The following is a 144,179-nucleotide window of genomic DNA, read 5'->3' as shown; positions in this document are numbered from 1 at the left end:
TGATATATAGCTGGTGAGAGCTGTATAATTGACCTTTCTTGATCTGTGGTTCTTTGTTAGCTGTGTCAGGCAGAATTTTAAGATGATCCCAATGACCCTCACCCTTGTCTAGTCTCCTCCCCTATACTTCCAGCTCCTAAATGTCTAATATAACCTTAACTTTTGGGTATATACCTGGTAGATTTTCAGATGCCTCTAAGTATTGTAGTTCTCTTCCTCCTGAGCATGTGCTACAATTGCACTTTTCTTGCCCCTTGCAGTTAGGCTTGACTGTGTGGCTTGTTTTGGCCAATGAAATGTTAGTGTCTCACTTCTGGGAAAACACGTTAGAACCAGTTCATAATTGCTATGTCTCCTTCCCTTTGCCACTGTAATCTGCAATGGTTTTGAGAGGACTGCTCTGATGGCCTGAGCTCTGGAGAGAGAACAACCTAGAGCAGCCTCCAGCTAAGCCATGGTGAGCATTTATGTGAACCAGAAATACATTTCTGTTGTTTTAACCCATTGGGATTGGGGGATTATTTGTTACTGTACCATACTCTAGATTATCCTGACAACTACAACATATCGGTAAATAGCACTGGGTTCCTCATTCTTGAGTCATTCCAAGGTGGTTACAGGACACCTGCCAAGTGCAAAGGGCCATTAAAAGAACAGCAACAAAAACAGAAACATAACAACAAAAATAGAAGCAGCAGCCACAGTAGAAGTAAAGACAACTGTAGCTCTGCCCCCTGCTCTCTGGATATCCATGGCAATTATAATCACTGTGAGGGTTGCATTGGCTTTTCCAAGAGCTCACTCTTCTTTAAAAGCAAGAGCTATCTATCCACATTTACCATATAATTTCTCTACAGCTTGTCCTTAGGGTGGAAGAATATTCCACTGGCTGGGTTTATGATGTTCTGCTTCACTCTCTCTGTCCTGAAGTAAAGTTGAATTATAAAATAGGGCTAGCATTATCTTAGGCAGTCATGCAACAATGGTGTCTGGAGGTGAGTACTGAAATATGTCTTGGGGCTTTGGGAGATGTTTTCAATTCAATATTCTGTGATCATTGTCCAAAGATTCTTGATAGTGTCCTTTAGGAGTCGCTGAATACAAATAGGAAAAAAGAAAAGAAAAGAAAAGAAAAAGAAACAATCTTGCATTCAGATGCCTTAAACTAATAAATAAGCAAGTAAATGTCTAGAAAATAATTTGTGGATTCAGTAAGGATAATGACTATAATTTCATGTATGTATCACAAGGAACATTAATAACTAGTATAATCATATATAATTACATAAACTCACATATATTAGGGCTCAGAGCCTTGGTAGAAGACTACATGGGTATCAGAAGACTTGGATCTTGTTTCAGCTCATCATTAATCAGCCAGGAAATCTTGGGCAAAAAGCTAAGCTCCTTTACATTCCTCAGACTCAGAGAAGTTTGCATTGTCGAGATCTGAAATCTGTAAATTTAGGCTTACAACGGAGCACCCCTCTGCCTGCCCCCACTTCATTAAGTTTGCTCTTCTTAAAAGTGTGTCACTAATTTTTCTACCAAGTGCTCCTAAAGGCAGAGGCAAAGGAGAGACTACTTCAGTGGGTATCTCTGATCACAGCTCCAAGTTATCCTTTGCCTGTTAGTTACTCACTGCTTTATAACAAATGACACCAATAACAAACCTTTATTATCTCGTAGTTCCTGTGTAGCTGGGATCCAGAAAGAGCTTGGCTAGGGTCATCTGGTGTCTACAATTAATGAGTCAACTGGAGTTTTAACCATGACAATACTCAAATGTGGAAGGATACACACCCAAGTTCACTTGACCAGTTGTCAGCAGAAGTCTGTTCCTTGTAGGTGATATGACTGAGGACCTCAGCTCCTTGCTGATCCTTCCTTGCCATGTGAACATCTCAGTAGAACAGCTGACAGCATGGCCACTGGCTTCATCAGACTGATTAAGTGAGGAGAGATAGACAGGGAGACAGAGAAGGGAAGTCACAGTCTCTCATAACCTAATTTCAGAAATGTTATCCCATCATTTTGCTGTATTCTATTCTTTAGAAGAAAGTGACTAGGTCAAGCATACTTCAAGGGGAAGAGATTACACAGGGACATAAATACTGGGAGGTGGAGATCACTGAGACCATCTTAGAATTCTGCCTGTGACACCTTGTAAGCCAGATGTGTCTTTGAAACTTTGTGTTTTATCCTTAAAATATATGCATATTTGCATTTTATGATAAAGCATATGTTTATTTTAATAGGATGGTAATGTTTGAATTACTCATTATCAGAAAAATAAAAAAGCTTTTCTAGGAAGATGCACCCTGCTTATCCACCAAATTTCAGTGTGCCAGCTTGCAGGCATAGACTGTGTTTAGAGGTGCGTGGCATTGGGTCATTTCCATATATCTTCAATTCTAGTTTCATCATTTATATAGGGGAGGAAATTAAGGCCAGAAAGAGTCAGTGACTTGCTCAAGGTCACTATCCCTCAAGACAATGACAGAGTTAGCACTAGATCCTGGGATTCTGGGTTTTGGGTCCAGTGTGGTTTTTTCCAAGACTTTCCTTTTCTTGGGTGTCTACCATCTGCTCCAGTATGCATCACCTATGGCCCTCAGCATGCTCAGTGTCCAGTACATGTGGCTTGTTCGTCTAGTGATGCTGTAAGGTCTCAAACTCAGGAACCAGGTCCCATTGTTCCTGACCCATTGCTAGTCACATAAGATGTGCTCAAAGTCTATTACATATACTCTTTTTTTCTTAATTTGGGGAGTCTTGATCATGAAATTCCTGATAGCTACTGAAACATTCTTTTTCTTCACAATCTCTCAAAATGCTCTCTCACTCTCCTCCAAAGCCCTCACCCAGGCCTTCATCTTTGCTTTTTGGATTTATGCTAACAAGCTCCAAACAAATCCCTTGATTCCAAAGTTCTTTTCCATTTTATTACATTCTCCTCCTTTTAGTTTGAGGAGGGAATTTAAAACAGATCTCATTTCCCTGCTGAAAACCCACCAATCTATTCCCATTTTTTTCAAATGTGTCTGGTGTCTTAGTTCGGCCAAGTACCATCTTCATGACAAGGTCCTTGGCTTAGTGATTAGTCTCATCTCATCCCCCCTTTGGCATGAATCCTACTCCTCAGGGGACCTGCACTCCATGAACATTCCCAAAAAGGCAGCGCTCAGCCCTTGTGCCCACCTCCGTCCTGCACCTTCAGCTCTGAGTCACCTTTCCTCTCGCCTCTTCTCTCTCCTACTCATTTGTCAAGATGTATCTCAAGCATCCTGCTCTTTGAAGCCTTTTCTGTGGCCCTTCTCTCCCAGACTGCATTTCCTACCATTTTTCTACACCTCCCCTTCACCTATTATAATTACTCCCTATAACTTCAGTGTGGCACCCAGAACAGGTGCCATCAATCACAAATCTCAACAAAAAAGATACAGCAATGAGCTTTTAGGATATCACTTATTGAGTTATTATGACATCTCAAACACTCCACTAAGTATAATACACATTGTCCTGCTTTTCTCACAGTAAATTCAAATGTTCAGTATTATGAGCTTTATGAAAAAAGTGAAGTTCAGAGGTTAAAATACACCAGATCTCACAGCTAGTCCAAGGTGGAGCTGCTCCACCAGTCTGGGTCTGTCTCATGTTCTCACACTATGATCAATTTCTGAGCTTTAGAATGTTGAGGCAAATTATCAGGTAAAAACTGAATCAGCGTGACCTGTAGGACATTGTCTCTGCAGTGTTCCTGTGCACACCCTTGTGATTGATCAAATTTGTGCTACATTTGCTAAACCCCAGAAACCTTCACTTTTCCTAATTAAATTTGAGGATTCATTTGAAATGGCTCCTGGAGGGTGGGTACTAGGAACATGACGTGGGTATCACACAGAGCTGTTCCCCTGCTTTGTCTCTATAAAGTCTTAATAATTGCCTTTGAAATCCTCACTGATCTGGTCTCTGCATCTGGATTTGGGGCATCAGCTGTTTACAGCAGTGGATCTCAAGCATTAGCTTGTTAGATACAGATTACTAAACCCTTAGGGTTTCCAATTCAGCAGTGTGAGATGGGGTCTGAGAATCTGCATGTCTAACATGCTCCCAAATGATGTTGCCGCTGCTGCTGGTCCATGGACTGTAGATCATCTAATGAAAACCATTGATTTACAGAAATTCCCTGGGAGTACTAGGGGGAAGGAGCCAGTTGTCCCACCACACAGGAATTAGCCAAACACTGCTCCTCCCACTTGGAGAAGGTTGCAACCACTTTCCAGTCCCTCACCCCAGCTGACCTGCTTTCTAAGCAACTAAGAGTGAGATTTTAGGGTCATTTTAAGATAACCGTATAAATTACTTGACATTATTATTATTAAATCAAGATTTTTTTTTTTTTTACTTTTTAAATAAATATCTTTATTACTTAACTCAAATTTTCTTGGGGCATCTGTTAAAGCATCTTAAGTGATATGGACCTGTACATGAACTTCTGAAAAGTCTCATTTCCTCTTCGATTCCTTCACTCATCACTATCGCCGTGACTACACTTTTCTTTTTCCCTCCTGTTGAATGAGGAAGGGGTCTCTCCCTCTATCTCAAGTGGACATTTTGGTTCCCTTCCCTCTAGCTTTACTGAAGTTCTTATTCCAACAATTAACCCCTTTAACTTTCATTTATCAGCCCTTTACCTTGTCCTCTTCAGCATTTAACACGTTCACGTCTCTTCCATCCTTAAAATAATATTCAGAAGATGCTCTTCTTTTCCACTTCAACTGCAAAGCTGAAGACAAAAGTTGACAACCAGACTCTCCACAGCCCAGAAATTGTTGACATTTCTGAGGCTATGAACACTTACTGGGGGAAGCCCTAGTGGTTTTAGACAAAGCAGTGTTGACCTCATTCTCCTGGAAAGAAACAGAGAAAGTGCCAGCTTGGCAAATGGCGGGGAAATAGAAAGGAATGTGCTGTTGTTTATGTGAACTGTGCTTGTATGCAGAACATGCCTAAAGACATTGACAGGGACTTCAAGAAGAGCATAAGTTCTATATATGGTCACCTTCCTTTTGTAGAACATGTTCAAGAAAAAGTCTCTCTTGTTGAAATCTGAAATGTCTTTTTTTAAACATTTTTTATTGATTTATAATCATTTTACAATGTTGTGTCAAATTCCAATGTAGAGCACAATTTTTCAGTTATACATGAACATATATATTCATTGTCACATTTTTTTTCTCTGTGAGCTACCGTAAGATCTTGTATATATTTCCCTGTGCTATACAGCATAATCTTGTTTATCTATTCTACAGTTTTGAAATCCCAGTCTATCTCTTCCCACCCCCTGCCCCCTTGGCAACCACAAGTTTGTATTCTATGTCTGTGAGTCTATTTCTGTTTTGTATTTATGCTTTTTTTTTTTTTTTTTTTTAGATTCCACATATGAGCAATCTCATATGGTATTTTTCTTTCTCTTTCTGGCTTACTTCACTTAGAATGACATTCTCCAGGAGCATCCATGTTGCTGCAAATGGCATTATGTTGTTGGTTTTTATGGCTGAGTAGTATTCCTCGTATAAATATACCATGTCTTCTTTATCCAGTCATCTGTTGATGGACATTTAGGCTGTTTCCATGTCTTGGCTATTGTAAATAATGCTGCTATGAACATTGGGGTGCAGGTGTCATCCTGAAGTAGGGTTCCTTCTGGATATATTCCCAGGAGCGGGATTCCTGGGTCATATGGTAAGTCTATTCCTAGTCTTTTGAGGAATCTCCATACTGTTTTCCACAATGGCTGCACCAAACTGCATTCCCACCAGCAGTGTAGGAGGGTTCCCCTTTCTCCACAGCCTCTCCAGCATTTGTCATTTGTGGACTTTTGAATGATGGCCATTCTGACTGGTGTGAGGTGATACCTCATTGTAGTTTTGATTTGCATTTCTCTGATAATTAGTGATATGGAGCATTTTTTCATGTGCCTCTTGATCATTTGTATGTCTTCCTTGGAGAATTGCTTGTTTAGGTCTGAAATGTCTTTGGTTTTAAAAACAAACAAAAACAAATCTGCAGCTTTGCTTTAAGACAGACATTTCTCTGCACTTCACACACATGAATAGGTAAGGTTCTTAAAAGAAATGTGAAATAATTTGAATGAAAACTCAGGTAGTTTGATCCAACAAGCCACATCAATTTTATCCCCTGTCCCCCTCCCCCTCACTGAGGCCTTCAGAAAGAGTTGACAGTAAACTGTCTCTAGTTCTTGAAGTTCAGTTTTAAATTGGCTACAATATGTTCTCTACCCACAAAGGCAGCACTGACAGCCTTGGGACAGTTCAAAATGATCTCTTAATTTTCAGATTCAGTGGACATACATCAGCCCCTCATTTCACCTAATTGACGCCATTTGACACGGTTGACTATTCTCTTCTTTAGAAAACTGTCTTTCCATCTTCATCTTTCACCTTGGTCCTGGTCCTCTGTCTGTCTGTCTTTTCCCAGTCTTTCCGGGCTGCTTCTCACCCTTTCTTGTCCATCAAATGTTTGCATTTCCCTGGATTTTGTTCCTGGTCCTGTATTACTCTGTAAAAACGACCTGGGCAAATGCTCATGGCTTTCCCTCTATCAGTAAACTTCCTCCCAGTCCTGGACATTCTTTAAGTCAATGGTTTACCTTCAGAGACATTTTGAAAATTTGTGGGGATTTTTTTTTTTCATTATCATGATGAATGAGGGAAAAGAGCTACTGTTATTCAGTAGGCAGGGCCGACGGAGGCTAACATCTTGTGATGCATTGGATTGTCCCTCCCACACAATAAAGAATTGTTCTATGCTCTGCATGACTTTGAATGTTCATTCTATCATTCATGTGAGTGAAATAAAACCTGATTACATTGGTTGAATCCAGAAAGTATATCTGTTTTTTTTTTTCATAAAATCCTGAAGAATTTTTTTTCCTTTTTGTTATACCTTAAATTTCCAAGAATGAAATGAATGTGCAAATCAATAAGTAATTGTACTTTTCTTTTTCAGGATTTTATTCTGAGTAATATTACTGATCACCATTTTGAAAAATCACATTAATGATGACCATATTGTTCATATGATTTGCGTCTCCAATTTAACACACTTGTGTCAGTCTGCATTCAAAAGCTTTCCAGTTATTTATACCAATATGCCTAATTATCCCTTATTTTAAAATGCCATGTTAAAAAAATCAACAATACTTAGCTGGAAATTACGTTAACATTTCTTTTTTTATCTCAGCCTGTTATTCTTGCCTTACTCCACATGGCTAGCTCTAGACTATAGAGGGGGAGAAGATACGTAATGAATATCAATAAGTATTAGAAACACCGAAATACCATTCATTAATTATTAGGCACTGTTATAAAGACCTGGCATATTTTAACTCAATCCTCACACTACCTCTAAAGGTAGTTATTATCATTGTTCCCAGTTGATGAGGACATGGAGTTTAGGTAAGTCTCCCAAGGGAAAAATGGCTAGTATGTTTAGGTCTGTGATTTGGATCAAGAGTCTGTGTTTTTAAATCAACATGCCAGACTGATTCTGAGAAAGGCAGGAGCTTAGAGGATGGTCAGTTAGTGAAAATGTGGAGGAGGGAAAATATCAACATTTCAGAAAGTCCTAGAGAGAAACCACATCGAAAAGGGCCTATAAAACCTGTTTATTCCAATTGCAGGTGGACATGTACATTGAGAGGCAGGGTATTATTAATAATTTTTATGGAAAGACAAAGTCCAAGTTGGCAGAGCTTCCTGCCACGTAGCCAAGGGCTTGATCTGATAGAAAATGTGTCTAGTGCAGTGTTTCATTTATTCAGGGAGTCTCTCCACTCCAGCCACTCTTCTAGCCACTCTTAAGGTTGGATTTCTGGTACATTACTTCCATTCTGCTCATGTCTTAGATCCTATTTTCTAGCTCCTAAGGGCTGCTAACTTAGTTGTCTGTTGTCAAAGTTAATTTTTCTCTCTGCCGCTGCCTTCTTTATTGCAAGGCCCCATCCTTCCCATCCCAGACTTCCAGGACTCTGGCTGATGTGCAAATCTCTGGACTTCCGTTTAGCTAGGATGAAGCATAGAATATCAACAGAATTTCTTCTGTGTCCAACAGAGAAAGAGCTGCTGGAATGGGTGTCTCTTAAGATTCTTTCTTGTTCTAATGATGAACATTTTTTTTTTTCAGTTTGCAAATGGTCCCATCATTTAATAGTGTTTATGACAATATGTAATAAACACCGTAAAAAAGTATGAGTTGTTCTGGGAGGTGTTAGCTCATTAAAATGAATGCTTACTAGATTCTGTAGCAAGGTTTGGAAGCGTGGTACTAACTCATGTAAATTACCAAGACAAATGTGTTTTACGACCAATAAAGTGTGTCCTGATTCATTAATAGTCAGATCCACCATCTCCCTGTTGGTTCCCCAGAAAAGTTGAGTGGAGATCGGTGGAAGAGAAATTGCTGCCTGTGTTCTGCCAACCTTCAGGCATTCTGATTAGCATGTGTGATTTGGAGGCTGTCTTTTGTGACGCTGTGCATCTGCGATATTGCCCTCCCATTTTTGATCCTGCAAGCTCTGGAAAGGCCTCAGAGCTCAGTACATTCTTCCTGCCAATGCTTGATGTGAAGTCGTTGGATTTATGCAGACTCCCCAGCCTCCTTCTGGCTCAAAAAAAAAAAAAAAAAGAAAAAAAAAAAGAAACTTTACTGAGCTTGGAAGGGGGCTGCCAGATTAAGCTCAGCACAGGTGAGTGGCAATGGACTCAGTCCAAACAGTAAACAAGCATATCTCCTGTCTCAGAAGCACAGTGGAGCCACAGGCATAAATATGCAATAAAGCTGCACTGAGGGGAGGCAAACTCATGTTTTATAATGTATTTATGTTCTACATAGCATCTGAGATTCCAGGCACAGATGAAACTGTGGCTGGTGGGGTTTTTCCAGGAAAAAAGCACTTCCCTCATTACTTAGTAAAAACACGATTTGATTTGCAAGCGGTAGATACGTTGAAATATGCCTTTGTTGATAATTTTGCTTTCAAGCCTTGTTGTTTAATTGTATTTTATCCAAGCTGCTTCAAGAACAAAAGATTGAAAGATGTGTTCAACAGAAACATGTTGTCCTGGGAAGTCACATGTCTCTAGGCCTCAGTGATCTGGGGAAGTTCTCTCACCTTTTACACTTTTTTTACAATTTACAAAGTTGACCTTTCATAGTGCATCTGATAGGGATGTTGACTAAATCCGTGGGGCACTTTAAACTTTATTGCACAAGCTCATGAGTGTCCTTTGATTGATTTCTCTAAGAAGGCATATTTCCCAGTTTACATTTGAGAAAAATGAGACTCAGGATAGCTAAGGAAACCGCCCACTATCATACAGCAAGCAGGCAATATACAAGAACTAACTCACGTCTCCTCATTTTAAGTCTCATGCTTGCCTCACTCCATTTAAGTGCCTTTTGGTGGGGAAACGAGCATGCCCTCTTCACTACTTCTACGTCCTGCATTTTCATCTCTTCTGGGGAGTAGACCTTGCTGAGCTGAATCTGTCTGCCCCGACGCTGGCTCCTATCACCTTGTGTTTGTAGAAGACAGTCAGATACATGCCAGATGGGAGTCTATAAGCAGCCAACTTTGATGCTTTTCTGGTGCAGAATTTACTATACATACAGGAGAATAAAGGGAGCTATAAGATTGAGTTAGTCAGGCAATAGTCAGGCAAGATCTTGAGTGCCTTCTAAGTTCCAAATATATGGTTTTTATCTTTTAGACTGTTTGGAGAAACCAGATTTTTATGAATATATCCATCTATCCATGTACCTCCCATCCTATCATCCATCTATCCATCCTACTATTCATCCTGCTATCCACCCTACTATCCATACATCCAGTCATCCACCCATTCTTCCAATCATTAATAAGTTTAAATCATTTAAGTGCTAAATAATATGTAATAGGGTCTCCTCCAAAGAAAAAATAAATAAAGGGAGAAAAAATAAACCTCAAAACACAAAACAAATAAAATTCCTTTGGACTTAATATACTCAAACTAAGACTAAAAATTATCTTCTTGAGAGTAAATTGCCACATTTATGTTTTCTGCATCCTACTAGGGGCCAAGTATTCACTCAATAAACTTATGTCCATACTATATGTTGAGCTTGTATAGTGACCACAGCCAGAATTGCCTTGACATATTGGACTCCTTTCTTCCATTCTCATGTCATATATTTCATGCCAATGAATATAGCTGACCTCAAGCATATTCCTCAAAGTTTTCTTTCCTTTTCTTTCTAAGATGAAGAATCTCAGACATAAAGGAAGTGCTTTGACAGTAGCTTTGAAAGCTTTCTTATATGTGGATTTACTGCTATTTCTAGTTATAACTATCAGCCTGTACTTGTGTGTCTTTCCTATGTAATTGAATACTTAAAACAATGAAATATGCTTCATAAAATGCAGGTGTAAAATCAATTGCAGCAAGATTTTTTTTAACAGTCTATCAAGATTTATTGGCATTGATTTTATTTTATTTATTTTTCATTAGATTTATACTTCAGTTTCACTACCTCAATTTCTTATTAAGAGACTGCATAAAAAATAAGTCTTTATGCAAAAGTCCAAGTTAAACAAGGACTAGACACAACTCGGTGAATGCATTATTGTAAAAATGAAATATTTACCAAAAATACAGGAGACAAAAAAGAAGAGCTAATGTTTACTGGGTCCTTACTAAGGATCAGGCATCAAGTAAACACACATGATTAATTAATTTACCTTCACAACAATTCTTTAAGTTAAGCAGCACTGTTACCCCATCTTACAGTCTGGCAGTTGGGGCATGTGTGAATTACGCAGTCCATCCAGCAGTACGGTGCTAGTCAGTGGCGGAGCAGGAATTCAGAACCACATTGTCTGAATCCCACTACTGTTATTTTCTTTAAGGAACCTTGGATCCATCAAGGCTCACTCTTCAGCTAATAGGAAAAGAAGCTTCCATTTCCCCTTTCTCTTAGCTTCTTTTCTCAGCAAAGAAATAAACATTCAGGGATTGGTGAAAACACTTTAGATAGCAAAGTAAGCTACCTGCTTCCTTGTAGCTAGAAAAGTGTTAAAACAGGCATTTCAAAGAGTGAGTGAGATATGAGAGTGGGTGGGACCCTGGACATGCTATTTGGAAGGACAAATAAAAGATAATGAAGTGAAATTTTGGCTACAATAGTAATCCATCTGTGCTTCAGTTAAAGTGACAAGGGATAGTAGAAGACAAAGTTTGGTTGAGGGTACAGTTAGTTTGAAAATGTAAAAAGAAAACTATAAGCAGGAAGGTAGATAAGTGAAGACACCTGCGCATATTGGAGAAGGTGGGAGCAGGGGACTGGTGGGTTTGAGAGTTATATTCCTTTAGGAAAATATTAATGAGGGGAGAATGTTGGTGGTGTATAATCTGCTTGTCCTTATTACAGCCTAGATTTCAATGTACTGTGGCTTAACTTCTACTGTTTGACATAAAAATCCCCCCAAGAGTGGATTCTCTCTACCTGCTTCTAGCAACTTTGTCCCTTGGCAGGTGCATTTGTTTCCAAGGGCTGCCATGATGCCACAAACCTAGTGGCTTAAAACAACCGAAACTTATTGTCTCACTGTTCAGGAAGCTGGAAGTCCAAAATCAAGGTGTAGGCAAGATTGGCTCCTTTTGGAGACTCTTAGGAATAATTTGCTCCATGCCTCTCTTCCAGCCTCTTGTGGCTATGGGCAATCCTTGGCATTACTTGGCTAGTAGCTGTATCACTTCAGTGTCTCCCTCCATCCCTTGCATAGTCGTCTTCCATCTGTGTCTCTCTGTCTTCACATGGTGTTCTCCCTGTGTGTCGGTGTCCAAAATTCCCTCTTCATATAAAATCACCAGTCATACTTGATTAGGTTCACCCTATTGACATCGCTAGATTGATTATATCTACAAAACACCTCTTTACAAATAAGGTCCTCTTTATAGGTACTGGGTGTTAAGACTTCAGCACATATTTTTTTGGGGGGGGGACATAATTCAAATTAAAAAATCAGAATTAGTGGGTATGATGCTCACTGCTTCCTCACATGCTGGTTTTCCAGATTCTACAACTGACAAAACCAAGGCTTAGAATTTTCACTATCAGGTTTTATTTGCGTGAGTGGTTCTCAGAGTTTCATAGCATATGTAGTGAGCCAAAGGCATTTCCAGGAATCTCAATTCCAACAGCCAGTCCTTCCCTACTCACCTGTCTGACCACTCTGGAGGGATGGTCAACACGAGGCCAAATCATTTGCACTGAGGATACTACAACATATTCAAAATATCTACTAATCAAGAACATGTGAGCCCACCTTCTCATAAGGAACCAGAGCTTTTGGGTCTGAACAATGACAAGCTGAGCCAATTATTATTGGGGGAACCTACAGTGAAGGAGGAGAAGAATATGAAATGAACGTTAGTCACAGTACTGCACTGACGGACCCAGTTTCTACTATCCAAACTTCAGGAGTCAGAGCTCTGAGTTTTTTAAATCTAGTTCACTGAAGATTTTAATGGAAGAAGTGATTAAGATGGAAATTTCTGCATGCTTGAGCCTATTAATTTGGAAAGAAGTTGAAATAATTTTATTTAAAATAGATGGATAACTAAATCAAGAAAAAAACTTTGGAAGGGGTTTAATTGATCTGCTCTTTAAGATTAAGGAGTTTAGAGAATCAGATGACTCTGAACAAGGCAAATGTTCAAACTCTCAATTGCATTTTTACACTGCTATGGCAGAGGTATGGACTCACCAGACTCATGCTCTAAAAGGAGAATATACACTTTGACTCTGCTGATTTGTTTGAGGAATTAGAGGTCCTCAGAAGCAAACTGGACATGTGTATTGAGCAGATGGAGACTTGAGATGGCACCTAATTCCCATTCCTACACTACTCTGATGTCAGTGGAATCACAACTGTCAAAGAATTGTAGAGCTATGCAGTAGAAATGAAAACCTAATTTCAGAAACAACTCATAAGTTTGATGGACATGCATCATATCTTATGCTTCCATGTCTGTCTTTAGACTCCCAGCTCTCAGGGTGTATCTCAGTCATTTAGCATCTGCCTCATCTTTGAGGTTGAATTTCCAGAAAATCTCACTGAACCCAAGGCACGATATGGTTGCCAAGAAGATGGCAGAGCACAACAATTTGAGAGACAGGCATAAAAACCCCAGAGATAGCTAATAAATTGTAATTCTGTGAACAGATTTTGGAATGTTGGGTCTATTGGGCTATGTGAGGTTGTATTCTGTTTCATAAAATGACTGAAACTGGAACATTGAATCACCTTCAGTAGGATATAGGCTTGGAGCTGGTGCCTCACAAAACATTCCACTTTTAACAGCTGCGTCCTGATTGACTTGATCAAAATTGGTCATTGACTATCAATAGACTACAGCAGCACACTCTTTTAAGAATAAAATTGATTGGGTTTATTTAGGCTGTTTTTGTATTACCTTACAAATCCATTCATTTACATAGCTAATAGTCTAATACTTTCCATTGCAATTGTTCAACATTCCATGAGGATTTTTGATCAAGAGAGTTACCACTGAGAAAAGAATGTAGATTTGTGGTAAATCCCCATGATTTTCTTGAATTGTGAGGACTTCTGACCATCACTAGTGAGGAACTTACAATGCTGACAGCTCTTTATCTAAGCTTTTTCATTTGTCAAATACTGAGAGCTTTCGGGGTACCTGGATGTTGCAACAGAGCTGTGTTCTAGGATTCATCACTTCCTTCTGAGCTCTGAGCACTGAATCTGTTTTATTCTTTCTGTTGTTGTTTGCTTTTAATATGAGGAAGAGTTCTCTTCCCTATCTATTTCAGTTTCTGTTTCCTTAATCATAGACCTGAGAAAATTTACTTGGTTTCCTAATAACCTGGGAAAGTTCAAAACAGAAACCATTCAGTGGCTGTCATCAGCATCTTAAGTAGTCCCTGTGAAATATGGCCAAGTGTTGCCATGGAAATGTGGTGTCCTGGATGGAAGAACATTCTGGATTTCACAGATTGCTTCATTCTTTTATCAGAAATGTCATTTTAATGATGGCGCCTACAGGGTGAGCTGTGACATCTTATCTAATCTAAACATCTTTCTTCCTCTCCTTCCAAGTTGTGGAAGCCAATGATCTCATTCCATCTCTGGCCCCCAGTGAGGTTTAAATCACACAAGCAAGATATATTTATTATCCAAATGCTGAAGATTGTTGGGGGTAAGGAGTGATTGTTTAGCATCAACATTAATGACAGTTAGAAATCAGATACAGGGATATGAAATTCTAAGCCTCTGATGTGTTCTGAAAAGTTAAATAACTGCTTTGCATTAGTTGGTGCCTTTTTAAGAGGGTCTAGGGTGGATGACTGAGGAATAAATAAATGGATTCTCTTTTTAAATTAACACAAGACAAGACTGGAAAAGAAAGAAAAGAGAAACAAGAGCTGTATTATGATGAATATTGAAAACACGTTAAAAGGTGAATTCAGTATTTATAGGGTTTTCTGCTCATTGTGTCAAAATTGTCACAGATTTTAGTACAGATAAATTTTTTTTTAATGAGGGAGGTGCATAAGACAGGTATATATGTAGAAAATCTCACGTGAAACTCAAGAGCTTCAAACAAACAACTATGTTCTACTTCTCCATGACTGCAGTGTCTTATTTAAAACTCAGTGTCTTATTGGCAGAATGCAGACATGCTTCACAGAGTTATTCAACTGTCAAGCCATGGACACAGTATTGGGCACAGCTAGAATGAGGAAGGACTCTTGTCTCTCAGTAACTCTTCCCTCTCTGCTGCTAATCCAGCACCATGGCTTTTGACAACTCTTGAGTTTCATCTACTTCAAGAGATTACCTGGATTCCCTGTATCAAAAGGCTAAAGTATTGAGTCAGGACTCTGGCTGACCTGGTCTGGGTTAGATACCTACCACTGGATGAATCACTGAAGCCAAAAGTTAGGTATCCTGATAAAGAGAATGCTGGTTTCAATGGCAACCTTGTGGTAAACAATAGTATCACCCAGAAACCTAGGGTGAGAAGCAATCCTTTGGTTAGCCAACACTCCTGTTTGTCACATAATTGAAAATGACTTCCCATCTTCTGTGACTGTTATCAAGACCAGTGCACACATTGCCCCCATCTCTAGAGAAAAATGTAAGACCGTGTGATACGAAGTTTACATGCCCTGTAAAGTTGATGAAGCAGGAACCCTGCCTTTCCATCCATACATCCCTATCTAGATCAAAGCCTGGCACTGTGGCTTCTCAGCAAACATATGCTGAATGAATAAATAGGAAAAAAGATCTGGCTTTATTTTATTTCTTCTTACTATTTTATTCTCTTCTGTTTCCCTGCTTACTAGTGTTTAATCTTGTTGTTTTGTATATAATTTTGAAATCCATCTCAAATCCAAAGGACAAGGAAGGAAATTGTTAGGATTTCAGGTGACCAGAAATAACACTCCCTTTCTCATTCTGAGTTTAGAATTACTGAGAATAAGATGTAGAGAAAGTCTGGGGTAGAATATGACTTTAGGGTTACAGTCAAATAGATTTGCTTGTCTTTCACTTCAGAGTTATACAGACTTGTCAACCTAGCTGTTGCCACAGAGAGGCAATTACAGACATGCCCTGGAAAGGGCTGAGCAGAGCCTTCTCCATTTCTTCTCACATATTCGTCACTCAGATAAATCTCTCTGTCTATTGGGAACAGAGGGAGTCAGAAGAGAGATCAACACTCTTTGTCTAGTGCAAGTCCCTTATATGGAGACCCAGGCTTACAAGGGGATAGAAATTATTCCTTAACACATATAAAGAAAGACATGGAGGAAAGAGAAAGGAAGTAGAAAATCTGCCAGGAAAAAAAAAAAATCAGACAAAACCAAGTTCTTATCTGGATACTCCTTTGACATAGTTAGCATCCATACCAAGCCTCTGTCCCTTCCACACTCCACCCACCTCTGTTTCAGCAACTGCTTTCTTTCTTACCTTGCCTTTGAGTTTTTGTCCCAGGGTTTCAATATCCTTGTTCTCTTCCTGAGACAAGTTTAATAATTATAACAAAACTGGCAAAGATATCAAATCTCTCTATCATTTTCAGCTCAAACATCCATTATCTTAATTAGCTGTAATTATTAAATAGTTTCAAGACCTGTGGGATGAGAGGAAATCTTTGGTCATCACTTAGAATCCATCCCATGGAGTCTAAGACATGGATATGAGAATAACAAACCCTTTTCTCTTTTCTCATGTTTACAAAGTGGAAAGTGGTGAGGAAACTAGAATTATGTCAACTCAGCCAGATATTTATTGGCTTTCTAACATATGTAAGACATTTTACCTCAAAAAGACTAAAATTAAGTTTGATTCATGTACATATTTTTAAAATGATATTTAAGAGAACAAGATAACACCATCAAAAGGTGGCCCAGGACAACAGCCAGATGAGTTATATATAAGGGTAGAAGAAGGAAATTAAAACAAAACAAAAACAAACAATGACGATAATAAAAAATGTTTAAACAAAAACAAAAACAAACAAACAAAAAAACTTCCCCCTTGTGCAGACATTTTGCCAGTTGCAAAGTAAGCGTGAACTGGATCACTAGAATGTACAGCATAGTAAAAAGACCCATAAAAGGTCCTGTTATTTTTTAAACTCTAAATAGTTAATTTAAGGCTTTTCATGAAAGTTGAAAGAAAATTTATGTATGAGTCAATCAAGAACATGAACAAACATCTAACAGATAGTCTTCTCTCATAGATTTCAAAATCCATGAACATAAATCTTTCCTAAGTGGTAGAGAGATAAAGGAATAAAGCAAGGAATGAAAACAGCTGCACATTAGTGATAAAAGTACCAGAGGATACAAGTTGTACTTTAAATTCCGCTTCAATTGTTTTTCTGAAAATATAAATGCAATCTCTTACATTAATTTTTTAAATCACAATTTAAATATATATATATATATATATATATATATATATATATAAAATTTTTTTTTTAAACTGACATTGAATGCTACATTTTCGGAGATTCAGCAGTCCACATCTGGAAATTAGATATTAGCTAAAGCAAGACCTGAGGACCCCTACAAGAAAATGCAGGCAACAATGTTGACTGACCTCTAGAGGGCTCCCTGTAAATCAGATCTGTTTCATGAAATGATACCAGTCATCAGAGGGAAGCACTTTCCTTTAAAGGTGGTTTACACAGATTTAAAAGATTTTTACTTAGAGATACTCATGCCTAACTTGCTTTTCCAGGTGACAAATGAATCTTCACTAACCTCCAGGCATAGCTTGGTACATTACAAATCTTAATCTGGGTTATTTGACTTCTCTGTAGTGCTGATCAAACTGTACACTCCAGGTGTGCCCAGTTACCTTTGTACCCAGCACCTAACACAGCACCCTGCATAGAACTGGGTGACCAAGAATTACGTGTTGATTTGAATCGATCTGCTCTTGTGGTTCAAATGGTGTCTGGAAAATATTATCAACACAAGAGGAAGCAGGAAATACTGAAAACACATTTGACATTTTTGTAGCCTGTAATACTTAACACACACTTTCATGTGTATTACCTTCCTGAAGGCTTAAAATATTAGTGAATCAGGCTTTATTATTGTTTACATAGATGAGATGATTGCATCTAAGGGACCTGATGTAATAAAGCGGAGATTCAAATTTAGTTCTTTTGATTTCAATTTCAGTGACCTTTTCATTGACTCATTGCTGCTTCTGATTATCCAAATAATGAAGTGACAAATTGGTAACCTTTCTTAAAAGTGTCCCTTGGTAAATAGACTCATAAAACCCGAGCAAGGGAGAATGCGTTAGATGTGTTCTCACCTAATTAAAGCTGGTTGACTCATGAAGGAAACCAGGTAGTGGGGCCTGTATGTATCAACTCCTGGGGAGACTGAAGGCCTCAAGCCTAATTGTTCAACTTAACAGGTGCCAGGAGTAGAGATCAGAGCCAGAGAGGAGAGCCATTTTCTTAGTTGAAAAACCAAGAGAGGTAAACAGATCTCTGGGATGGTCCCCAAGTCACAGGATGAACAAGGCCAGAGCTGAGTATCAGGTATGAATGAGAAGTCACGTGGAGGAGCACAAGAGAAAGTCATCAGCGTGGGGTCCGGTGGACCTGAACCTGGCTCCAGGTGACTGGGTCTGACTGCGGAGTCCTAGTTTATTTTGCCCATGCTGTTTCTATCTTACTGATGCAGGGCTCGGGACAGGAGGAGGAAGAAGGGATAGAAATTGTTAATCTAAAAACAAACAAATGATTCATTTTCTTCCTACTCATCAAATGATACCTGGCAGTTAACCTGGGGAATCATAACCAAGAGAAATGCATGCTTTGATAAATAGAACATCTCTATATTTGGAAATAAGAGTAGGTTGATGGGGCTGTTTCTAGACAAAGCACCGAGTGTGATAAAATATATTAAGGGCTGAAATGGACAAAAAGTGACAGAGAAGAGAGGATGAGTTCCCAAAGGTCAGTGGCACCAACCTTGCAGTCTTGCTATGGACTTGTCTTCCATCGCATAGAAAGAGCAATAAAGCCCAGAGGCTAAGAGTACAGGCTGCCTGGGTTTGAATTTTTTGCGCCTGTCATTCACTTAGCTGTATGCTTTGAAAATATTTTGTAAAATTAAATTTCTCTTCTGTAAAGTCAGGATACTATAGCATCTACTTCTTGGGTTGTTGTAAGAAAAAGTCTTCATTTAATCTAGGGCTTTTTCAACTTTACAGAAGTCCTAGTTTAAACATTAAAATAATTATATATGTGTCTTATTCAGATCAGTAAACCCCCAATAAATTTCAGTTATTTTGATGGGAGTGGGACTTTGGTGGATGAGGAATGACTATGCTGCGAAAGTGCAGCAATTTGCACGAGCAGAAAATCAGATCGGATGTCACATCCTTAGGATACAGATACCTCTTCAGGGTCTACAGGAAAAGTCTGGACGTTTTAGCATGAAAGACTTTATCGTATGTTAATGAAGTTCTTACCCATATCCCTCGTTTACCTCTCCAACTTTCCGTCCCAAAGGAAGGCATGCATCTGTTCTAATTTATCCATTAATTCAGCAGATAGTTATTGAACATCTATCCTCCAATGGCATGATCTGTTCCAAGCACTGAGATACAGTGGACAGAATTCCCTGCCCTCTGGGGACTTCTGTTCCATTGGGACTCCCTTAGGTCCTTGCTCATGTTCATCTCTGTGCTTCCTGGCGGTTGTGGTTACTGAAGGATAGAGAATGGGTTTCATTTTTGCTCTAAGTGTTGAGGACCCTAAGCCTTTTTACACTGTTATGTCCTTTGGATATTTTTCAGGAAAACTGAGCTTCATTTTGGTGCCTGCTACCCATCCAGCTACCAGAAGGGATAGTTAAGAGGGACTCCAGAGTCCTACGTCCACTGGTGAGCAGAGCACAGGACCCTGCCTTCTCTCAGCTGGGGTCTACTGACACTGGCATGGAATCCTGCTCTTGATTTTTGGTGCCTTGTCATGAAAGCCCCCACCCCGTCATGAAACTGACCGGGATGGCATTTCCTCAGTCTCCGTCAAGCCTGTCTGCACGTGACCCAGCTGTGCTCTCCCAGAGTGACTGTCCCATGGGACTTCCTGTGGGATGTTGGCAGAATCTTCTGTTCTTTGATAGTCACCTCTTTCTCCAAAGGTTATTCCCTTCCTGAGTTCCCACGCCTGGCCCACCACCAAGACCTAGTAAATGTTTGTCAAATGAATCCAGGTGGTCTGCAAGATGATCTTACAGAGTATGTGGATCAAGAATAACTCACAGAGAAAAAAATGTGACAATGAGTGTGTATATGTCGATGAATGACTGAAAAATTGTGCTGAACACTGGAATTTGACACATTGTAAAATGATTATAAATCAATAAAAAATGTTAAAAAAAAGAATTTGTGTTTTAAGAAGTTAATGTTTACTTTAATGCTTTAGGAAAGATCTCACTTGAATGAATAGATGAATAGATTTTTTTTGAAGACCACCAGCTTTAATTGTGGCACAAAACTGATCGAAGTCTGAGTACCCCTGGCCCAGTGGCTGGTAATACAAGCTTTATAGTTTTACTAGCTGGGTTTCAATCCTGGTTCAGGCACAAACCAAAAAAGATCAGCTGAGTGACCTTGGGAAAGGGTTCTCTGGACCTCCGTTTCCTTATTAAAAATGAGGCTAAAAAGAGTACTTATCTTGTAGCATTGTGGCCAGTAAATGAAACATAAAATGTGTAATCTATGTGAAGTGCTAAACTCTGTAGCAGACATGTGAATATTCAGTAAATTATTATTAATCATTGCTATGATAACATAACTACCACCTTGTCAACTCCTACTTTGCATCCAAGTACCATTGAATGGAAAGCTCAGGATGCTGCCTGATTCCCAAGAACTTGCACAGGACTTGGAGTAGGCCCAGGGGTGTGCAGCAGACACCAGTAGACATGCTGAGAGGAACACAGGACATAAAGTGAGAACTGTGCAGGGCCAAGGAGAAGCTGAGGCCCAGGCAGACGTTTTGTGACTTAGCTCACAAGCACGTCTCCCAAGCAGTGGAATGGGAAGTCTGCAACCCCTTCTGACAACCCGGAGACTGCTTTGTCTTGCCAAATTTTTTAAATTGATGCACTTTATCCCTTGAAAAAGTGACCTGGCTTTTCTACATTTTAGATATATGGGTGCTGAGTCCATATTCAAAGCTATGAAGCAGAAATTCTGCAGAGCAGTAAGGAGAACACACACATAAATAAGTTTTGTTTAATCATAAAACCTGAAGTTGGTTAGTCATTACATTGTAATCTAACCTGATCAAAACAAGGCAGTGCACATATGCCATATAAGCTTTTTCTCTTCTAAAAATATCTCATTATCATCCACAGGAACAGGTAAATATAGGTATTTTGTTTTTATGGCCTTTATTTCTGAAACATAAAAGGTTTTATGTTTCTAATCCCCCGACAATTTTTCATGGTATTTCTGTTTATCTTGCATTCTACTTTCAAACCATGTTTTTGGGGAAAAGTGCAATGATTTCAGGAAAGTCTAAAGGGTTTTTCAATTATTGTGAGTGAATCTGGGACTAGAGGAGTCATTCAACTCCTCTGATGTTAGACAATTGCTCTGAGTGACAAGAGTTACTCAGGTTGGGTTTTCACCCTCTTGGTTTCTTTTGAATTCTCTGTGGTCCATCTCACTTTCTTTTGCGTTTCTTTGTTGTTTATTGCAGTGAGTTTCAGTGGGGTTTACCAAGACTGGTTTTGTTACAATAAAGAATAGTTTGGTTGAATGTTTTCCAAAATGAGAGTTTCATCATACAGAAAAGTAACAACCTGGAGTCAGTTTCAATGAACTTGGGGTAGATTTGGACAAAGAAGTCTGAGGACGTGAATAGAGCAGTGGTAAATTTTATGTACATTCCTCCCTAGGCAAGGCAATTTCTGTGGTGTGCAGCCTGTGCAATCACAAAGGTCTCCACACTTAGAAGAGCCTTGACCTTGGTTTAATGCTCTGCTGGCACTATTTGACATTCTCAATTTTTGAACAATTTCTTATAAAGTCATGGACTGCCCCAACTCCAAGCTTGATGCCACAAAATGCTCCAACTGCTTGGAATGCCACCACTTACTTCTTCCCTTCCTGATGAACTCATAGTTTAAGGGTCATTCTCTCTGCATAATTTTCTCTCCCTTCTCCAGGCAGAGTTAGTCCCTCAGTGTCTCCATGTTTCCATGGCAACTCACGCACACCTTTAGATTGTAGTTTTCATTCTGTAGCATATGTGAAGGTGTAACTTTCTGTCTTTCTCAGTCATGAACTCCAGGGCAAGGATAAGGTCTGAGTTTTCCCTTTTGTTCCTCTGGAATAGTTCTTGATACTTGGCAGTGCTCCTTCAATGTGCAATAATGAGAAAAGTTGCAGTAAGCATTTGCATTTTGCTGCAGCAGCATGAAGATTTTAATTCATTTCCTTTGTGTATTGCTCTCTCTGCACAAGATACTATTCTCCATTCTTTGAATATGCAGAACTATTATCTTGAAATGTCCAACTGAAGGTCACTTCTTCTGGGTAGACTTCCTTGAATATAAAAGAAAGAGGAAATCACTTTTTCCTCTGTGCTCTTGTAGCACTTACCTCATGGAATTGTGTTTGAAATGTATATTTCCCCCTGACTGAGAGCTCCTAGAACCTTGTGTGTTATTCAACTTCGTATCCCAAGCCCTGGCTTGGTACCAAGAAAAGAAAAATGAAAGAAAGGAAGGAAGGAAGAAAAGAAGAAAGGAAGGAAGGAAGGGAGGGAAGAAAGAACAGTCGAGCGCTGCGTAAAGAAAGAAAGAAAGAAAGAAAGAAAGAAAGAAAGAAAGAAAGAAAGAAAGAAAGAAAGAAAGAAAGAAAGAAAGGAAAGAAAGAAGGAAAGAAAGAAAAAGAAGAAGAAAGAAAGGAATAAAAGAAAGAAAGAAGAGAAAGGAGGGAGGGAAAAAAAGGAAGAAAAAATGAAGTAAATAAGCAAAAAGGAAGAAAGTAAGAAAGGGAAAAGGCAAGGGAACAAATCAAATAGTTGCATGATACCAAAAAGATGATGTGATAGATGAAAATTCCAATTAAGCAATTCAGTTGTATTATCTGACATGCTAAGAGTTGATTCAGTGTATTTTTCTTTATACCCTGGTGTTTTGGAAGAAAAAATAGAGGATCCTCTAGGCTAACTGATTTTTAACACAGACTTGAATTATCTAGTTATCAGTTTTATGGATCCAGCTAAACTAGAACCCATATTATTCTCTAGGAAGGAAAGAAAAGTTTTAAACTTTAAGATTAAAAAAACCAAAAAGGTAGCTCCCTTAAAGTCTTACATATGTACTGATCAATATATTTTATAAAGTAAATTGTGCTTGTGTATTGTGCATTGTATATTCTTGGAGCCCTCACTGAAGATCTGTTGACCATATATGTGTGGGTTTGTTTCTGGGCTCTCTCTATTCTGGTCCACAATATTGGTGAATGTGTCTGTTTTATGCCAGTACCATGCTGTTTAGATTACTGTAGCTTTGTTATACATTTTGAAATCATATTTCCTCTCACTTTGTTCTTGTTGTTCAAAATTCTATTGCTCTCTTGGGTCTTTTGTAGTTCCATATGAAGTTTTTTGTTTTTTTCTATTTCTGTAAAAAATACCACTAAAGTCATTTGAAAAAAATTGCTTCACTTACTTCACCCAATACCTCTGCTTAGTAAGCACAACTCTGACCATTTTCCTGGTTAAAAAAAAATGAACTTAGAAAAGCTGAAAATCTTATTCATTGTTATTTGGCTGATAAACAGCATTAGAGCCAAACAAATTCAATTTTATCCCAAACACTATTTGGGGTTTTTGCCAGTGGTGGTGGTGGTGGTGGGGGGGGTGGTTTCTTATCCTAATAGGCTAAACTTGTTTCATATTAAAGATTCAGAAGGCAAAAACTCATTCTAGTTAATAGGTGCCAACTAATTCCAATAATAATCCTTTGCAAGTCTCTACTTGCTAGAGAGTGTTAATGTTTAGAAGTAGTCATTTTTAACAAGCCCATAACATTGCCATTACATGAATTATACATGGCTTATAAAATGATTATTTAGTCAGTGGAAAATTAAATCCGTCAGTGTTTTTCCAAATCGGAGCTAGGACATTCATCAGAAAAACTGTTAAATTTTAATCAACTGTACTGTGGTTGATGTAGCTATCAGCCTAAATTGCTCTTTCTCTGTCATCTCCCTTGTTGAAGAATATAGTGTAGAATTACCAGCTCTACGAAGCTAATTGATTTTTTTCTCTTGCAGAGATTTAAGACACAGTGACATGCCATACAGAATTGAAATAAAAAAAGTTGCATGAGAGTCAAAGACACATGTCACATACACTGAACAGTAATTTAACATTTTAGATTTGTTTTTGTTTCTGCTTTTGTTTTTTACTTTTCTCCCACTGACCCAGCTCCTCAAATTGGAGTCCCACCTTGAACCAAGATCACATTCTAAATATTCAGACCCCAAAGGTAAATTTAAAAGATAATATAGTGCATTAAAAGATAATAATTGTTATGAAAAAAAGCATAAGAAAAAGGAACTCCCATTTGTATATCAATAACATAACATAATAAAACAGCAGATTCCTCAAATGCACAAAAGTATGACTAAAACTCCATACAGATAGATAACTTATGGGACATTTATCACAGCCATAAAGTGAGTTAGACAGTTTCTCACTTTTTTTTTTTTTAAATAAATCTCTCCTTTGTTTTCCAGTGCACTTTAAGTTCTTCTGATGACAATCAAGGGGAATTTTTATATTTTTTCTTCAGAGAAATTCATTTATTTATTAGCTGAATCTTCCAAAATTGTCTTTGTATCTATTTAAAGAAATACCTTCATAGGTAAACACAAACAAAGAAGGGCCCTGAGAACACTTCTTTGCCTACAATTCTGTGTCTGAAGCACAGCTTGAACCAGTAATCAGAAGAATTCAGTGCCTACCTGTGCCCTGACACAGCACTGTGCATCCAGGCCCCGGCTGTGTGTTTCTGTAGTTTCAAAATAAAAAAAAGAGTCCTCTCTGCTTTCTTAGGCATGACTTATTGTGGGCAATAACATGTTATCTAGACTAGTATCTCTCAGAATCAAATATTCATGCAACTCCACCTGGGAGTCTTGCTGAAATGCAGATTCTGATTTTGCTCATTCATATAGTGAGGGACACCATAAGAGATAAGAATACATTTGCTCAAGGCCCCTGTTGTCTGTTCCAAACATTTTCAGTCCCACCGTAGTCTGGATATAAACATTCACTGTTTCCCTAACATAGTCTGTGCTTAGAAACCTCTGTAAATTTGCAATCTCTGTTCCCCCTAACTAGAATATCCTTCCTCCTTTCCTGCTTGATGAGATTTTGTTTATCTTTCAACATAGAACTCAAATGAGAAGCACGCTCTGTCCCCTGCCTGGGCACTCCCCACCCAGGCAGAAGTAACACTCCTTCCACTGGCCTGATGTTGCTGTTTTACAGAGAATAACAAACCTGACTCCGTATTGAATCTATTCCTTTAGTTCTAACCTTTGTGATCTGTTGCCTGTGCTTAGTCATGCTAGCTCTGTACCTTTTGTAAAAGGATTTTGCCTATAGCCTGAAATATACACAACAGCCCATTCTCAAGGCTCTGACCTTTAAAGGCATAACACGTTTCCATTCATACAGAAATAAACAGAGAATAATATTTGTCTTGTTGGAGGTTTATAGGAACATTGTGACCAGATCTACAAGGACAAAGGATTCCAGCACCAAGAAATTTGCAACAACCAACCATACCCTCTTTCCTTTTAGTATGAATGAAGCCTGAATTCTAACTCAGGTAAGGCGGTTTTTTAGGACACTTGTCCACCATCTTCTTGGTTCACTGGCCTTCCAAATAAAGTCACTGTTCCTTGTCCCAACAACTCATGTCTCTATTTATTGGCCTGCCATGTAGCCAGCAGTGTGGTCTTGGACTCAATAACACTGTGATAGCATCTTAATGGTTCTTCCTGCTTCTGTTCTCACAAACTCCACCCTACCTTATAATCAATTCCAATTTCTGAAAATGTAAATCAGAGTGTAAAAATCCCCATGAATGGCCACTTAAACACCTTAGTAAAATTCAATCTCCCTACCCTGGTCTACAAGCACACAAATGACACATCCTTGTTTACCTCTGGGACTCCTTTCCATGCAGAATCTCCTCCTATATAGAGGCTCTGGTTCCGTCATGCTTCCATCTGAACCTGTAAGAGGGTGAGTTTGTTCCCACTCAACCATGAGCTGTTCCCTCTTCCTGGAATGTTCTTCCCCAGGAGCTTCACTTGCCTGCCCTCTTCTCATTCTGGTCTCAGCTCACTTCATCAAACCTAAAGTTGAAGTGGCCACAGGGCTCTTTCTGGGTATTGTTCTGTGTTGCTTCCATCACAACCTTTATGATTAACTGATGTTTTCTTCTTCGTTTATTGTCTGTCCTCTTCTACCAGACTTACTAGTCCTCTAAGAGAGGGTACTCGGCCTTTTCTATGGAATGCTGTCTTCCCAGAGTCTAAAGCAATGTTTGATGTTTCAAAGACTTTTAAATAAATATTGCTTGAAAATATTCAACAAAATGAAATCCCCTTTAGAAAAACAGACCTGGGCTTGAATGCCAGCCCTGTTCTTTGTGAGCTACTTACCTCTCCTAAGCCTCACTTTTCTCATCTGTAAGATGGGAATATTAAGAGTCACACCCCTGGAAGCTGTTGTGATAAGTAAAATCAGATAATGCACATAACACGTGTAGCACAGCATGGCATAAGGAGCAAGCTCAGTCAACGCAATTATGATTTTCATTACCATCAACAGTTTCTTAATTTACACAAAAGGAGCAGGAGGTGGGGGGCGGACCAAGGAGAGAGTGAAGGCACATGCCTTAGAAACACATGGGAACCATGGCCTTCTCTCCTAGCTCCAGGAGATATCTCAAGATGGGAAATATTTATTTAGAGAGTCAGCTTGAAAGTTAGTAATTATCTGATTAATGATCATCTCACCAAGGGCTTCTGTTCCAGGATGATGGGTTTAAGTGTATCTGGACTCAAGGGGAAGATTCTAACCTGCTGCTATATGAATAGTGAAATGTTTAGAACTGGATGTATGGAGCAGGAAGGTAATTATGTGTGCAGAAAACATATGGCAGAGGCTATATTTCTCCTGCTGAAAGAAACAAGTCCAAATATGTAACGTACACACATTCTCCTTCCTATAAATACACAGATTGGATGATGCTGTGGCAACATTTTGTTAAGTACCAGAATCCCAGAGAAATCACTTGAAGCACGTTATCCAAAGAACAGATGGTTGGTGTCCCTCCTGATCTGAAGGTATTTCTGGCTGTCATGTGGTTATTCTATAAATAAACCCCACTGTGAGGCAGTGGAAGGTAAACAGTCAGATGCACTCTCCAACTTTACAAAAGAAAGCCCTGGGGAAAAATAATAAAGGCTGGCTATTTTAGAGATGATTCTATCACAGAGCCCAAGGGCTATGGGGCCTTGAGAAAACATCAAGACCATCTGCTCTTCCTGGGTGAAACCTCACGGAATTAGACTCAGCTGGACTTTGAAGACCTGCAGAGGATGACTCCAAATTTCAATCATGACACGTGTGGTATTTTTCCAAAATGCGGGTCGTGTGGACTTTGCCCACCCAGATCCTATTCTCTCAGCTTCTTCTCTCCATAGCCCACACCCCCGGGAACTTGTTCCAGGTCAGGTAGCCCAGAGCCAACTCAGTGTTTCTGCTGGTCTTGCTGTGACCTCGGGTCAGGACCTGTGAAGGGAGGGACTGGTAACCAAATGCTAACTGTCCCTCAGACCATTTGCATTCGACCTGTTTTTTTTTTTTTTTTTTCCTCTCTCTCTTTCTCTCTGTCTCACAACTGTATTACAAGACCTGTTTCATTATTTTTATTTTACAGACAAGGCTTTGAAGTCCAAGATATTAACTCTTCAATCAGGTCACAGAGGTTGTAATTATAAATAAGATAGAGACTGTGCCCAGGTTGTCTGCCTCCTCGCCACTTCATCAAACCTGTACAACAAGCTTATCTTTTCTTTCCAAATTCCTTATGCTTAATATCCCTATGGAAAGTCTCTTTCCAGAACTAAGGGACAAGAATTTATCCTCTAAAGTAGAACACAAAACTCACATATGGGTGGGCAATGCATAGCTGTAGAATAAGAATCTCTTAAGTCCATTCATTCATTTATTCATTTTTTTCCCTTGAACATGATCATGAAATGGAAGGACCTATTGCTCAAGCCAGAAACCTTCTGTCATTCTTTAAATGTCTATTGCTACCTCCATTTAATCCTGATTAGTTACTTGAGCTTTGGAACCATAGTTTCCAGACCTGTAAAACAGAGACATTATGTGCCATAGCGAGTGGTTGTGACTATGACAAAGTGCTCTCTGTGAAGTGCCTGTGCCTTTAGCTGGTATTAGAACCCTTTCTCTCTGTGAGCAGAATTAAGTAGGTTGGAGACTACTGTCACATTTACCATAAACCTTCCTTCAGTATGGAAGAAACATGTGTCTACTTTCCAAATTCCTGGGACTGGATCTGTAAGAATTACTTAGAGTTTAAGCTCTGTTGGTCTAATTCATTGATGTGCGCTCAGAACCAGAGTAAGAGTAGGGCCAGTCCAAAGCCGGTATTTAAAGGGATTTTGTTGAATACACATATTGATAAATGGAATCTGGGAGCAAAATAACTTTTTCTGAAAATTTTCTACTCATTTTAGTTTTTGTAAAATAGACTTGTTCTTCACACATTAATAATCACTATTTTTAAAATGACACCTTTATATTGGATTTTTATCTTGAAGTGGTAATAGTCTCAGCCATTTTTAAAGAAAATGAGTTTTCAAGCTGCTAGGAAAATTTACATTATTCTTCAAATTCTTTGTTTCTGCATTCTAAGAATAACCAAGATTTCCAACTTGAAGACCTCAGTGAAAGAATAACCTTTTATTTTTCTATTTAATTTTAGAAATTGATATTTAAGATCATTTTAGAACTTACATTTTAGGGAAAAAAAAGTCCTATGTTGTAAATAAAGGTATATTGGAGGCTTTTAAAAGACTTTTGCATTCCTGTGTCATTTACAATTACTACTTACTTTATGTAGAAAAAACATCCATCAGTTAGGGAAATGGCATTTTGAACAATACAGCTGTAATTTCATTGGCAGAGGTAGCCTGTTTGCCAACTTTTTTTTTTCTTCAGCAATCGAATTTCTTTCTGAAATATTAACTATATCTCTATTTTTCATTTTGTGAATATTTCTTTGGCTCTGACATTCACATTTCCTCCAGAAATACAGACATACGGAATTTGTGGGGAGACAAGTATTAGAATGACAGACAATCCCAAGAGATGAACAGATGGCAGGGGTCCTGGCTTTGCGCCTACCCTGGGGTCACTGGGGGAACTTGGACCAAGACACTTGATCCCTCTGGGACTCAGGTTCCCCAGCTGTGAATTGTTTAAGTTGGACATTTTTTAAAACATTTTTTTATTGAGTTACAGTCATTTTACAATGTTGTGTCAAATTCCAGTGTAGAGAAATAATTCCTAAATTCTTCTCTAGCATTCTTAAAAATTCTTCTCTTTTTTCTTATTAAAAATAACATATGTTCATGGTAGAAAAATAAGCTACAGGAAAAAATCTCTTAAAATCTCTTTTGAAATTATCATCTTTCTATTTATATCTACTTATGCATATTTGCAAGTGTGTATACACACCCCCAACACACACAGAAGCAAGCATGACTTGTTATAAATAATTTGGAACCCCTTGGACTAATCAGAATGAACATTACAACCTGTCCTTAGAGCACCTTGCTGCCTTTGTCATTTTTATTTTTAATTTTTGGAAATAATTACAGATTCATAGAAAATTACAAAAATAATACAAAGAAGTACCATGTACCCGATCCTTCATTCTATGACTGAAAGAAATCTGGTTCTTATTGTATACAAGATATAATTCTTATAGTCCTATTACACATATAAAGCAGTTTCAAAACTGCTAACCTGTATCCCTGTGAGAAATTTACTAACTAAATTGCAGTATTTGTGTAGAGTTCTTATTGTCTTTCACTTTACTAAGTATATCATCCAAATTTCAGTTTTTCAAAGTTTTTTAGGCTAGTTCTTTGCTTTCTCAAACTCTTCATTTTTTTTTTTTATTTGTTGTAATGCAATTAAGTTCATTTGATATTGTTTCTATTCCACTTTGGATTCTTTGCATTCTGGTTGATTTTAATTATTTATTTTGGGTGTTTGTTACATATTCCTGTGATTCTAAGAGTTGGAGCTATACCAAGAGCTGTCCCCTTCTCCTTATCCCTACTACCTATTTCTGTTCCATGCTGTTCAGCCTTTTCCTATCTATCCTCTGCATGGAACCAGTCTCTTTAGTTTTTGATTTATCCTTCCTGTATATCTTTTGCAAAATTGTGTTTGTGTGTGTGTATGTGTGCATTTTCTTATGTCCTCTTTTTTCTTACATAAAGGGTAGCTTACTGTAGACAAACTTTTGTACTTTTCACTTGACAGTATATTCTGAAAATCAAATTTGTTGAAAAGATCTTCCTTTATTTTTGTTATAACTACATATTATTCCAGTGTGTAGATGTATATTTTTTGTCAATAATTCTTCTTTGTAAGTATTTAGGTCATTTCTAATATTTTGTAATAACAAACAGTGCTGCAGTGAATACCCTTGCACATCTATGTGCTTCATTCTGTCAATTCCTGGGAGTGGAATTGTGGGGTCAAAAGATGAGTGAATGGTAGTTTTGTTGGGTCTTAATAAACTCCCCTCCAGATGGGTTGTGTTGGTTTCTGTGTCGGCCAGTAATGTTTGAAGAGAATGTGTTACCTCACAGGTATGCTAACAGGATATGCTATCCTACTTTATTTGGTAAATAGAACTTACTTTTTAGGGTAGTTTTAGGTTCACAGAAAAACTGAGTGGCAAGTAGAGAGTTTCCATATATTCCCTGCCCCATATATACACAGCCTCCCTCGCTATCAGCATCCTCCACCAGAGTGGTACACTTGCTACAACTAATGAACCTTCCTTGACACATCGTAATCAACCAAAGTCCGTGGTTTTCACTGGAGTTTACCCTTGGTGTTGTGCTTGTATGGGTTTTGACAAATGCTTAATGACATGTACCTACCATTATACTATCACATAGGATAGATTCACAGCCCTATAAATTCTCCACACTCTGCCTATTCATCCCTCCCTCTTCCCTAAACCCTGGCAACCACTGGTCCTTTTACTGTCTCCATAGTTTGGCCTTTTTCAGAAAGTCATTTAGTTTGAATCACACAGTATGCAGTTTTGTTTTGTTTTTTTCAGATTGGCTTCTTTTACTTAGTAATATGTGTTTAATGTTCCTCCACGTGTTTTCATGGCTTAGTAGCTCATTTCTTTTGAGCCCTGAGTAATAGAGCATTGTCTGGATGTGTTACAGTTTTATTATCCATTCACTTGCTAAAGGACATCTTGGTTGCTTCCAAGTTTTGGCAATTATGAATGAAGCTACTATAAACATCTGTGTCCAGGTTGTTGCGTGGATGTTAGTTTTCAATTCCTTTGGCTAAATACCAAGGGATGTGATTGCTGAATCGTATGTTAAGACTATGTTTAGTTTTGTTAAAAACTGTCTTTCAAAGTGGTCATGTTTTTTTGCATTGCCTCCAGCAATGAATGAGAGTTCCTATTGCCCCACATCCTCATCTGCAAGCATTTGATGTTGTCAGTGTTTCGGATTTTAGCCGTTTTAGTAGGAGTATAGTGGCATCTCATTGTTGCAATTTGAAATCCCCTAATAACATATGATGCTGAACATCTTTCATATACTTATTTACCATCTCTGTGTCTTCTCTGGTATAGTGTCTGTTCAAATCTCTCACCCATTTTTAAATTGAGCTTTTTTGTTTTCCTATTTAAGAGTTCCTTGTATACTCTTTTTATATTTCTTATTTAAGAATTCTCTCTTATTTAAGAATCTAAATATAAAAAGTGAAAGCATACAAGCAGTATATGGGCGATCGCCTCTTTAACTTCAGAGTAGGAAAGACTTTCTAATTTCTATGTGTAAAGGAAAGACAATCCTTTATCAGATGTCTTTTACAAATACTTCCTCCCAGTCTGTGGCTTGTCTTCTCATTCTCTTTATAATGTCTTTCACAGAGCAGACATTTTTAATTTAATAAAGTTCAGCTTATCAATTATTTCTTTCATGGGTCATGCCTTTGATGTTGTATCCAAAAAGTCATCAGCATATCCAAGGTCATGTAGACTTTCTCCTATATTACCTTCTAAGAGCCTCACAGTTTTGCATTTTACACTTATGTTTATGATCTGTTTGGAGTTAATTTTTTTGAAGGGCATAATGTTTGTGTCTAGATTCATCTTTAGCATGTGGATGTCCAGTTGTCCCAGCACCTTTTGTTTTCCTACTTTTAAATCTTTGTCAATCTGAAAGGTGAGAAATGATACCCCAGTGTTGTTATAACTTGTATTTCTTTAATTATGAGTTAATTTGAATATTTTTATATGTTTGAGGGCTATTATATGTATATGTTTTTGTGAGTTATCTGTTTATATTTTTTTTTCTGTTTTTCCACCATTTTTTGTCTCGGAAGTTTTAAGAATTCCTTATTTATTAGGAATCTTAAGCCTTTGTATATGGCACACATTACAAATATTGTCTCACTATTTTTTAGTTCTCTTGATTTTTATGGTGTTTTGTGTCATGAGTTTTTACAAATTTTTCTGTAGTCAGCTTTATCAGACTTTATTGCCTCTACATTTTAAGTCATAATTACCAAGTCTTTCCTACTCTGAAATTAAAGAGGAATTCACTCATATAGTACATGTATGGTTTTATATTTTATACTTAAATTTTTAGCCATTTAGTGTTGATTCTTGTGTATAGTGTGAGATATGAATCTAATTTTCACTTTTTTTTTTCAAATGGCTACCCAACTCTCCTAGCACCATTTATTTAAAAATCCATCTTTGTCCAGAATTTATCTTGATCACTGTGTTTTGGGGCATCTGCTGTTTGCTACAGTCTTTATTATTAATAAAAGTGAGATACTAGACTTTCCTTTTGCTAACACTTGAAGAACAGTTTCAGTATATATATATTTATATATTTATAATTTGATTGCCAGTGAACTGTAGCTTCTCCTTAACATGCCACATAAAGCAGCAGCTTACCTACTGGGCTAGTTGAAGGTGAATGCTGTCAGACACTGCAGCTCTCTCTGTAGCTCAGCCTGGTACTCTGCAACTGCCAGCTGGAGTGTTGGAGATGGCTTAAACATCCTTCCACAGAACAACCTTTGCTGTTCAAAGTGGATGTTAAAATCATCACTCTCATTTTAGGAAGCCAAGGCCCTTTTTGTATACCATTTACCACTCCTACCCTCACCCCCATATGGTAGCCTATAGGTTGTAGACTATGGGGGACTGATTTATTGTCTGCATTGCTGATTAGTATATATTCAGGGTCTAGTAAAGTACCTCATACACAGTGAGTAATAAATTAAATCTTTATTTAATGCCTATGAGAGTAAAAGAATAAATGAGTGATTGCTGTATTCCTGTTAAATTCTTTCAAGTACAGTGTTGAACCAGTTATGATATCATGTTAGCAGACATTAAATACCTATTTCTTAATCATATTTAAATAAGAAAAATGGTATTTATGAATGTGTGTTTTCACTAGGGATCAGTTATCTGTGGGTGTTTCTACTCTGGATTAGGTATTGCACTTGGACATTCACTTCTGTAAGCTCACTTCATTCTCATTGCCACCCTATGAAGTAGACATTACCTGCTTAGCAATGAGGGAAGGGAGCTCAGAAAGTTTCAGTGATTTGCTAAGATGATGCCAGATCTTTGGGCTTCGACTCTACGTATCTTTTTTCAACAGTATATTGAGAAGTGTTAAGATTTTTTTCCTCCAAATGCAGAACCTAGGGAAGTATAATAAAGGTCACAACTCACTCCTTGCCATGGCTGATGTGTGATAATTTACTGATATTTACAATTTCTTGAGAAAGTATCAGAATTTTGCTGCTTCTTACAATATTATTAGCATACCCTAATCTGTAGCAGGTAATAAATAATTCAGACTGAATTTGGCAAGAACAAATGTTTATCTTTTTCTACTTTCTGTTGGCTTGGGAGGAAATTATTTTCCTTTCTTAATTGTTTACTGAACAAAAATGTATTTACATTGTTTTCTAAGCCATGTGTGTGGTCTGGCCTATTTCCCCCCATTGCTTTGATAAATAAATTGTGTAAAATCCACTTGCTTTAGTAGCAGGAGATCCTGCTAAGAAAACGTTCAGTTAGACTCACACAATAAAGCACACCAATCTGACGCCTGGGTCAGATTTAAGAAATCAATTCTCCCCTGCTTCCAAAGAAGTCATTTTATTCTGGAAGACAAACTGTCATGGTACAACTTGGAAAATGAAAATCTTTATTTAGAACCACTCTGGGTTTTCTGATGGGTCAATAGTCGTATTTAATATATGTAAAGATAGGTCAAAGGCAGTTTCAAATAATGATGACATTTTCTTAGTCAGGGCCCCTCCTGATAACGACATGATGGGAATATCATGCATTTGTCTAGGGCGTTTTATTGTCAGCACAGTGTGGTTCTGCATCTGGAGTCCAGTCCTGCATCTGGATGGGCAGGAGGATGGAAGCAGAGCTGGATTTGGAGTCAGACACTTCAGGTTCAATTTCCAGTTGAATGACTTGTTAGTGACTTGACTGAAACAAGTGAATTACCCTTTCTGAATCAAGTAAAATGTGTAAATTTAAATGAGATTTGCATATGAAACGCTTTGATATAATTTAAAACACTATGCAAATGTAACATTTTTTATTCCTACTATTTTTCATGTATTTTTTCTTCTCACTGATTTAGTAAGGAAGATAAAGATGGCAACACCCACTGAAATTTGCTTGAGACATGTGCAGAATAAGGTTTCTGGTTATGCCCGTTTTGTAAGGAGGAGAGCTGCCTTTGGAGAGGGAGAAAGCACAGGTCCTCCTGCCCAGGCTTTTACCAGCTTTTTTTTCTTTTTTACACATATACCACTCTGTGCTGATTCCTTTTCAGATGCTGGGAAGAGACTGAAGAAGACCACGTTTACCCTGCTTACTCAATTGTTCTGCTGCATAAGGCTCAGGGACTATTAGAAAAGGGTAAACCCTAATTCCTCCCCTCAAGGTGCTCATGAGGTATTAGGAGGGAAAGGCTGACACACCACTAAATAATTGTGACTGATCAGACCCACTTCACAGGTTTCCAGACAAAATATATTATATTTCTCTTGTTCTTCAGGCTCTTGGCTGAAGTCTCCTTTGCTTTAGTTTGCCACAAGTTCAAATTCTCTCCTGAGTTCTTCTTCTTCCTCCTACACCAACTGGCCAAGAAGCATGGGATTAACTGTATCTCCATACAACAGAGAGAGAGAATAAAGCAAAATGATCAGTCCTTCTGTGGCCCATCACATGGTGTTGTGATTCTTTTGCTGCTCCCTGGTGCCTCACTACTCTTTGTGTCCCTGAGGAAGAACCAGCAGCATTTCGTGGTTGTGGCTCTCTAGCTTGCACTCACATGCTCGTGGTTCTAAAGCATGGCAGTAGCTGCTTAGACGGCATTTCTTTTCTTTCATGACCTATCCAATGTGGTGGCCACCTGTGAACTAGAGCACTTGAAATGTAGCTAGTCCAGACAGAGGTGCACTTACAGAAAATACATCCCTCCCACACTGTTGGTGAGAATGTAAATTGGTGCAGCCACTATGGAAAACAGTATGGAGTTTCCTTAAAAAACTAAAAATAGAGCTACCATATGATCCAGCAATCCTATTCCTGGGTATATATCTTAAAAGATGAAAATTCTAATTCAAAAAAATGTTCAAATATAGCAGCACTATTTACAAAAGAAAAGACATTGAAACAACCCAAGTGCCCATCAGATGATTGATTTAAGATGTGGTATATACACAATGGAATATTACTCATCCCCCCAAAAAAGAAATATTGCCATTTGCACCACATGGATGGTTCCAGAGAATATCGTACTAAGTGAAATAAATCAGAGAAAAACAAGTATCATATTATATTACTCATTTGTGGACTCTAAAAAATAAAACAAATAAATCTGTATACAAAACAGAAACAGACTCAAAGACATGGAAAACAAACTCATGGTTACTAAAGGGGAAAGGAAGTTGGGGAGGGGTAAATTAGGAGTATGGGATTAACAGATGCAATATACTATACATAAAATAGATAAGCAACAAATATTTATAGTATAGCACAGGAAACTATAGTCAATATGATGTAATAATCCTTTAATGGAAAACAATCTGAAAAAATATATATATAACTGAATCACTTTCCTGTACACCTAAAAGTAACACCATATTGTAAATCAACTATACATCAATAAAAAAAGAAAATACAGACTTGATTTCAAGATTTAACAAATAAAAATGAATATAAAAATATCCGATCAATAATTTTTATATTATTTATTTATTGAGATGATAATATTTGTAGTATATTATGTTGAATAAGATATAGTATTAAAATTAAGCACATGTTTCTTCCTACTTTTTTAAAATGTGGCAACTAGAAAATTAGAATTACATATGTGATTTGCAGTATATTCCTATCAGGTATTACCAGTTTAGTTGGTGGTGTTTTCAGATTACTTGTTTAACTGCTTCTCTCCATGATAATTTCCCCTTGGTGTTCTTTGGTGTTTTTTATCACTAGCAACTTTGAATTCTGACCATCATCATTCATCAGAGATGCTCTTAGATAGTGGCCCTTAAAAGAGAAAGAGGTCGGAATCTAGACCCTTTTCTTTTCAGGAGGCTCCTTCTCTCGTTCGCAAATGTACTGAGCCCTGTCTCAGTGCCAGCCGCACGTATCAATGAGCATCCACTTGTATTCAACTTAAGAGATTCGAATTGCTCTAGTGATTTCTCTCAGAACAGAGACAAGTTGGTGCCTCCACCCAGACTGGTGTAAAGCTGGTAATGCTTTAAGCAGCATAATTTATTACGCAACGTGACAAGCCACTTAATCAGTTTCATTCTTACCATCTATAAAATAGGTACAGCACGCTCTACCAACTTGATGAACAAAGTCCATAATGCGGTTGGCAAATTTTATAACACTAGGACCGAAAACAAAAACCCAGGAGGAATTTAAACTGTCAAGTGTGTTTAAATGGTGTTATCTGCACACCAGCTCATCTCGAGAGAAAAACAAAAAGAAGCAGCTGATGGGATTGAATCAGCTAGAGATGTGGCTCCCCTAGAAGCAAGAGAAATGTGTGAGAGCTTCAGGCATAACTCTGTGTGCCAGCATCAAAGCTCTAATAACATGCCTACTACCCCCCGGGGCCAAAACTAATTCTCCAGTGATCCCACAGCCAGACCATCTTCCTCAAATAAAGCATCCCTCACTGTAACAAAGTCCTTAAGTCTTAAGAAAGGACTTAGTGTGGGTTATAGCAAACATCTCAGTACATCTTTCACAGCAAGGATCTTCAAGCTCCACTGGGGTGAATTTTAAATATGATCTCATTAACATATCCCTTTCTACAGCTCAGAAAATACAGGGAGGCACTCAGAATGTGAAACCTGGATTCCTTTCACTAAAGGAGTGCAAAATATTTGCAAAGTGGTAATTAATGGGATTCAAAGCCACTAGCCAAGGGAGCATCTGGGATAGCCAAGTGAGCTTCTGAAGCAATTAGCCTCAGGGATACTGTGGGTTTGGTCCCAGACCACCAAAATTAAGCAAATGTCAAAATAAAGTGAGTCATACAAAATTTTTTTTTGGTTTCCAGTGCATACAAAAGTTATTCTTACACTACACTGTAGTCTATTAAGTATATAATAGCATTATGTCTAAAATACGATAATAAAAATACTTTATTGCTAAAATATGCTAACCATCATCTGAGCCTTTGGCACGTTGTAATCTTTTTGCTGGTGGAGGGTCTTGCCTTGAAGTTGATGGTGCTGACTGATCAGGATGGTGGTTTCTGAAAGGCTGGTGTGACTGCGGTGATTTCTTACAATAAGACAACCATGAAGTTTGCCCTATTGATTGACTTTTCCTTTCACAAATGATTTCTCAATGCTGTTTGACAGCATTTTACCCACAGTAGAACTTCTTTTAAAATTGGTGTCAATCCTCTCAAATTCTGGTGCTGCTTTATTAACTAAGTTTATGTGATATTCTAAATCTTTTGTTGTCATTTCAACAATCTTCACAGCATCTTCACCAGAAATAAATTCCACTTAAGAAAGCACTTTCTTTGCATACCCATAAGAAGCAACTCCTCATTCATTCAAATTTTATCGTGATATGGCAACAATCCAGTCAAATCGCTAAGCTCCACTTCTAATTCTAGTTCTCTTGCTGTTTCCATCACACCTACAGTTACTTCCACCACTGAGGTCTTGAAACACTCCAAGTCATTCACGATGGCTGGAATCAATTTTTTTCCAAAATCCTGCCAAAGTTGGTAGTCTGAATTCTTCCTATGAACTATGAATGTTCTTTATGGCAAATAGAATGGTGAATCCTTTCCAGAGGTTTTCAATTTACTTTGCCCAGAGCCATTGGAGGAATCGCTATCTATGGGCACTACAGTCTGACAAAATGTAGTTCTTAAATAATAAGACATGATCCATGGCTGCAGAATGGTTGTTGTGTGAGGAAGCATGAAAACAATATCGATATCTTTGTACGTCTCCATCAGAGCTCTTGTGTGTGACCAGGTACATTACCTGTGAGCAGTCATATTTTGAAAGGAATCTTTTCTTTCTTTTCTTTTTTTTTTTTTTTTTTTTTTGTCTGAGCAGTAGGAATCAACGGCAGGCTTCAAATATTTAGTAAACCATGTTGTAAACAAATGTGTTGTTGTCTGGGCTTTGCTGTTCCATTTATAGAGCACAGGCAGAGAAGATTTAGCATACTTCTTAAGGAGCCTAGGATTTTTGGAATGGAAAATGATTACTGACTTCAACTTAAAATCATCAACTGCATTAGCCCCAGACCGTCCTTTGAAGCACTGAAGCCTGGCACTGGCTTCTCCTCTCTAGCTATGACATTTTAGATGTTATCCTCCTTCAGCATAAGGCTGTTTTGTCTACACTGAACAAAACTGTCTGTTCTTTAGTGTAGCCACCTTCATTGTCTTAACTAGATCTTCTGGATGACCTGCTGCAACTTCTCCATCACCACTTGCTACTTCACCTTGCGCTTTTATGTTATGAAGATGGCTCATTTCCTTAAACCATATGACCCAGCCTCTGCTAGCTTCAGGCTGTTTCTCTGCAGCTTCCTCACCTCTCTCAGCCTTCACAGAATTGAAGAGACTTAGGGTCTTGCTCTGAATTAGGCTTTAGCTTAAGAGAGTGCTGTGGGTGGTTTGATCATCTACCCAGATCACTAAAACTTTCTCCAGATCAGCAATAAGGCAGTTTCATTTTCTTCTTCTTCTTTTTTTTTTTTTTCAAGAACTCTTCCTGTGCAATCACAGTTTGGCTGTTTGGTGCAGCTTTTGGCCTAGCTCAGCTTTCCACGTGCCTTCTTCACTACACTCAATCCTTTCTAGTTTTTAATTTAAAGTGAGAGATTTGGGACTATTCCATATGGTGAACACTTAAAGGCCATGGTAGGGTTATTAATTGGCATAATTTCAGAATTGTTGTGTCCCAGAGAATAGGGGGGCCCCAGGAGAGGGAGAAAGATGAGGGAATGGTGGGTACATGGAGCAGTAAGAACACACACATTTGTAGATTTGGTTAGCTGTCTTGCATGGACTGGTTACAATAATAACATCAAAGATCACTGATCACAGTTCACCATAGCAAAGATAGTAATAATGAAAAAGCTTGAAATATTTTGAGCATTACCAAAATGTGACACAGAAACATGAAATGAGAAAATGTTGTTGGACACTGGACCACTCCAATTTGAAGCAGGGTTGCCACAAACTTTCAGTTAGTTAAAACTGCAACATGTGCAAAACACAATAAAGCAAAGCACAATAAATTGAGTCATGGCTATGCTCAGAAAACCCTAGGCTTCTTTTCAGTCTAGAAAGAGACATTCAGTTTAAAAAGGAGCTATTGTGTACCTCCTCAGTAGCTACAGAGTGTTGAAGTGTTAAAACGAGGTCCTAATTATTTAAACAAGAGTGGGAATGAGGAAGGGGCATTGACTATTACTCTGTCTGGCTGTGGTATCCCAGGAGATATGGATTATGAGGTATACCTTCTGCAGGTATTGAAGGCTGGGGATGGGTGGTGGGAGCTTGGGGGTTTGATTCAAAACGCTGGGCTGAGATGACCTAAGGAACAGAGGTACATAAAAGGCCTTTCTGCTCAGGAAAATCTGCTCTCCCACTCTAACATCTTCTAAAGAGAGTCATTAAGTCAAATCTGTGACTGGCAATCCTAGAATTAAAGTTAAAATACATGCTCACAAACAGATATGTAAGCACACATTCATAACAACTTTATTCATAGCAGTGAAACACAAAGTAAACATTCACCAACAGGTTAATGGATACAGAAGTGTAGCATCTTCATGCAGTGGAATACTTCTCAGTCACGAAAAACTAACAAACTACTGATAAATAAAAATAGCATGGATGAATCTCAAAAACCTTATACTTGGTACAAAAAGACCATAAAATAAAATGATGTGTTATATTATTTCATCTATATAAAGTTCTAGAAGAGAACTAAATTATTATTTAGAGAAACTAAATTATGGTGACAGGTGTCAGAGCCGTAATTGTCTTTAGGGATGAGAACTGACAGGGATGTGATACTAAGAGGGAACTTTCTGGAATGATAAAAATGCTTGGCATCATTGTTTGGGATAGTGTTTGTACAAATGTACATATTTGTCAGAACCCATCAAAATGTACATAAAATCTGTGCTTCATTCTATATAAATTATATAGAATTATACTCCCATTTTTAAAATGGCAGAAGGATAAAAGCCATTTTTCAAGTTTAAATACAATTTCCTTAAATCACAGCTGTCACAGGTCTATGGGTTCAATCTGACTTCAAGATTCATCCATACATGCAGTCTTCTCTTTTCCATGACTTTTAATAAAACTTTTGTCCTGCACTATTTTCCCGAGAAATTAGGAGAAAAGGAAAAGGAGCCTGAACATGAATGGGCTTTTTTTCCACCAGATAAAGGGTTAGCCCAAGCATTTGCCTTTAAAAGGTGAAAGAATAATTTCCCTTTCATCAAATGTCTTGTTTTAGAGATGGTTTTAATGAAAATTGGCCTATAATGGTTCCCTTAGCAACTAGCAACTAACATCTGAAGTAGAACTTGGAGTCTGAGGAAAAAATCTTGAATTATTCTGGTCACTTTTCCAAAGGGACCAGTATCTAGAAAAAAGCATCTTCCTTTTGAACAGAACGAGTGTAAAGATAACATAGACTTTAAAACAGAGAGATGATAAACTAGGTTTTACTGTACACTTTTCTACTTCCTTGATAGTCGGTCAGCAAAGTTTATTCTGGCCTCAGTCTGTGTCTGTTGATCTGTCAAGTTCAAATGAGTATATGATGATTAAGTGAGCCTGGATGTGGACCACTGAAACTAAATTCTCTACACGTATTTTATAATTTTTCAACTACTCTTGATAAAGTAAGCAATCTTATCTCAGTTGGTGTAAAAATGATCTCATATAAACACCAAAAGAGCATGGGGGGGCCTAATGATAATAATTAATAATCTATCTATGCTCCAGTTTCCTGACTTTGATGGGTTCTCTTTGACTTTCAAGCATAAGATGATAAGAATGATGATGATGGTGGTGGTGGTGGTGGTGGTGGTGATGAAACTGCTTGTGAGAACGCTGGCTGCCAAGGAGAATGTGGGGAGCAAATTTACTGACTGCAATAATTTCACACAAGGAGTTTCATCTTGCGGCTGGACCGCTCTCCATTCCCTTGCTCATACTATCGTGTAACATCAAGACTATGCTCTCTGCCTAATTTACGAGCCCATCCAATCTTCTACAGCTCCTGGACATGCCAGTGACACCTTTTTCCTCACCATCACATGATCAATATATGCTTATTCTTATAATAGGAGGGTTCTACCTGGCATGAAAATAAGCTCCTAATTATAAAGGGACCATTCATTAACTTTATGTATTTTTAAAATTCTTCTTCCACAATGTTAATTGAGTGTGTATGAAGCACAAGCCACTGTATTTGTCAGATATAGGAGCACAAAGCCATTAAATAATTCTGATGCATTTATATATAAGATACAGATAGACATAGGTAAAGATAATCAAGTTATAGAAAAACTATGGAATCATGAGTAACCAGATTTGCTAAAGTGGCTGTATGTTGGGCATTGGTTTTCAAAAGTTCAAACGACTACAGTGAAAGTTTTTATTTTAAGAGCAATCATTGAAAGAATCAACTGACCTTGCTCTTCTCTGTCTCTAGTCAGAAAATAAACAGTGAAAGTGTATATTAGTGGTTTGCAAGTGATTCAGAGCAGGATGCTCAGCTATTAGAAAGACATCGATTGGGCTAGAGGAAATGAGTTGGCTGCAGCATGAGATATAAGCCAATGCCCAGGATTGTGAGGTCAGGGAAGGATGCCAAGGTGCACTGCATTACTTGGCAGGAATTCAAGCTCATTGCTAAAGGCCTTGCTCTTACTCTAAATCCAGGGTTTTCAATCCCTTGCAAAACTCTTACCTTGATATTCAATATTTTTCATTCAACCTTCCCATTTTTCAAGATTCTTGATATTGATTTGAAACATTCCTCTTTGATTATGGTCCTCAAAGCCACCTTTTTAGGTTAAAATTCATTGACTGTTTTTCAACTACTGTTCTTTTAGATTGATAATCAAATTTGTTCACAGACTCTGTTTTCAGAAATATCTCTCACTCTGGAAAATAAACAAGTCTGCCAAGAACATTAGTTGGAAAAAATATTAATGGTTCAAGAATATCACATCCATTAGCCACCCTCACCAGACTGCTTCAAACAAGGTGTACTGGGAAGGGTCATGGCTGAACGGGAAACCAGCAGACATCAGTTCTATTCTGGGCTTGACTTCTGTGTGACCTTGAGCAATTCACTCAATTTTTCTGCAGTTCAGTTTGCTCAGGTTTCAAAAAATTGAAATGATAATACCAGGATGTTATGGAGAGTCATCTGATTAGCGAGATGCTTTGGACTCTTGAGACAAAAGCTAATGTAGAAATAGAAGATATCCAAGACGTGCCTCCCAGCAATGCATCTTGTATCCTATGTACCGTATTCTCCTATTTCCTTTCCTCACTGCTTTAAAGCCCCATGAATTATTCCTTTCAAACACTGTATTGTTCTATTTGAATTGTTGCTTGGTTACAAATGATGGGATAAAGGTACAACCTACCAAAATCAGTTCAGTTCAATTCAACACAGGAAGGATTGATGGAGTACTTATAGAAAGTAGGTTATTAATTTGATGACAGTCCATAATCTCCTAATATTAGAAGAGCCTCCTGGTTTCTGTCTCTTTTTCTGAACCATAAAGCATCTGAAGTTGTTTTACTAACATCACCTCATATTTGCTAAGTGATTATTAGCTGCTAAACACTTTGCTTGCCTTATTTCATTTAGTTTTCACAACCCCATGAGGTGTGTTTTATTAATATCCCTATTTTACAGACCAGAAAACTGAGTGAGAATTAGCAAAGACTCAAGTTGTCAGGAGCATAACTGCCATTCAACCTAGGGTCTCTTAGCTTCTAGCCACTAACTTACAGTTTCCCAAAACTAATGATTGTCAAACATGGGCATGACATGCTTTTGAATATGTGACATGCTTGTTAAAGATACAGATTCCCACTCACGCACAGATAGTCTTGATTCTATGGCTGTTAATTGTGCTTTAGAGACATATCCAAGAACTGAAAGTGAGGGGCCCTGTTGTGGACTCGGTGAGGACAGAGGGTCAGAACAAAGACCTTAGAGAAAGCCAGTATGGGACCCGCCTGTTGCTAGGTTGAGATGAGTAGATGGGGACAGCAAACCTTATGACTTTCAGTCATTAAGTGGTTAAGCAAGTGTGACTAGAGATTGACAAAATGCAACTGTTTAAGTACCACTTAGCCACAACTCAACTCTTATTCCCATTAACTTTGGAACTGCTGTGGGAGGTTGCAATAAGATAGTCACTGTAAGTCAGAGTTTCTCAACCTCAGTGCTGTTCATTTTGGGCCATATAATTCTTTTTTGGTGGGGATTGCTCTCTATGCTGTAGGGAAGTTAGCAATATCCATGGCCTCTAACCCCTAGTAGCCTGAAGCATGCCCTCCCTAGCGATAAAATTTTTTAAAAGCTCCAGATTTGTCAAATGTTCCCTGAAGGGCAATCACCCTTGCTTGAGAACCACTCTTCTCTTTAATATTGGAAACCTTAGGGTATTGAGAAGATCTGGCTGTGGAAGTCTGTGTTCTTTGTACAACTTATTACTTGAAATGGATCTGAAAAGAATCCAGAGTTCAATAAGGCCTGCTTTTTGCAATTAAGACATCTATATTCTACTAGAGGAAATACCATATTTGAATATATAACAGTAATATAAAGTATCAATGAATGTAAGAAATGTTCCAAAACCTGCATGGACCTAATGGCAGGTGCCCACCCCAGACTCCTGAGAAGCTCTAAATCTGGGGACCATGATAAGAAAACCATCCAAGCAAGAAAAGATAGAAGACTAATCAGAAATAAAGGCTGAGAACCACAATTTGGAATAGCTGTGGAAGCCAAGAGGGGAGATTTAGGGACATGGCCCTACTGATGGGGCACATTCTCCACAGAGAGTGGAGGGAGGATGCAGAACAGCCAGGAGCCTGAGGGAGAGACAGCCCTTCTTGACTGAAACTAAAGCACTTTGGCTGAGGAGACAGCAGGCGGATGGCAGCAAGGGAGTGAGAAGTGATGGAAGATGAGGAAGTGGAGGCAGAAGAGGAAACCAGTTTGGGAAAGCTTATTTTGGAAAAGAGTGAAAGCTATGGCCTGAGGGTAAAGCAGAAGAGGGAAATTTAAGCTGGTGTATTCACAGAATGATTCCAGAACCAGACAGGCTGGGTTTATAACAATAAAGGAGTAAAAAGCAATGTTGTTTAGGTAACTAAAGGGCTCTTTTTGTTTTGTTTTGTTTTTGGGTTTTTTTTTTCATTTTATTTATTTTTGAACGACTTTGAAGATTATGCACCACACAAAAGTGAACAGGAGGTAACTGGCCAGAACTCTTCACAGAAAGGAAGACAGTCGCAGGGATGGATCTCTCTTTCTTGCTGGCACTTCCCTGAGAAATCACAGAAGGAAGATGCTTTTCTCTTCAAGCCTCTAAGAGCCAGGTACCCCTTTAAAGCAGTGACTTTCTCAGGACCGCAGCTGATGCTGTGCCAGAAGCTGCCTGTCTGAAACAAAACAATATGAAACAAAACAAAACACTCCAATTTGTAGCATTTGCTGATTTCTGTGGTGTCAGTATCCAGCCTCTGTGCCATGGCTAAAGTTAAGCTAGCATCGAGAATCTGTTCTCCTAGGGTATGGTTCTTGCTAGCTGGTGTGAGCTGGCTTCCCGCATGGTGAGCCAGTATGAACTAGTTGCAGCTCACCAGCGTGGCCTCAGTCTCCATCCGCTAAGTCATGCTCTCTGGAAGGCTGTCTTCCCAGCATGTATGTCTTGACTAAATGTTTGGGCAGAAGCAAAACTTTCAAGTTAAGGGCTTTTTAAGTGCCCCCTTGTCTCAAGGTAATAGTTTTTATTTTTGTGACTTTCCATCTGTAACTCCACTTAGAATGTACAGGATTGGCTTACACATAGAGCCAAAGGCTAACTTGAAATTTGCAGGGCAAGTGTGGTCCACCAAAGATGTTTAGAACAACTACAAAAAGTAAATTTAAAAAGGGGAAAAAATGACCAAAGTAAATGGTTCATGGGGGTAGAATTTAAATTGGTAGCTTCTTCTGTTTGGTTATTTTGAGAAGACTTTCACTTTATGCATTTGGACAGACAGAGAAGCAGTTATGTTTTTTTCTGGGTTGGGCTCAAGGAGTAGCTGTGTAATAGAGGACTTCCAGTCCTGAGAGCCATCTGCAATCCTGACAAGGAGAAGTAGTTTGTATATTCTGAGGTAGAAGAAGGGAGTAGGGAAAGACAGGGCATGTGGCTGGATGCACTGTATCTAGAAATTCTCACCTTTAATTCCACTGAATTTACATCATGAGGCTAGGACATTACATAAACTCCCAACTTAAGGGTAAAGATCATTGGTGCCCTTGTCTTTTGTTTCTTGTTCATTATAGGGAGGCCAAGAATAATTCTTCACACATCAGTGTCATCAATTTAGGATCCAAATGGCCAGGTGTGCATGGTTTGGTTGCCTACTGAAAACATTTTTTGGAGATTTTTAAAAAATAATGTATTTTCATGTTACCAAAATATGTAGGAAAAAAACAATGAATGATGGAGAAAAAAAAAAACAAACCTATAATCTGAGAGGCACCCATGTACTTTTGTCTTTTCCTCTCTGGTCTTTTTTTCTTATTATTTTTTACTATGTCTTTTATCCCTCAGGTCTTTTGAACAATGAGGTATGTTTCTAGTTCGTATCCTCCTTTAGAAAAGAAGTATCAGTTGGTTGATGCTGATGAGAGAAATAAATTTGTTAACCTACCCCTGTCTTGCCTCTTCTGTCCCTGAGTATGTAAATTAAAGATATGACCAAAGGCTGGTGCAAAAAGTCAGAATATTGAATTCCTTAATTTGAACTCAAGGAAGGTATGTGGGTTGGAGAGCTCTCTGGGGAACAAGAGCAGAGCTTTTGTTTGCTTAATAACTGGAGATGTTGAGTTACCTCATTAGGCCCATGCAGGTTTAATGATGCTTTACTGAGGGTGCACTGGAAGGTCCCTGCAGAGGGCAGAAATTGTTTTCCTTGAAGATTTCTAAGACATTTGTAACTTCTTCTCTATAATTGCCCCATTTGGTTTTGACTTTCTTTTAATAGCACAGGCCTTTTCCTAAACATTTTTATTTTCCATCTATCATCTTTCCTCTCACACAGTTCTCAGCTGATTTTTCTTGCTGCGGAGCCTATAATCACTCAGCTCTCACTGGGCCCTGCACTCATGGAGAGCTGGGGATCGTGAGATTTTCTCCTGTTGACCCCTTATAGCACCCAATGGCTAATCATGATGACAATCCCTGCCAGTTCCAGGACGTGACAATCTAACTGGCTCTTTTATAAGCATTTTCTCAGTCTATCATCACACACCGGGGATGAATGCAGGAGAGGGTTTTATTGGGGCAAGTGGTACAAGGGGAAACCCAAGCATTCGGGACAATATTACGTTTGGAGGTAAAGGTACTTCAGCACTTGTCTTAAAACTTTCTTAACTTTGTGCTTTGCCTTTATCTCCTCTTTCATTTATCAGAAAGGATCCATTGCCTAGTTAGACAATACTCTTCTCTCACAGATGGTTTTAAGGTTGGCTTTTGTAGCTGTGTGTTTAGCATGGAAAAGCTGGAATTATTTCTTATGTGTCATCTGTGTAATCTTGGTGCTCCCTTACCTACTGATGCTGGATTTATGCTCCACATAGCATCCCCATTGCCATGGTGATCTAAAGTGGCCTAATCCAGAAAGAGGGAGGCTTTCCAGGACTGAACCATCCAAAAGTTCAGACAAAAAGGTGAGATCATCAGATCAGTCCTTTGGGAACAAATGCCTCTGAATTTAAAGCACAAGTCACATTTCTAGACTTACTCTTGTAATCTCCTGGGATTGCAGCAAGCAAATGTGCTGTTGGGATATCAGAACTGCTGAAATAGAATTGGATTGGCAAAGGTAATTTAATGGGCAATGAGACTGGTAAATTTTTATAAATAAAGCAAACATCTTTTTCCTTTGAATTGAGCTGGACATATTGCAACTTCTGCTTCTATGATCCATCCATGCACCAAGATGTCAACCTTTTCCCTTAATATTCTACAAGGCACTCACTGTCTTATCCTTGACAAGTCCAGGGAGCCTTACTGAAAGCTGTGTATGTCAGAAAGGTGGGGAAGAGGTGTTGAGGGCTTCTGGTAATTGCTATGATGTTATTATCCCACTTCAAATGAGCCTGAGAGCAATTTTCCTGCAGTTCATAATTGGTCAAGAGTAAAAGATGGAATTCAAATCCAATTCTGCTGTAAGGCCTTCTAACTCTGAATCCAATTTTCTGTCCTTTCTATCCTTGTTGCCACTTACATGTAGAGTGTTCACTAAAGGTTTGTTGAACTGGGTTAAATAGAACTGCAGGGCAAAGGGAGTTTTAGATCTGCCTTTCCAATAAAGGACAATTTCCTCTGGACCAGATTCTCAGCTTTCTGTTCTGCCTCTGAGTTCATTTGATAAGAGACTTGATTTGGGCTTGTTTTAGCAGATAAGTTCAGTTAATATTTACTTCAGGAAAGTGGGATTAGTGAAGATAGGTGGAGAATGAATTATACATTCTCTGAGCAACTGAAGGTCATTAGGAAAGCATGCAGCAGTCAGAGATTTCTAAGTGAGACCTGCACAGAGAGGATTGGGGGCAGTTTCCAAATGTTCTGGCTTTTATTTTTCAGAGTCATTTTGGAAGTGGTGAACTGGGACAATTAGGCTGTTAATTCAAATAAAAGGGAACTTTTTAATACAGAAAGTGACACATGCTCATGTAAATACGGAGAAGGCAGCCACAGAAGGCTGGTGGACAGGGCAGGCAGTCGGAGTGGGAGAATCACAGGAGCTGAGTATTTTGCTGAGTCAGTATATTAATAACCCAGGAAAAGGGACATGAGTTAGGGAGAATCAACTCAACTAGCAAAACAGACCCTAGCAAGGGCAGTAATTCTAATGCAGAGTCCAAACAGTGTGTGCAATTCAGGTAGCTTTTTGATAATGTTAGCACTGGACATTTGTCTCCAGAGGAAAAGAACATCTCCTGTAGGATGAAACTGGAGGTCAAAACAGGGCGATACCAATAGCTACTAGGTCATCCTTCATCCTCCTGTCCCATAGTCCAGGCACTGAGCTAAGTACTTCGCATAGATTAGCACATTAAATCCCCCAAATAGCCTTAAATGTCAGGGACAGTCATACAAAATTTGCAGATCAGGATAAACTGAAATTTTAATTTTTTGCCCCAATTCATACGCCCAAAGTGGAGGATTATAATGCAAACTCAGATTCAGTTGATGTTGAATTGTTATTGTGTATCATGTATCAGAGTACCTAAAAGTGCATGGCATGCTTCTTTCGAAGGGAAAACATGAGGGCTAGGACGAATGTTGTTTCAAGAGTCCTACAGAGAGATGGACTCGAAACATTACAATTTGAGGCGGGGAGGTTATGGGTTTCCAGAGTTCATTTCTATCACAGGACAAACTCAACCATTTGGAGAGGAACTATCCAGACCTCATCAGCTGATGGGGTGGAGGTTAAGGATCATCTTCTTTCTCTATTTAGAACTGACTGGCTCAGGAAAAGGGTAAACATGTTCAGGTGGGTAGAGTGGATGCTGCTCCAGTAACAGAAAGCTGGTGAAAACAAAGGCTGAAGAAAAAAGATGATCTGGGTGTCACTCACTATTCATTCAACAAATATTTGTTGAGTGTCTGCCATTTACCAGGTAGTTTCCAGGTGTCAGGACACAGTACATGATGCAGGGAACAAAACCATAATTAAAAGGAGCAGAAGCTTTGGTGGTAGGCAAATCCCAGCATTGTCACTGACCAGCTGAGTGACCTTGGGCATGATACTCGACCTTCTGAGTCTCTGCCTCTTCTTCAACATGGACATAAAGGAGTCCATCTCTGAGAGTTACTGTGAGAAGTAACTAAGATGATTCATGTGAAATGCATGGGTCATGGTGGACACACACTAAATAGTAATGATACTTCCATTCATTACTGAGAACTTAACTCTACTGAGAAAATACATGTCTAGTTTTTTTTTTTTCATAATGTAATAAGATGTCATCTTCCTTGTGCCGCTTTCTAAGTATTCTATAGAATCTAAATGTTTCATCTTGTTTCCTGGAGGACACTAACATATCAATGGATTTCTTGGGTCTTAAATTCTACGTTTCTGGGCTCTACTCATCCTCTACCTCCCTTTTTCCTTCTACATAGCTTGGCTAATATGATGGTTAAATTTATGTGTCAACTTGACAGAGCCACACAGTGCCTGGACATTTGGTCAAACCTTATTCCGGTTGTGTCTGTGAGAATGCTTCTGGATGACATTAATATTTGAATAAGTAGTCTGAGTAAAGCAGGTTGTTCTCCCTAATGTGGATGAAGCTCATTCAATCAGTTGAAAGCCTGAGTAGAATAAACAGGCTGACTTCTCCCAGAGTAAGAGGCCACACCTTCTGCCTGACTGCCTTGAGTTGGGACATCAGCTTTTTCCTTCCTTTGGACTTGAACTAAAACATGGGTTCTTCTTGTTTCCTGAACCTGCTGGCTTTTGTACTGGAACTACACCACTGGCTCTCCTGGTTCTTAGGTCTTCAGACTGGGACTGAAAAAGTGCCTCTCATGGGCCACCAGTGTTCAGCTTGCTGGCTACAGATCTTGGGACTTCTCAGCGTCCTTAATGGCATGAGACAATTCTTTATTTTAGATAGATAGATAGATAAGTAGATAGATAGATAGATAGATAGATATAGTAGATAGATAGATAGAAATATCTATATCTATCTATCTATCTATCTATCTATCTATCTATCTATCTATCTATCTATCTATCTATGTATATATCTCTACTGGTTTCTCTGGAGAACCCTAACACAGTTGAGGATGCTGAAGTGTAGAAATGGGATCTTCCTAAGGTCATGCTAGTTCCCAGGGGAGAAAACAGTAATTTCCAGCTGTCTTGGCTTCCAGGCCAGGGAACCTCCTGTATATGTCTTCACTTCATGCTTTCATTCTGCCTCCCAGTAATAAATGCTACTTCAAAATTAAAGAAGAAGGGAATGTAGATCAAAGATCTTCACAAGTTAGATGGGATCTAAATTAGGCAGCAATGATGCTACCTAGACTGAGAGGGAAGACGGGCCCTGCCAATGTCCGAGGGGAGGGGACTGGCTTATTTATTCAGCACACGCTCTGTACAAAGCACACTCACAGCTCTCATCTTTTAATTTTCACGGAAATCTACCTTTGCCTCCATTTTTAGATGAGGTCATTTCTGAATCCAATGCTTACATTCTCACCACGATGACAAACTCACTCCCCGAAGCCCAGCAGAGGAATGGATGGAATGCCCTGGAGATCCCTTTCCAAAACTCTGAGTAGGAGAGATGCTGAGGGGGCCTGAGGATGTGTGAGATGGCCAGGTTCAGCTTTTCACTCTGATTCTAGTCTTGCCTCTTTCCCTCTTTATCACCAGCCCCATATGCCTGTGTGGTGCACATGAGTCTGGGGAGATGCCAGGGCCTGGCAGGCAATGCCTGTTTTACAGCCAAGCACACCTGCTTTCTGCAGCCTGCCAAACCCTTTAGCTGCTGGCTCCTGGGCTGGATGATTATTTCTCTTCAGATCCCATGCCTACTTCCCTTTGCGTCGAAGAAAGAATCCTCTCTCTCTGCCTCTCTCTCCCCTTCCAACCCCTCTCTTCCTCTCTCCCTCTCTCCTCTCCTTTCCTCTTTCTTTTTGGTTCGATTTTGTTATTCTACAAAGATTAAAAAAAAATCCTCTTTCAAACTTTTGTGTTGTAGTCGAAACTTGTAGACAGGATTCATTCTATGTAAAAACCTTATGCCTCTGGACTCCCCCTTTTGATCCTTAGTTTGGTAACCATTTCCCTTTGCTGCTTTTTCTTCCTGCGGAGTGTTTACCAAGCCCTAAACACTGATGTTTGTTCTGACTGGTGCTCTGCTGTTTTTCATGCAAATAGGATTTCCGCTTCAAACATGGTTTTAATTTAATGGATGTTCTGGTTGTTTGTCATGGAAGCAAGATCCTGCCAGTAGAACATTTTCTTAGCCAGCTCTGGTAACTCCCCAAGTTCTCATAGTTACTCCAGTCATTTAGTCTTGTTATATAAGGCCCAGATATTAGTGAATTAAAACCACTTTGATTATATGCATTAAGTTCATAATCTGTAACATTTTTACATACACATATAAATGCATTTTTATCATAGATTTTTAAAAGGTTAAAAATAGAAATAATTTTTCAATGTTTAGTATATAAATACATATATGCACATATGTTCATACATAGATGTATATATGTGCATACTTAATATGTATATATACTTCAAAGCTGTGAGTCTGCAATTACTTTATACTTGTATTCATGAAACTAATGAAGTCTTTTATTTACCAAAAAAAGCCAGAGAGCTAGATCCTGGTGCCCAGTTTCATATGCAGAGAGAAGGATCAACAGTAGAAGTCTGGAATTGTTAGGATACTGTGTGCTTGGATGAAAAGGTGTGTGTGCACAAAGTCCATAAACAATGTAATATACAGTTGGCCCTCCATATCTGCAGGCTCTGAATCCACTGTTTCAACCAACAGTAGATGTAAACTATTCAGAAAAAAAATCCAGAGATGATTTAAAGTACATGGGAGGATGTGTGTAGGTTATATGCAAATATATACCACTATACATGAGGGACTTGAGCATTCACGGATTTTGTATGAGGGTGAGGGGAATAATTCTTTGCAGATACCAAGGGATGACTGTAGGGGTCAGGAGTGTAGTAGAACTAGAGACATGCAGAGGGTGTCAGGGGTCAGCCCCAGGGGAGCAGAAGAAGAGAGTCTCTCATTAGCTCAGTATAATTTATACTGAGATAAGACCACTTAAAGTTAATCCATAAAAATGGGATCACAGATATTGGAAAACATAAAAGCACGTTTGGCTGGGATAATGTATGATAAATAAAACTAGCAACCATGAAAATAAATTCATTTATCATATTTAGAAGTGCAAGTTACATGCGCAATTATGATTTAATTCTTAGAATGAACAAACAAAGCATCAAGTGGATTTCATTGTTTTTGAGGTGGATGAATGATTTTTATCAAAAGTATATGAGATCAGGATAAAATATTCTTCACTCCCAACTGCCCTTAATACCATGACCTCAAAGAAAGTACTGTTTATAGAAAGAATATTTAGTACTTTACTCAAGTACCAAGAGCCTTTCTTAATCTTTTGGTAATCAAATTATTTTCTCCTGAAAAACTTTAGGGTTATCTTTGTAGTTTGTCCTTTCTTCAATTGTTAATTGATTTAGCCTGGCACTTTCTTATCTATCAATGATTTTAAAGGAGAAATGGGACCTTCTCCAAAATCACCCATCACTTTCATCAATTTAATGAAATTGTTTGCAAATTTTGCAATTCTTTTGCAATTACTTGGTATTGTATTCCTCAAGTTGGGACTATCATATCAAAAGAACAGAGTAATTTATAACACCTGACAATCCTTAAGAGTCTAACCAAAAAGACATTGATACAATAGATCAGAATGAATGTCAACGTTAAAAGGGAGATACATGTGATTAGTGACTCATGTTATGCATGGTTATTTCATTCATGAGCATTCTTAAAATTATTTTGACTTTTGCTTTCCTAGAAACTGTATAACTGTGGGAACAAGGACAGGGAGAATTGAATAAAATATAACACCTTTGGTCAAGAATTCTGTCTTAAGGGCTGCGTTATAGTTTGGAAGCAAGAGGGAAGGAAGAGTTCAACATCCAGAGATACAGGAAATAGACCAGAAATAGAGAAAGTCAGAAATGGCTTATTCCACAGGCCCTGGGTGAGGCCTTTCCAGAACCTGGTTTCTGCTGGGGACTTATGTACAGGTGATGGACACCTTGGAATTAGAATAATGCCATAGATTGTGTTCTCTGGGAAAAATGCTGAAGTGGAGATTAGCAGGCAGGAGGTTTTATCAGGGAGTGCTCTTAGTATCCACATCTGTGGCAGGGAAAGGAAAGAAGGATTTGGCAGTGGAGAAGTTGCAACACAGTCTTATCAGAAGACTCAGTGAAACTTCTGAGGCTGAGATGACTTCAGAATTATTCTGTGTTGAGAATGAGGGATCCAAGACCAGTTTAAACCTTCACATTAAGCAGTCATATGTGCAGACAGTCCCAGGGAGGTCATGTGAGTTCGGGCAGGAGCCTTTGTTAGCAGAGGCAATTCCTATAAGATACTGATGGGTGAGGCTGTCTGCCAGGACAGTCCCTGAAGCTTGGGATGATAACAATAATAATAATAACTCATATTTATTGAAAGCTTACTACATGAATGTGTAGTCACTATTCAAAGTCCCTCACTTAAATTCTTTTTTAAAGAAGAATTATTCTAACAAACTTATAAGAAAGATGCCATTATCATCCCCACTTGAAAGATGGGCAATTGAAAGATGATGTAATTGAAGTTTAATGTGTAGGTGGAAGAACAGTAAGCCTACTGTTTACAGTGCAACACTCTGCCCAAACCATCAGCATTTATCAAACAACTCTGTGTAACGCCTCCCTAACCACCAAAGCAAACTGCATGAGCTATCTTTCTACAAGTCACGTAATCCTCATCTGGCACATTGCTTTTCTATTCTTTCTTTTCATTTGTTAAGGGTGCCTTACAGAGTATACTTCTCCTCTCTTATTTCCTATAAGGGACGGATGCATATGAATCCATATTACAGAGGGGAAAATTGAGGTTCACTTATTCATTTATCTCTGACATTGAAAAGTAGCTAATCAGCATCATTATGTAACAAGAAAGGTGTGAGTTTAGGAGGAATCAGTAATAAATAATTTAGACAAAGTCACTTCCCTTAGCAAGGTTATAGCCCAGGAACTCACAGAGATAGACTTTTCCAGTCATAGATGTGACAACGGGCAAAACCAGGACTGATACTGGGACATGTTGACTCCAGAATCTCTGTGCTTGCCTCTGAATCTTGCATCTTTACTACAACTTCCTCTCACCTGGACACAAATGGAGGGGCTGCTCCTGGGAAATTTGCTTTGGGCTCTCCAGTCCCCGTGTTGAAATCCTACATGGCAAAGTCACCCACTCAGCTGTCCTGACCTAATGTTTGAGTTGTCTTACCTTAACGCTTAATGCTTTTCACTGTCAGCCAACAAAATCAACAAACACAGAAATAAAGCTAACTGGAGAATAAATAGCCTCATTTACAATCAGCCTAGACAGTTTGAATTTTGGATAGATGATTTCAGTGCAACATCCACCCACAGGCAGAAGCATGATCCGAAAAATCTTTAGCACTTCTTTCCCACTCCGTGAGGCTGCCATCTCTCCTTCAGAAGAGAGAGGACTCACTGAAGTGGGGAAGCTGAAGGACAAACGTAGGTGATACAGATTTTTAGAAGGATCTGAACCAGGTTAGTGTAGAATGGATTTCCACAGGAATTGATCCATTACTGTGCACAGTCATTACCGTACAAAGTGGATGCCCCAGAATGAGGCCTTTTCTCCTTTCCTGCTTGAGGTTTTCTTGGCTGATGGAAGTCAAGTGGATTTACAAGTAGTTTCCTTAATCTCTATGAATACATTTCAGTTATGACAATTGTATAAATCTTTCCTCCTCAGCCATCTGAGCTAAAAATATAAAAACTATCAATACTTACCCAGCAAATGCAAGAATATAGACATCCTGGGTCAGGAAGATGGGAAATAGCCACTAATTCTAATACATCGTGTAACTGCAGCTCTGTCATCATTTATGAAAGTTTTGTTTTAATGCATTATTTTTATCCCTTTCACATATATTAAGCAATTAAAAATAATGGTATAAGTTCTACCATTATTGAGGTCCTACTATGCACCAGGAACTTGCAAAACATTTTATATGCACCACTGTATTTATCCTTCTACATCTGAAATCAGATTCTTTGCTCAGAACACTTAGATTTTAGAGGTAGAACTAGAATTTGAGCACAGGTGTGTATGTGACTAGAGATTGTGATTTTCCCTGATCACATTGGCTGTCCAGAATTGTTGTCCATGTGCACATAGTTGTATGTGTCTTCATCTCATAGGTTTTCTTGAGCATAAGGAAGGGCTTTCAGAGGCTGAATGGTAACAACTATTTCTTGAGCTCCTACCATTGCCAAGCACAGGAGTTGACATTATAAAGGAAGACATAAAACAGACATTGTTCTCACCTGCAAGCAGCTTACAATTTGTAAGGAAATAGTACATTACCATTTACAAGCACTATGGCAAAATATAACTTATATTTTTGAATTTCGTCATTCCACTCACCTTGTGAAATAGAGAAGAGCAGGTATTATTCACCTACTCTGGAATATCAGTTGCCTCACTTGTGAAGTGGATTCCCACTTCATAGAGTATCTGATACAGGATTGCAAGTGCTTTCATACATGGTACACATTACTTCTGGTTCAACGGAATTTCATGTTTACATGTGCAAAAGTTAATAAAATTAAATTAAAATTAAATTTTAAAATATAGATTCAGTATTGTGGGAGTGGGAGAAAAGATAAGGAAGGAAGAGATGAAGGAACAATATACAATTCTAGTGCAGGTCTTCTTTGTATGAAGTGTTCTGTATATTCCAGTTTTGCAGAGAGAAAGAATAGGTAGAGAGATGTAAAACATTTCGCTCAAGATTTCATAGGTAGTAAGTGATACAGACAGGAATGAAATTCACTCAAACCTCGTACAGCATCACACAACCAGCCCCAGGGAAGGGCATTCAGAGGAAGAGGAGGTTTTTCTGGGGCTCAGGGAGTATCGCAGTGTCAGCTCTCAGGACAAAGACTAAATTCCTCTTTTCTCTCTAAGTGCATGTCATCGTTCAGATTGGTAGCAGGCAGCAGTGACAATCAAGGGATTAGCTTTACATAATTATGAAAGCTTTTTTTTTTTTTTGGTTCTGCTAATATCACTGATAATTGGATCAGACTCTGGATAGAATAGACAATAAAGACAAGTATCCTAGCACAGATGTCTTATATTCTGTTGCTAAATATAAATATTAACAAAGAAAATACACTTCCTTCCATTTGGGGAAATCAGTGCTTGCCACACAAAAGCTTATTACAAATCAGAGAGTTTATTTATAGGTAAAAAGTGAAGTGTTCACAAAAGTGAAGCCTAGAAGTGGTGATGGTCTCTAGTTCTGATTTCTGGGTATTTTTGGCTCTCTTCTTTCTGGTCACATGGGAACTTCTGGTGCCTTTGAAGTTAGGAAGAGCTATATGAATAGTTTTAGGTCGAGCTATATGAATATTTCTGGCCAATGAATTGTGAGCAAAGGTGCTAAGGAACAAGTATTCAATTACTAGTGTGAGACCCTTCAGTCTCTCATTCTTTCTGATATGTTGACTGGTAATGTGTGAGATGGTGACTGCTTCATCAGGTCGGATTTCTGAGTGATTTTAATGAGAAGAGCCCCCACCCACACCCTTCCCCTAATGACCTGCAGTGGATATGTAGCATGAGTAAGAAATGCATGTTTCTTGTTTTCAATATTGAGATTTTGGAATCAGTTGTGCTTATTATCTACCTTAGTCTAGCCCGACTGAAATAGGAATAGTCATGGGACACACTCAGTACAAACGTTGATATTTTTTCCCACAGTCTTCTTTATTATAAGCCTTTCTTGTGCATCCTTTTAAGAGTGTTTCTTGAAGTCTAAAATAGCAATCCTTGCAGCTGAAGAGTACCTTCTTTTCTTTTCCTGAGATCATCTCTATGCCTGTTCCTAACATAATAGATTCAGAAATAGAGAGACAAATCTGAAAGTGTTATTTGTAGACACATTTTGGATTGTGGATGATGATAAAATCTGTGTTCCTACTGTGTGTGGAATGCATACTAGTGATAGGTGTCACTTAACACATGGTAAATTTAAGATTTTTTACTTCTGAGAGAATCACGTGGGCCACCCACATCAGTCAGTGGAATTACTACATAATCCTGAATTTCAAATATTATTGAGGAACTTTGTTTATTCTGGATTTTGCCATCCTAGGAAGTATAATAAAGCATAACTTACTGACCTTATATTCACATTTTTATATGAAAGTAGGCTACAAAATCATAGTTTTATATGATTTAAAACCCAATGGCTCAAAATTGAGAATAAAATCCATAGAAAAGAAAAAATCATCTTCAAGCAGTTCAACTATAAAAAAACAATCAACAAACACACAAGAAAACCTTTCATTCTTACACACCTCAGAAACAAAAGGAAAAAAGCTTTTTTTTTTCCAACAACTTATAAATCTATGCAAAAAAACCTCAAAAATATATATCTGTGTATTAAACACTTAGCTGTTGACAAGCAGAGGTAATAGCCACCAGGAACTGAAAAGCTAAGCAGAGAGCCCTTTTGAGAAATGAAATCCTAAAATAATGACACACAGGAGAAGCAATTTTTAAAAAAGAAACCTTGGCAAACTTCAGAATTTGAAAATAACTTTTCTTAGATCTTGGAGAGAATTATTCAAGACTGACAGAAAACTAAAGTATACATATAGGTAACTGGCTAAGGTTATCTGTTCAGCATCATTTATTTGCAGACAGTTTCAGACAGATAATTCCTTGGAATGCACACTCACATATATAAATGGCTGTTTATACACACACACACACACACTATCTCTCTCTCTCTCTCTCTTTCTCCTTCTCTCTCTCTAATCCTTTCTGACTTGACTTTATTTTTATATGTATCATCCTTTGTTCTAAATTTTTTGTGTATTATTTAAAGACATTTATTATATCCATCATTGTAAATTTCTTCATTCTATTTATTTAATACTTTTTGCTTTCCTATTCAATTATATTTTACAGTACCTGAACTCAATGCCTTTTTGTACATAAAATACCCACAGACACATTTAAAAAAAGATATATACATGTATATTCAGCCCTAAATAATGTATAATAATTTTCTTTATATCTTGAATGATTCTTGATATTTTTGCATTTCTTTCTTAATCTTTATCCTTTATGCAAAAATCACCTATAAATGACTGGTTATAAAGAAAGATTTGGTTACCAGTGATAAACATTATAAGACCTAGAACATTAACTCCCTTTCCTGACCATCAGCCTCCTGAGACCAAAGCAGCTTTTTAAGTAGCCCTGTTGTCCTTTTTGACTCATGCTGAGTTTTCAGTCTTTGAAAATTCACCTTCTCTCTAAATTGCAGTTCTAATACCTAGTTCACAGAATTTTTAAATTTTGAACAAATGGCTAGAAGACATAAGGTGTTGGTTATTATAATTGTTATCTTGCTCCTTCTCCTTTTCCTGGTTCTTCTCCTTATTATCTGCAATTTTTGCATCACCAACTTCTTCACATTATTCATGTCTCAGGGAGAGAGAGGGAGAGAGTTCCTTCTCAGAGAAGCCCTCCCTAATCACCTTAGCAAAGAATTCCTCATGTCTGGGGACTCCTCTCTAGACTAGAACTATGGTTTACTAACATCATAATATTTTTCACGGTCTGAAAGTTTTTTGTTTTTCATGTACATGACTATTTTACTGACAAGAAATTTGGTTCTATGAAAGCAATTTTTTTTCTATTCTGCTTACTGTCCCAATGCTTAGAAAAGTGCCTAGTCCTAATAAGACTTCAGTAAGTATTTGGTTAATAAATAAAAATAAACTTTAAAGTTAAATCCTTTTAATTCCATAATCCACACTTTCTCTTAGTCAGTAACATTTCATAATTGCATTCTATAATTCTCCAGGCTATCCAAAAACTATAGTAGTGCAGTAGCATTACCAAAGAAAAAAAGAGTGATTCTGACTGGTACATTTTAAGATAATATTTTGACTGGATCTTGGAGAATGAACAGACTTTTAACTTGAGGAAACCAGGCAGATAATAATAAGAGACAATTTATTGCTAACAACTCTCACACAAACATCAGGCAGGAGGTGGAGAAAAAAAAAGGCAGGATTTCTAACATTCCCCTACCCAATCATAGGCTAATGATAGATTTGAAAATATAATAATCAAGAATGTAATAAAACCATCAAACTAGTGCAAAATCAGTGACATATATTACAAAATATATCATGATTCAATTCATTCTGCAATAAAATAGAAAAATGAATCTTTTTTTTGTTGTTGTTGTTTTTTTTTTTTTTTTTACTAAGATAGGAAATAAAGACAGAATAAAACTATTACCATTGATGATATAGCTTCAGACTTGGCATCCTAGTAAGTTGATTATATCAACACTAGCACAGATTTTATATCCCTGGCTCATGTATTTCTAATTCTATAGTTGCTTTGACAATCCAATAATGATATATTGTTCCTTCCTCAGTAATTTTGGATTTCTTAATAATGATGATCAAATAAAGATCTTTCTTTTTATTTTATTTAACTTTTTCTAATTGATAGAATAAAATAATCAATATTTTGCATTACCAATAACTTCTATCCATTTTATTTGTGATTTGTCTCTCTTCTGTATTCTATTTTTGGTCTCTCATCTTATCTGGTTAAGAAATTTTAGGAAAAACTGAACAGGAGTTACTCGTTTCCCAAAGTTTAAAAAGTCAGTACCATGGACAGCACCACAGACTGCATCACTGCCTTCACATTTAGTTACGTTAGACCAATTTTCCTCACTTGTGTCATTCTTCCTTTCTCTTTGCTCAATCCTATTTTCCTCTAACACAAATTCTAACTGTGTACTGCCACAAGCTTGCCTCATGAATACCACACAAAGTATAGTTTGATACCATGTCTTATCAACCTAGTTGCACTTATTTAGCTTTATTGTTTACATTCTTTAATTTTGGACACTTATTTTGCAGTACCAGGATTTGTCAGGTAAAAAGAAATATGTACAATTCTTAGCAGGAAAATACCAAGTAAGTGGGCCTTTGTCAAAGTTAATTCAATCAAGAGGTATTATTAATCATTTAACCTGTGGTACGTTCTGGGGAAAGATGCTGAGAGAGAGGGAGAGGGAGAGGGGGATGGGGGTGGAGAGAGAGAGAGAGATGAAGAAGAAGGAGAAGAAGGAGGAGGAGGAGGGAGGGAAGGAGAGAAAAGGGAAGATAAATAAAAGATACAATCTCACTGACAACGGGTACTCTTATTATAAAGAGAAGATTGACATATGCAAAATTATCTATCACATTGGATCATCTGTGATTAGTACCATGTTAAAACAAGCAGTGAATTTACTAAATATGAATCCTTTACAATTTTATATAATTTTAAAACTTATAGCTAATGTTCTCATATACTTAAAACTTAATTAAAAAAACAGCTCTGTAAGATCAATATCCTACATAACATACCTTATTTTATAAATAAGAGGAAACAGTGAGATCAAATGACTTGTCTGAGTTCTTAGAACTAACAAATAAGATGTTTGGTCCTAAAATCTAAGTCTTACTATCAATATTTCCCAGTATTTGCCTATTTTTATGATGTATTCCTTCTATGATGTTTTATTCATATTTTAGCTTCAGTTTTTTTGCTTATCAGCTTATCATTCCAAGTTATCCTTTCAAGAAAAGGAAAATAGTACTGGTCTTGGTTTGTGAACATTTGTGTAATATAACCTGTATAAAGACATAACATTAAAAATTATATTTCAAAACCACATAAATTCATTAAAAATACTTTTAATTATTGTCTACATGTGCAAGATACTATGATAAGCACTACAAATTCTAAGTTGAACAAAATAGAGCTGCTCATATTTAAGAGCTCAAATGTGAAGAGACAAAGAATATTATTCATCTACTCTTACAGAAAAAAGCACAGGGTATGAGTCAGGAAAGGCACAGCAGGAACCATAATTCAGCACAGATGGTACCCTGTACTTGCAGAACTCTGAGAGTTTGTTAACTTCTTTGTTTTGTGTTCAGGACTCTCATTTGTCTCACCCTAGTCCTAGCTTTGGTGGCAGTGATGCTAATTCTGTGATATTGCCACCTGGAATATACATGTATATAAACCATCGGCCTTAGTTTTCAAGAAAGGTAGTATGAGAGTGGAGTAGAAGAAATAATACAACAACTTAAGTTATGTATTGATAAGCTTCTTGATGATCATGATTTTACTTTCCCACCACTGACTCCAGGTTACTCCTATTCACTGTCAAGCCCTTAGATGCAGCTTATTCCTTGTAGGGTGGCCCAAATATTTATTTCTAAATAATTTATCTTTGATAGATTGTCATAATTTTTTATTGAGCAAGACTATTGGCAACGGAAATGACTCATTGGGTTCTAATCAGATTTATCCTTTTTCCCATTGGGTAGAAGCATCTTAATTTCTCTTTAATTAATATAATCAAGCCCCTTGTAATAATCACCTTCTCTTTCAGTTCAGTACTATGGGGAACAGAAATAACCAGTGCATTTTCTTGGCTTTTAAGTTAATAGGAACTTGGCTGTTCTCCCTGTGGGAAACATTTTTTGCTTAAAGAATACAATAATTGGGATTCAAAAACTCTCTAAGTGAGTTATGGGGTTCTAAGAATGATTTCTTCTAATTCCAGTACTAGTTCCCTATCTGGCTTTGGGGAAAATGACACCATGGGATGGTTATTGGTTTAAATCACATATTAGATCATGTAAGACAACATTCATACATGTGAGTGTCCTCTTCCAGCTAGTGCTATAAGTAAGCTTTAGATAGCAGTCTTGGCAGCAGGGAAGGAGGCTATGTATGAGCCCTACAATTCTATTGGGCCAGATGTTTATGAACAAAGAATTACATGATAAGATAAGCAAAATTGCATAAGCAAAAGCATTGTTTCATTTAATTGCCATGTAATGAGATTCTTAGTTGGAAAAGATGTTATATGGGGCACCAAAGTGATGAGATTGGAATTCTGTAAGTCCATAAATCATGGTGCTGTCAGAGCATGGTAGGCAGTAAATCCCTGTCCAGAATAAGATTCTCAAATATCTATTCCCCCAAAACACAAATTATTATCTCCAGGGTGGAAGAGGTCCAGTGTAATCAAGTAGCCATTAGACCACTAGTTACAACCTAAAAGCATACCACCTCACAAACACATTTTAAATGTTTCATCTTCTCTTCTGAGGTTTCCCTGTTCCTGCTGAGATGTGACGGATGACTCAGGGTCCACCCAACCATGAAGTGCAATTAAATTAAAACTTTGTGAGTGTAACTTTGACCAGTGGAAGTCAATGGAAAATGACAAAGTCAAACATCAACTAAGGAAATGAAAAATTATAGCTTTTCATCCAGTTTCCACCTGATGTTGGTTCACAGACCCAGTCAAATGATTAAAAGCAGAGTCAGAATCCTTTAAGCAAAGACCCTGTAATGCCATCACAGATATATAATAAATATCTCTTTCATAATTTCATAAAAGTTCTTTTAACTTCCAAGGAAACTGTGCTCTGGGAATATTTGAATTTTTAAGACTTTTGGATACAAGGTTTTCATGACTTTGGTGCTGACACAATCTAGAATTGTCCTTATGGTTCTCTGGTTAGACTGGGAGCTTACAGAAGCCAACCAAAAATGGAGTTTGCCCCAAGTCCATTTCCAATTGTGTTTAATACATTTGCAGACCTAGCCTGTGATTATATCCCTGGTCTTTTAGTCTGTAAGTATGAACTATATATATATATATATGTGTGTATATATATGTGTGTGTATATATATATACACACATATATATATAAAACAGCTAATAAAAACTTTATATTGGTTCTTTGTCCTGTAGAGTAAATGTTATTATGGCATATATGCGTATTGATTACTAATATTAAATATGACTTAGCTGGTGAAACAGGAGACTAGAGAAGGTATACAAATGTAATACTGGAAACAAGGAGTTTTAGTAAAGTGATACATATATGAACAAATGGAATTTTAGCATACGGTGTAAGTCAAGATTTTTTTTTTATGGATACACTTTTTTTTCCCCAACACCACTATTCAACAGTCCTTTTATTTTATTTAGCTCCAATGTGGCACATCACTCCTGTTATATACTAAATTTAACATGAATAAGGATCTGTTTCTGGAGTTCAGTCTATTCCATTCTGTCCCCCACCTGCATCAATACAATATATTCTCCTAATTGAAACTTTATAGTAAGCATTTGTATTTTAAGCCCTCATCTCAGTTCCCTCTTCCCATTGTTCCTTTTTTCAAAAAAAATTTGATTATGTGGATCAGTTTGGATTTAATTCACTTTACAGTAAAATTCTTCATTTACGTTAGTATGCTCATGTATCAGTTTGGGTCCAATCAGGAGAGAGAAACCACTTAGTGAGGTGAACACTGTTACAAGTAAGAAAATTAAAGTTTTTATCAAAAGACTCTTGGAAGAAAGTGAATATCCAAGTTATACACTTAGAGAAGACAGGGATATCTTTTACAATAATAAAGGATTGATGTCAATATTATACAGTAAGAACATTGATAACCCAACAGAAAAATGTATAAGAGACACAAAAATGCATTTCATAGAAGAGCAAACACATATTTGGTAAAAATATGAAAAAATAGAAGGGGGATAGCCTCCCTTATTAGCAAATCAATATTACAATGACATCATTTTATAGCTATTGGATTAATGCAACTTAAATGAAATCACAATACAATATGTTGAAAAATATTTTTTGTATAATTTTTATGGACATGTAAGATGGTAGAATCACCTTGGAAAATCGCTTGATATTATTTCCTAAAATTGTCATACTTTGACTCAGAAAACCCAGTCCTAGACTAATGCTGAAAATAAAACCCTTACTTATTCATAAGCAGAAGCCATATATAAAAATGTTTATGGCAGTGCTATAATAAATACTATAATGAATACTATAATGAAAACCTAGAACCAGCTTTAAGTCTATCCTCAGTGGAGTAAGTGAATAAACTGATAGAGTCACACAGGAATATTATGCAGGCTCAAACTACAGAAACAGTATAGATGAATGGTTAGTACCATAATATTAAAGAAAAAAGTAACTCTCAAAAATTACTTACTACTTAAATTTTTAAAAATGTGTGTGTTTTGCTTATAACATTTAGCAACTCAAATAGAAGGCAGCATGCTAAAAGGAAATCAAGGGAATGATAAACACAGGATTCTGACTGATATTTACATCATGTTAATGGAAACAGTGATCTGGGTTGATGAGAGAGCCTTGTAGAGGTGTAAGCTATTATCAAGGTCCTAGTTTGTGTTTTCATCTTGGGTTGCCATATGTTCATTATATTATTAAAAATAGCTAAAAAATCTAAATAAAATTGGAGTAAATAAAAAAGAGTAATCACCTAATATAGTGTGGACCCAGGGAAATTCTTAAATCTTAAACATATTCTTAGATCAATTTCAGAGGATTATGATAAAATGTCATATAGTATGGTATTTTGGAACATAGGCTCTGATATATTCAAAGCCTGAAATTAACACTTACTTAGGTAAAATTTCTAATCTCTCTTGGATTCAGTTATCCTACAGCTAGTAGTACTTTCTTTTTAACAACATGAATGATAATAGTGCCAAACTCAAAGGGTTGTTATAAGGATTATATAAATGAATACTTATCAAGTACTTAGTATGCATCCACAGTAAGAACACAGTAAGTCAACACACATAAGTGCTCAAAAATGATTTTCCATTTGTTATCCCATTTAAACCTCACAATAAACATGCAAGGTTACCCCTGTTTTACTTATGACATTCATATTGGTTACTTTCCAAAGCCTCTTGGTTTAGGATTTGAACTCAGATCTAATGGGCACCAATGTATCTCTTGCGCTTTCTTATACATCTTCCTAACGTATTAATTTGTTATGATCATCAGATCTGATTGGGGACAGGAAAGGCTAAGTTTGAATTAAAATGGTTTTAATTTAAATGTAAGTAATATCTACTTTTTCAGTTTGAACTTTATTATTGAAAACGGTGGGGTCACACTGAACAGATTTTATATAGTTTTGCCATTTAAAGTAGGATGAGTGATCCAGAGGGAACCTTAATTCAAAAAGATACATGTTCCCCAATGTTCATAGCAGGACTTTTTGCAATCACTAAGACATGGAAACAACCTAACATTCATTGACAGATGACTGGATAAAGAAGTTGTAGTATATTTATACAATGGAATATTACTCATCCATAAAAAATAATAAAATAATGCCATTTGTGGCAACATGGATAGCCTTGGAGAATGTCATTCTGAATGAAGTAAGTCAGAAAGAGAAAGAAAAACACCCTATGGTATCACTTATATGCAGAATCTGAAAAAAAAAAAAGACTAACCAACTTATTTACAAAACAGAAACAGATTCAGACATAGAATCAAACTTATGTTTGATTTCAGATTTCAGACATAGAAAACAAACTTATGTTTACTAGGTGGGAAGGGAGTGTGAAGGGATAAATTGGGAGTCCGAGATTTGCAGATACTAACTAATATATATAAAATAGATAAACAAGAAGCTTATACTGTATAGCACAGGGAACTATATTCAATATTTGGTAGTAACTTACGGTGAAAAAGAATATGAAAACAAGTATTTGTATGTTTCTATATGACTGAACTATTGTGCTGTACACCGGAAATTAACATAGCATTGTAAACTGACTATACTTCAATTAATAAAAAAAAGTAGGGAGAGTGAGTATACTTGTCCCCGAGCTTGGAGAAGTGAGTTATTTCATTGATAGAAGGTAGGGCAGAACCATTAAGATTTACTTAGATTCCCGATACTTTTGGTTGCAAGCCATGTTGTCTGAGGACACTTTCCAGGAATTTGCAATTGGTTGAGACTGTTCTCCATGGCCTGCTGAGTTCTGAGAAACATGCATCAATAGGCAATTGTTCACAGTGATCACATTTCACCTGAAAATGTTGTAAAATACAACTCAGTGTGAAAGGCTGTATCTCATAGAACCATTTTCAGATTTAATCTTTTTATTACTTACAAACTGGGAGCACATTCACACATACATACACCTTTAGTCAGAGCAACGGAAGTCAACATTTTCACAGTCAACAGACTTCACGTTCAACAACCAACAGAAAAAAATACCAGCTTCACTCAGTCCCTTGAACACCAAGATGAGTTTCTCCAAACTCTGTGGTGGGCTTTTTTTTTTTTTTTTTTCAGTTAAGAATAAAAAGATCACTACCATGGAATGAACAAAAAGCAATTTTTTTTTAATAGACTGAGGAGTTTGGGATCAAGAATTTCTTTCTGATCCAACCTAAGCCGATGAGTGGCATGACTGATGGGAAGATACTGGATTAGGCGTGCAACTCGAATCAAAACACGTCTGTATTTTGGAGCCTCATAGGTTCTCAAAAATCAGTTGTTTATGCATGTGAGCCCCTAAAGGTGAACCATGGAATTCTTCCTTTCAATTCTCTCATTTTGCAAAAGAAGATAGAGAAACAGAGAGAAATCTCAAATTCCTGGACTCAATGTGACTCTGAATACGATGTCTTTTCTGTTCCACCAAAGCAGTAGCAGAGATTAAGAACGTTTGCTGTCCTCTAGCCCTCAGAACGGCAGTCCACGCTGTCACTTCACGTCTCACTTCCTGACAAGTATTCTGCGAACAGTATATTGTCTAACAATCCAGTTGGCAGATTTGGGGTTGTCATTCCAGACCCCATCTTCTGTGGCACTCTCAGCATCTCTCTGTGTGTTGACTTCTTATCTTTGTCTCCCATATACGTTAAGTTTTATTTTAACTTAAGTAAAACCTGCCACAGGCTCTGTTTGTGAAGTCAGTATAGCTTCCTTTATTTTCACGTTCAGCTCTTAGAAGGACCTCTTCCTTGCTCATTACCTGACACCTCGCCACAGTTTTGTTTTGTTTTTGTTACTTGGTTTCACTTCATTTTGTTCCTTTGCTTGTCTGTTTTCCCCCCAGATGTAAGAGTTACGTGTGAGGTGATTCCATTTTTCAGCAGTGCTTTTGCCTCAAGACTTTTAGCCTCCATCTCTTTGGAAATATTCCGACCATGTTTCCACACCCTATGCTGGAGGAGGGATGAATTGTTCTGTGAGGGAAATAATGGGGTGGCATGCTAGTTTAGACTGGGGGTGCACGAAGAGCCTCCTTGTGGAAATTACACTAAAGTCTAGTGTGGAGAATGAGGATGCAACCAGGTGAAGATAGGGATAGAAACATTCTGGGTGCAGGGACCAGCATGTGTACAGCCAAGGCTGCAGGGAAAGAGAAAGTAGGCTGTAGGAAATAAGAGTGGAGGGTAGAAAGTAAAGCGGGAAGTGGAGTGAAGAGATTTATTTCCACATGATCTTCTTTTTTGTTGTGCTGACCTGTCCCCCATCCACCATCACCTGCTTCCATACTTATCCACATCCTTCCCCCAAAATAGAAACACAGATCATGGCTCACCCTAGAATGAATAGCCCAATTTCCTTCCTCCCTAGGTGAATTTAGAAGATTCTTCTGCATGGTTTCCTATTTCCTGGCTCCTGAGCATATCTCATCATAAAATTTTTCAATTTTATTTGTAATCTTGCTGTATGGAGGTCATGATCTGCTCACCTCCATGAACCCAGAAAGGCTGAAAGCAAGCACAAAACCGAGCCTTCTGATTTGCCTTTAGAAGGTGCCCCTGGGCACTCAATCAGGTGTGCCTCCCACGTGGATGAAGAGATGGAGAAAAGAAAGCCTCTGTTCTGCGGGCTCACTAGGCAAAAAATAGAGCCCTGAAGGGGCTACGGCTGGCATTCTTGACCCTCCATCCCAATCTGGGCAGTAAGAAAAATCACTCCTCCTCTTACAGAGAGGTCTGAGTGAGAGGTGGATAGAAGGGGGAATCCTTCTAACTGATACTTGCAGGAGGCCCCATGCCTCTACCTGTGGCATGGAAGGAACACAGAGAGAGGGAAATGAACTTTCTAGACAGACAGCACATGCTCTGAAGATCTTTAGAAATCGTTATTCACTTGAGATAAGGGTCACTCATTGCACTGTCTTCATTCGTTTTCATTCATTCATTTTTCAATCACGAAATCAACTCCTAAAATACATAAGCCCTGATGTAGGCACAGGAGATGCAAAGATGCATGAGAAGTCGTCCATGCATTAAGGTGTCCACATAACATGGGGAGGGAATAAACACTGATTTTGTTTATTACAGAGAAAGATCTCTGTGGGAGAGTAAAAATGACCTTTTGCTAAAGAATAATCCAGAAGAGATAGAGAATGGACACATTCCTCTGCCCTCATCACAAAAGTAGCTTAATTGAATGAGGGATATCATAGGTTATTCATGGGGTTTTGAACCAGATTACCTGGGTTCAAATTCTAGCTACATTGATCACTTTGGGTAAGGAACTAACTACTCTGTTTCCTTATCTGTGAATAAAGAAAGTAAAATGAACTCTTCCATAAGGTTGTTTAAACACCAAATAAGATAGAGCATGTAAGGCTCTTGGCAAAGATCTTGTATATAACATGTACTCAATGCATGTGTGACTTTAAAAAGTAAGTGAATAAAATGGAAGGGAGAAGCTCAAAGTAAATTCTATTTACTGTCTTAGAATAAGAACTGACCACTGCAAGCGGGAACGTAGTCTGACCTCTTGTAGCTCCCCCACATTTGCTGTTCTTATAGTATTCTGCCCTTTTCCCTGTAGTGATTACTCTGAAAAGGAAGGTTTTGATGGACTTGCATTAGAGACAGTTAGGCAGTGAAAAGCTAAAGGTGCAGCACCCTGTTTCACAGTGTGTTTTGCGAAAGGCTGACTCCCAGGACTCAGAGCAAGGGTAAAAATGGCGGCCTATGCCTTTTCTCTTTCTGATCAGTAATTATGTCTTAATTCAGTGAACAGCCCAATGTTGCAATGATTTCATCTGACTTGCTCAGTGGTGGATTTGATGAGAATAATTTCCGTGTTCATTTTCATTGTTTTGATTAATAATTAAATCTTCTTTACATCAAGAATTTCTAATGCAATAGTCATTAATTTTATGTGATTTCTACCAAATGAAGTTTATTCACATCTATTATTTCTAGTTCTAAGCAGACTCCCTTTTTGAAAAGTTGTCTTTTCATTTTTCACCTGTTTTCTTCTTTGAGATATGTTTTTATTCTTTTGGACTATATCACAATCTCAGTTTGTACTCATTCAAACTGATCTGAAGGGTTGAAAAGTAAAACACAGTTGAATTCAAAGTCTACAAAATGTTAATAAATTTTCATCAAAAATATAATTAAAATTAATGTATAGAAATCAAAAGATGAAAATTATGTTTGTTTATTTTTCAGTTTTCTTCTAAAACACTCAAAATTTTAAGTTGTTAAAATTAAAACAAAATATCGACTTATAATTTTTTATGTCAAAATATCAAAAATTAAATTTAAATTATTTAAATAAAACTGAATTTTTCAATTGAGGTATAGTCAGTTTACAATGTTCTGTCAATTTCTGGTGTACAGCACAATGTCATACATGGATATACATATATTCATTTTCATATTCTTTTTCACCATAAGCTACTACATGATATTGAATATATTTCTCTGTGCTATAGAGTATAAACTTGTTTATTTATTTTATGTATACCAGTCAATACCTGCAAATCTCGAACTCCCAGTTTATCCCTTCACACCCTCTTCCCCCCTGGCAACCACAAGTCTGTATTCTATATCTGTGAGTCTGTTTCTGTTTTATATATAAGTTTATTTGTCTTTTTCCTTTTTAAATTCTGCATATGAGCAATCTCATATGGTATTTTTCTTTCTCTTTCTGGCTTACTTCACTTAGAATGACATTCTCCAGGGCCATGCACGTTGCTGCAAATGGCATTATTTTTATCATTTTTTATTGCTGAGTAGTATTCCATTGTATAAATATACCACAACTGCTTTATCTAGTCATCTGTTGATGGACATTTAGGCTGTTTCCATGTCTTGGCTATTGTAAATAGTATTGCTATGAACATTGGGGTGCAGGTGTCTTTTTGAATTAAGGTTCCCTCTAGATATATGCCTAGGAGTGGGATTGCTGGATCATATGGTAAGTCTATTTTTAGTCTTTAAGTCTATTTTTAGCCTTTTGAGGAATCTTCATAATGTTAAAACTGAAATATTTTGATTGTCAAGTTAATTAAATGTTAACTTTTTTTTCTTTTTGGTGATATGCTATTTAGTGTTCTAGTATGTTATGTTTATCCAGTTACCAATGTAAATAATTGGTGTCATGCTTCATGCCTGTTACATCTACAATGCAAACATATAAAGCTTTCAGAGCAAAATGAATTGCTTAATACAGAGAAATGATTCCTAGCTGTCCTGAAGAACTGATGTGACCACCTCAGTGGCTCACATTTACCTCTGGAGCCAAGAGATCCAATATGAGCACAAAGCAAGAAAATGAATGCTTTGTGTCACTTTGTCATGCTCAAATCTCCTGCATTTGTACTCTCTGCAAGAAAAGACTTCACAAGTTAATCAATTTGTCTGTTCCATGCTTTAGTTGCTCCTGCTGCTCAAATCCTGCAGCATCCATCTGTGATGTTGGCAGTAACACAGCTGCAAACCTTCATTATGTTCAGATGCACTTACCTTTTTTGAGGACCCAGGGTAAGAGACGTGGAGAAGCATTTTCCTGGGACTTGAATGCTCACAGGAGTGGAGGTTCAGGGTGAGGGATCATGATGTGTCAGAACTGAGAGCTGGATGGCAAGAAGCAGAGGTGATGGTGATGTTTTATTTTTTAATAAATTCATCTTTTACTGTGTGTGCAATATATAGCACCTTCTAAAGCATGGGGCCCAGAAGAGAAGTCCTTGTTGTCTCCATCCAAAGGCTACACAGGGAGGTGGGACAGTGACCATACTCAGGGTGAAACAAGGGTTCATCTTCAATTTCATCCTGCAGACAGCCAGGAAGGAAGGAAGTAAATAAGTAAGCAAGAAAACTGTGGAAAGCTAACCTGTTTTAAGAAGTGGCCTCAGTGATATTTGACATGAACATCAAAATAGTTTCAAGACTCCACTTAACTATGGTTTCTGGTTAAAATAATGCCAGAGATGCTACCTCCTCCAAACACACACACACACACACACACACACACACACACACACACACACACCCTGAAGGATTTACAGCCTTACCTTGCTTGTGAATTTATTGGACTCTGTGGCATAAAAGGCAGAAGTATGACTTATTCTCTTGTACCTTAATCTACACAAAATGTCAAAGTGCCTGCAAAAAATCCATCCCAGACATCACTAACAACATTCCCTTGGAGACTGCTGGAGTCAGCAGTTTCTCAGATCACTGTATTTTAGAGACCTTCAGATTATCAGGATGATTTACTAGGTCATTAAGGTAATGCTTGGATTTGCTAAGCAATGGAGATTCCCTTCCTTCTGCCACTGAGAACTGTCTGGTCAGATTTTCCATGTTGCACCTAGAAAAGGCACTAGCCTGGAAGTCAGGGATCTGGGTTCATGAATCTTTCATTCAAGATTACAGTCTGTGTGCCTTCCATCCAAAGGGACCATTCCTGTCCCATGTGGTCAATGGTCAATCAGGGAGGACATCCTGACCATGGCTCTCTTATTTATTTATCACTGAAAAATATTGATTAAACTTTTTCTGTGTGTCTAGCACATTTCTTGTTGCAGGTGAACAAACCAAATCCCTGCCCTCATGGAGCTTACATTCTATTGAGACAACAGACAATGGGCAATTATCAGTATACATTTATACTAAGTCAGACAATAAAGAAAATATCAAAGGGTCAGGGTAATGGGATGTACTTGGGAGCATTTTCTATTTAGGTCAGTTTTTCAGGAAAGGTCTTTCTGCTAATGTGATACTTAAACAGAGACCTGAGTGGATTGAATGTCTAGATGTTAATATACCTGGGACACACACTTTCTGGGCAGAGAAACTGCAAGTAAAAAGACATGATATGCAAGAGTGCCTAACATGTTGAAGGAAAAGCACAGAGGCCGGGTGGCAGAAGCAGGGTGAGTAAGGTGGGTGCGGTGGGAAATAAAAGATTTGAGAGTAAGAGGTCCAAGCCAATGAGAAGAATTTTCTTTTCATCTGAGTAAGATGGTACTTTATGGAGGCTGACATGATTTGTTTATCAAATGAGTCACTCTTGTTGCTGTGCAAAGAACCCCACGGAGCAGGGGTAGAAGCAGAGAGAGCAGGGAAGGGGCTGCTATCACAACAACCCAGATGAAAGACGACAGTAATTGGGACTGCTTACTGAGCACTTATCAAGGATTAGGGTCCAGGCATCCTTTAAAGTGCTTTCCATGTGTGTCAATTTACAAGTACTCACAATAGCTTTATGAGGTAAGCACTAATGCTGCGTCTATTTTAGAGATGAGAAAACTGAGGCATAGAGAGTTTAAATAATTGGTGCAAGCCACACAGGTCATTGGTGAGTTGGACTAGTATTGTGACCTTGGAAGTGATTGGATGCCAACAGGATGTGCTGATGGATTTTTTTTTTTTTTTTTTTACTATTTCAATAATCATAGCTCCCACTTATTAAATACAATATGCTGACTTCAGGTCTAGGCTCTTAACATAAATTACCTCATGTAACTTTCCCAACCATTTTATAAATTGGCTACTGTTATTCTCCACAATTTACAGTTGTGGAAATAGAGTTAGAAAATTTGAATGATTTTGTTAACATTCATAGCTGGCAAGTGCGTGAGGTTTGTCTGACTTCATAGCCTAAGTGACCAGGCACTGGACTTCCCCACCCTTCCCCTTGCCTGCTTCTCCATTCCTATATTTACTCAGGACCTTTGCATCAGTCTCTAGTCTTTGAACTTGAGAATTTGATTTGCTTTAGATGTTACTCCCTACAAGGACCTTTTTCTTTTTCTTTCTTTTTCAGTTTTTACTCTGTATTTTCTATATCATATCATATCATATCATATCATATATCATACCGTATCCAGTTATATGTACTGTGGACTGAATTGTGTTACCCCATATTTATATGTTGCTGCCCTAACACCCAACATGATGGCATTTGGAGATGGGAGTCTTTGGGAGATAATTAGAGTTAGATAGGTAATGAAATGGTCCCATGATGGGACTAGTGGTCTTGTAAGAAGGGACATCAGAGAGATCGCTCTCTCTCTTCATCATGTGATGATGCAGTGAGAATGCAGCCATCTGCAAGCCAGGGAGAGAGTCCTTACCAGAACCTAACCGCGCTGGCTTCCCAATCTTAGACTTTCAGACTCCAGAACTGTGAGAAAATAAGTTTCTGTTGTTTAAGCTGTCTATGCTATTTTGATGTGGCAGATTGAGCAGACTAAGAAAATATGTATCATATAATATCATGTACAATATAATTATATATGATGTGTTATATAATAATTTATCATATCTATTTTCTGTTAGTGTATTCTTTTTTTGTCTGCCTGCTTCATCATTTATCTCTTGCATATTACCTAGCACATAGTAGGCATAGAATAATATTTGGTGGGTGCATAAATGAATGAATGAATGAACCTAATTCCAGCCACCCTAAATAACCACCATTCTTAATGAATGGATTTGCCAACTTGGCTCCAGTCCGTTTGCTCAGTGTCTCTAGGGAGCCTTCCTTTGGATCCAGAGCAAGATCCAACCCATTAGCTCCTCAGTCCAACCAATGCATTTAGTCCATCAACATTCCCTGAGCTAATCCCAGGTCTGTAACTACCTCCCTCAAGGATCTTGGGCAAGTCATTTCCCTCCTTGAGCTTCAGCTGCTGCTTCATGACCGAGTGAAACTCTGAGCCAGATAAAAAATCATCATCTGAGACAAGATTAAAATTGCAAAGAGCAGGATACATCAGGAAATCTTCCAAGTCAGTAATTCACCCTGGGAATAAAGTGGTAATTTTCTGTCCAGAGCTGTGGACCTGGGGACAGAGAAGGCTGCCTGATTGCCTCCAGCTGCCAAGCTCCAAGTCTGGGAAACTTGTCAAACCCTAAGCTGTGCTTTGTAATCTCTTTCAACAGGCTGCTCATATAGAGACGGTGTGGATCGATTTGTGGTGCTAGAGTGCTTGCACCCTTTCCGGAGGGGCAGTGCACTTGAATATTTAACAAGGCAGGTAATAGTCCTAAATGGGGGGTGGAATTGAGTTGGGTGGTTTGGGTCAGCCACGACCTGGATTATAAAACTGAAAAGAGAAGATGGACATTTTTTATTGATTCGAGGCCAGTTTTTTTCTTACTTTATTTGCTGCTTTAAATCTATGTACTTTGCTCCTAGTGGCTTCCTGTCTGGATAATAGAAAAACACTTTCTGTAAGTGTTTAACTTGACAGGCCTCCATTTGTACCTGGGCTGCCAAGAGCCACTTGTGGCTCTCATCCTGTATGTTTACAAGTCTCTATATGTCCAGAATTCATTTGTTTATCCAGCAGCTATTCATCCATCCATTCGTCTATTCAGTCAGCTTTGACTGAGTTCTTAGTATGTGCATGAAAAAAAATCTTGCTCTTTGCAAAAAATATGAATAAAAATGTTTCTGCTCCAAAGAAGGTCTGATAGAGTGGGCACACTAAACAGGAGACACTAGCAATGTATTGTGTGATGTGTGCACATCCCTCCAGAAAGAATGGACACAATTCAGCCTGACTCGGATTGGCTGCCAAGTAAGCCATTTCAGCATATATGTCTCTGAGTTGTTCTCCACTCCTTTTATCTCAGCACTCAGTTGTCAAGTAGGCAAGTAGCTGAATATCTTGGGGAGTCTGCTTCCCAAACTTAGTTGATTAGACTAGATTTTAGTAGGTTCCCTGGCATCCAATCAAAACGACCTTCTAGAAATCTAGTCTTTTCTTTGCCAGGGAGGTGGTGTTTCAGAGTGGCTAAGAGACTGTCTTTGAAGTCAGACAGTTTGAATTCAAATTCGGAATCAACTCTGGAAAAATACTGGGAACTCTTTTTATACTAAAAAGGGGAGGGGGTGTGGTTGGTTGTTGCAAACTTCTTGGTGTCAGAATACTTCGTTCTTGTAGCTGATAAGTCAGCTTGGCCAGGCTATACCACCTGCCCCGGAATTTCTCTTCTGTTTTATGTTTCCAGCTGGGCTGGGCCACAAGGAATATTCTCTCAGGAGAATTAGGGAGTGGGAAGGGAGGCTGTAGCCATCTTATAGCAATACAGAATTTTTCCATTATTTAAGCAAATACTAGTCTTAGTGTTTCTGTATAGGGATTTTATCAATGTGATATAAAGTTCCAAAGTCATTGATTATTTTTAGTTAATCAAAAGAGAGACCATTGTGGGTGGGTGTGACTTAATCAGGTGGAAGCCCTTTAAAAGGAGACTAGGGTCTTCTTGATAATCAGATACTCCAAGCATATTGTGCGGGCTGACATTCCTCTCCTGAATCTTCCCTTCCTAACTGCCTGCCCAGGCTTGCTTAGCCAGTCCCTAGAATGGTGGAAACCTATTTCCTATTCCCTGTGCGTGTGTATATGTACCTACACACACAACCCCTGTATATATGAATATTCACATATATGACAAGTACAATGCACATATGTATATATTCACACATGTGTATATGTATATATACATGCATGTGTGTGTATACATACTACATATGTACTGTATATATACTATGTATATCTGATTCTGTTACCAAGTCCAAAATTCTGCTCACTGTATGACAGGCCAATGAATTGGGCAGGAGACAAGGTGTTGGGGCAGGAATAATGACTTTATTTGGAAAGCCATCAGACTGAGAAGATGGGAAAATAATGACCTACAGAACCATCTTCCCTAAGTCAGAATTCAGGCTCTTTTTATACTAAAAAGGAGTGGTTAGTTGTTGCAAACTTCTTGGTGTCAGAATCCTTTGTTCTTGCAGCTGTCTACGTAGGTCAGGTCATAATGCCCCTGTAAATCTCCAACAAGACAAATGTTATTCTCTGTTTGTCTCTATATGAATGGGAAAGTGTTATACCCTTAAAGGTCAGAATCTTGAGAATAGGCTCTCCTGTATATTTCCGTCTCTAGGCAACATTCTTGTACAAAAAGTGGAAAACCAGCATGACTATGCACAGGACCAGAGCACAGGGTTGGAGCTGAAGAAACAACTCTAATATGGAGTCAGATTTATTCTTCAATATTTTAATTCTGCTCCTCTAGTTGAAGCCTACCTAGTACTTGTAAGCATACATTGTAGTTCAGGCCAAAAGGCCTCCTGGAGGAAGTGAGTTGAAATATGAAGGATGAACAGAAATAGGAATGTGCTAGAAGGAAACACTGTGTGTGGTCTGGGGCAGAGTGGGTGTGTCTAGAGATGGAAGGGGAGGAAGTGAGGTTGGAGATTTTGGCAGAGGCAAATGTTGAGCAACCATCAAATTATGGTGTTTCTTATTTTGTTTGTTTTAGTAAGACTGCACAGGGAATTAAGAAAGACAGGAATTTAGTTCCAGCAACTGCACAACAGGTGCCACAGAGAACTGAGCACCACTATTCAGGATACAACTGAAGTTCTGATAGTCTAATAAACACGTAATTTAGTTCCTCCATTTCCGCCACTTGTTACCTGCTCTTCCTTCTTAGTAATTCATTAACATCTCCACAACTCAAGACTTACATCTACTGCCTTTCTTTAGGTATTTCTTTACAACTTCCTCTTTGTACCATAGAGACTAACAGACGATATAATTTCTGGTCATGGGTTTGTCTGCCTCTATCAGGCTGTGATGAGAAAACAGCAATTCTGAGTTACTGCCTAGGCATTTTACCTTATGACAACCCTGCTCACACCCAGAGTGTGGACATTTACACAAGGACCTGAGCTTAGGACTCCTGCCCTAAGTGTCTGTTTCCTGGGGGCACCTTTTATTGTACTTTATTTTATTTTTTCATTTTTAATTTTTTTATTTGAAATGTAGCCAATTTACAATGCTGTTTATCTAAGAAAATGACACAAATGAACTTATTGTGAAACAGAAAAAGACTCACAGACACAGAAAGCAAACTTATGGTTACCAGAGGGAAAGAGGGGATAAATGGGAGTTTGGGTTTTGCAGATACTAACTACTATGTATAAACTAGACAAACAACAAGGTCCTATTGTATAGTACAGGGAATTATATTCAGTATCCTGGGGCACGTTTTAAAATAACCATTTGGAGTCCAGCCCATGAAAAATTAGTGACCTCCGTCCCAACCACCTTGGAAGTAATAGGTACTTTTTACTCTGCTTTCTGTCTCCTGCTCACTTGCTCATGACCTGAGACAGAGGACTGCTTTTCCCCTGGCTCATTGCAACCCCATTTCCCATTTCTAGTACTGGGAAGTAATAAACCTGTGACTTTACTTCCTTTATGTGAATATTGAAACTGCACCTTTTATCAGAACAACCCGGGTTTTTATTTCCTCAAAGAGGGGCTTGGGTGCTAAGGGAGCTACTTACCAACCCCTTGTGGTGCGCTTGTGCCTCCTCGTTCAGCAGGTCATAATCTGCATCTCCTTAACTTAATACATCAGCAATGGGTCCTCCAAACACATAGCATTAACCAATGGAAATGTCTAGTTTCCGGTTCATTACAAACTGCTAAAACCCTTTTACCAAGATGTTTTCTTTGTATTGTCATGTTTTACTGTTATCTTCTTGGGAGGAGGGGAAAACAGTCTAATTTTTTTCCATGTATTTTTGTGTTAGAACACTTAATCCTTACAATTTTTGTGCAGAATACTCCAGTTGTTCTATTATAGAAATGTTCTCCCCATCCACTTCTTTTCCAATTGCCCCCAGTAAACATGAAGTTGCTATTTTACTTACTCTTCTAAATACGGTGCTTCCCTCATTTGTTCACTGCTCTGGCTCTGTGGTCTCTCCTTTATCATGTGAAGGGATGGAATTTTTAAGTCCATTTTGGGAAAGAGTCGTTTCCTCACTGGAGTCCATGTTGAAACAGGGGTTTCATTTTCCTTCCTTTGTAACATCATTAAATATTTTCTTAGGCTATCAAAAACCTGGAGTTTGATTATCGTATAGTTTGATTAGGGAGCAGAGTGTAGGCTTTGCCTCTAAGAACTTGTCTACATAGTGCAAGTTTCAACATTCAAAAGAGTAAGGACCAACAGTGAAGGCATTTCTCCTTAGTCAGAAATTCTTAGAGCCAATAAAGGACTCCTTTCCCCTCAAAACATGTGTCTCAGCCACAATTCTGCAGATGCAAAGGGCTACCGTGTAAATGAGCAAAATTTTTTTTTTCTGGAAGTGGCAATAATAGTAGTGTTACCATATATGGCCCGCATACTGCAAAAGCATGTTAAAATCATAATATTATCTTAATTAATAGAAGAGTATTTCTGTAAATAAAGTGCACAGTCGATGGCTGTGACACTATTCAGAGTTTTGTTATTTTTAAGTACCTGCAACTTTCTGTTTTAAGGTATTGTTCTGAGGAATGATCAGCTTTCAGAGTGTGTGCTCTGTTGAAGAATTTGTCTCTACCAAACCAGTATTTACATCATTGTCTTAGCTGTACTTTCTCTATGGTGACTAAGTGACCTTTGGATCATGCACCCTAGTTTGTGTTTGTGCAGTTTTGAAGAGAGTGAACCAAAAGGTAGTAAAGTTTCTTCCAGCTCTAAAATTCATGATAATCCTGAACACTGAAGCTCTTTAAGAACAAAAGTAGTATTAAAAAAATGGAGAAACAAAAGTCACTCTTCTTGGCCCTCAATAGAAAGCCCTATATACATCATTACCAACAACTACCTTTTATTGAGTGTTTGACATATCCAGGAACAGAACAAAACTTTGCACTTCCACACATTCATTAAATTCTCAGACCAGCCCTGGAAAGTATGATCCTTATTTGACAACTGAGTCAATAGAGGCTCACTGATAAAGCTTGCCTGGGGTCGCATGGCTAGAAAGTGCAAGAGTTTGAACTGGAACCTAGGACTCTCTGACACTAAAGACTTTGTCCTTTACCAGTATTTTCTGCAGTCTCCCTGCCTTTGATCTCTCCTTCAACTAAGTGCCCTGTATGTAACACCTGAGCAAAAGGTGTTGAGACATGGTGGTCTTCCCCTAAAGGGGTTAAACCTTTGTAACTGTGAAATGTGGTATGCAGAGGCACCTGGAAGTCCTTCCATTTGTCACCCCAACTTGCTTTTTCCCTGTGTTTATGACACTTTTTAGTCAGACCTTAAAAATGGCAATATAGATTGGTTTTAGAAAGGCAATGCTTCTAAGCACAGAAATTCATCCTAACATGTTTTTACAGTTTGTTTGAAAGCTTCCATGTCCCCCTGGAAATAGTGGGTAAAGAAAAAAATATATATACTCAGGTTTCTGTGATTCCATCATGGGCTATCCAAGGGCCATTCAGAGACGTTCATTGTTTCCTTTGCCTCACCTTGTCAATATTTGATAATTGTAGGAGGTGACAGTAGGGAGAAAGCCAACCTCATTTGCAAGATTGCTGGAACCCACCTTCGTAATTACTAATGATGGAAGTAAAATCAAATGTTAGTGAAGTGATGGAAGCTGCATATCTGAACATAACAGCTGATTCAGGGACCAGGAGGTGTCAGAAAAGAAAGGGGTATCAGTTGCGTTCAAGACAATTAAAAGGTCCCTGTTTAAAGTCTTGGGGTTCTTAGAGCCTGTTTCAGTGGCTCCAAGTCTGATTTTTGTGTTTGGTGTGGTGTGGTTTGGTTTTTCATTCCAGCCTCCAGTCCCTTCAGCACTGCTAAGACTAGCATGGAGATCTCAAGGTATCCATCAAACATCATGTCACACCTCCCCAAACTTTGTTCCACACATTTCACACAGCTTTGATATTAAAAGTCACTGGGGAGTGTAAGCAAACAGAATGATTATAATAGTATAAAGTGGAAAGCAAAATCATTCTTAGATTTGAAGAAATGAAGTAACTTGCCTACTGCTTTTGCTGTACGGACTTGGGAAAATCACTTGGCCCCTGTAAGGCTTGCACTTCTCATTTGCAGAATGAGAATGTGAAAAAACTTGTCTTGGAAGCTTACTCTGTGCAAAAAGGGAAACGAAGCCGGTTAATAAAAATCCTATTGTAGATGCTGTATTTGGAAGGAGTGGAGGCAGCTTGGCACCTGGCTGCTTGCGTTAACTGGTTCTTTTATTTTTTATGTTCTGGGGCTTTGCTGACTCTGGAAAGACTGCGTCTTCCAGGGTTAGCCAATTCACCCACCAAGCACAGTTTTCAAATGCAAACTAACCAATCTAGACTCCATTCCCCAACCACCTCCTTTATTGGGTTCTCATACTTTGAGCCACTATTTACCTGCTTTAATCACTCCAGGTACCAGACATCTGGCCAGGCACCAAAAAACAGCTCCTCTGCTACTGAGCCTGCTGAAATTATTCAAACTCATCAGTTCCAAAGCTGTTTGGCTTGCCAGAATCCCTACGGCTACTGGGATCTATTTCTCTTTACCTTTTCTCTATTCACACAGACTCTTGTTCTCAATGGGCTTCTCATAGACAGGCCAAGATATCTTGCTATAGAATCGTGTTTCTCTGGTCATTTTATTCTGTCCTTCTATATGTGCCAGTGTGAAACTTACAAGAACCTGTTGCAGAGAGAGGCACACTTCTCACTTCCTGCACCGTCCTGCCAGCCAAAGTGATCCCTATGGGTACCTCTTCTGAAAGGAGCTCATTTAATCCAAGACTGGCAGTCCAACTCTACAGTCCAGGGGGTCTGGCAATGAGATGCTGGCAGGACTTACATAGTGAGATTTTAGGTCTGTTGACTTTTCTTCCCACCTCTTTCCCTCCCTTCCCTGGCATATACCATTTTAGAAAAAAATCATTCATTCACTTTAATGTCACAGCTCTGTGTCAGGCACTGTGCCCAGTACTAGAGATACAGACACAAATGAGTTGCTACCATTGCAGTCAGGACCGGTTGCTCCAATTGTTGGTCAAAATGAATAGCTGTGCATACGGATGTTCCCCTATTTCAAGTCTTAAATACTAAAACCTTCATTGTATACTATATGAGATCAGGGTTAGACTGTCTAGAAGGTGACCCACTGTTAAGGGGAGAAAGAAAAGCACATACAACATATGATATGAAGTAGGAGGTAAGGACCATGAGAAAAATAAAAGCTAAGTATAGCTGATATTTGCTGGAAGAGAGTATATATTTTGGGGAGGCAGGTGATATCAAAAATATCAAGAGAAAAAAGACTTTGTGAAGAAGTTTGCATTGAACAACTGATGTGATTTCAAAGTCATGAAATAAAAATGGAGAAGTTTTTAGAATAGTGAAGAAGCAAATCAACACATAGCATTATGAGTTGACCTATGTCCCTCCTTCCCCTAATACATATGTCTAATCGTAACCCCCAGGACCTCAGAATGTTACCTTATTTGGAGATAGGCTCTTTACAAAGGTAATCAAGTTAAAGTAAAGTCATTGGTGTGGCCTTTAATAAAAAATGACCTGTGTCCTTATCAAAAGGGGAAATTTGGACAAAGAGACAATGCACAGAGGGATGGCAATGTGAAGAAAGGTAACGAGAAGAGGCCACCTACAGTCCATGTAGAGAGGCATGATTCCCTCGCAGCTCTTAGAAGGAGCCAGCCCTGTTGACATCTTGATTATGAACTTCTAGCCTTCAGCACTAAGACAATACTTTTTCATTGCTTCAGCCACTCAGGCTATGCAAGCTTTTTATGGTAGCCCTAGCAAAGTGATGTGCATGGAGGTTGGGAAGTATACTTTGGGAGGGGGCAAGTAGAGCCTGGGGCATGTAACGTGGACTATATGAATAAGGCTGAAGAGACAGGATGGGCCACACTGATAATACCAGAGAGAAACAGTGTGCATTTAATTCAGTGGGCAGATGACATTTAAAGAACACTTCTGGGTAGGAAAGAGAAGTGTTAGAAGGAGGATCTAGTGTTAGTATATATCTAGAGTATATATATATACTGTATATATATATTATATATATATAGTGTGTGTGTGTGTGTATGTGTGTATATATATAAAGCTTGAAATTACTACTCAAAGTTCTTGCTGCAAGTATAAGGGATTTATTGAGAATTCTACTTAGTTATTGTCTTAGTCAGCTTGGGCCACCATAACAAAACGCCATGGACTCAGTTCTGGAGGCTAGAAGTCTAAGACTGAGATGCCAGCATAGCTGCTTTCTATGAGAGCTTTCCTTCTGGCTTGGAGATAGCCGCCTTCTTGCTAAGTCCTCACATGGCAAGAGACAGAGAACTCAGAGTCTCTGGTGTGTCATCTTATAAGGGCACTAATCCCATTCCGAGGACCCCACCCACATGACCTAATCTAAACCTCATTATCTCCAAAGGCCACATCTCCAAATCTATGTTGGGAGTTAGGGCTGTGACTCTTTAATGTTGGTAGGACTCAAGTCAATCCACAGCATTGTAAAATGTCATTATACATTTCTCACCACAGATTTAACTGTGCTGTATTAAGTTATCCTTCCTACTATGATTTCAAAGATATATGATTTAAGAAAAAACATGAGCTGGAAAAAGAGGCAAATGGATGTTACCTTTCATTTTTAAAATGGGTATTTGAAAGTCAGTGTATAATAGTTTATTTAAAACAAGGAAGAAATAGAAGGATAAACTATTAATATAAAAAAAGTTTATCCAAATTTTTGGTAAAGTATCTTGTCATTACAAGAAGCAAGGAATACTAGAATGTCCAGAATTACATTAAAGAGGATCAGGAGTCAAATCAGCAGCCCTGGGCAAAGAAAGGACAACTGAAGCGTCATTAAAGATAACAATTGTGATGTGTTCATATTCATTACATTTATTTAAATGCATTAGTAGGTAATAGACACAAAAAAGCAAAAAAAAATTGATCATTTTTCTGTATATTTTCCCATTATTATATATTTTGGAAGATACCAGTGAATCATCTTGTTATGTTGAAAGTTAGTAAATAAAGGGAAAGAATAAACTATTTATTTTGCCCTGTTTAACAACCTGTATCTCAGATTAACTAAATACCTGATGAAAGTAAATTTCTTCTTGTAGGAATATTTCAGCTAGTAAAGAAATTAGGAATGACAGAATATGACAACTTTTGTAACTGCTAATGGATTTTTGATTCATGGCAAGGATCATTCATGACTACTAAATCCCAAAGAGACAAAATGACACTGCATACCTCGTGAGAGTTACACAGTACCACCTGTGAAGTAATCTTGACCAAATATAAAACCTGAATCTTATGAAGTCTCTAGATATAAGCACCAACTAATAGGAACTATAAACAACCATGAAGACCCAATCGCTAAGACCAGATTGTGGGGAACTCTACATACAGCACAGGGAGCTGTATTTCACATCTTGTAGTACCTATAACGAAAAAGAATATTTAAAAACCCATAGAAGTATTCTCTGTTATTTCTCTGAGGAGTCAACTTCCCTTATTTATTTTATATTCCTGTTCACACTAGATATGTGATTCCCACTCAGATCTAAACCACCTCCTCTTTTGCAAATTAGTGTGTATAAGACTTGAATATTCAAAACACTTCAAGAAACACAAAAGCAGAACTTTTTATCTACTTTGTTCATTACTCTGCCCTCACTGCCAAGAATATTTTCTGGAAATTAGTAACTGCTCAATTACTGTCTGTTGAATGAATGAATGAATGAATGACTCACTCATATTTAGTTAAGCATAAAGTTGAGATTTGACCCCATGTTTCTGATTTCCAACGTAGCTTAATTGCCACCTCACCAACATAGTAAACACTGTTGATTATCTGCCTCATACACACTGGTCCAACTGAGTGTACACCCCTAAGACAATTTCTAGCATGCCCTCAGCTTCCCACCTGAAGCATTCATTTTTTTTTCTCTTCTTCGCCTGGTGGTTTTCTTCTGTGGGTATGAGGGCACAGCCAGAGTGCATAGCCCCAGGAAAGCCCCAGGCGCAACCCTCAAGCAAAGTGGGCCAGTGAACAAGTGCTCTAGCCTTTCCACCTTCTGATGGAGCAGTTCTAAAGTGTGATTCGTGTGGTGGTTCAGAGAACCCCAGGGGAGAACTGAACCCAGTTTTCCACAATAGGTGTCTAGAGAAGTTTTAGGGAAACTTACTTAAGCTAACACGTTTGTGCCTTATCCTTGCGACTTCTGTGATAGCAACTTTCCACAGCGGAAAGGCATAGCTGTTCCAAAATCTTTATATGCATTTATGCCTCACAAGCCCTTGTGAAGTAAGTGCTATTATTCTTAATTTAGAGGTGAGGAAGCTGAAGCTCAGAGAAGTTAACTAGTTTATCCAGAATATACCTGAAGGTAGTATTGGGGGCCAAGATTTCCATCTAGCTCTGTCAAAACACAGTTGTCATATGCTTTCAGCAAATATAAAGTGGTACATTATTGCATTTCTGGGCTAAGGTGGTCAGAAGAGCTAAATTAAATTCTTGATTCAATAGTTGGTTTAAGAGTCTCAATTTCATCCAGTTCATTAGCAAGTATCTTATTTTTCATCATTCTGGTGCTTGTACTAAAGAAAAGATGTATATCCTATAAATCACTGCTTCTTGTCTTTTCACCATTCCTCTTAAGTTTTTAAGGGGCAAGATGATGGAAAATGAAAAAAAAAAAAGGGGGAAAAAGAAATAGAGAAAGATAAAATCAAGTCTTTAAACAGTTTCAAACCTCAAAGCTATTTTGAAGATAAATGACATTCTGAAGGGATAAAGTTAATCTTGAACTTAAGACAAGCCCCTGGTTGGGTTTTCTGCTTGTCTTACTAATTTGATTTTGGCCTGGCAGTATTTTGTGCCATCAGACACATTTTCAAATCTGTGATCATATACTGGCATTAAGCACGTGTGCCCTATGTTTTGTTCAGGAGTAATAGTAAAACAATTGAAGAAAATATTAGCACAATGACTAGGGGCCTCCCTATAGAAGAATCAGAAGTGATCAAAGAGGGAGAAGATAAGTGGGAAACTGGAGGAGAATTTTCTCCAGGGGAAGATGTGAGACCCCTGGAGTCTGTGTAAATGGTACAGGGATTGTTACGAAGGCTGGATTTCAGCCCTGTTAATGCTTGGATCCATTATGTTAGTCATATCGACAGTCCTTTGGATTAGGAAGTAGGTGAGACCTGGGGAAAAGCAGTTTCCGTTAATCACTTCCATTCCACAGATACTAAGCATGCAATTCAACGACTTTCAACAAATACATCCATGCAGCCAACATCCAGATCAAGATTAAGAACATACCAGTACTCCAGAATGTTCTCTTGTGACCCTTCTCCACTCAATTCTTGAAAGTCTTAGACTTCTAGAAAAGGGGGAAGGGAGTAAATTTGCCTTGGGAAACCTGTTAGTATCATATATTGTTGGATTAACTTTAAGCTTTCATTGGGTTTTCTTTTCTTCCACTTTATTTCTCTAAAGATCTTTCTGTAGAATAAATATTATAACATCCACTTTGTACTTCTGGTAAGCAGAATTAGAAGATATCCCATAAGATTTCCTGATCCTGGTGTAACATGCCCTGTATAATCCCCAGGACTGTGAATATGATGAATTTTATTCCTGGTATTATGTTAAATTATATGGCACAGTTGACCTTAATATATGAAGATTATCTGGGTGGGCCTGACCTAATCCCATTGGCCTTTTGAAAATAGATTTCCTCTGGCTGCTCACAGAAGAGGAAGTCAGAGAGATTCAAAACTTGAGAGGGGTTTAATGTGAGTGACATTCCCCACTGCAGAATGGAAGGGGCTGCATGGTCAGGACCGGAGAGCAGCCTAGAAGCAAAGGTGGCCCCCAGCTGACAGGCAACCTGGATGTTCGCACTTCAGGTCACCTGGGAGGGACTGAATTCTGCTAAGAACAAAAGTAAGCTTGGAAGTAGATTTTCCCCAAGAGCCTTCAGATAAGAACTCAGACTGACACTTTGATTTCATCCTGTAATACCTTGAACAGGGAACCCAGCCATGTTATGAGGAAGTCCTAACCTACAGAATTGTGTGCTAATAAGTAGGTATTGTCCGAAGTCACCAAACTGTGGTAATTTGTTGTGCAGTTACAGAAAACAAATACCACATTATACTTAATATATGAGTACACTATAGATGTGTTATCTACAAGAACTCTTAATTGCATATTATCTCTTATTCCTGGACTTGGTGGAGTCAGAGTGAGAGGGTACTGCAAATTTGCATAGCCAAGAGCGTGAGTATAGATGGCAGTGGGTGAAGAATTTGGGATGATTTGCAACCCACCAAACATAGAAAGCACAGTTTTAAGAACTTAGTATGTATTTGTCTTATCTCAGAACTTAGGATGCTGCTTGGCCCAAAATAGGAAATATTTATTGAGTCATTTTGATTTTATTAACATAATAACATATGTTTTAGGGTCTCCTCAACTTTTATTTTCTTAAAAAAATCACTAAAGTCTTAAATAATCAAGAGTTGATTGTACTTTTTATGTACTTTTATTGTACTTTTAATATGATTTTTATGAACACTCATTTTTATCATATATTTGCTCTCTAGATTGCTGGAACAACAAACATTCTGCTGTTCTTGTGGCTAAAAGAACTTCACTCCTTATATGATGAATGAAAAGTAATCTCAGAGATATCAGAAAAAAGAGAAAAAAAAAGCATTTATGTCATTAACTGATCTGGAAATCTATGACTTTCTTGATTTAAAAAGTGAGGTTCAAAATGAGGTGTTTTCTAGGACTAAAATTTTCTCAAGAACCTCTCAAATAATAGTACATTTTGATATGCATGATCTCATTTAATAAAATGTGAAGAGTTGAAATTATGACCTACATTTTAAAGAGGAAGAAACTAGTACACTAAGAAGTAAGGCTGTTTGTCCAAGTGAGAGATGAGGGTAGAACTCAAAGGGGGCTCTGAGCTTTTCCTAGGGCATAAGGTTACCATAGTTATCGAAACTATTTCTCACTTCCCCTTGAGGCTAGATGATCTCTCCATTAAAGCTCAACACAAGACAAGGGCACAACATTTCAAATGTTCAGAGTGAACTCCAGGATATGCTTGTTGCCTGCAGGAGACAGAGATATTCATTTGTGAAAGATAAAATGTGCGACAAAGGGTCAGTATTAGCCTCTAAGTTTGAGTTTAACATTCCTTAAAAATGTGTTTTAAGTTGAGGGTCTAGGCAAGGAAAAAGGCATGTGAAGCTACTCTGTAAAACCCTTTTATTATTTTTATTCTGATTTTGAACTGTATTCTCTTTAGCCAGTTTTAAAAATGTATTGACCTAAAGTGAAGTAATTGAATTTTTAGAATGCCCCCTAGTTCACTTATTCGACAAAAATTTATCATGCACCAAGTAAAGGCTGAATATAGTTTTGGGTGATAAAAACAGAAAAATTAATAAGATGAGACCCTTGTGTTAATAAAATATGTGACAGTACTATTAATAATGGCTGACATTTATTTAATATTTATTATATGCCCACTTCAGTTTAAATTGTTTACTTGTATCTATTCATTTAAACTTTACAGTCTTTACAGTCCAATGAGATAGGTATTATAATTATCCACATTTTATACATAAAAAAGCGGGGCACAGAGAGGTTAAGTGACTTTCCAAATTTCACTAAGTCAGTGAGTTGGAGAGCTGCAGCCCAAACCAAGACATTCTGGTTCCTGAGCCTGTGCCTAACTGCTATAAAATATTGCTCAGCACACTGCAAAGGCTTGAGCATATTACCCCATGAGAGTGACAATTGACTACAATTATTAGGAAGGCCTCAGTTGCTAATGTAACAAGAGACATTCTCAACCTTCATTTTTTTCTTCTATTTAATGACACAAAACAGACGGTTGCCAGTTACCAAATCGTGTGTTCTCTCTTATTCTCCCCTTGTATGTCTCATTTCCTTTTGTAAGAGCTTCTCTTAATTACTTCAATAAAAGAACCACTCTCCTATTAATTTCATGGAATGGTTGCATGTTTGGGATCGAGATTTCCAATCAGTTTTTCAAAGTCCATCTTGAGTTCTGACTATTCACCAAAGGGAACTGATGTATTTATGGTATACATTTAAGCCAAGGTACCAGGATGGCAAATGGTGCCTTTCAAGAGCTACTGGGGCCTGTGCTTCTTAGGATTTTCCACAGTTCACAGAAAGCTGGTGATGGAATTGCTCAGTGGAAGCAGCTCTTTTAATTATTGGAGGATTTGCATTAATGGCATGACTGTCCAGCTGTCAAGAAAAAGTACACTCTTCCATGTTCCTTCTCAGTGCCCTTGGACCAGCTCTAGAACTAAGCTCCTCACTCCCAGAGTGGCACATTACACATGCACCATCACTCCCACCATTGCACCGTTGCTTAGCAACAGCAGTACTTGTTCCACTTGCAAGATGGGAAGGAGACAAGTGGATAACCAGGAAAACCCCCAGCCTTGTAACTTCTCATACCACTGCGGAAAAGCATAAAGTGAGTGCTCAGCCTTAATGCTATCTCAAAATTGCAGCCTGAAGATACTTTTGTTACAAGAAAGGAACTATTAGTATCCACCACACTTAAAATAAGGGGTCCCTTTATCTCTAACAGCCTCAATGGTTCAAGCAGTGCTCTTTATTTATAATCCTGATTGTGTTGTTAACTACTAGGGAGATATTAGTGGTAAATAATCTGATAGTTAAGTTGCAGGTAAATTGATGAAGAGAAATCAATCAGTCACGCAAACTTTATTGAGGGCTTATTAGGAACACTAATTGCTATCATTTGATGAGTACTTTCTACGTGTGCAACTTCATGCTAAGTACTCTATACATCACCATGTTTAAGGCTTACAACACTCTTGTGAGATAGAATCTATTATTCTTGCCTTAGGGATGAGGAAATTACTGGCCCAACAGGTCAAATAAATTGTTCAGTGCCATGCAGAGTGTCAGACTTGAACCTAGGGCTGTTTGACTTTAAATTCTTTTAACCTCTAAGATCATTTGTCTACTCCACTTGCTACCCAATCCGTGTGCCAGTCTCTGCGATATTTTACAATGGCAGTCATTCCAAAAGTTCTTACATGGCACCATACAACTGACTGACTGAAGCTGTCTGTTTTACTAATTCCATTCCTCTCCTTTAATTCTTTTATATTTTCTCTGATTGTTTGGAAGTCAGGAAGATCTGGGATCAAACATGGACTCTACAACTTACAAGTTTATAAACATTGGTGAATGAGGTTGTATTGTCCATAATTATCAGCTCATAATTATTTTATCAGGCAAGTACTGTGACGAGTCTGAGATTTTTTTTTTTCATTTGCAGGATAACAAGCGAATCTACTGCACATAGGTGCCAGTGGGAGACACAAGACTCCTGAGTCAGAGGTAAAGGCCTTAATTATTCAAGGCTCAGTAAACATCATGAGCTTCATGCTCATATTGGCTTTTCTCGTCCCCAAGGACCATGGGGTGATACAGAGTGGGCCAAATGGATGCTATGTACTCAACTGGCCTGCATCACAGCTGAGAAATGTTAAGCTTAGAAAATTGCAGTCTTTTAAAGGGGTCTGCTGGAAAGTGTACCCAACATTTGCCCCATAGGGAGACATTGTCTTTATACTGGCCAGGAAACAAATTTTCCCTCTGCCCTGGGAAAGACACTATCCTTATCTTTTAAGTATGTTGCTATACAAACATCCTTAAAAAGCTAATCCAGAATGATGGCTGACATAAGATGTGCAGAAATGTGAGAGATCCGTAGAGAATTCTCTCCCAACAGGAGTATCAAATAATCAAAAAGATGCTATGAGAAAATTGCCTGCAATAGTATCTTCCACGGAGAAGAAATCTAGTATGTGTTTCTTGAATGAATGAATGAATGAATGAAGAGTTGACTGATGTTAAGATCCAAATGAGTGAGAGGCTGGAAACAGAAAAATAGGAAAAACTTGAACCTCATTATCAAAAAAAAAATCTTGATTTTATAATTGGTTCCACAGTTTTTATAGGTGGGGTTTTGAATATATTACAAAGTTTCTGTGAGTCTCATATTTTTCATCTGTAAAATGAAAATTGTAACAAACACTTCAGAGTTACAATAATTACATGAGACTATATACACACATGTATGCATATATGATGCACATATTGTGTATGCATATGCACATACATGCATAATATATATTACCTGTTACATAGCTGGCAAACAATATATTATTATGGACTCTTGCTTTCATATAATGGAAACCAATCTGAGCAGACTTAAGCAGGGGAGGAAACTCAGGGATGTCTCATAGAACTCAAAGGAAAACTTGCTTCCAGCTCCCAGGAAAGATGGGAAAGAGAGACTAGAAGAATATAGGAATTCTTTCTGCTTCTTATTTCTATTGTTTTTATTTGTTTATTTTTTTTAGTATGTCTAATTCCTTCTTTTTTCCCTATTTATCAAGATTGTCTTTCTCTGTGTCTGGTATACATGGCAGAATGTAGCCATCCCACCCCATGAGATAAGATATGTTTGGGCTCAGCCAGATAGAAAGACATTTTGGTTCTAATTCCAATTTAGGCAGTGTGGAGAGAGCTTTTCATTCATTGGGTTAGATGTTCACCTTGGATCAGTCTGCTATGGCCCAGGGCAGGCAGAAGATGTCATACATAGAAAACCTACCTCCATGAGCCCACCCCTGTGGCAGACGGATGGGCAGTATGCAGCTCCTTGAGAAGAGGGGTAGGTGATAACTCCAGTGTAAAGCTATTACCTTTATTATTATACATACTTTGAGAAGGATTTCTGTCACTTACAAACCAAAGAGTCTTGACCAACATGCTACACAATTAACAGGAAAAGTAGGGTTGGTATATGTGTGATGGCTGGGGAATCATGTTTTGCAAAGAGAGAATGATCTGTGTAGAGGTATATCTGGGGGGGGAGCAGAAACAAACACATCAACAACAACAACAACAAAAAAAAAAAACCAAAGTGTAAATACAAAACAGAAATAGACTCATAGACATAGAATACAAACTTGTGGTTGCCAAGGGTGTGGAGGGTGGGAAGGGATAGATGGGATTTCAAAATTGTAGAATAGATAAACAAGATTATATTGTAGAGCACAGGGAAATGTATACAAGATCTTATGGTAGCTCACAGAGAAAAAAATGTGACAATGAATATATATATGTTCATGTATAACTGAAAAATTGTGCTGAACACTGGAATTTGACACAACATTGTAAAATGATTATAAATCAACAAAAAATGTTAAAAAAAAAACAAACAAACACATCATCAAAGAGTCATTACTTTTCATATATTGAAACAAAGACAGTAATCAAAATTCGCACATTTTTATAAGTTCTCTCTCATTGATGGTGGGACCTGGTTATGTTTCTAAGTCTGTGCAAAGGGCAGGCAGTGAGGGGGGTGGTGGGATTGGGAGGAAAGAATTAAGGCAGGAGAAATGAGCAGGGGGACCAGAGGATGCAGACAGCTGTAAAATATATTTCAACTTGATCTAAGAGCAATTAGAAACCATTCAATGGCTTTACGCAGCCATGATCACATGCAAACTTCAGAAATGACGTCTGGGCAACAGTGTAGAGAAGAGTTGAAAGGGGGAAAGACAGGAGACATGAAAGCCTGTTAGGAATTATTGTGGGTAGAGGTAATGGTACCAACATGGCAGCAACTAGGAGAGGAGGGGTGGAAGGTAGTTTCCACATGGCTGGGTCATTGATTGGATATGAAGGTAAAGGGGCAAAGAAGGAGATAAGGATGATGCCTGGTGTCAATCTCTAGTAATTTACAAATACAAAAGCACATTCCCTATGATGAGAGTCCAGCAGGAGGAGGTTTGAGGGGATTACAACATTCAAGTAAAGAGGACCAGATAGCAAGTTTAAATCCCAGAGATGCTTCTTAACATGCATAAAGTGAAGATCAGGACACTAAAGCACGTAAGTGTAAGAAAGCTGAGGAGGAAAAGTCAAAAAAGCAAGAATGGGACTGGAACTTCATATAGAACTATGAAGACAGCACCAAAATGTGAGACTGATTTGAATCTCATTTCTGTTGCTTTGTAACTGCAAGAACTCCTCTGAAAATTCAAACTCAGCACTGCAGCTAAGGTGCAGGACTTCAGCATAGGTAAACACGTGACCGGCACTAACTCTAGGGACTCCGCTTGGCAAGCCTTGATGTTTGCCTCTGGGGGACGCTGACGTCTGAGACCTGGATATATTACCATAGGCCTTTCTATATATCTACTTATTATTTTCAACACCCCAGTGAGCTATTTTATCTTGTTTTATTGAGTTTCTTATTTTTTTTTATATCTTCAGTGGGCAGGACAGAACATTCTAAGTTCCCTGCCCCATCTTGCTTTTTTGGATGGTGCTTCCACCTTCCTCATGCTGGTCTGGGTCTGCTATTGTGCCAAAAGAATGCAATAAATTCAATAATGCTATATGCTAGTCTTGTTCAGAGATTACATGGTCTTCATCTTTTTAAATGTATCCTAGAGTAGACTGCACTGTGCCCAAAGCTGCAAGAAAAAGTACAACAGGAGTTCACAGAGAGGGCTGAGAGTGATCCAGTGGAGACATCTGCCTTATGGGTGTAAAAGGTTCCACAGCTACAGTCCCACAACCCAGAAGAATGCTGCAGAATCCAAGACCTAGTCAAAGTTTTCTGGAACATCTACATATCTGGGTAAATTCACATGAAGCTCAATTAATCTGTAATAGTTTAAAAAGCAAATAAGGTAAAATAATAGAACAAAAGAATTCCTCTTGAGGCAGCAAGATTTTTATAAAAATTCACTGGGGTTAAGAATGAAGCTGAAGCTGGATGCCTTGCAAGGTCATGAAATAGCCTTGCAGTTTTATCTCTGGAATCCAGTGTTTACTCATTTTTCAAAAAAAAAAAAAAAAAAAAAAAAAAAAGGAAAGAAAGAACACACACAATAGCTGCACTAAAATTTCATAGGTTTTATGCAAGTAAAAGAATGAAGCTTTAGAATATGATTACTTTGTTATTTTGCAGGTGTGTGATCCTGGGCAAATTATTCAAAGAATTTATTTTTCTGTACCTTTATAATCAAGATATAATACATATCTTATATTGATTCCTATTAACTACATAGAGAAGTGTCAGGAATATAATAGTAAAGGCTTAATAAATGTTAGCTATAAACACTATCATCTTTCCATTGTAAATGAGGAAACAGAAATTTAAAGCATTTATGAAATGTTCTAAGGTCTCACATGTAGGAAATAGAAATGTTAGAATTTAATCTCAGATCCATCAGGCGCCTTTTTCTCCAACACTATGCAAACAATCTCTTTCTAGAATTCAATCAGGGCAGCCCAGGTGATGCCCAGGCAACAGCTTACTTGCCTCCGGTAGATCATGGGTATTTAGAGGTTCCCCCATTAACCCCTGTCCAAATTGTTCTCCTAGGGACTTTTATTTATCTAGGGTTCATCAGGTATAGAAAAAAATGCATGATATTAATTAACAGCAATTATAAATTCAGTTCAGAGGCATCAAGGTGGAAACTGTATTTGTCAGCTAAAGGAAAAGTGGTCTGAACACTGGCATAGGCTTCCACGCATGGGCAATAGAATGGAAATTAATAATCACCTACCACATAGGTCATTTACCCAAAAAATCCCTAGGCAATCGTTTGGACCAAGTATATAGAAAATATTAAGCTGGCCCCTAATCTGATGGTGATGATTATTCATGATGCAAAAGAAAAAGGTAATTCTTGAAGTAAATTTCCATCTATGCTGGAAAAAGGGGAAAATGTCATACATTCAAATGAGTTCAGAATTTAAGGAAGATCTTTGGTCAAAGGGAGAAAACCAGATTCGATCCTTTAATTAAGCTTAACTTCTTTATGCATTACATCTAAGCAGCGTGGTTTGGTGGAAAGAGTTATCAATCAAGATGGTATGTAGACATGCAGATCTTAAACTTGGTTCTCTGAATTGTGTGACCTTGAATAAATCATGTTTGTTCTAGGTGTTTCAGTTTCATCTGGCATAAAATGAAGTAGTTGGACTTGTTTGGGGTATTTCAAATTTCTCCCTCACAGACAATATACTTTTTCAAGATTTTTGTTTACTCAGTAAATTATACTGCCCAATACACAGTTAATTGAGTTTACATTTTTTAGATTAATCAGGCATAAATAAAACTGTCCATTTGGACTTCTGGTCATAATGAAGTAACCTATGTTATTGAATGGATTCTTTTTAAATCATTTTGGGCAATTGCAAAGCAACTGCATGTTTAGAAAGCTTAAGAATCCAAGAATACTAAGGATGTGTACACCGAAGAATCCTTTTGCAGATTTACCACCTCAGAGCCTACAGAGCTCTACAGGACATGGCTTCGTGGTTTTAAGTGCCTGACATGGAGCTTTTGATTGTCAAGGCATCCATTTCAAAAGACATCCACCTTGAACAAGCAAATCGCCAGCTGTGTGACACAGCTACTAAAAAAACAGCTAGATAAGGAATTCGGTTGCCACTACCCATGAAGTTCTGTCTTTCAGAAAGCCCTGGGTAACCTAGGTAACTGACCACTTAGTGACCCCCCATTTCTCCCTTCCCATGCCTTAATTCTCACTCTTTTATTTAAATAGCCAGTAAAGTGTGATCCTTGAAATGCTTAGATGCCCCAGCACTGGACCCTAGTAAGGCAGAGCACCTGTTCTCTCTCTGTCTCCGTCTCCGTCTCTCTCTCTCTCTCATCTCTGTCTCAATCACCATCTCTATCTCTATCTCTCTGTCTCTCTCCTCACCACCTTTGCTGTGTGGCTCTTGGATGTACCATTGTCCTCCAGAACCTATGGGTAATATATCTTGTTTCTCAAAGTTCCATGATGGTTTTTGCGAAGGGCATCCTGCAATCATAATAAGGACCAAGAGAGCAGGTTCAACATTGGCCTTGGTGGCGGAAACGTCTGTGGGGACTCTTACCAGCAATACGGCCCAGGTGAGCGCCTTAAGCATTCCTAGCCATAGTGTCACTATCAGGGGGGCCAACATAACCGTCTTCTTCATACTTCCTACCTTATCTGCTGCTACTCTCCCTTCACCCACTGGTCCATAATAATACTGGTTCCCTTTCAATTCTCCAGCTTTTCCTTTCCTAAGACTTTATTCAACATAGGTTTCTCTGCTTGTAACGCTCTCCCTCCAGCTTTGGTATAAATGCCTCCTTCTCAGAGAAGCCTCTGTGACTACGTTCACCAAGTTGATTTTCTCTTGCTAATTTCTACTACTTAACCCAGGTTTCCCCTCAACCCTTTATTTTCTTTATAACAGCCACGCCTATGATTTAGTTTCTTGTCTTCCCCATTTGTGTGAAAAATCTTGAAAGACAGCATCCCGTTTGTTTTTTAACCTCCTTACCCTATCATGGCACCTGGTGTAGAGTTGGCAAAAATTGTTTATTGGATGGAGAAAGACTTAAACATAAACAGTCTTCATAAAAAATGGACAGTAGTTCAGGCATCATCTCTATGAGTTTTAAGAGCCTCTTAGAATCTGAGGAAGCCAAGTAATTAGTTGGCCCCAAAGTCCATTTCACCTAAAATAATCTAAGGAAAGATTCCTCAGTCTCCACTTTAGTGACATTTTGGTCCAGATAATTCACTGTCATGGAGACTGTCCTGTGTATTGTAGGATGTTTACCAGCAGCCTTGGTGTCTACCCACTAGATGACAACAGCAAACTTAGTTCAATGTCCTCTGGGGACAACATTGGCCCTGGCTGAGAACCACTGATTTAAGTAAGATGATAGATTAAACCAAACACATTACAAGTTACATTGATTTTGAATGTTGAGACCATTTCACTTCACCTATTTTACAAACAGACCTCAATAACAGCAATTTTCATAATAATTGTTTTAGAAATGTCCCTAATCGTGCCACGTGGGTGAGGGAGTTTATCAGCCAAGAATGTTAACAGCAACAACAGAAACTTTCTTTGACTAATGTAAGAAAGAGAGGACTTTATTAAATGTCTGTTAGGGAATTACACAATTGCCAGGAAGTTTGAAGGACCAGGGGCAGATAATGGCCCAGAACAAGGAAGGCTAGGCCACCAGCACCCCAGCCAGAACTGTTCAGTGCCCAGAATGAGTTTGACTAGGCACTGTCGCAATTGCCCAAGACTGCAGGACGTCCCAGTTTACGTCCCTCTGGTGGTCATCTTGGGTACTGCTTCCTTCGTGTATGAAAATTGATACCACATGGCTTCTTCCCCCAGAATGCATTCTCTTGAGGCCTCTGCTTCTTTGCGTTCCTTCTCCCCAATTCAGAGTTAGTGTTGTGTGCATTTGATTAGCTAACACATGCCAAGTCCCAAGGTGCAAGAGAGGCTAGAAAAGTGTAATCTGGCCTTTTGGCTTCTAAGGTGGGAAGTCGGTTCTGCATTTCACCAGGACCATATGGTTGGGAATTCACTAAGCATAGGAAAAGGGGTTTATATTCCAGAAAGCCCCAAAGCAACTAATACATACTAATCAAATATGGCAATTGATCAAAAATATTCACAATGGAATGGAGCCAGTTACATATCCACCTCATCTATTGAAGAACTAAACACGTGATGTGATAGCATGTAGTTGTCCCTTTCCTCAAGAGGCTTTTGCCAGTCTTTTCATTTGGAAGTAGCACACCACAAGCCAAGCTTCACCACCTCACTGCCTTTCCCTCCCTTGGCTATATCTGGGGCAGGTGCAGTGAGAGACAGTCAGACCATTCTGTGAATATCCAGTAAGCCTTGAATGTGCACTCCAAGGCCCATTTCCTTGATTCTGCTCCCCAAGGGGCATTGAAATGGCTCCTGAACATGGACAGTCACATGATGTTCCAGCCACCAAAGTGCAGCAGTGTTTGCTGATCTCTAATTTGACCTCATTGCATTTCAGTGTGTAAACTTGTCCTCTGTGGGCCAGGCTGCATGATAAACAGGCAGCGCCTTCATGGATAATTCAAGCTTCAGTAGTTTCTCAGCTCAGATGGAACAGCGCCGGCTTTGCTAGAGTGGAAAACAGATTATAAACCACAAACTCATTTACTCTACAAATGTTTGCTGTACTTAGAGAAAGCAGTTTTCCATAATTTTCTTCATTTCCTTCTTTAGTCAAATTGGCTCTCTTTGAACATTTCCTAATAAAATAGCTCCAGTGAATGTCAGAGCTGGAGATGATAAGAGAACCATTTGTCTGTGTGATCACAGTGGGGACCTATCTTTTCTGTGTCTCATTCTTCATTTATAACATGCCAAACACAGTTTATTCAGAATTGGTTAGATTATGCTGGGGTCAAAAATTAACCACCAGATATCAATGATTTAATTAAAAAAGAGAATTATTTCTCATTCAGATGGCATGTCCAGCATGTTTTACCAAGGCATTCTACTCCATGCAGTTCAAAGTCACAGACTTAGGGCATCATCTGAGCATAGAGGAGGGTGCCTACTCCAGAGTAGACAGGGACTGAGACTTTCTGCATGTGGTGAAGCCTTAGATAAAACTCCAAGGATGGGAAGGGGTTAGCTAAATTTGCTTAACTTTCCTTAAACAAAGTATCAAAGCAACAAAGAGCAGGATGTGTGCAGAACATGAAGTTAGAGACACAGAGTCAAGAGATTAGACTAGGAAGGGGTCGTATTATGGAAACTCAGAGTCATCTTAAAATATTTAGACCTGACTTTCCATACATTAATTATACTAACTCCCTTTGAAGGAACTTAAAACAAAGTGTGACGTGGTCAAGTTGTTGCTTCTGAAAAGTCAGCTTGGCTGCAGTGTGCAGAATGCGTGTGGATGGAAGGGATCTGGTGGCAAGGAGATTGGCAGGAGGCTGTTCATCATCCAGTGTGAAGAAATAAGCAGGAAAACCGGTAAGGATGGAAAGGAGAAGAAGCAGACGAGAAACATTTGGAAGTGTAAGAGTAGGTCATGCGGTGGGACTGATGGATAAAGAGTCTGGAAAAGGGGGGTGGATGGGATAGGGGTCATTGGCTTTTATTTTGATAACTGTATGGATAATGGCCCCGAGATACAGAGTGAGAATGGATTAGCAACCTCAGGGAGCAATGCATTCGGATACGGGCCAGGCCACTTTGAGACATCAATAAGACATTTTGATAACATCGAACAGGCTGTTTATCCCCACAGTTTGTGACTCAAGGAAGAAGTCTAGGATTAATATATATTTTGGAAGGCATCAGAGTATAAGTAGCAGTAGAAATCTTAAAAGTAGGTAAATCACCCTTTTAGCAATAGTATATTGAGGGGATAAGGAGCCCAAGGATCAAACTTGAGGGGTGCATAGTGGAATATGTGGTAGAAAATTAAGCCGATTAAGAAGGACCCATCACAGAGGTAGGAAAGCAGCTAAGAGTTTGATGGGTCAAGGACACCAAGGGATTAGCTTGTTCATAGAACTTGGGTCACCCAATGGTGTTAAATGCAGCAGAATAATCCTAGAAAGTAAAGACAGAAATGTATTCACTAGGTTTAATAGTGATGATGTGACTGATTAGTTTGTATAAGTTACAGTAGTTTTAATCACCAAATATTTATAAAGTAGCTACCATATATCAAGCTCTGGGCTTAACATTGAGAATCAGTGTGAATAAAAATGATATAGTCAGGGGGAGAGTGTAGCTCAGTGGTAGAGTACATACATGCTTAGCATGCACAAGGTCCTGGGTTCAATCCCCAGTACCTCCATTAAAAAAAAAAATGACCTAATTACCTCCCTCCCAAGACAAATTTAAAAAGATATGGTCAGGTCCTTCTCAAGCTTGAAGTCTAGTGGGGGATATGGGCAATAAACACAACATTTAGTGATATATAATAAAATATTTGATAAGTATTATAAAGATAAACATTTAGAAATAAATTGGAGGTGAGTGTACATTATTCTTCCAAGACTGTGTAATGAAGGGTAAACATGGAGACTATACTGTGTTTACAGGGGGACTGCAATCTGAGTGTCAAGGAAGAGTTATTAAGATGAAAAAGATTTCAACAAGTTTATAAACTAAAGAAACAAAAAATACACAGAAGTAAAGATACAGGAAAGAGAGGCAATAATTAATAGATCAAAGTCTAGAAAAAGAAAAGAAGCCCAATGTTTTATACAGAGGATTTGGCTTTATACAAGAGGAGGAGACCTGCTCCTCTGAAGAGAAGCGTGACCAGCTAGAAAGGAGAGTGGAAAGTTTATCTGGTGGGGTTGATATTCTTAATGAAGTAGGAGTTGATAAGGGTGGGGAAGATGACATTTAAGTAGAACAAGACTTAGGGAAAAAATATAAAAGTAAGTAGCTATTTAAAAGCAAAGGACTACTTTTTTTTTTTTTTTAAATAAGCAGAGAGCTTGCAGATGCATATAAGCTGAACATGTTTTATGACCTCTGATTCATGGGCAAAGCCATGTGGTCATCATTCCTGAGCCTACATTAAAGTGACACATGCCAGTACCTCTTACAATTGAGTTGTAGGCCATGTGATCGCATTCTGGTGAATAGAAGGTACAGAAGTAACGTACAATACTTCCAGGCTTGGCCCTTAAATATCCTACATGACTCTCTAGCCCTTAGGAAACACAACTTCCAGATATTGGCTCTTAGAACCGTCACCTAGAAAAGAGCTACCGGGAAAGCTACAATTATTCAATTTAGCTGTGTTGTGAATGAGAAATCAGTTCTTTTTTGGCTGAAATCACTGAGATTTCTTGTTGTATTTTCCAATGTCATATAATTTAGCTTATTCTGACTAATATAATCACTGTTAAGATGTTGTATTAATTGATTCATAACATAGTAATTCAACAATTATTATTATTCTTCATTATTATTATTTGCTGTGTAGTTGTTAATTCTGCTGTTTTATTTTATCAGGAATGTGTTTAACACGGCACTGCTGTGTTTATTACTTGAATGTCTTGACATTTCTTTTAGAAAACAATGGACAAAGGTCTGAAGCATAGGATTTAGGCAGATAAAAGTAACACTGCTTAAAAGCACAATTTGTCCTGTTTATAAGATCTGACACTCAACTACTGGGACCCATTTCCCAACCTATTTCTTTGCTTTCAAGATCAAATTGCCCCTCTCTACCTGTTCCTCAGAACATAGGTCTCCTCAAAGAGGCAGGTATTGACTGGCAAAGACAAAAAGATAAAATACTTCGATTTCTTCCAATAATAACTAAACCTTCCAATTATATCTGACAGAATGGAACATGTAATGTGAAGTCTTTCAGAATCCTGGAGTCCAAGATTATAGAACTTAAGGGCCATCTACTTTAGCCCTTATTCCTTTACATCTAAGAATTTTCCCGACCCTGTTTTTCTCTCTCCTGAATGAAGACCTCAAGATCCTCTGCTCCCCCTTCTACCACAGCTGGAGGATTCCCAGTATTCTCAGTGTATTTAAATGCACTGCCAGGATTGTAACAGCACAGGTTTGTGGTCAGGCAAATGAGTTCTTGAAACCCATTTCTGATCAATTTTTCCTTTATGATTTGAAGATATTCCTAAAAATAAGAGCTTGTAATCTTTGTAACCTTGGAAAATTATTTAATCTGTTTAAACTTCATTTCCTCATCTACAGAACACTAGTATTCCCATTCTCATCCCTGGTGGGAGTGAAAAGTATGTTAACTAATATATGTAACATACTTTGCACAGACTTTGATATAGTCTTAAAGATTAGTTGAAATTAAAGAAAAGGTAGTTACCATAATTGAGTACCTAATATGTGCTGAACATATTTCTTTTTACAGATTATCTCTAATCCTTAAAAGAATGTTGTCAAATAGAAATTTTTGTAACGATAGAAATGTCCTCTATCTGTTTGGTCCAAAAGGACAGCCACCAGCATATGTGGCTACTGAGTACTTCAAATGTGGCCGGCCCACCTGAGGGATTGATTTTTAATGCCATTTAGTTTCAAATAATTTAAATTTCAATGGCAATATGTGGTTAGTAGCTACTAAGCTGGCCAACACAGCCTTAGAACAACCATTAAAAACAGACATCAGCTTCCTTTTATAAAATAGAAAATGGTGTCATAAACATTGGGTAAATTCTTTAGGGTTATTCAGCCAGCAAAGAAATGAGCTGAGATATGATTTTGACTATTCCTTGGCCATCTTTCCTTCCCTTCACCTTATTGTTTCTGAGGATTTTATCATTTGTGTATATTCAGTTCCCTCACATGCAACACTTTTGCATTTATTTCAAACAGACTTCCCCGAGTCTATAACCATGGAATCCAGGAGAAGTCTGGGAAGTAGCTTAGTTAAATTTCTTTCTCTCTAAGCCAGGAATATTTTCTTTATTTTCTGCTAGGTGACCTTCAACCTCTTCCCAAATACTACCAGTGTCTGGTGGCTTGTGACCTCACTGTGTCACCTGTGCTGTTATTATAAAGTGCTTCCTTATCCTGTATTAAACTGCAACTTGATCCCAAGTGTCATGAGATAAGTGGAGAAGATCAGATGGAGCAACTTAAACAGTGTCTTCTCAGCCCGTCAAAGTCACAGTCCAGTGATCAAAGGCTTGTATAAGCCAGTCTTATATTGTGGGTTCTGAGAAGGATACAATGGGAAAGAGGTGATGAGTGGGGCAGCTGTCAGGCCCACTGGCAGGCCAACCCTGGAAATTTATGCTGATGGTATGTGCTGATGCAAGGACATTTTGTCAGAGCAGAAATCACTCACTCATGTGAATGTGTTCCTGTTATGACTAACACATTTGGCAGAAAACAGATTCACAGGCTTATGTGAGTAGAGAGTTGAGGGAGTGAGCAGAGGAGGTTGAAGCTGGAAAAATAATTGTATAGTTGATCCAATACAAGAACTAGCACATTCCTTTTAACTTGGAGGGTACTGCTTCCATTAGGGTTCTGCCAGAGGGCATTTGGGACGTTCAGTGGAAAGAGTTCAGGCACCACTGGCAGAAAGTTCAGCTCTGCCCGACACTTCCAGATTTCCAAGCCCAGTTTTTTCTTTTTATCATAGCTGTTTCAAACCTTGCTGTTTCTTCCCATACTTGGGTGCACTGTCATCTTACTCCATCATATTTAACGCACGCTGTTTTCTCTGCATTAAAGAGAGATTAGAAGCCCTTCAAGTATCTGTCACTAAACTTATAAACTCACCCTCCTAGGTGTTTCTTCTTCCTTCTTGTTAAAATGCTGATGTTTACCCATTTCTCCGTAAGAGCAATCCCTCCGCCTCTCAGGGGCCCCACTGTGTTGATTTGACATCCTTTACTTGTGTCTTCAACGTTTCCCCCTTTGTGTACACATTCCACCAGGCTTTGAACCTGCTCAAGCCTTTCTCATTTGACTCACACACATACCTCAAAACTTTCTCAATCACCTGTCTCCCTCCAGTTATTACCCCATTTCTTTTCATTTTCACATTAATCTTCTCAGGTGTGTCACCCAAACTGGCTGTCTCTATGACCTCCTTTCACACTCATTCTTCAACCGAATGCAGCTTAGATTTAATGCCATCATTCTACTGAACTATTCTCACTAAAGCCACCAAACACCAGTGCGAAACAGCATTTTTGGTCCTATTTCTGAAAGAACTCCCAGAGGAAGTATATCATATTTACTACATTTTCCTCTAGGAAATGTTCACCTCTGTGACCCCACACACTCTTTTTTCACTTTTGTCTTCCTGGCTGTTCCTCTTGAATCTTCTCTGTGAGATACTTATCTAACTATACCTAATCTCAGGACAGGAAGAGATCTTGTTTCAGTCTGCCTTATAAGTGCTGTTTCTGCATGGGACTCTATTCTTCACACTTTCCCCCCACCCTTTCCTCTATTCATCCTATTCTTAAGGCTTCAATTACTATTTCAAGCTTTCTGTGTTAACATCTTTTACATCTAGATCCAATCTAATCCTTATTGAGTTCCAAGTCCATAAATCAAATTGTTAGTGGACATCTAATATTTAAATGTCTAAAAGGAAACTCATTACCTTTGAACCATCAGAAAATAATCTCACTTTCTGCCCAATTTCCCAAGCTTAAAATGTAGGAAAGTTCTTCCTCTTTATTTTCTTTCTCATATCTAGTTAATTAGTCACTGAATTCTCTTGATTTTATTTCTCAAGTATTCCATACAGCTCCTTTTTGTTTCCAATTTCAACATTAGTCTAGACTAGTGTCATCATTCCTCATCTGGTCTACCTTAACCATCTACCAAGTTTTTTTGTTCTCTTTATTCTCTCTTGCTCTCATCCAATCCAATCTCCACATTGTTTTTAGAGTGATATAATTTTTTAAAATAAAGTTCAGCATACCATTCCATCCATAAACTACTCGAATGACTTCCCATTGCCCTAATGTACAATTCAAACTTGTTGACTAGTCTTAAATGGAGGTCTAAAATCTATCTCCTATTTCATGATAGCCAACTCCTATCTTTATCTTACATGTACTCTAACTTCTAAGGTTCCAAATATCTTTACATCCCTCTATCACAGGTTAGCTCTAATTCTCTAAGCTCTGGTCACTTTGAAGAGAAGATCACTCTTAACACAAAAGATATTTGTTTCAATAAGAAAATCATAGAACTCAATAATTCTAGGTTCCTAGGTCCCTAGGCAACACCTCAATTTATTATTCTCTTTATTCCATTGGTGTACAGTTCATGAGGTCATGTATTTCTTCCTTGAAATCAAACATAACAGGCAACTTTGAATCTGGTGCTCTAGCAATGAGGTAACACATAGATATCCTTGACTCTGGAAACACTAATGCGTTTCTCAGAGGAAATTTTTTTTAAACTTTTTTTTTTATTGAGTTATAGTCATTTTACAATGTTGTGTCAAATTCCAGTAGAGCATGATTTTTCAGTTATACATGAACATACATACATTCATTGTCACATTTTCTTTCACTGTGTGCCACCACAGATACTGTATATATTTCCCTGTGCTACACAGTACAATCTTGTTTATCTATTCTACGTTTTGAAATCCCAGTCTGTCCTGTCCCATCCCCCGTCCCCCTGGCAACCATAAGTTTGTATTCTATGTCTATGAGTATGTTTCTGTTTTGTATTTTTTTTTTTTTTTTTTTTAGATTCCACATATGAGTGATCTCATATGGTATTCCTCTCTCTCCCTCTGGCTTACTTTACCCAGAATGACACTCTCCAGGAACATCCATGTTGCTGCAAATGGTGTTATGTTGTCAGTTTTTATGGCTGCATAGTATTCCATTGTATGAATACACCACATCTTCTTTATCCAGTACTCTCAGAGGAAATTTTATAGCATTGGCAGAACAGAAAGCTGCTCACTCAAAATGGCACCTCACCACTTACTCACTGGACAAACTGAACATGGAAACTCCAAATGCTAGGCAGGAAAGAGAAAGTGATGGTGCTAGCCACTGGCTGGGTTCCAGGCAGGGGATTAAAAATCTGACTTTGGCTATTGATGTTACCATTGGTAATATCAGTTGCCATAGAGAAGAGGAAGTTCAGATGGCCAAAGAAGAGAAGAGACCAGGAGACCAGTACACCCTTGGCTGTTATCGCTTGCCGACCTATTTGCTAATCTCTTGCATCATTTCCTTGACAATCAAGGCCACACAAATGTGAAACAGAGTTGAGGTTTTTTACCGCATCATACTGTTCCCCATCAGATAAGGGTTTTAATGAGTTGTTTCTTCCCTTTGTGAGTATATCCTATAATTGATATTGGCAGGGAATTTGCAAGGAAGAGCTCAAAACAAAACAAACAAATAAACAACAACAAGAAAAAAACAGACTAGGTACAATAAATTTAAAGCCAGTTTAGGTGAACTAGTGTTATAAAGAAGAAATTCCTTTTATTTTGTAATCTGTGCATTCTGAAAGTCTGCAACCACTTGAAACAGACATAAATAGCAAGCATAGTGCAGCTGAAGAACAGTACCTAAGAAATTCCTCTGAACCTAGATATGCTGATTTAAGAATGTTTGGATATGTCATTGTAACTAAGGGATGGACTCTCAGGAGGAATCTGTATTTCAAGGAAGAGACTTTAGTAAGTACCTGAAGGAAAAGAGAACAACAGGCATGGTAGGTGAATTCACCTTACCCCAACCCCATGAACTCACCCCAGATGTCTTTGGAAAGGCAGTACAGTACAGTGGTTAAAAATGGGGGCCCTGCAGTCAACGTGCCTGGGTACCAAACTGAGTTCAGTCACTTGCAGTTGTAAGACCCTGGGCAAGTAGCTTCCTCTCTCTGAATTTTGTTCCTTATCCATTAAATACAGAAAATGTATCATAGGGGCAATGCAGGGCTGAAACGAAATCTTCCATGTTTTGAGTGTAGCACAGAGCTTGCAACAGAATATGCGCATAATGCAAATTAGCAATTAGTATTAGGGATTATGGAGAGAGATACTTCAAGCACAGACCAAAGAAGTGGTTCCTGAGAAAGTCCCTATGAGGTTGAGGCATGGGTAGCTCTGGCTTTGGTACTAGGGTATCATGTTTGTGCAATGAGGATCTTCAAACTCTGCTCCAGGAAATGTAGCTTGATTCTAGTAACACAGAGGGAGGCATTGCTAGAAATTCCAAGAGAAGCCCCTGTCCTAAGGTAGACTATGGTGTTCTCTCAGAGACCCCTGTGCACACTGGCAGGGATGAGCACTCTGAACACTGACAAGCGGGAAGGAGAGAAGGAAGCAGATTAGTGGGCACCTCTCTTGACTCCCTGGGGGGTTTGGGGGCCATTAAAGATCCTGCATAAGCCACTGTGGTGAGAATCAAAGGATCTCAGTTATTAGTAAAGTGACGCCACTTATCCCCCCAAGGTGACAAGTTTCCCAGAAAACCAGGGGTAGACGTCTTAGCATGTTGTGTTGTCCTCTCTACCAGATGATTCCGTGTTTTCAGATGAGATTTCTGAATCAGAAGTCTGTTTATTCCCTTATATCAAAACCTCGTTAATGTAGCAGACACATTCTTCTCAATCTAACCCCAAGTCTGCCTTTATAGCTTTATATTCTGACACTTCATCCACACAATCTATGTTCCAGCCGCATATACACAAAGTGTAATTCTCAGGAGCTGTTTTGCTTTCCTGCATCCCTCTCTAAGGTCTCTGCAGATGGTATGTTTCTTTTTGGAATGCTTAATCTCTCCCCATGCTTTGGACTTCAATTCAGGAAGGACTCAGCACAGAAAAGAATTCTTTCTACCAACTACTTTGACCTTTACATCAAAGCAGCTGGATCAAGAGCTTTCTCCTCTGTTGCCATCTATTACATGTACAAACTATGTTGTACTTAGAACTTACTTCCTCGCGAACAAGTTTTTTTCATGCTCATGCACTCTGTCTCAGAAATTTTGTACTTGCAATTTCTTCTGGTTGAATGGCATTACTCCAGATGCTCCATATGGCTGCCTCCTTTTCACCACTCAGGTTTCAGGTGAATTGTTACTTTTGTAGAAAGGTCTTTCATCATTTAAAATAAAGCAGACCTGACTCACACTCAGTTACTCTTAACTACTGTCTCTCCCCTTACCTTATTGTACCTGTACCTGGTATCATCTTATTTATTTGGTGACCAATTTATTGTCTCCCCCTCACCAAAAGTAAGGTGCTTTAAGGGCAATGACGGTCACTTCTATTTGTTGCTGTACCTCTGGCACCTTGATAGGGCCTAATGCATAGTAACTGCTCAATAAACATTTGTTGACTAACTGACTGTTCTCTCCAATAGACAGTGAACCTTTAGGAGGGAAGCTGTGCATTTCCACACTCAGAACCTAGTACAAGGCCTGGCAATGTTATGAGCTACACTATATATTGATCAAATGCATGACACTTTTAATTAGCCAATCAAGAACTGATTATACATTGAGAGGTCAAGAAGCCAAGTAATTCTAGGGAGTTTAATTACTGGGGAGGGTATTCAGTAGAGACAGGCTAGAAGACAGCAAAGAATTGATTAAGATACAAAGAAAGGAAACCCACTGCTTTGTGCAAATAGTGCAGGCTCAACATATGTTCATAACACTGACTTACCAAAATGGGTTTTATACTTCAACACTAATTCTCTTTTCAAAAAATATCACTTGAAACCTGCCATAGAATCACCTGCTGCTTCATTCAAGTGGGGGGGTGAGTTGCTCTGTGACAGGTGTCAGACAACATGCTAATAGCCAAGTCTATTCAAGGCACAATGTCGACTTCCGGGATCGCTTTCTTTTTCTCCCCTGCCCCACCCCCCACTTCAGGAAAAGCATGCTACTCTCCTGAGAGCATCACAATGGCAGTCCACAAATGTACCCTCTTCCTCTGAGAGAGACTAACTGTAGGGGAAAAGATAATTACGTAGTTCCTTTATCTCCAAATTATTTGTAATAAAATCTGAAATCACACCACAAGGTCTTTCATGAGGATGTCATAAATTAAGATGCATCGGTGTATCTAGTGCATCTGTTCCGTTCTCTGGTCCTTTGTCTTCTGCAAAGAGCACACCAACCTCAATACCCAGCAGACAGCATTTACGCAAATGATGTCGTGGTCTATAGCATTAATATTCAGTGATTGTCTGTCATAGACACCTTACTGTACATCTGTTATGCAAATGTATGTTAATTCCGACTCACTGACAGCTGCCTAGCTTCCCTCCCTAAAATGATCTTTTCCATTTTGAAGTTTGCAATCTGTTCCCCAAAATGTTAATCCAACAATTAGCTGAAATTGCTAAACAGAAATTGTACATGTTCAGTCTAAAATAGAAGGTGGCATTTTAAAATAGATGGTGAACCTTCTTCCCACGTCGTGTAGTTTAGATGTGCTTCCACACAGTGTAAACACTGATCTCTGCACAGCTTGGCTTGGAGCAAGTGGTGGGTTTGCCTACCCTAGTCCCAGGAGTTTGACAAGAAGGAATGGGATCACCATCCTTGTCATTCAAGGGACTTTGTCTTCAAAGATGCTTTTAGTGATGCACAGAGTTTCTTTCCATGTCTGAAATGTCTCTGTTTTCTCCACCAAAATGATTATTATCAAGCACTTGGATATTAATAAATGAATAAAGTGATGAATGATTGAGGAAAGAGATCTAAGAGCACATCCCATGTGACACAGAACCCAGTAGACACTCTCTCTGCACATGTTTGATGGATGTTAAATAGAGGATGCTTCCATATTTACTACCTCTATGCATTTTGAGGGATAGCTGAAGGGTTTTGGAGCAATAACAGAATAATCTGCTAATACTTTGAAAGGGATTATGGTGCTTAAGAGTATAAAAAAGACAAATTACATGAACATTTATTGAAAACCTACCAAGGCTAAGTAAGTACTTATATTGTACCACTATTGCTAGTCAACATGTTGGCCACATGAGTTAACTTTTAACAACATTCTTGGGAGGTAGATATCATTATACAGCTCATTTTAATAGTGATCAAAGTGAGGAATGATGTCTACAAATCCATATCACTACCATGACCTTCACCTAGTTTTTTTTTTTTCTGATTTTCTGTATGAGGAAGAACACAGACTAATGGAGAACTACAGAATGTGTGCAGTGAAGCAGAAGTCACAAGCGTCTTCTTTAATGAAGAGGCTATTTCTGACTCTCCTCAATGGATATCTGATGGTTAGCCTTCTGGAACACCGACAGCCCAACTAAGGGAAATGGACTTGAATCCACTCTGCTCCAGTAATCCTGAGAACTCAGTTTCTTCAAGGATATTTGCAGATGGGATTCCTCTCTCACCATTGAGAGTCAATTTCTAAATTGATGGTGCTAAACCAGATGATTCCAATGTTCAACCCTAGTCTAACATTTTTTCTTTGTAATTTATTTCTACGTTAGTAATGAGACAATGGTTGGATAAAATATATTAAAGATATCTAGGATATATGATATCTAGGATATAGGATATATGATAACTATGAGGCACTATCTAATCAATTTCTAGTATCATATATATGAAAACAGACATAAAGAGGTTAACTATTCTGTCCAAATTTATATAGGTAGGAAGTGGAATAACTGAGATTTGATCCTAGACTGAATCTCTTACTTCCTTTTCATAGTGCCACCCTATATACTATCTTCACCAACTACACTTCAATTAAGAAAAAGAAGAGGAGAAGATTATAATAAATTGTTAATGTATCTGCTTAATGTTAGGTGGTGTGATACATTTTTGCACGTGTGCTGTCTTGACCCAATTTGGAGGTCCAGACTAGGGGCTGGACAGTTCTTCTTATTGAGCATCCAATTAAGCACCATATCCTCTTTCTTTATCAGGATCTCATACTTCAGACCATGATACACCTTCCTTAATTGTCTTGGTCCAAGTACAGGGTAACAGAGGACCTGCTGAACCCCCCCAGGGCCTTCTGAAATGACTCACATTAGCTAACCCTAAGCCTACTTGCCCTGCCTTGCTCTTTGCTTCCTGAAGGAACCACAGTAAAGATGCTTGCTCCCGGTTTATCTCTCTGCCTGCCTTGTGAATGACCCTGGTGATCCCCCATGTGGTCCTACATACTGTGTCCTGTTTTCTCCAGGGAAGGGTAAATAAATAAAACTGTAAACTACTTTTTAATTTCTCTCTTTCGATCTACATCTATCCTCACCACACCTCACTCAAGGTAACGTGGTTAAAATAGGTAGTAGGAGATTTAGGGATTAACAATTCACCCAACATGATTCACTGCAACTCAGTCAGGAGCTCTGAAAGACTGCCACATCTGACCTCATGGTCAGTGAGGAGAATCTCTCCTAGCCTTATTTTGCTGACCTGTGAAGAGATGGGAATAATTTCCATCTCAAAAGAGTTGATGTGCATTTCCAATGAAAGAACACATGATACAAAAGCTTAGCACTATGCTTGCCTCATATTAGGTGCTCAAAAAGCATGCTAAAGGAAGAAAAAGGGGCACATATCCTGTCTCAAAAATTATAATTATATATATATATATTTGCATGTATGTATATATCTCTTTTTTGCATTTTACAAAGAACTTTCCTAGACATTATCTCATTTGATCCCCTAAACTCCCTGCTGAAACAAAAGAGCAGTTTCAATGAAGTCCATTTTACAGATAGAGAAACGGAGGCATGAGATAATTTATTGTGTTGTCTGAGATTTCTTGCTTGAACCAAAAATCCAAACCAAACCAAAATTAAAACCAAAATAAAGCAAGAAACACCTCATATTACTCAAAAGAAATTTTAGTGGTCATTCATCTAAGCCATGTTGCATTTTTGGTGGAAGTGAGCAGTACTGGTTACTAGACACAACTCTGCAGAGGTCCAGAAAACAAGGTTAAGGTCACAGTTCTGCATTTCTATGGGAAACTGTTGTCTCCTTCTTTACACTTTGCAACAATTTATGACAATGAAGTGATTGTATTCATCACTTGTATCTTTTTATTTTGTTTTGTAACGAATACATTATTTTATAAAACATGTTCTGTGACCTTCACAGTTAAGGATTTGGAGGTGTTTTTGTTTGTTTGTTTGTTTGTTTTGGTCTTACTATTTATTTTGCTCCTCTCCTCCTCTGAGTTTCTGACCAAAGCTTTTATACAAACCATTAGTAAGCTAGATGATAAAGTGCATAGAACTGATAGCTGGGATTCGATTTCATGATTCAAGGCTCCATACGTAATGAAATGCAAGAATAGTATCTGGAAGTAGAATCTATTCCTTTATACCTACTCCTCAGTAGATAGAAATGTCTGGGCCCTGAATTAGGCTGTAGAGAAAATTTACCTTCACTAGGAGCAAAATCCTACCCAGTTCAGTTTACCACAGGTAAGAATGAAGACCACATGTAGTTATTGATGGTTAAGGCTCATGAATAAAACACGCTTCAGTAAATGTCCCACATTTATAAATTAGCACCTTTACCTCACTTAGAAGAATCTGCTAAAGGGAAGAGTGCAGAGAGGCAAAAACATGGGGAGAAGGGCAGAAGTTTCCCTCCAGAAGAGACGTGGGAAAGGTCTCTATTCCATGCATTCATGAGAATCTGCTGAGGCAGGCTAAGTAGAAATTATTATCCCCACTTTATAGTTGAACGAAATTTGGACCCAGGGAAATTTTACTACTTGCCTAGAATATTCTTATTGGAAAGAGTCACAGCCAAGCCTCAAAGCCGCTTTTCCTGACTCCTGCTTCACAGGTTTTTCCACCGGCCCAGATGGTGTCTACAGATTTGGCTCTCACTTTCAAGCTTCACTGACCCTCGATGATAAATGAAGATTTGCTCTGGGTAGCTGAGCCCAGGCTGAGGTGCAGGTGCCAGACTCACTGTGGGCATTCCACTCACTCTTGCTGCTGTTCAGTGGACCTTCCCAATACACTGCCTACACTGGAATTGTGATTTATCCCAGAGACAAAGGACAAGCAGTATCCGTTCTCTGAAGAAGCTCTCAGAAGGTAAGATCCCGCTGCACCCAACTGATGTGATTGCTCGACTGACTTGGGTAGCACGCTGGAGTCCTTGGGATGAGGGAGTTGCTAAGAGGAGAATACCAGATGGAAGGACCCAGCAAAAGCATCCACGACACAGACTTAACAGTGTAATATCTGTCCCCGTTGTGGAATTGACCTCCCCTTCCTTTTCTTTGGCATCGATTTGGGAAATTAATTTTTTTTTATAATTTTACATTTCACTACTAATCTTTTTATTTGATGCCTTTGAGGATAATCGTTAGTTGGCTAATCAGAAAGGTCAGTTAAATTGAAGAATTGATGAAGACATTACACATACCTACCTTAAATACTTTATTTTAGCTTAGCATGCACTCATTCAGCAAAGTTTTGATGTAAAGGCAAGGTCTTTGACTTTAATACAGCTCTTCTGATTGGATTTCTACATAGTATTTCCTACATAAACCTTATTCTTGAAGCATGCTTTAAGAATTCCGGTTTCATTTTCCTTAAAATGGGATAAGATTTAAACACATTTGTGAGATAATATGAATTCAGATTCTTACTATATTAATACTATTTCTTTTCCATTTTTAATGTAGTATTGCCACAAATTAATCTGGTATCTTTTTAGTGACTTTCCATTATCCATTCTATGCAAAACATTAAATTAACTTGATTTTAATAGAATTAGGCAGAACAAACTTGTTGTAGGTAAAATAATGTCGGGTGGAATTTATAAGTCTTTGAAAGAATTAGCTTCACCACTTTATAGCAGAGCATGCTTCAGCAAGGTGTTTTATCTCACTAAACCTAAGTTTTTAGTGACAATGACAATGATGAGTAACTACCTTGCCAAGCTATTATGCAGCTTCAATGAGTTGATGCTTGTGAAAGAATCTGGATGGTTGAAAGGCAAAAATTATAAGAAAATGTGGGAGAAAAAGGGGACAATACAGGAAGCTGCAAATGGGGCATGAGGATGACTGTCCCTCTCTGCAGATTTCATTCTTGCCACCAGTTAGGAAGCCAGAGCTATAGACATGGATATCACTAAATAGCCATATAATTAATGCATGCTGAATATCAATGAGTGCTGCAGATGGTCCACGTCTAAAACTTCAGTAACATGAAGTCTTGGGCCACAGGGCAGAGTGAAGTCAGTGTGCCCTATCAGGAACCAATTTCTTCATGTAAGTTTACCAGAAAGAGTAATCAGTATTATAGATCGAAAACAAATCAGTGGAGGCTTCCTAAAAGAGAGAATCCCTAACTCTGGCCATGAAGCTTAGGTAAATATGGCTGAGTTTGGAGGATTGATTGATGATACTTCAGGCAATAATAAGAAAGCCAAACAAGGAAACTGCACCATGTGTCTCATGGAAAATCACTAAACACAATCATGATAGTGCTCCTGTGAAGCTTTTCCTCTCCCTCATCCTTTCTGTGCAAAGTCAGACCTTGATTTAATCTATTTATCCCCCAGCTCTCCATGGGGTGTAAACAAACACAAGTCTGATTCACAGAGCTGTTTGTTTTTCTGGCATAAGAGACTGCTGTGGAGAATAAAATGAATTCAGAAACATTTATAGAACTGTTTAGAGGTGTCATTGGCATTTCCGAGTTTTCATGCAAATTACCAAGGGCCTAATTCATCCCATGTTCCTTTGCTCAAAAGCACAGCTTGGTATCAAAGATGCAAAATAAATGAGCCTGAAAAAAGCCAGCATCTTCTCTTGCTGTCTAGTTGGAGGGATCTAGAAACAAGAAAAGGAATATTCCCAGATCCTCCTGCTAATCTTGTTTTTCAGCCTTTTGACCCAGGGAAGGCAGGTATTTGATAAATAAGATTCTACTATTCAAAGAAGCAGAAAAATTTCTTCAGTGATTGTTCCCACAGGTCCCAGGTCTGAGAAACTCTAATTTTTCCTGTCCCCAAATCTTTGATAGTTTTAAGTAAGTCACAGGAGAAACCCATGAGCCCACAGAAAATTGTGAAATTCATAGAACTCATCTTTGGAGACTTCATCCTCCACATTTCACGCTTTCTACCATCATGCCACCTAGAAGCCGTTTTTAACTGATTTCTTTCTACAAAATCAGGCTGTTATGAAAAGATGTATATCAGTGAGCTTGCTGTTTTTTTTGTTTTTTGTTTTTTTTCCTTTCTTAAAGATATTTTCATTTGACTTTGGCACCAAAGGTATTTTGGGAAAGGTATTTTGTCAGGGAAGTCAGAAGGTCATCCCAGATCTTCTGATGTCATAGTGTTTACCACACTAGCTCTTCCTGGAAAGATGTTGAGTTTTGTTTTTGCCCAAAGCATATATTTTGAATTATACAGTTAGGGGACAATGGATACAACTAGGTGTGTGCTCAAAGGTTATTAACCAAGGAATTGAAAAAAAGAGAGATCATGCCAATAATCACAAGAGTAGCTACCAGGACTTGAGGAATTTCTCTGTGCCAGATGAATTACATACATCATTTCCACCAAGTCCTTCCTGAAATATGCTCTGAGGACTATTGCTAATAATTACTAAATATTACTATGGTCTTGACCCTTGGAGAGTAGGTCATTGTTATGGAGAACACTCTACACATATTTCCCAATGATGACTCTCTCTCCTCTTGCCAGAGCCACATGGCAGGCTGCAGTTTTCACTGTTAGGACCTGTTGGGATTCCTAGAGGTAAAACCCTCAATGGAAATTGTGGCTTTCCTCCTAAATCTGTGGTACCCCAAGAGTTTCTCTTTCATGTTAATCCATAATCAGACCCCAGCAATTAGACAAAATCACTACTGAAGTTTCCTCACCAGCTTATAGCTCCAGTGGCTTTTGCTCCAGGTAAGCAGATCTCACCTGTGAATCTCTGCATTAGTATGTCTCTCCAGATTTTAAGGTGGTAGCATGCTCTGTGACTTCAATTCAATTATGGGTTCAAGAAACTTCATTGATATTCACTCTTTAGCTTTTCCTTGTTTTAAGAATGGAAGTGAGAATTTCCAAAGCTCTTTACTTGTTGGAGCTGAAACCACATGTTCTTCCCTGAATTTTTCAAGGATATTTTCACTGAATATAGAATTCAGTTTTTTTCTCTTTGTCTTTCAAATACATCACTCCATTACCTTCCTGCTTACATGATTTCTAATGAGAAGTCTGCCGTAATTCTTATAAATGTTTCTCTTTCCGTAATTTGTCTTATTTATTTTTTTCTGGCTGCCTTCAAGATTTTCTTTTTGTCTTTGGATGTAAACAAAATGATTAATGTAGAACTATGTGTAGTTTTATTGCTGTTTATTCCACTTCATGTTGTCTGATACTGAATTTATGGTTTGGTATGTTTTTGCTCCTTTTGGAAAATTCTCAGTCATTATTTCTTCAAGTATCTCTTCTCTTTCTTCTCCATATTTTATTCTAGTTCCATATATGTTAGATCATTTAATTTTGCCTCTCATATCTCTGATGCTCTGTTCTATTTTTTTCTCAATTTTTTTTCCTCTTTGCATTTAAGTTTGGATAATTTCTATTAATCTATTTTAAGATGACTGATTCTTTCCTTGATTGTGTTAATCTACTGGTAAGCCCATTGCAGGTATTCTCCATATTTGACACAGAGTTTTTGCTTATATTTTTAGATCACAATTTTATTGTTTTGTCTTATGGCTTCTGTCTCTAATGACATTACTTATCTCATCTTGTGTTTTGTCATTTATTTTTTTTTCCAATAGAAGATTTCACATGTTAATCATAATTATTTTAAATTGTTTTATTTGCTAATCCTAATATCTATGAATATGTCAGTCTGGTTTTTGCTTGTGGACTACGTGCATTCAACTTCTGTGTAATTCTTTCTTTTTAAAGTCTGGCGTATTGTGTAGGGTAATAGGTACTGACATCAATAATATTTATGCTTGTAGATAATCATGCCTTTCCCCACCCCAGCTCTTTAATACAATGATTTGGTCTAATCTACTCAGAAATTGGACTGGATTTGAAGTTTTCTAACCATTCGGTTTTGGATCTCCCCACATGCCCCCAGGTCTTTCATTGACTCTGCTCCCCTGAGAAAATCTGTCTCTTGTAGCAATCCTTGTAGCAATATTCCAATGTTATTTTTACTCAGTGCTAGTTAGTATGTAGGAGGGGCTCCTGGGGGCATTATTTGATGTTTTAATTAAGCTTTAGTCTTGGGCACTGTGAACTTGGGCCTTGGAGTATGGAATTTACAATTATCCCTTTCTTCCTCTAGAAGTAAAGTGGATCTTCCATTTGTTCTTCCTTATTTCCCTCCTCCAGCTGCACTGGGTTTCAACCAATGCCCTCGGGCTTAAGTTTGGTTGCTTTTCCTTATGCAGGTCAAGTGTTTTGTTTCAAGGGGAGATAGTGGATTTGGGACTGGGCGGAGTATCAGCAGTAACTCCTGTTTCTCTCCTTTAGACAGTACTATGGAGATGGTTTTCTTGAGATTCTCTCATATATTCCCTGTGAGCACCTGATGGGAAAGCCTGGGAGAGTGTACAAACATCGCTGTCTGTGTCCCATAGTAGCTTCATACTGTCACTAATCTATACTTAGCCTGTAGCTATTAATTAAAATTTACTAGTTGACTCTTCTTGCCAACTTAAATGGCAATCAGTGGCTATGTAAATGGTAAGTAAATGCTTAAATCTTGCTTTTAATTATTGATGTATCCTCTATACATATTTTAGGTTAATTATTTGCCCTTGTGACCTCAGTTCTCAGATAAATGTAAAACAGACAAACAAACAAACAAAAAAAGTTTTGCCCAGCTGGTTTTCTTGTAAGGGTAGGAAAGACACTCATTCTAACTGTATCTCTTAAGAGCTGAAACTGCTGGCCACTCACACTGGTTTTGACTTTAACCCTAAAATTTGATTTTTCTTTTCTGTATTCAATCTACTAGGTTTTATTCCCTTGCCCTTATAATAGCTAGTAGGTCCCTTAACCCAGACCATTGGTTGCTTATATGCCTCAGCTACTCCCAAAGCAGAGTGAAGACCCTCAGACTTTTTGTGAATCTATTTTCTTTTTGGCATCTATACTTTGTATGATATTTCCATGGCTCACCTTGCCTTCTGGGCTAAACTTTCATAATTCCATAAAATTTGTTCCATAAATACTGTCTTCCAAGAGTTAGTGCAAAGCAGAGCACAGAAATTAAGTCGACATAGTTCTCAATTCTAAGGAAGGCACATTCTAATCAATGATATAATGTATACATACACCTGACATAGATAACTTAGCATACAAGGCACAGATGAGAGAAACAAAGAATGTTATAGGAACCAAGTTTTATAAGTATATAACAAAATATGTGCTTTAAAATATTTACATGTACACCTGTATTTTAAATAAATATATGAAATACACCATGACAATATAATATTGATGTCAAATATATTAATATAAAATATACTGTATTTATGTTAAAATTTTATATCTTTACCTTTTTTTAAATTTGATCATGCAAGTGTGATTTTTCCCATTTGTTCCATGCAGAGTGCTGGCGAGGACATCCGAGACTCCTTACAGAGGCAAATCTGCGCCAGAAACTAATTGAACACTGTATGCTTAGAGCAAAGTTATTCTGAAACTTAGCTGTGATTATGTAAGAGAACTCTGGGACAGAAAAGAAGCTCAAAGGGCAGTGCACTTTGAAAAAAAAAACTAGTTTAAAAGTGTTCCCCAGAATACTTTTAATTCCTGTGAGATTGCAAGTGAGATAGGAGGGAGGAGAGAGCGCAGTGCATTTGTTATTTTTAATGCCTAAGCACAGACTTTTGATTTTTCTAAAGAAATCTTCCCAAAGAGGGGAGGAGATTTCCAGCAGCCTTGGACATAATGGAAAGGCTATTCTTGGAAATGCATTCTAGAGCCAGGCTGGTAGTATTGTTGGCAGTAAGAATGATGCAACAATAGCTGCTGAAGGTTTAGAGATGCAGGAAAGCACATATTTCCATCAGAATGTAGTAGCACCAAGCCCTTCATGTCTCGCACGTGACTATTAGGCATTCTCAGAATAAATCTTCCTGGGAGTACTCATTACCTTCATAGTAGTGGTTGTACCTGGGTCTGGGAAGGGCTCAAAAATAGCTACAACTACACATAAGCGTGCTGATAAAAAAGACCCCAAATCAACATCTCAGAACTGTTATCACATGTTATATCTCCTTGTTGGACACATTTTCATATTATCTTGTACACTCCTCTTTATGTCTGGATTTTTTAATAATAAAAGTATAGACAATTCAGATTTATTTCCAGTTTCTGATTCGGCTCATATATGGAGGACATGTTTTCTGGTGAGTTGTGAATTGGTGTGAAGGAAACACATGCTCGCACAAACACATGTGCAAAAAAGAGAATGTTTAGATTAAATATCCATTCTAGTTCATCAAAAATACAAAATCTTACCAGCAATGGTGTAGCTACACAGGGCAGGAACAGATGTAGTACTAATTCAGCCTGGCTTTTCTTGGTCCCCAGAACCCTCGTTGGGGTCTTATAGTTGTCTGTGTCACTCTTGCAAGGATGGGTATTACAGGAAGTGCAGAGTTCAATTTTCACATTATTGTTGCCCTTTTTATACATGACCTTACATCATGCTTCTAGACATACTTCCACTTACACTACACATGCTTCTTTTTAAGAGATGCTCTCTAATGTTGAGCATTCCTTTCTAGAACCAGGTTCTGAGTCTGCAAGTTTACATACTTATTCAGGGGAGAAAACTGGGTCAGTGCCTGACATCCCAGAATAATTTTGCCCTTCGATTTTTAGCAGTTTGAAAAGAGCCCCTTCCACAACCTTTTAAACTGAAGGCTAACAGAAAAAATGGTAGATTATTTCCCCCAAGAATTTTAAATGAGAAATTGAGTAAATGATGGTTCCATTTAAGAAGAAAAAGAAAATTAGTGGAAGAGGAGGTTTAGGAAAGGGAGAACTTAAGAATTATTTTTTGATCATATGTTTGAAAAGACTACTTGACATCCAAGGAAAGATTCCAAGTACACAGTTATATATAACCATGGGTTGTGTAGAACCAAATTCTACTGGTTAAAGAGAGCCATTTCACAGTAGTGGCTTAAAGCTGGTCACGCATTGAGAGCATTTGCACCATGAAAATCATTAACTGTTACAGGCCAGTATTTTTTTCTCTACAAAGCAGGTAGGAGGAATATATGGTACAGAGAGCTTCAATGAAGTACAACAGAGATGTCAGACTGAAGACTGAGATTTAATAGTCATCTGTTTATAGATAGTATTTAAAAATTGGATGAAGCTACCTTGGGAGTAAACACAGAGAAGAGATAAAGTCCAGAAACTGACATCTGGTTTCCTCCAGAGTTCAGAAGTGGGGAAGATGAGAAGTGGCAGCCATTTAAGTAAGAAGAAAACCAGGAGAACATGCCAAGGGGAGAGACTATTTCAAGAAAGAGAGACCAAGCAGTTGTGTCCAATCCTGGTGAGGAGCTGAATAAAATAGTGGTTGAACATCAACTCTTCATTTTGGCAATGTGGAGCCACTAGTGACACTGATTACCTTTGTCCCATTGGTGGATGGCGTGGAGGTCTCATTGGAAGATGTTTAGATGAGGATGATGGCTTTCTTCTTCCTCAATTCACTTAATTACTTCCAAATTTTCTCCTGAAGCACAGGTTTTTCTAAGTTCTTTAAATAATTAATTAGTTAATTAATTACCTGTTTTTTTCTTACTTTATTCATTGTCTTTTGCACTTTCTTTAAATCATTTTCACTTAATAATGCAGGGAAGATGGTACTGACAAAGCATGGCATGTTTAAGTGATACAAGCATTTGATGTGGTCCCATGGGAAGAATAGCTGGGATAAGGCTTTTGCACACTCTGCTTCCTCCAGCCTAGATTTGCAAACAATGTTTAAATATGGCAGGCATGACAAATTTGTTAGATTGGATATTCAATTTGAATGATTTTAATAAAATATTTTTGCAAATTGCTATAGCAAATATTTGGATAGGGAAGTCTCAGACAGTGAGGGAGATATGTAAAGCAAATGAGAATAATAATAGATAATGTCTCATGTTTGAAAAATAGTTTTAGGTGGAGTAAAGGCAAGACAATGTACTGGCAATATAATCTGGATTTTATAAATTTGACTTTGAAGCTTAGTTTGGCAACCAAATACCTGGGACAACCCGTGTGACCTCAGCTAGCCATCAAGCCACTCTAAGCCTTTATTTTCTCTACTGTAAAACTGAGTGACAATTATAGTATCTTAGCATTGTTATGTGGATTAAAAGGGATGGTATACAGAAAGGGCTTAGTATCTGACTATAACTCAATAAAATTTTTAAAAAAAAAAGAAAGGGCTTAGTAAAATATGTAGCAGCTAATAGTTACCTATAAATAGTAGCTAGAATAAAAAGGGAAGTGTGTTTGGAGAGATGATGTTTTGACACACTAGTGACTACTCAGAAGACGCATTTGCGTTAACTCTGAGAGGTTGTTGGCTAGTGAAAGGAGATCACATTGGGGATATTTTAACCCCTATTACTGCTCATGTTCAGATGCATGCTGAGAAATGCTGAGGTCCTCAACTCTCTTTTTCTCTAATATTCCATTCTCTTACCTTGTAGACACTGAAATGGTCAAGACTGGCTGAACTGGAAGGGAGAAAGAAGCAGAAAAAAAGTGCTTTAAATATTTGGACCAAGTATGTTGGGTCGAGACTGTGCTTATTTAATATATGAACAGGTTATAAACTGGCAAGGCCAATGAGCTCATCAACACCAAGGTATTCAACATCATTCTCTTGAGTTCATGAACCATCATCTCATTTAAAATATACTGAGGTTGTCTAGCCCAATTGCCTTATTCCACAGGAGAGTCCCTGAGACCTAGAGGGAAAGTGACTCAGCTAGACTCCTGAACCAGCCGCTTCTGTGTAAACCAGATAATGTATAAGAACTTCTCTGTGCAGTTCAACATAATGAATGGAGTTCCTCGAGCCTTTCACTCTTATGGACATTTATTTCTTTTAATATATAGAACCCTGAAGGCATTATAGAGATTATCTAGATCCAAGACCTTATTTTTCAGAGGAAGAAATGAATGCATGAAGAGGAGAAATGGATTGCCCCAAGGTCAACTAATGGTACAGCTGAGATAGGAATCTATGTTTCCTGACTTTCAAACCATTTCTCTGTCCACTAAAACAGAATACTTGGAGGATGCTAAGACTCCAAAGGACATGTAATTGGATTCTTAGACATTGTCAAATATTAAGAATGAATAGTTGCAAGTTCTTCATTTAACAACGGCCAAGACACTCATCTTGCTTTTCCCCTGAGAAATATCAGGCTAGAGACTGGTTTTGCAAGCTTTTCTTCTAAGATACAGACTCCCTGGGCGTGCAATGTTTTATTTTTCCTCAGTGAGTTGGCCTAATGCCTAGAGCTCCCATTAGGTTTCCAGCAAGTCTTTTCTGTAAATTTGATGAAGAATAGTATTTATTTATCTTAAAATATGTATCTTCTAGAATATTTTGCTTCTATTTACAAATGCTGATGAATACAATCTGATTATGTGGGTGGGATTCACTGAGACTTTGGTTATTAAATGTTTATTTCCTGGGGTAAGAAAAGATTTTACCCTGTCTTCAATGAGCATGGTTGGCATTATCTAAGAAGTTTTGGAAGTTAAATTTGCTGAGGCATCTGAGAGAAGCCAAATATCGTTGTGTACATTTAATCCACGATTCTTTGACTCAGCTCATTCTCCACATTTTCCCCCAATTTTGGTCAGCCTTGGGCAAAAAATACTGTACAATTTTGGAGTAAGTATAACTTTTTCTTGTGTTAAATGTTATGTGTGACATTACTTAGTCTTTCTCTTAAAAGTGTTATGGATTTTACTATTTTATTACTTTTTAGACATGTCTATTGTTTGTGAATGGGCTATAAATTCACAGAGTATATCTATATCTATTTATAAAAGTATACAGTAAAAAGTTGCTTCCTACATTCTATCCTCCAACTACTCAGTTTCTACTCTCCCTTCTTCAATAGGTGCTCATTATTATTGGTCTCTTGTGTATTTCCAATTATTTTTTACAAGATTAAACACAAATACATATTTCCTGGAATTTCCAACTTTTTTCAAATATTAACATCTCTACACTCTTGATCTACATATTCATATTTTCACTTGACAATATATCTTCGCTATCTTTCCATGCTGTTTGACAAAGAACTCCACAATTGGCTAAGCAAGCTTCACATTCCATTTTAGACTATCATCTTGTTCATGGACATCTGGATTATTTCTAATCTTTTGCAATTAGATATGATGTTGCAACAAATACTATTATAATATGTCATTTAAAGGTAAATAGAGTGTAAGTTCCTAGAAGTGTATGTAATTGATAAGTCAGGGGGAAAAAAAAGCATTTGTAACACTGATAGCTATAGACAAATTACTTTCTGTCTGTCTTGTACTAGCAATTTAATAACATATTTCTTCACAGCTTTGCCAACATAATGAGTTATAAAAATTTAGATTTTCTTAACAGTCTGATAAATCAAAATTATGTTTCAGGCTTGTGCTTCTAGAAAATACGAAATAGTTTATAGGTCAATGAAAAAACAGAAAAAAAGTATAGATTACAACAATCATGTTTTCAAGATAGTGGAAAGTTGTAGAAATAATGAAGTCAAGATAAAATACAATTCCATAAAATAAAGAGCACTTAGGTCCACATAAAATCTGCATAGGATTGTTTATGGAAGCTTTTCTCATAATTTCCAAAACTTGGGAGGAAACAAGATGTCCTTCACTAGGTGCATGAATCAAGAAGCTGTGGTTCATCCAGATAATGGAACATTATTCAGTACTAAAAAGTAATGAGCTATTAAGCTGTGAAAAGACATGGAGGAATTGTAAAGGCTACATACTGTATAATCCTAACAGTATGACATTCCAGAAAAGGGAAAACTATGGAGAAAGTAAAATGATCAGTGGTTGCCAGTTCTTGGGTATGGGGGAAGGGTGGACAGGCAAAGCACAGAGGATTTTTAGGGCAATGAAAATATTCTGAGTGATATCATAATGATAGATACATGTCATTTTACATTTTTCAAACCTATAATGTACAACACAAGGGTGAACTGTAACGGAGTTTGGATGATTATGATGTGTCAATGTAGGCTCATCAATTATAACAAATGTGCCAATTTGGCAGGAGATGTTGATAACATCTCCTGGAGTTTATGCATGTGTAGGCCAGGACATATATGGGAAAACTCTCTACTTTCCATTCACTTTTGCTGTGAACCTAAAACTTATCTAAAAATAAAGTCTCAATTAAAAATTTGATAGAAAGAACTAGTAAATATTTAAAAACTAAAATTATGTTAAAGAATATAGAAGCAAAAGTAGATGAATAGAAAAAAGACAGTTAATTTCAACAGATGAATTGAATTGATAAAAACTCAAATAGATACCCTAGAACTGACCAAATACATACTCATCTAGCATTAAGAACTCATTGAATGATTTAGCAGCAGCCTGGACACCAAAGAAGTTAGAACTGAGAACCTCAAAAATAAACCAGTAGAGGATGTACCCATACTGAAGCACAAAGAGAAAAGGGATGAAAAACCAGACACAATGCAAGGGACACAGCCAAAATATTTCACATGTGTATAACAGGAGTCCTAGATGGAAAGAAAAGAACGGGTTAGAACCAATGTTCAAAAGGACAATGGCCTAGAATTTACGTGTAAACTTATTCATATATCAACCCACAGTTTCCAGTAGTTCAGCAGATGCCAACAAGATAAAGAAAATGAATCCTGGGTACATTATGGTCAAACTTCTGAAAACCAAAGATAAAGAAAAATTTAAAAGAATGAGTGTGTGAGTGTGTGTGTGTGTGAGAGAGAGAGAGAGAGAGAGAAAGCCTACATTTTGTCATCAAAGAAGCGAACATAAGACACAGAAGAGTGAAAATGCTAGGTCATAATTTTGGTAAGTGTTTAACTCTCTTAAAAATTGAGAAAAAGCTTTTTACAAAAATAGTTGTACTATTTTCTAGCCTTACCAGCAACGTAGAGGAGTAAAAGTATCTCTACACTGATGAGGGGATATCTGAGCTGCAGCTTGAATGAGTGTAGCTGGCCATTTGAAGATCTGAGAATAAAGGAATTCCAGACAGAGCAACGCCAAGCTCAAAGAACCTGAGGCATTTCTATGTAGTTATTTCCATGAAACATCAAATGTAATGCAGTTAAAATCTTCTCACCATTGGCCCCCTTGATAGACCTTAAGTTTGATTCAAACTTTATCAAGAGATATTTCTGATGGCATATAAGAGGCTAGACTTTCCCCGGTTTTATGAAATGGTTGAGCAGGATCTACTGATTGTTATTCCATGCACTATTAAATAAAACTGCCTTAGTTTCCTATTATGTAAGTGTAGCATAATCAGCACCATTTTGATAGACATTTAGATCATTTCTATTTTACTTTAAAATGTAATACAAAACTTACCTTGTAATATCATTTTGAAACTGTGTACATTTATAAATTGTATGAATTCCATAAGTATAACTACTGAATAAAAAAAGAAAACACTTGTAATTCAAGAGACATTTAAAAAATGAACTTACCAGTGTGTCCTCAAAACTGTATTACCAAGATCCACTTAACAAATTAGAATACGGTGAAACTCAACACACTGGTTTTAGAATAGGTCACTTTTTTTTTTGCCATTAATTAACATTCAATTTCTTAGTCTTTTCTAATACCTCAAAATGTATTTGGAAATCCCACTGCAGTCTTTAAATCAACAGAAATTTTCTCTAATTCTTACTTCAGCTTTAAATTTCTAAAAACAGGAATAATTCTGAGAAAATTAATGTAAAAAGTCCCAGAATTTCTGGTCTTTACCAAAAATAAGGAATCTAAAGACAGAAACTAAAGGTGTATTTTAGGGTCAATTTATACAGTATTTACCTTAAACGCAATTTTGTCCTTGGCTTACAAGTTCTTTAAAAAGATCCCATTCTTTGGAATTTCCATAATATGATACATCTATATTTTATTATGTAATTCTCAAAATATCTTAAGATTAGGAATAGTTGACTCTATAATAATAGGTAACATTACTGAGATAACTATGTGTCAGATAAATGCGATATTACATTTTTACATATAGTTCTACATACATAGAGTACATACATTTTAAAATACACAATTCTAGCCACAGTCCTATAAATAGTTCTTATTTTTATATAGTACATCTGGGGAAAATGAGATTCATTCAGGAAAAAAAAAAAATAACGTGTAAACACCATAAAATTTTTGAATAGTTGAAGTCGAATTCAAGCTCAGATATTCCAAAAAAAAGGTGGTAAGCTGAATATACCATTGCTGATTCAAAAATCAAGGTAATGGAGTTTGAGAAATGCAGTAGTTTCCAAAAAGTTATATAAATAATTCACTATAATATTTTTGTGAGGTAGATAACCATCAAAAGATCTACTAATTACTCTCTGCATATTTCACCGAAGGTTGAAGGACAAAGTCAGTGCAAAGGTATAGCAAGTGGGCTTAAAGGCCCTTTGGTTGAACTTGCACCCACCCTTCTTCTATGGCAGTGATGTCATTAACTCAAACTTGATACATGTGGATGGTTCTGAGAAAAATGCACATGCTTTCTGTTTTCTTACTAAGGTGACTGGAAGCATGTTCTCTTGATGGATAGATGTAATAAGGCAGAGTCTCTAAACTTGGGTCCTCTATTGACCTGAGTGGTTCAGAGACCCCTCCCTATCTTCGTTAACACGCAGCATGAATGAGAAGTAACGCTTTGATGTGTTAATCCTCTGAGATTTTAGTTTGTTACCACAGTTTAATTTATCCTACCCTGATCAATGTTCTACAACATAAGATTTTTGTGAGGATTAAATGTTTATACAACGTCTGTCACATAGTCCACACTCAACAATTCCTAGATATTGTTATCAGACATTCACAATTCCTTAAGTTACTCTACATGCTTTACAAAGACCTTTGGAGGAAAATACTAAAAATTTAATCTAGGACCAGAAATACAGTTATAAATGTGCAAGATCACCTTTTAGCATAGTTTCCTGACAAAAATGCAGCTAAAATAAATAATGATTTTCTACCACTGACACATTCTTTCAAAAATAATCCTTAATTCCTGAAATTCAACCAAAATTGATGAAAGTAATGAAAAATTTCTTTAGATAAAGGATTTATTATCTGCAAAGATGCATTTATCTGTTTATTCATTCATTTATTTACTAATTGTTCTTGATTCAATAGTTTAGGAAACATATATTGAGCTATGATTGGCTATTTCTGTCTTGGTTTTAATAGGGAATCCTAGTGATGTGGGACATCTGAAGTTGATGGGAGACACGGAGAGGTTCCCACACAAGTCGAAATGGGCCAGAAAGAGAGGACTGAGTGTCTTGGTGGCCCCATCCGAGAAGGTGAGAAAGGCACGGCAGAAAGTGTGGGTGACTATGCCCTAGAAGGCCAGCACTAAAACATACTCAAGAGACACTGAGGAAGAGGGCACCCACTCAGGGGTTGTCTGTGGGCATGGGAGACTATGACGGCTGTAGCAGGGACGGGGAAGCTGAGAAGTAAGAGAAAGCACTGGAGGCTGCGGGACCAACGTGATGAGTAGAAGGGGCCTCTCTGAAGACGGTGAAGGCCAGCACTGCTTGTGCCCATGGGGTCTTTAACACCTCTGACAGTGCTGGCATGCTAGGGGGTGTGCCAGACCCATCAAAAGCACTTCTAGCAGAGGCTGAATATGAGGCAGAACTGGGAATCAGCAACTTGTACCACAGGGCTGTTGGAGGGATAAAATGAAATTTGCTATTTATATAAGAAACTACTTTATTACACACACATGGTGTTTTACAGTCATTTAGTTATTTATCTGTTTAAAAATATTATTGACAACCTATTCTGTTAGGAACAGTTTTAGGCTTTGGAGACTCAATGATGAATAAAACCAACTAGTCCTATGCCCTCTGGGAGCTAGTATTTAATGGAAAATAAACTTCTGATAGAAGAGTAAAAAAATAAGCATATGATGCAATATCAGGTGGTAATAGGTTCTGTGAAAAGGAATAAAGCATGGTCAATAAATAAGGGATAATGAGGTTTTATAAGTGGAGATTATCTAAGATTTAATGAATGTTATACAAATAAACTTTGATAAAAATGGAATGTATTCAAGGTCAGATCTCTCAAGGTGAAGGAAACATTTTGTCATGGAGAGAATCCTGAGGCAGAGAGAACAATGATTGTGGAAAGGAGGGGAATGTTCTAAAGTGGCAGAAATGGGAAAAGAGAGGAATGTCTCTGACCCAAGAGAGACCACATACAGAGTCAACAAGGCTTCTGTTCTTCAAACGCTCCAAACACAGTCTACTGGAGATATCGCTTTATAGTATCTTTCATTATTGTCTCTAAAAGCTATTTAAAAATGTGACTGCTTTTAGATTAGCTTGTTAACTTGTGGAGAGAAAGAATTATATCTGCTAAGAATTATATCTTTATACTTAAACATCTATGTACAAGGCTACTCATGACCTTAAAAGGACAGAAAATAGAAAAATACAAGAGAATTTGATTAACTATGTAATGACACACTCACATGAAGAACTAGTATTCAATATTTAACATTGTGCTTTAAAATATTTACTAATGGAAGAAATGCTCAAAAATTAATGTTAAGTGAAAAACTGAGATGAAATTTTAAGAACATCTGGTTTCTGGTTCCATATATAAGAAGCGTGAACGTTTCTACTCTTTTTTAACAACAAATTAAAAAATGAACAGACTGAAAAACAACTCTTTTTGGATTTATTAAAGAGGTGAGGATGTAGGGCAAACACTGCCTCCGAGATCAGATGGACAGACTGGTGAATGCAGGCGGTCTTACCAGACTTACTGTTAGGCTTCCTGGAGCAGAGACTCCCAAGTAGAAGCCATCCTGAGAACCAGTTCCAGGGGAGGAAAACTTGAACCATGATTGAAGAATGACTGGGGACTTAGCGTGCACAAGTCTGACAGAAAAACAAAGCAAAAAAAAAAACAAAAAAAAAAAACAACAAAAATAAAAACTCCGGGGGCACCCAGTCAGTCATGGGGAAGTCTCAAGAGTTTTGCGAGTTTTACCTCCAAGAACGCAACCAGGTTCTCATAGTAACTATTGGAGAAAAATTCCTTCATGCTTCTGGAAAAAGGTACCATTTTGAAATGCACCAGAGCACTCTGTTCTTAAAAGGACTGCCCTCAGGAGAAACTAGCTAACCAGGGCCTAATCTGCTGGGGTGTTATCAGGGCCAAACCGACCTGAGGGAAAGGAAATACTCAACTCTAGTCAGCTCTAGCCATCCTCTCTCACCTAAGTGAAGAGAAATAAAACTGAGAAACACTTGTGAAGTTTATAATCCAGATGCATAGGGTCATTAAAAGACTAGGACCTAATCATAGGACTATAGAATGCTTCTCCTACCCTCCCCCTCCAACACCTTATCACCACACTAGAAAAGGTCTACTTACAGCAGTTCCTTTTACCTAGTACATCATGTTTGGCTATCAAGAAAAAAATTATAAGGCATACCAAAATAAAAACAAAAAAAATACAACCCCTGCTAAAAAAACCCAAAAACAAATGAACAAATTCCTCACTATTTTAAGAGACAGAGCAAACATCAGAATCAGACATGGCAGGGGTGTTGGAATGATCAGATTGGAAATTTAAAACAATTATGATTAATATGCTAAGGATTCTAATAGGTAAAGTAGACAGAATGCAAGATCAGATGGGCAACGTAAGCAGAGAGACGGAAATTCCAAGAGAGAATCAGACAGAAATGCTAGAAATTGAAATCATTAACAGAAATGAAGAATGCCATTAATGAGCTTATTAGTTGATTGGAGATGGCAGAGTAAAGAATGTCTGAGCTTGAGGACGTATCAGTAGAAACCTCAAAAGCTGAAAAGCAAAGAGAATAAGGATTGGAAAAAAACAGAGCATCACCTGCAAGAACTGAGAAACAACTATGAAAGATGTAACAGACATGCAATGGAAACATCAGAAGAATAAGAGAGAGAGGAACAGAAGAAATATTTGAAACAGTAACAACTGAGAAGTTCCTCCAGATTAATGCCAAACACCAACCCACAGATCCAGGAGGCTCAGACAATACCAAGCAGGATACATGCTAAAAAAATTCAGTAGGCATATCATCTTCAAATTACAGAAAATCAAAGATAAAAGAAAGATCCTGAAAGAGACCAGAGGGGAAAAAAAAACTTATCTATTGAGGAGAAAAGATAGGAATTAAATCTGACATCTCAGAAACCATGCAAGCAAGAACAGAGAATGGAGTGAAATATTAAAGGGTTGAAAGAAAACAAAAACAAAAAATTTCTATCTAGAATTCTTTGCCCTGTGAAATTATCCTTCAAGAGTGAAGGAGAAAAATGACTTTCTTAGAGAAACTAAACTTGAGGGAATTTGTTGCCAGTAGACCTGCCATACAAGAAATGTTAAAAGCAGTTCTTTAGAGAGAAGGAAAATGGCTTAAGTCAGAAACTAGGATCTACGTAAGAAAAGGAAGAACATTAAAGAAAGAGTAAGTGAAGGTAAAATAAAACTGCTGTTTTTCTTATTTTCATTGACATGACAGATAACAGTTTGTTAAAATAATAATAGCAACACTGTAGTTGATTATGTTTGTTTATACATATATATATGTATGCATATGTCCATGTATATATATGTATATGTATGTGTATATATTTGTATATGTGTGTACATATTAGTGCTTATAAATATATGTACATGTGTGTATGCTCATCTAGTACATAAGTGAAGTGAATGACAACAATGATACAAGGCTCAGGAGGGAGGAAGAATTAGGGTAATTTTGTTATTATAAGGAACTCATATTACGCATGAAGTAGCAAAGTGTTATTTCAAAGTGGACTTGGATTAAACATGCCCATTTAAAACCAAAAAGTCAGAAAAAGAATGAGAGACAAAAATAAGAACAAAGAACAAGGCCAATAAATGGAAAATAGTAACAAGTATGACAGATATTAATCCAACCATATCAATAATCACTTCAAACATCAGTGGTCTAAATATACCAATAAGAAGACAGATTGTCAGAGTGGATGAAACAAGACCCACCATATGTTGTCTATAAGAAACCCACTATAAAGACACATACAGATTAAAAGTAAATGAATGGAGAAAACATTTTTATGCACGGCATGATTGCAGCTTCGTCAAGAATTGTGTGTGAGTGAAGGTGTGTATGAGTAAATGTGTTTATAGCATATGACTGAAAAAATATAAACCAACATATTTACAGCTGTCATCATATTGTGAGTTTATAGATAAAATTTTTATTGCCTATTTATTTTTATATTTTCTAAAATTATTCAATAATTATTGAACTCATTATTCATAGTACCTTTATAATCATAGTATCTTTATAAAATTGTACTAAAAATTCTAACACCCAGGTTAATAAATGGACAGCGTATATAAACAAAAATTTTGCAGCAGAAGAAATACAAACGTCCAATAGACATATGAAAAAAAACTTCAAAATAACTAGCAATCAAATAAGTGTGACAAATAATCAAAGTGTTGTATTTAAGGACCCTTGGATTCCATCTTGGATTAATTTGGAGTTTAGCTGAAGATGCATTTAAGTTATATTCACCAGAAAATTTTTCAATCATAATGAATGATGGTAACAAACCTATGATTTCACACTAGAGGAATGATTCAACAAATGATATTGTATGTATAGGTATGACAAATACTATGCATATTTTTTCAAAAGAGAATAAAGATCAAATATCTCTAAGAAAAAGGAAATAAGACAGTATTTATATTCTTCCAGTTTTGTGTATTTGGTTGTACATAAACACATCAACACCTAGAATGTGGTTCTCCATGCACTGTAGAATTATTAGAAGCATTACTACTCATTTATAATGTTTTTTATTTGTTTGTTTTCAGACTTCTGAAAAATGTAAACTAAGGTTATGAAATTCAGATCCAGGATGTTAAGCGACCTGTGCCTAAAGCCTAGGGATTTTTATGTCAAAGCTCAGGCTTTCTCCCACACCGTGTGGCATCCACTGCTGCATCCCAAGGCTGGATATGTTGCCTACGTGGAACCATGTTATTTGCAGGGACATGCTGACTCAACACAAAACACCTACCTATGAACTTTCAGTTTTCATAAAGACAGCAAGTGTCCTTGTCCTCTCTCAGAGTCTCATCTAATTTCTGAGTGTAACCCATTTCTAGCTACTGAGAATGAGAAATATTGGGGTGAGGGGCGTTGGTATGAAGTTTAGGGATTGCTAAGGGTTAAGAAAAATAATATAGCTGGGATTAGGTTAAGCATAATCCAGGAAACAACTCCTAGACCACCAGGGTTCATATGAATCTTTCAAAGGGAAGAGTATGTCATTCTCTAAGAATTTACTTTAACTCTTAAGGTCTGTATCACATTGACTCAAAATTTTTATTTAAAGTTACATTACTATACTGATTTGTACTTAATTAATACACAGATATGGCTGTTTAAAAAAATTAAAACAAACAAAACCTCCTCTGGTTATATTTGAAAATCCCTAAAAGTGCATCATTGCTATTTATAAATTGGTTGATTAGCCTAATTAAACCCAAAAGGTACTATGAGGTCAAAAAAATAATCCTTTAATTTAGTTCCAAGCCAAATTAAATAATAACTTATTATTAAATAATTAAATAATGTAGGTAATTCTCAATAAACTTTTGGGACATTTGAAGACTCACAGAAAGATACAAATATCATATTGAATATTCTAACAGTCTTTTATAACAACTTTGAAATAAATGATATCTTAGATACTAATCTAGCTGTAACAAAGTTTAATTTTTTCTATTTTTAGATAAAAACAATGTATTATGTTAAAAAAACCTACATTGTTTTATTGAAACATATAAACAATATATATCTTTAAACATAATTTACATTTGGCATGATTCCAGTTTTATCAAGAATTTTGTGTGTAAATGAGTATGTTTATGGTATAAGACTGGAAAAAATTTGAACATATTAACAGCTCTTATTTCTTTGAACTGAGTTTATAGATATTTACTGCTCATTTTTTTCCTAAAAGTAGTAAATACATATTTTACAATTAAAAGCTGTATTTTTATAGAATCATGTAAATAATGTGGGTGTTTAACAGAATACATGATTTTTATAAAAAACAGAAAAAAGTTCTGTATCACTTATATGTTCTACAAACATAGAATTTAACACAATAAAAATTAATTATGTCATAAATTGATTTAGAGATTTAAAAAAAGGATAAGCATTAGAAATACCTTGTGTGTATTTCTTCATTATAAACAGAAGCTTGCATTTCAGCCTTGAGTTTTTAGTTTCTTTGCATTCTATTTTCAAAATGGCAATATTAAAAAAGCCTCAGCATCCACTATCTCCTTTGTCTCCAAGACGATATTCTGTAAAACTGATTTCCTGGTGGAGTCTTAGAAGGGTGCATTGACATGGATGTTACTGAGAAGCGGAAGAGTGATTGTGATCATCACCACATAAGCACAAGCACCATCTGGATGGGACCAGGGCTTCTCTGTGGACCAAAGTTGGTTCAGTCACCCCTTCATCACAGATCCAGACCTGACAGATTTCTAATATGCACAGCCACCTGGAAGCATAACTCTGCCCAAACCCAGCTGAGCTTTCATTCTGTGGTTTTCATTCTCTTGTGTTTGATGTCCAGCGTTCCTCTCTCTGATGTCCACTTCTGAATTCCCCAACTGATGATCAGCATCAGAGAGAACCGCAGTGACGGCTCTGATGATTTCCAAAAACTTGCGGCATCGGTTGCATTCAGGTCTCTCCTGGGTCCCACACTGCTCATCACTTTTCCATTTCTTTTTCCCAAACAACACTTATATCCAAGCACTTTCCCCCTTTCACTCTTAAATCTTCGAATTCAAACTCTCAAATGTATTTACATTTAAATGGAGTGCTGAGGACTTTCGGTATTTGAAAAAGCTTTTGAGATGTTTAATGAACTTCTAAAAGGTTCTTGGATTGAAGCTTTGCCAAGAGTAGTTCTATGCTGAACAATGGGGAGTCTGGGTTCAATTTAGAACTACACAATCATCAACCCAGGACAAACTTGAGCCCTGAAAACTCTGCAATTCTTCCACTGCTCCGTAGCCTCGCACCCAAGGCCTTTGCTGATGGACCTGGCCTACTGTGCCAAGCTCATCTCTTACCCCTCAGGAACCACACTAGCCTGCTTGCTCCTCCCCAGATACCCCTGTTTTCTGTTATCTTTGTCTTGCCACTTACTTTCCCCGATGGCCTGGAACATCCTCCCTCACTCCTTATCAACTGCCTTTTCAAAATTCGTGGGCTAAGTTCAACATCAGTTCCATTATGAAAATCTCTCTTTTTGCATGTGAGTGTTTAGGGAAAAGAGCGTACGTTAGTCCCCAGAAGTTTCTGACTTGATGGTTTACGTGAGCCCTCAGAAGCCATATAACTAAGGCACATGCAGTACTGCTCCATTTTAGGTACGATGAAACTTACGATTTCTTTTGCATGACTTCTGTGTAAACAAAGTAATGTTTATGAAGCTCTTGGGATGTAATCAGTATTTCCATAGCTCTGAAAATTGGGGAAAATTACTTACCTTTTCTCTGCCCCAGAATTCTCACTCCTGAAAAGCAATCCTGAAAAGATTGTAATGAGGATTAAATGAGGCTAAATTAGGAATTTGGGATTAACATATGCATACCACTACATATAAAGCAGATAAACAACAAGGAACTACTGTAGAGCACCAGGAAATGTATTCAGTATCTCGTAATAACCCATCATGGAAAAGAATCTGAAAAATAATATACGTATATATATAACTGAATCACTTTGCTATACACCTGAAACATTGTAAATCAATTATATTTCTTTTTTTTAAACATTTCTTATTGATTTATAATCATTTTACAAAGTTGTGTCAAATTCCAGTGTAGAGCACAATTTTTCACTTATACATGAACAAATATATATTCATTGTCACATTGGTTTCTCTGTGAGCTACCATAAGATCTTGTATATATTTCCCTGTGCTATACAGTATAATCTTGTTTATCTATTCTACAATCAATTATATGTCAATGAAAAAAATAGCATTATGAAACAAGAGTACATTTTGCAAATATTCCCATCCAAAAATGAGGAAATCTGTATAAAGACCTCAGAAAAATATCTGGCAAATATCAACAGCTCAGAAAAAAGTGAATTATTCTTATTAACTAATGTTCTCTTTCTGGCTCTATGCTTATTTGAACAACCTTTGTATGACATAGGATTGCTTGCACCTGTGTGCAGGTTCCTTGCCTTTCCCAAACACTGTATGCTACTTGATAACACAGACCATATTCTCATAAGGTCAATGACTATGGGTGGTACATTACAAGCCTTTAATACACTATCTATGCAATACAGTCAAATTAAACTTAGAAAAAGATATAAATTCTGCCCTATATTAATGGCTCCATACTTGATGCTATCTGACAATGTGGACAAATAAACCCACTACAAAATGTGAACAACAGAGTAAGTTTCGACTTTCAAATAAAAATCACTATCACTTACCTTCCACTCTTCTGCTTCTTTTGGAAGATAGAAAAAGAGTAACAACATTCTCCCAAAATAACGTGCTGGTCCCTTTAACTTTTGGCTGCTTTCTTTTGCTTTGGAAGGCAGACCACAATAGGGTGCGTGTTATAGACAGATGACATTTTTTTTTCCAATTTAGATGAAAGAACTTTGAAATATTGGTATTTGGTTGAGCATACTGGGCTGTTCCAAACAAAGACTTTTGATCCTGAGTGTAGACCTGCCAGGACTCCATCTTTCAGATTGATGGATGATCTTGCCATAATCATATTTTCATTATTTTTTGCTCTTCTGTTCTATGTGCCAAACCACCATTAAATCACAGATACTAAATGTTGAATAAAGTGAAACATCTATGAATTAGAAATGGGCCCTTTCATTTTTTTAATTCACTTTTCTCATCCTATGCTACACTTTCCATCATTCATCTGGTTTTCCCAGTCTCCCAGTATATCCTTTTTGACCTTTCTTTAGATTCCTTACATTTCAAAGGAGTCAGTGTGGGGAACCAAAATGACTTTGAGCTGAGAGTAAGAAAACCTGGCCTTTGTCTCAAATTTGCTTTCAACTTGCTTTGTCACCTTGAGAAACTTTTTTCACCTTTCAATAACCAAGACGTACAACATGGTCTCTAAATTCTTTGCAACTTTATGATTTCTGATTTTTATTTAGAGCTTTGCCCCCTTGATATTCTATTCTGAAAAATGGATCTTTCACTCAACTTAAAAAAGAAAAATCATGTTGGCTAGTATTTTAATTGTGTCCCCTTTTCCCTATTTTCTACCCAGAGCTGTTTTAAAGATTAATAAAATAATCTGAGTAAAATATTCTAGCATAATTGCCCTTCTTTTTTAATCCTTTTAAAATTCTGCCATTTCTGCTTTCTCTATACCATTCTTCATTTATTCCATAACTATTTTGATTCTCCCATTATTTTATAACCTCAAATCTGATTCACTAGAAACTTCTTTTGTAAATTTATTAAATAAGTATATAGCTCAATGGGCCAGGCACTGTGTTATTTAGCTGTTTTGGAGGGCCCAATAAATAAAATTCCAGTGTCTCAAGTAAGACAGGCATGAACATCACTCTTGTGGAGTTTACAATTTGGTGAAGAAAAGAGAGCTTGAGACATAGTAATCAGTAAATGTGTAATGCAGAAATAGGGCAGGATAAGAGCTAGAAGGCAGGGGAGCTTACTCTCTCTGGGGAGTCAAAGAAAGGTTCTCCTAGGAAGCAATGCATAAATAGAAGCCCACAGATGAGAAGGAACAAGACACTGAGCTGGCTGATGAGATGAGAAGATTATTCCAGGCAGTGAGAAATGCAAAAAACGCTTGTGGTACCTTTGGAAACCTGGAGTTGGCCAGGGCCTGGACAGTGAGTATGAACAGTGCTAGATGAGAAGGAAGGTCAGGGCAGAGCCCAGGCCATGCGAGCTAGAACTTAGACTATATCCTGATGACAACGAGGAGACTTTGAAGTGTTTTAAGCCTCTGTAGAAATCCAAGTGAAGATGTCCAGTAGACAATTGAGTCTAGGCATCCAAAGAGAAAGCCATGTAGGGTATTATAAACTTAAAACTCATTGGCAAACAGATTACTACTGAATCTCAGAAAATAAATACAATTGCCTACTGAGTAAGTGTTGCGAGATCAGAGGAGAGTATATGAGTGGTTCTGAGAATCGCCCATACTCAGTGACTGGGTAGAGGAAGCTAGAGAGCTAGGACCAAAGGGAGGAGCCAGAGAACAGTGTTTGGAGATGGAAGACACCACCACTGTCCACGCTGCCAAGAGGTCGAGTAGGATGAGGACAGAAACAGGACACACACATTCGCCTTACTCTGCACCATTTTTCTTCCTGCCTGTGATAAGAAAAAGAGAGAGACAGTTTTTCTTCTTATTTTTCATGTCTTTGTTGTTCATCTATTGATTCATCCTGAAATATTTTGAGTGAAAATATTCTAGAAACACCCTTAAATCCAGTTAAACTTTGGCACGCTACTGAAATTGCTTCTGCTAATATTGCTGACAAAAATTATTAATTAATAATGGAAATTTCAAAACTTTTATGTTTGGTGTTTTCGAATTTGTTTGTAAAGTAGAAGAAAGTGGTATCTACTAAGAGTGAGAGAAGGGGAGGGGACAGACTTTGCAAAGATTTAAAGAGCAGGATGATTAGAAATACATGTCCAGATATTTTGGGGCAGGTTATAAATTATAATTGAAATTAGGCTCAGTGAATTTACAGTGGTGCAACTCTTCTGGTTGGGTACTTCATAGATCACACAAAAGGGAAGAGTTTTGTTGATTGAAATAAAATCACACAATGTGAGGGTTGTGAATTCAGTTTTACTGGGGGCAAAATAAGGACTATAGCCCGGGAACCAGCATCTCAGATAGCTCTGAGTAACTGCTCTGAAGAGATAGGTGGGAAGGTCAGTATTATATACGATTTTAGTGAAGAGGGGCACATGCAGTCAAGCACACATGTGGCAGAGGCTTGCTGCTAGTTACCAGGAGCAGATGTCAGCATTAATGATTTTGGTGCTTTTCTAGATAAGAGGAGACAAGAATCTGGGCTCATAAAACCTTCTTCGGAAAATATCTAACTATCTGAAGACCTTTTCTGCCAGTTTTTCCCAGAGCACAGAAAAACCTCATTCCTGATATCCAGGTTGTGTTAAACATCAGCGGCTGCAGTAGCTCACGATCTAATCCTTGCAGAGGCAGATGGCAAGTGCCAATTTTTAGCTGGCAGCTGGAATCCATCCATAGAATTTTTCAAAAAGATTTAATGAATGGACAAAGCGGCAGAAACATACATGTAAAATTTTGTGTGGACATGGGTATAAAGAGATAGGCTTTAAAGTGTAATCTGGAGAGAGATTGTGGTAGATATGATAGTTTCTTGCATGTTTCAAGGCACTAGATATTCTGATGAGGTAAAAATTAAATGTAGATTAGCAGGCATGCTGTAAAATTAGTAGATTATGAAGAGAAATTGTGGGGTCTGCATTAGCAAGTTCAGAAGCAGAGAAATTTCTGGGTTTGATGTGCTGCTCCTGGAGGATATCTGAAATAAGACAGAAGGGAAGTCAAGACAGAGACATATGAAAGGACATGCATGTGGATCTTCTTCTATGTCCTTTGGTTTTATGGCATCGGATGAGTTGAAATAAATTATTGTGAACCATTTTCTAAAGTTTTCAATGAACAGGTAGTTTCATCCTCACCCATGGTCTTCTCCCTCCGTCATGTGTTAGTAAGTCCTCTGTCTCTCTCCATAGAGACAGAACTGATAGAGTGAGATAAGAGCCCCTTATCGCATTAAATATATGTCTGGAAGTGGGAAATCTCTATGGTTATTGTCATTAGAATGGTGGTAAGTTTCTCTTCACCATTGCAGCAGACAAATCTGATATCCCCTTTCCTGAATTCTAGCCCCTTACCTTAGCAATGGAAGCTTCAGAGAGGTTATCAAGGGAGTGAGTTAGGGTGAATGCAGCTAGTGTCGGTAAGTATGAGGGTGAGTGGGAAGACATCCAGAGCAAGGCAGAGGTGCTGCAAATGCTGTCATATAGTTCTGCAGAGCACAGATGGGATGCAGGAAGCAAGATTTACCTTGTATTCTTCCTTAGACTAGAGAATTATAGCTCCTGAAAACATGACAAAGGAAGCCCAGTGAAGTTCCAAGTGTATCTGTTTACTGATACAGGCATACCTCATCTTGTTGTACTTTACTGTGCTTAACAGACACTGTTTTGGTTTTTTTTAATAACAAATTGAAGGTTTGTGGCAACCCTGATGGAGAGTCCAACAGCATTTTCTCACTTTGAGTCTCTGTGTCACATTTTGATAATTCCTGAAATAGTCCAAATATCCCTTTATTATTACATCTGTTATAGTAATCTGTGATCATTGCTCTTTGATGTTACTATTGTAACTGTCTGGGAGTGCCGAGAACCGTGCCCATAAAAGATAGCAAACTTAATGGATAAATGTGTGTGTGCGAGGTTAAAATATCAATACTAAGAGGAATTTGGAAGAAGTTGATTCTGATTCTGATGTCCATGGATAACTTTGAGGGGTTCAGGACTTCAGTGGGGGAAGTAACTGGAGATGTGGTGGAAACAGCAAGAGAACTAGAATCAGAAATGGAGCCTGAAGATGTGACTGCATTGCTGCATTCTCATCAAACCTTAACAGGTGAGGAGTTGCTTTTTATGGACAAGTGTGTAAAGTACCTTCTTGAGATGGGACCTACTCCTGGTGAAGATGTTGTGAAGATTGTTGAATGGCAACAAAGGATTTAAAACATTACATGAACTTAGTTGAGACAGCAGCAACAGGTTTTGAGAGAATTGATTCCAATTTTGAAAGAAGTTCTACTGTGGCTAACATGCTATCAAAAAGCATTGCTTGCTACAGAGAAATTGTTTGTGAAAGTCGATCGATGTGGCAAATTTCATTGCTGTCTTATTTTAAGGAATCACCACAGCCGCCCCAACCTTCATAATCACCATCCTGATCAGTCAGCAGCCATCAACTTGACGCAAGACCCTCCACCAGCAAAAATATTATGGCTTTCTAAAGGCTCAGATGATGGTTAGCATTTTTTAGTACAAATTATTTTTAAATTAAGTTATGTACATTGCTGTTTAGACACAATTCTATTGCACACTTAAATTTCAGTATAGTGTAAACATAACTTTTGTATGCACTGGAAACTAAGAATTTTGTTTGACTCAGTTTATTGTGATGGTCACTTTATTTCAGTGGTCTGGAACCAAATTTGAAATATCTCCAAAGTATGCCTGTACTTATATCCAGCTAATGTTTTAATTTGGGGGTTGTGCAATGAGGGTCATGTATGTCTTACACTAATTAATTAATTAAATGGTGAAACAAGTGAAATATTCTCAAGGAAAGCCATACATGGCCCAGTGACGTTAGGGCATTGTAAATCAAAAATTATAACTCAGTTATGTGAACCTGATGTCTAAAAATCTAAACAATTAAACAGAGATACTGTTCTTCACCTGCAAGACTGGCAAAGAGCTCAGAGTTTGGTAGCATATTATTTTTATGTGGCTATAGGGAAAGAGGAATATACATCATAGAAATCACGGAAATGGAAAATGGTGGTTCCTCATCTGTGGTGGTGATTTGGCATATTCACCAAAATCACGAAGTCCATGTATATTTGATGAAACAATTCCATTATTCAGCAAATATACCACCAGATGTTTAAAACTGTGTGTGTGCATATTTATACACACAAACACACTGTTAGGTTTCAGAAGATTGAAATCGCCTAGCTTTCCATCAGTGAGATACTAGCTAAATAACTTGATACAAAAGCATTCAATGGAATTCAAGGTAGCCGTTTAAATTATGAGGCTGTTTATGCAGTGATAATACAATTGAAGATGTATCTAAGTGAAAAGAGAACAATGTAGAAGAGTATGCATAATGTGTATGTATTTTTATATTACCATTTATATAAAAATAATAAAAATAGACATGTTCGTATATTTATAAAATGTCTCAGAAAGAATAAAGGCACGTAAGAAATTTGCTATCATTGATTGCCTCTATATGGCCATCTCTTTTGAATATCGAAATATGTAGGTATTATCAATTAAATAAAAATAAAACCTGTTGAAGCAGAAAAATCATCAAAGTCAGCTTTATGTATCCATGAGGTTTTGTTCTCTTCATCTTTTATTTTCTTTCTTCATTTTCTTGCTCTCTTCTTGTTCTTTCTTTTGCCTTCTTTTGCCCTGCCTTCCCTTCCCAAACTCCTTCTTCCTCCATTTCTCTTCATTTTCTTCCCACCTTGTAGCTGGTGGATTATGAGGCATTATCAGGAAATTAGGCTGCAGACCAATAGCTGTGATATTAAGGAGTTGTTTATTAGCTGTTCTGCTGGGGCTCAGAACACTTGCCCTTCAAGAGTGCACCTACTGGAACTTTTGCAGCCGCCATTTTCTCCAGGTCATTGCCATCTCCCTGGCACGTCCTCTTCCTATTATCTTCTTTTACACAGTTCATTTGGGAGGCTGGGCTCAGTCCCATTGCTACATCATTTTTCTTTTGATCTTCTTTCCTCTTTTAAATTTTCTTTCTAAATACCTCTTTTGGTGCATCACAATGCTATCTTTCTCCCCCTACAATCTCCTCCATCTTAATACCCAGAATCATTATATTTTAGTATTGTTCACTCCTTACTCTTTACAAATTTCTAATCTTCAATCAGGATAGTTTATATAGATAGATAGATAGATAGGTAGATAGGTAGATAGATAGATAGATAGATAGATAGATAATATTTTCACCCTACTCTGCTCCAGACAATGTATTATACAATGGAATGACATAGATGGATAGGACACAAACCTTGACCTCTGTGAAAGTATAAGAGTGTGTGAGGGTGGGGGGAAAGGCAGATATGAGTGTGCAGAATCCTATAAATGCAGTAATGGGGAAACCCACTGAAAAATGGGAAAGAATAAAGGAAGCATCTATTAAAACTGCTTTTAAACATCAAAGAAGGCTTCATAGAGGGGAAAATCCTTTACTTAGATATTAAAGGTGAATAAATGTAGACATGGAAGGAAAAAAATCCCAGAGTGCCTAGCATGTGCAAAGGCACCGAGACACATAATATAATGGTATGTTTGAGGGGAAATTTAAGTTTGTAAGTAGAGATGAAGCAGAGGGCTGGTAACTGGGGGAAGGGGCTGGTAATATTGAGGAGGGTAATATAAAGTTACTAAAGTTGGACCCTATGAGGGTTATATGTGATGTTAAGATATTTGGATGGTTTGGGGAAATTCCTCAATTTCACATTTTTAGGGGGTGATGTATTTGGAACAATGTAATAGAAAATAAATAAGTAGAAATGCTAGTTATTCACAGTCTTATAACATCACTGAATGATCCTAGATGAGCAGATAATTATGGTACAGAAAATGGAATAGAAAACTTGTTCTAAAGCAATATGGACACCTTTAAATGATCTTCCTTTCCATATTAAAGACTCCTGACATAAATATCTACACGTGTAATCTGGGGAGATGCACGGACTGCATACTTTCCAACTGGAGGGGAAACGGGGGGCTTGCAAACAATAAACACATTTTAAGTTGCAAGTCACAGTTGCAGTTAAATGTTTATATTTACACTTATAACTAAGAGATAAGAATTATATTTCCTGGATTCTTCACAGGAGTTCAGTTAACATTGAATTTAATAAATCATTCACGCCGAGGATGGATCATTAGCAACTTTTTTTTTCCTTCCTCAGCAACTGGAAATACCAGCTCTGAGTAGAATGAGGAATTGAGCAGAGGAAAGTCCCAAGTCTGTCCCTCTCCAGCTTTTGTGTGCCATCTTAAGAAATTCTGTATCTTTCTTTCAGCTTGCCTCGGGAGAAATCATAAGGCTTCCAAACAGAGACAAATTCCATTTCTCTGTACATATCTGATAAAAGACAGTTGAAAATTTCTTAGGCCTTGAACTGCTTTAAATCTGAGATTGAGTCACACACTTAGAATTTATGCCTTACCTCCTCTGACCATTCTGTTCTTGTTTTCCTTGTTTGATTTTAGATCTAAGGCTTGAGGAAAAAATATGCTGTCAGGTTTATAGAAGATCATACATCATCTACTTTTATAAAGTACAACTTTTAATTGACTTTTGATTCATAAAAAATAGCTTTGGCTTGGCAGACCCTCTAAGGAATATTAGAGGCCTTAGTTCAACTCCCTGAATTTGCGAAACAAGAAAGAAATCGTCATACGTACTGAGTCAGGAGAACTGGATCCTCCGACTAGCCCTGCGGTTTATTGTCTCTGTGACGTTTGATAAGTTGCTTTCCCTTTCTGGACCCAGTTACCTTACATGTAAAATCAGTGGATTGTTTGAGATATGCGTTGTGGTCCTTTACCATGCTGCCACTCTGTAACTCTAAGGATGTAAACTGTGTGCTTCTTTATGCCAAGGCTTTGGCTAGTTTCCTGCGGTTTAAGCCTGACAGTTGACTTTTCTTTTCGTGAAACAAGTGCCTGACTTAAGCTTTGATTGCCAAGGCATCTTCTTCGAAAAGGGCCATCTTGAAAAAACACACTTTCAGCAACACCATGTTGTCTGCAGGCCCCTTTGTCTCAGACATTGTGGTTGATTTCAAGAACTGACTGTTTGGGCTTCAATTTTTTTTTTTTTTCTCTCCCTCAGCTTTAAATTTTGGCTCTTACATTTTAAATCACCGATAAAGGAAAAGCCTGCAAAACCCGACGTCCCCAACATTGACCCCAATAAAAGCAGAATCCCAGGCCCCTGCATGCTCTCACTCTCTCTGTCTCTCTCTACCTGTGATCTCACTGTGTGGACATAGTGTGCTATGTAATTTCCAGGTTATGTGCATAATAAACATTTATTTCTCCAAAGTTTCCTGATGATTATTGCTGAAGGGTGTCGTGCAGTCATAATGAGAACCACAAGGGCTGGTTCAGCCACAACATTAGTTATTGATAGGCTGAGACTGACATGACACACAATAGCTCCACAGGTAGCCTTACAGATACTCCCTGCTTTTCACAAGTTTACACCACTTAGCTTTTATGAAAGGCCTACATTAGTAATGTACTTGTTTCAATAACCGAAAGAAATCCGAAGAGGATTTTCACTTTTATTTTTTAAAAAAAGCAGAAAGTGAAAATAGCATTAAGCATGTGTTTTGCAGAAGTCCTGATAGAGGCAACACGCACCCTGATAGTGAGGGGCACCTCTACCCTCCTTGCTGGGAGCTTCCTGGGAATTACACTCAGCATCTCAGCATCAAGCGCCATAGCTTTGAACTGTGTCTGTGAGCATCTGTGCTTTATCTCGATTTATTTTGTACATCCATCTGTTAGCAAGATGGGTCCTAAGGTAATTGCTTTTTTGATTTATGCCATTTTGACTTAGGAAATTTTCATATGAACACTCTACTTTCAGATATGGTGGAACCCTGTACACTCTCTAATCTTTGCCTTCAAAAGTTCATCATCTA

General features: G+C 37.8%; 1 long non-coding RNA gene across 3 annotated transcripts; it reads right to left on the bottom strand.

Moving 5' to 3' along the window:
- Positions 1-35,067: 35,067 nt before the first annotated feature.
- On the bottom strand, positions 35,068-117,931 carry LOC116148404 (uncharacterized). Of its 3 annotated transcripts, none has more exons than XR_010381912.1 (4): positions 117,794-117,931; positions 71,636-71,752; positions 71,444-71,553; positions 35,068-35,221 (listed from the first exon to the last, which is right to left on the bottom strand). It is a non-coding gene; the product is annotated as an uncharacterized LOC116148404 (long non-coding RNA). The 3 variants fall into 3 exon arrangements; XR_010381913.1 differs by having other exon boundaries at positions 35,068-35,215; XR_010381911.1 differs by lacking the exon at positions 35,068-35,221 and adding an exon at positions 44,977-45,280.
- Between the last annotated feature and the right edge of the window lie 26,248 nt (positions 117,932-144,179).

This window comes from Camelus dromedarius, chromosome 1, assembly GCF_036321535.1.
Source record: "Camelus dromedarius isolate mCamDro1 chromosome 1, mCamDro1.pat, whole genome shotgun sequence".
Classification (NCBI taxonomy): domain Eukaryota; kingdom Metazoa; phylum Chordata; class Mammalia; order Artiodactyla; family Camelidae; genus Camelus; species Camelus dromedarius.
This window is presented reverse-complemented; position numbering and strand designations above follow the sequence as displayed.